Consider the following 144,179-nt stretch of genomic DNA (forward strand, 5'->3'; position numbering starts at 1 on the left):
AGACTCAAAGAAGCCAAATAATAAGTCAGAGGAGCATGCTTGAATATTTAACAGAAGAGGAAATAAACTGAAATTGGGGGTGGAGGAGTAGGGGCAACTCAGTGGGAGAGGGTATGGGAAGGGTAACAGAATAGGTAGATCAGACGAAGGGAAAGAAGGGGAGAGAGAATAAAAATTGGCAATGGGCAAGGGTGGAGGGCAGTGTCTATGAAGTGTCACTAGCAGATTTCCTATCAGTGAGAGGTGTGGATCTTGACATGGCCACATCCTATAGCCAGACACGACTCCCACTTTAGGGATAAGGACACTTACCCACCTAGAAAAAAGTTACATCCTGAAAGTGTCTTACCTACATTGTATACAGAAACAGTGGTGGAGCAGAGACTGATGTAATGGCCAACCATTGACTAACCCAAATCAGACGCACCCCATGGGCAAGAATCAATTCCTGACATTATGATACTCTCTTATGTTTGCAGAGAGGATCATAGCTTAACTGTCTTCTGACAGGATCCGCCTAGCAGCTGATGGAAATAGTTACAGCAACTCACTCCCAACCATTAGCTACTCACCGAGTCTTGTACAAAAGTTTGAGGAGAGATTGATATACCTCAGTGGATAGAAACTCCACAGGAAGTTCAGCAGCATCAACATACCTCTACCTATGGGGACTCAAAAACGTAAACTCCAACTAAAGATCATACATGGACAGAACCTGGGCCACTGCCATAAATGTAGTAGACATGTATTTTGGTCTTTATTTGGGTCCCAAGTGAAGTGGAAAGTCTCCCTGATTCTGTAGAGTGCCTGTAGATCCTATACCTTTAAATAGGCTTCCTTGTCTGGTATCAGTGGTAGAGAATGTGTGCAATCATCTGGTGATTTGACATGTCAGGGTGGGGAGATAATAAGGTGGCTCTTTCTTCTCAGAAGTCGAGTGGAGCGAATGGGTAGAAGAGAGTGGGTAATGAGTAAAAACGCAGTGTGAGATGGGGACGAGGAAGAAGGGATTGATGTTGAAATTTTAATTGAATGATGGAATGAATATATGAATGACTACAAAAAGAAATAAATAACTAATGTAAAAAAATAAATTTCCCCACAAGGCAGGTCATTTCCTTTCATTAATGATGTTGTTTACAGTACCTCATGATGGTAGATTTCTAGTTTTAATGTTTGCTCTTCATTAACTAAAGCATCCAAATTACTGAACATGTCTATAGTGGGAAATAGTGAAAAATGCATGCAATATCCCAGGTTAGTGTTTGCTTTTCTCTGGCCCCATGTCTAGCACCTTATAGAGAACACAACCCTAGGGCTCTCTTGTTTCAGACGCTGTTCATATTTCTAGCCAGGCTTGGCATATTCTCTTGCCCAGAGCTCTTGAAATATCTTCCCTGAACTTGCTAAGTTCCCTTGGTAGGTCACTATCACAGCAGCCCCAAACATCTAAATTCTGCATGGCTCTTACCACCCTCTTCAAAACAGTTGGATTCCATACCCACGTAGGAAAACACTATACAAAATTAGTTTAGAAAGAACAGGTAACTCAACCATTGGCTGCAATTACAAACATCCTAAAAATTAAATCCTATGGTGACTCATCTAAGGCCTCCAGTTAGTGACATCTTTAACCCTAACCTCTCTCTCCATCCCAAAAGCATCAAATCCCATTTGTCCCACTCTCTTCTTCCCCATTTGACCTGAAAGTCCCCTCTGCTTACCCAGTGATTGGTACTCTTAAATCATTATTCATTAAGGAAAGGTACTTACCACACCTGTCTAACACAAAATATTTTCACAGTGCACATTTGTTTCCATTACAACAGCTTGAATCTTCTCTCTACATACAGAGGCCAGGCTGGTCAGATCATTGGCCTGGAATTCCTAAGAGTAGCCAAGACTTGGAAGCGAGAGTGTTCCTGTAGCTAGAAAATATATTTGACATTCAACAGAAAAAGTTCAACAGGGTGGGAAGTAGCAAGCTAAGTTCAATAAATAACATTGTGACAGTGATCTTGAGATATAGCATCATGGGTAAGGTAACCCAATCACAAAGACAAGAAAAGAAAAAAACTCAGTGATATGTTATTAGCCCAATATCTCAGACTCCCCAGGCTAGAATCCACAGACCACATTAAGATCAAGGAGAAGGAAGACCAAAGTGGAGATGCTGTAGTCCTCTTTAAGAGAGGAAATAAAAATATTCATAGGAAGTTATGTGGACATAGCGTTTGAAGAAGAGACTGAAGCAATGGCCATTCAGAGTCTGCCACATCTGGTGATCTGCCATACATATATTTTTGCCAAGAAACTTGTTTTAAAAGAATCATGCAATGTGAACCAATGAAATTTTACACAAAGTCCCTCACAAACTTACATCGCAGTCTTACAGATCTCTCATTTCTCAAGTGAGTACAATTTTGCTTTCATTGTATCTATCCATGTGAATTGTTTATTTCACCACTATGAAAATATTATTGCCCTAGAATACCCTGGTCAAATTCAACCTCGTTCACAAGGCCTTATCAGATATATATCCCTAAACAATGATTTCCATTACAATCTCTTCTTTAATGTTAATGTGCCATTTACAGTGACAATTTCTCAGATTCTTGTCTTACTCATTTAACTTAAATCACTAAAGGAAATAATTGATTCGTAAATATATCTTCAGGCATTTTACAATATTATACTATATTATGTAATGTCCATAATTCATACATACTATGTGATTTCCCAAACTACGTCCAACAAAAATGTATGTAAATGAAATTCATAATTAACCATTTGCCAGAATAAAATTTGTATTCTTTTTTTTTTTTGGTTCTTTTTTTCGGAGTTGGGGATCGAACCCAGGGCCTTGCGCTTCCTAGGCAAGCGCTCTACCACTGAGCTAAATCCCCAACCCCAAAATTTGTATTCTTTATACCTCCAATATTCTTGAGTATCAACTTCTGTTTATTTCTGTATCCTCTTATCTGTAATTAAAGAGATATGAAATGGTAACTTCAATAAGTGTGAATGAAATTACCTGATTTAGGAAAGTCATTTTTAAAAAAAAAAAATCATTGTATAAAGATTGGTGCTATGGATATACCTATCTACTATCCAGTGATTTACACAAACACCTGCCACCGCAAAAACAGGACAAAAATTCATTTTTTTGTGTGAAAAAATAATGGAAACTGTTATTTACTACACACCTTCTATACATGGGTCAACTTGCTAAGTATGTTAAGCCAAGTGCTGTATTTCATTTAAAAAACAATTTTGAAAATAATTGTCTTCTCTTTTGAAGATGAAGAACTTCAATTCAAAGAGCTAAGGTAACATGGAGTTTTACATATCTATTCGGTGCTAGAATATGCATTCATATGCTTCAATGCTCATATACCTTCTTTATATTACTTCAGAATGTCATAAAATTTATTTAAATTTGCTGAGTTTTCTCAATTTATCCTGGTTAAAATTTTAATAAATATAGTTTAACCTCAAATTCATTTCATCAATGAGTTAAATGACTCCCCAAACTACATTCCTTATACAAAAACATATTGATAAAAATATCAAAGTACCAGAATTCTAGTAAAATATTCATTATTTGATATGAAAATTACTATCATCAATTCTTCCAAACAGAGCCAAATATTTTCTTCACACACACAAGAAAGAAAACTATTATGTAAACTGTAATGTTCAAGGAACTAATTCATGAAGAATTCTTGGTCCTCAGTCAGGCTGTTCTTTATGAACCTTGTGAAGAACACCCAATGTAACCAAAAATAAAATCATTTTCATGATCTTGACAGAATCTAGGCAAGAGCTATAATTGCAGCTGCCTAAGTGGCGATGCCCTTTGACGTTATTCCCAACAGTACTGACAGGCCCTGTAAGACTCTTACAACCAGAGCTCCTTGTTTACCTAACAGCATTGTTACCAGGAATTATTTCACTCAGCCAATGTTACCCAGGTTTGCCTATTGCAAGACCATTTTCCACTATTTACTGGAACCAAAATAGTTTTAGATTGAAACCTTGACCCTTTTTCCTATAGAAAAAAATTCAAAGATTAATTAGTCTCATCTTATGTGTCATTTCCTATTTTCCATTGGTCTAAAATTGTTTCGACCTCTTGTTTTCTTGTGTGAAAACATGCTAACAAATAATGTACACATTACTTAAAGATAAATCTATTGCTCTATACCATTCATATAAGCAAGAAATTTAAAATATACTGAAAAGTACCTGAGAGACTATAATTTAATAATTTATGTTTAATCTTGTCATCATCTGAATCCAAGGAACAGATTTCAGAAAAGACTCCAAAGATGAAGATGGAAAGTGTTCTTTTTTTTTTTTTTGTTGCTCAGCTTCTGACTTCTGGTCTACAATGAATTACCTTGGTTATATATTTCAGATGTACTAGAAGTCAATCTGTCAAACATCTGAAGCCTATGGAGTACAAGTTTTGCCAGCACATCGAGTATTGCATGGGTTGATTGGGGTTAGTGTCATTCAAAGGATTGCTGAAGAATTTCATCGTTTATCCTCATCTTCATGTTAGGAAGACCCATGTACTCACAGAGTTCCTGGAAGGACATCATACTAGATGATGTCAAGGTCTCTTCACTCAACTTTATACATGTGAGAATAATCCATGGAAGTGAATCTATTTGTGAAAGGTTAGCAAATGTCTTAGCAGTATTTCTTAAATTGTCGCTAAGCAATGGATTTTGTGATACTGTTCTATGAAATTACTTTCAAATGATTCTATGTATTCCTTTTCAGCATACCAGCTTTACAATAAAAAGTCAAAATATTTTTTCATAAGTCATTTGTTGGCCACAGCAGTCAACCATCACAAAGTTCTATGTTTGGCTCTGTGCAAACTCTATTTTCAGAAATTGTGTGCTCGTTCTTCAAAATCTAAACTTTACTGAATGACAAGTTTGTTTGGTGAGATGAGACTAGGTTTATTTCTGTTTTGTCATGAATAGTTACCTTTTGTCAACCTTCCACTTCTCCTTCCTCCTCCTCCTCCTCTCTCTTCTCCTTCTCCTTCTCCTTCCTCTTCCTCTTCCTCTTCCTCTTCCTCTTCCTCTTCCTCTTCTTCTTCTTCCTCCTCTTCCTCTTCCTCTTCCTCCTCTTCTTCCTCTTCTTCTTTGTTTTCATTAATTCCAGATTCTTAGTTTGGGTATGAATCTCACTCCCCTTCATCAAGGATTTCATTTTTAATAGCCTTGTTCTTCCCTCTGTTACCCTAGAATCCATCATTAAAACATCTCTTGACTGTAGCTGTCATCCAAGAGAAGCATATGTGAAAACTGATTGCTGTCTTCCACTAAATCAATTCCTTGAGGAATAGCAAGGTGGCCTTGAATCCATTCTGCCATACAGCCAACAATCACTTCAGTCATTGTACTGAACTTTTTTAAATCTCAGACTCCTGTAGAATTTTTCACAGTCATTCCAAGGGTGAGATGATTCCCCTTGGTGACACCTTCATTAATTTGAGACCACACTCCATGAAGAAGCCAATACGTACTTTAACACTGTCATCTCTTGGTCTGATTGGGAGCAAAATGAGCATCTCCATGCAGAGAACTCCATGTGTCACATTTAGGTGAGTATGATATGCCACAAATTATGATGCAATCAAGCAAAGTTGTGTATCATTTCTGTGACATCCTTTCTGAAAATTAAGGATCAATAACTTGAAAATTAATTCTCCAAATTGGGAGAATTTTGAGTTGATTATAGCAACCAAAGTTGAATAAATGTGAGTGATGACTGGAGAAACACTCTAAACCTGCCGATCAGATATGGACTGAAAGCCTCTCCTTCAGTCTATATTCTCTTGAAGGGGCTTTGGATAATCATATTTACACTTGGAGTGAATACCTTTGTGATGAGATCACTGATTGACTTTTTTCAGAGCCTTCAAATTCATCCTCTGGTACATTAAGCTGTTTTTATCTGTAATTTGTTCTTGGATCATGCTCAGCCCTGCAGGAGGAATATGTGCTCCTCCAGTGTGGGTAAGGAGAAGATCCAAATCTATATCATACTCCTCCAACTCCTCCTCCTCCTCCTCCTCCTCCTCTTCCTCCTCCTCTTCCTCCTTTTCCTCCTCCTCTTCTTCTTCCTCTTCTTCTTCCTCTTATTGCTCTTCTTCCTTGTCTCTCATCTTTCTCTTCCTCTTCATCAATGTAGATGCTTCCTTATTGGAACTCTCAGATAGTCTGCTACTTAGGCTTTTTGTATCTAGACACAGGGATTTCTTGCATGGTTTCTAATGATCTACATCTCTATCTCTTCTCTGCACTTTTGCTTGGTCCCTATTTCATGATTTCATGCTTTCATTGTAAGAGTATTCTCACCCAGAAAGATCGAATTCTGTACAACAGCTTTAAGCAGAGAAGACTCTGTATTGAGGGAGGGATAGGTTTTCTGTTCTTGTCTTTCATATCTCTCTTCTGAGGAGGAGCTCCTGTGGTTTGAATTGTGGCCCTCACTTCTGTCATGAACAGAGGAATGTTTCATAACTGCCACATTCTTTTGCATTTTCTGATGTCAGTTGAACCAATAAAGGAGATACTACAGGTTCTTTCAAGTGTCAGATACTCAATAGTCTGAATTTATTGACAGATTTCTTTTTCTGTCTTCACACGTCACCCACAGCTATACAGAGGAAGTTCCAATGGTGGTGTTCTATACCCAGAATCCTGCCATGTCCCCAAAATATTGACAGTGTAAAAACAGTTATCCTTGGCAGAATGTAAATAACTTAGTGAAATTAAAAAATCTAGATATAGTATTATATAATGATTATCAAACTGGGACATTAACTTAGCAGGTACCCTGAGGTCCGAGATGAAATCCCAAGTATACCAATATGAAAACCATTACACTGTTATAATGAAAATATATTTTTCACATATGTGTAGTGAATTTGTTTTGAGATTTTTTTCAACAAACAGGAAACACAATAACTATTGACTTTCAATAATGTTTGTTACTGGTAGTGAAAATTCACCTAACTGGTATTTCTTTGACATCATTAAAACATTACACATGATATACATGGAACCTAAAAAGTTAGACTCCAGAGAGCCTAGTAACCTTATTAAAAATGGGTATGGTAGTTAACATTAAACTAAATGGAGAGAAACTTGATGCAATCCCACTAAAATCAGGGACTAGACAAGGGTGCCCACTCTCGCCTACTTATTCAATATAGTTCCTGAAGTTCTAGCCAGAGCAATCAGACAACAAAAGGAGATCAAGGTGATACAGTTTGGAAGAGAAGAAGTCAAAATATCACTATTCGCAGATGATATGATAGTATATTTAAGCGATCCTGAGAGTTCTACGAGAGAACTACTAAACCTGATAAACAACTTCAGCAAAGTGGCTGGGTATAAAATTAACTCAAATGGATCAGTAGCCTTCCTCTACACAAAAGAGAAACAAGCTGAGAAAGAAATTAGGGTAACAACACCCTTCATAACTGCCCCAATTAATATAAAATAGCTCGGTGTGACTTTAATCAAGCAAGTAAAAGATCTGTATGATAAGAACTTCAAGCCCCTGAAGAAAGAAATTGAAGAAGACCTCAGAAGATGGAAAGATCTCCCATGCTCATGGATCGGAAGGATTACTATAGTAAAAATGGCCATTTTACCAAAAGCGATCTACAGATTCAATGCAATCCCCATCACAGTACCAATCCATTTCTTCAAAGAGTTAGACAGAACAATTTGCAAATTCATCTGGAATAACAAAAAACCCAGGATAGCTAAAACTGTCCTCAACCATAAAAGGACTTCAGGGGGAATCACTATCCTTGAACTCAAGCAGCATTAGAGAGCAATAGTAATAAAAACTGCATGGTATTGATACAGAGACAGACAGACAGACCAATGGAACAGAATTGAAGACCCAGAAATGAACTCACACACCTATGGTCACTTGATTTTTGACAAAGGAGCCAAAACCATCCAATGGAAAAAAGGTAGCATTTTCAGCAAATGGTGCTGGTTCAACTGGAGGTCAACATGTAGAAGAATGCAGATCGATCCATGCTTATCACTCTGTAAAAGCTTAAGTCCAAGTGGATCAAGGACCTCCTCATCAAACCAGATACACTCAAACTAATAGAAGAAAACATGGGGAAGCAACTTGAACACATGGGCACTAGAGAAAATTTCCTGAACAAAACACCAATGGCCTATGCTCTAAGATCAAGAATCGACAAATGGGATCTCAAAAAACTGCAAAGCTTCTGTAAGGCAAAGGACACTGTTGTTAGGACAAAATAGCAACCAACAGATTGGTAAAAGATCTTTACCAATCCTACAACAGATAGAGGGCTTATATCCAAAATATACAAAGAACTCAAGAAGTTAGACCACAGGGAGACAAGTAACCCTATTAAAAAATGGGGTTCAGAGCTAAACAAAGAATTCACAGCTGAGAAATGCCAAATGGCTGGGAAACACCTAAAGAAATGTTCAACATCTTCAGTCATAAGGGAAATGCAAATCAAAACAACGCTGAGATTTTACCTCACACCAGTGAGAATGGCTAAGATCAAAAACTCAGGTGACATCAGATACTGCCAAGGATGTGAAAAAACAGGAACACTCCTCCATTGTTGGTGGAATTGCAGACTGGTACAACCATTTTGGAAATGAGTCTGGAAGTTCCTCAGAAAATTGGACATTGGGTTTTTAGCGGGAGTAGCAAACCCGCGGATCCCTGCCCACAGCAGCTCGCTGCTCCCAAACCCCGTGGGAGAGAGACAGCACTGACTGGACAGGTGGGCACTCCTGAGACTGCAGAGTGGAAGAGACCACCAACACTGCCCACCCCTGCCCACATCCCGGGCCCAAGAGGAATCTGTATACGGCCTCTGTGTTCCCTTCGATAAGGGCACAGCAGCAGCAGGTCCCCTGCATCTGAGACACTGCCGGACGTGAAGGGACCGAAGAGATAAACAGTTCTCTGCAGCCAAATCCCGTGGGAGGGAGATCTAAACCTTCAGAGAGGCAGACACGCCTGGGAAACCAGAAGAGACAACACTCTGCCCACATTACTGATTCCAGAGGAAAACACCAATCGCCATCTGGAACCCTGGTTCATGTAAGCTTCCAGAAAGGGCGGCGCAGATCTTCCTAGAGGCTGCCTCCATGGAGAGCTCATAAGCAACACTCCACGAGCAAACTAGAGCCTCGGGAACACAGGTAAGACAAACCTTCCTACTCCAAGCGACCTGACTAGTGAACTCAGGACACAGGCCCACAGGAACAGCTGAAGACCTGTAGATAGGAAAAACTACACGCCCGAAAGCAGAACACTGTTCCCATAACTGGCTGAAAGAAAACAGGAAAACAGGTCTACAGCACCCCTGACACACAGGCTTATAGGACAGTCTAGCCACTGTCAGAAATAGAAAAACAAAGTAACACTAGAGATAATCTGATGCCGAGAGGCAAACACAGGAATCCAAGCAACAGAAACCAAGAGTACATGGCACCATCGGAGCCCAATTCTCCCACCCAAGCAAATTCGGAATATTCAAACACACCAGAAAAGCAAGATCTAGATTCAAAATCATATTTGATCATGATGCTGGAGGACTTCAAGAAAGACGTGAAGAACTCTCTTAGAGAAACACAGGAAAACAGAAATAAACAAGTGGAATCAACAGAGAGGAATCACAAAAATCACTGAAAGAATTCCAGGAAAACACAATCAAACAGTTGAAGGAATTAAAAATGGAAATAGAAGCAATCAGGAAAGAACACATGGAAACAACCCTGCATATAGAAAACCAAAGAGGAGGCAAAGAGCCATAGATACAAGCTTCACCAACAGAATACAAGAGATAGAAGAGAGAATCTCAGGAGCAGAAGATTCCATAGAAATCATCGACTCAACTGTCAAAGATAATGTAAAGCAGAAAAGGCTGCTGTTCCAAAACATACAGGAAATCCAGGACTCAATGAGAAGATCAAACCTGAGGATAATAGGTATAGAAGAGAGTGAAGACTCCCAGCTCAAAGGACCAGTAAATATATTCAACAAAATCATAGAAGAAAACTTCCCTAACCTAAAGAAAGAGATGCCCTTAAGCATACAAGAATCCTACAGAACTCCAAATAGATTGGACCAGAAAAGAAACACCTCCCGTCACATAATAGTCAAAACACCAAACGCACAAAATAAAGAAAGAATATTAAAGGCAGTAAGGGAAAAAGGTCAAGTAACATATAAAGGCAGACCTATCAGAATCACACCAGACTTTTCGCCAGAGACTATGAAAGCCAGAAGATTCTGGACAGATGTGATTCAGACCCTAAGAGAACACAAATGCCAGACCAGGTTACTGTATCCTGCAAAACACTCAATAACCATAGAAGGAGAAGCCAAGATATTCCATGACAAAACCAAATTTACACAATATCTTTCTACAAATCCAGCCTTACAAAGGATAATAAATGGTAAAGCCCAACATAAGGAGGCAAGCTACACCCTAGAAAAAGCAAGAAACTAATCATCTTGGCAACAAAACAAAGAGAAGAAAAGTACACAAACGTAACCTCATATCCAAATATGAATATAAGAGGAAGCAATAATCACTATTCCTTAATATCTCTCAACATCAATGGCCTCAACTCCCCAATAAAAAGACATAGATTAATAAACTGGATACGCAACGAGGACCCTGCATTCTGCTGCCTACAAGACAGCACCTCAGAGACAAAGACAGACACTAACTCAGAGTGAAAGGCTGGAAAACAACTTTCTAAGCAAATGGTCGGAAGAAGCAAGCGGGAGTAGCCACTCTAATATCGAATAAAATCAATTTTCTACTAAAATTCATCAAAAAAGATAAGGAAGGACACTTCATATTCATCAAAGGAAAAATCCACCAAGATGAACTCTCAATCCTAAATATCTATCCTTCAAATACAAGGGCAGCAACATATGTAAAAGAAAACTTACTAAAGCTCAAAACACACATTGCACCTCACACAATAATAGTAGGAGATTTCAACACCCCACTCTCATCAATGGACAGATCATGGAAACAGAAATTAAACAGAGACGTAGATAGACTAAGACAAGTCATGAACCAAATGGACTTAACAGATATTTATAGAAGATTCTATCCTAAAGCAAAAGGATATACCTTCTTCTCAGCTCCTCATGGTACTTTCTCCAAAATTGACCATATAATTGGTCAAAAAATGGTCCTCAACAGGTACAGAAAGATAGAAATAATCCCATGCGTGCTATCAGACCACCACGGCCTAAAGCTGGGCTCCAATAACAATAAGGGAAGAACGCCCACATATACATGGAAGTTGAACAATGCTCTACTCAATGATAACCTGGTCAAAGAAGAAAAGAAGAAAGAAATTGAAGACTTCTTAGAATTTAATGAAAATGAAGGTACAACATGCCCAAACTTGGGACACAATGAAAGCTGTGCTAAGAGGAAAACTCATAGCTCTGAGTGTCTGCAGAAAGAAACAGGAGAGAGCATATGTCAGCAGCTTTACAGATCACCTAAAAGCTCTAGAACAAAAAGAAGCAAATACACCCAGGAGGAGTAGAAGGCAGGAAATAATCAAACTCAGAGCTGAAATCAACCAAGTAGAAACAAAAAGGACCATAGAAAGAATCAACAGAACGAAAGGTTGGTTCTTTGAGAAAATCAACAAGATAGATTAAACCTTAGGCAGACTAACGAGAGGACACAGAGAGTGTGTCCACAAAAAGACCCAACAAAGAAAGAGAACTTTAGACTAATTTCCCTTATGAATATCGATGCAAATATACTCAATAAAATTCTGGCAAACCGAATCCAAGAGCACATCAAAATAATCATTCACCATGATCAAGTAGGCTTCATCCCAGGCATGCAGGGATGGTTTAATATACAGAAAACAATCAACGTGATCCATTATATAAACAAACTGAAAGAACAAAACCACATGATCATTTCATTAGATGCTGAGAAACCATTTGACAAAATTCAACACCCCTTCATGATAAAAGTCCTGGAAAGAATAGGAATTCAAGGCCCATACCTAAACATAGTAAAAGCCATATGCAGCAAACCAGTTGCTAACATTAAACTAAATGGAGAGAAACTTGAAGCAATCCCACTAAAACCAGGGACTAGACAAGGCTGCCCACTCTCTCTCTACTTATTCAATATAGTTCTTGAAGCTCTAGCCAGAGCTATCAGAAAACAAAAGGAGATCAAGGGGATACAGATTGGAAAAGAAGTCAAAATATCACTATTTGCAGATGATATGATAGTATATTTAAGTGATCCCAAAAGTTCCACCAGAGAACTACTAAAGCTGATAAACAACTTCAGCAAAGTGGCTGGGTATAAAATTAACTCAAATAATCCAGTAGCCTTCCTCTACACAAAAGAGGAACAAGCCGAGAAACAGATTATGGAAACAACACCCTTCATAATAGTCCCAAGTAATATAAAGTACCTCAGTGTGACTTTAACCAAGCAAGTAAAAGATCTGTACAATAATAACTTCAAGCCTCTGTGGAAAGAAATTGAAGAAGACCTCAGAAAATGGAAAGATCTCCCATGCTCATGGATTGGAAGGATTAATATAGACATTAATGGACATTAATAGCCATTTTACCAAAAGCGATCTACAGATTCAATGCAATCCCCATCAAAATACCAATCCAATTCTTCAAAGAGTTAGACAGAACAATTTGCAAATTCATCTGGAATAACAAAAAACCCAGTATAGCTAAAACTGTCCTCAATAATAAAAGGACTTCAGGGGGAATCACTATCCCTGAACTCAAGCAGTATTACAGAGCAATAGTGATAAAAACTGCATGGTATTGGTACAGAGACAGACAGATAGACCACTGGAATAAAATTGAAGACCCAGAAATGAACCCACACACCTATGGTCACTTGATTTTTGACAAAGGAGCCAAAACCATCCAACGGAAAAAAGATAGCATTTTCAGCAAATGGTGCTGGTTCAACGGGAGGTCAACATGTAGAAGAATGCAGATCGATCCATGCTTATCACCCTCTACAAAGCCTAAGTCCAAGTGGATCAAGGACCTCCACATCAAACCAGATACACTCAACTAATAGAGGAAAGCGTGGGGAAGCATCTCGAACACATGGGCACTGGAGAAAATTTCCTGAACAAAACATCAATGACTCATGCTCTAAGATCAAGAATCGACAAATGGGATCTCATAAAACTGCAAAGCTTCTGTAAGGCAAAGGACACTGTGGTTAGGACAAAATGGCAACCAACAGATTGGTAAAAGATCTTTACCAGTCCTACAACCGATAGAGGGCTTATATCCAAAATATAGAAAGAACTCAAGAAGTTAGACCTCAGGGAGACAAATAACCCTATTAAAAAATGGGGTTCAGAGCTAAAAAAGAATTCACAGCTGAGGAATGCCGAATGGCTGAGAAACACCTAAAGAAATGTTCAACATCTTTAGTCATAAGGGAAATGCAAATCAAAACAACCCTGAGATTTCACCTCACACCAGTGATAATGGCTAAGATCAAAAATTCTGGTGACAGCAGATGCTGGCTAGGATGCGGAGAAAGAGGAACCCTCCTCCATTGTTGGTGGGATTGCAGACTGGTACAACCATTCTGGAAATCACTCTGGAGGTTCCTCAGAAAATTGGACATTGAACTGCCTGAGGATCCAGCTATACCTCTCTTGGGCATATACCCAAAAGATGCCCCAACATATAACAAAGACACATGCTCCACTATGTTCATAGCAGCCTTATTTATAATAGCCAGAAGCTGGAAAGAACCCAGATGCCCTTCAATAGAGGAACGGATACAGAAAATATGGTACATCTACACAATGGACTATTACTCTGCTGTCAAAAACAATGATTTTATGAAATTCATAGGCAAATGGTTGGAACTGGAAAATACCATCCTGCGTGAGGAAACCTAATCACAGAAAAACACACATGGTATGCACTCATTGATAAGTGCATTAGCCCAAATGCTTGAATTCCCCTAGATGCACACAACACATGAAACTCAAGACGAATGATCAAAATGCCAATGCTTCACTCCTTCTTTAAAAGTGGGAACAAGATAACCCTTGGCTGGGAATAGGGAGGCAAAGATTAAAACAGAGGCAGAAGGAACACCCATTCAGAGCCTGCCCCACATGTGGCCCATACATATACAGCCACCCAATTAGACAAGATGGATGAAGCAAAGAAGTGAAGGCTGACAGGAACCGGATGTAGATCTCTCCTGAGAGAAACAGCCAGAATATAGCAAATACATGGGAGTATGCCAGCAACAAGCCACTGAACTGAGTTCGGGACCCCTGTTGAAGGAATCAGAAAAAGGACTGGAAGAGCTTGGAGGGGCTTTAGACACCATAAGAACAACAATGCCAAGCAACCAGAGCTTCCAGGGACTAAGCCATTACCCAAAGACTATACATGGACTGACCCTGGACTCTAACCTCATAGAGAGCAATGAATAGCCTAGTAAGAGCACCAGTGGAAGGGGAAGCCCTTGGTCCTGAGAAGACTGAACCCCCCAGTGAATGTGACTGTTGGGGAGAGGGTGGTGTTGGGGGGAGGATGGGGAGGGGAATACCCATATACAAGGGGAGGGGGAGTGGTCAGGGTAATGTTGGCCCAGAAACCGGGAAAGGGAATAACATTCGAAATGTAAATAATAAATACTCAAGTTAATAAAAAAAAAAAGAAATACTCAAGTTAATAAAAAAAAGAAAGAAAGAAAGAAAAGAAGAGCATTTTTCTATCCTTAGGAGCTTCTAGTTAGAATAATGCTTCAGATCATGAGATGGCTTTTAGGCAGCAGTGGGTCTGAAGAGGTCAATGGTGTTTTCCAGTGCTGATTGGATTTGAACACGAAGATGGAGTATCCACCACTTGCTTTTCTACTGTACTAACATGACTCTATTTGGCACTACATTAAGAATTTTCCTAATACTTTAGGCAGTCTAAGGACAGGAGCAGATTGTGCTCTCTTTTGGAGGTACATGGATCCTTATCAAAGTTGGGGACTTATAATTTTTTTGTACTTCACTGAGATGCTTGTATTTATTTTTTCGTGTTGTGGTATTAGCTATCATGATTGTATTGGGTTTTTTCCTAAGTCTTCATGGAAAACTATAGACATACAGTGTCAATGGTGGCTTGAAGTAGGGGATTCAGGAGAAGATAGCCAGAGTCTAAAACTGCTTAGGGTGTTTCTATCAACCTGATCTGTTGGATCCTAATGGAGAAGACTCAGCTAAAGAAGAAGCTATATAGGCTGATGCATTAGAGTTAAAAAATTACAGAGGATTGGGACCCTCTGAAAGGGCACATGAAATTAATCTGGCAGTCAGCTTCTACGGAGATTCTGTTTCTAATAACATTCACATTTAACCAATGGAAAAGACTCTGTTGAAGAAATATTTGGACACTCCTAAAGAGGATAATAAATAATTCAAAAGTATTCCATCTTGCTTCACCGGGATTTTGGAACTTTAAAACAAACTCTAATGGCCTGTAGTGAACATCATACGCATAGCATTATGTAGAGGTAGACAGCCAAATCAGGCTAATTTGTATAACAATTTGCCAATTGTACTTTGTTTTTTCATCCACAATTCTCTGCCTTCACTAATAACCTTAGTAAGTCACAAACCCATCCAGCCATCCACCTAACATGATTGTTTATCTGACTTTCCAGACACAAGTATTCTAGCAAATTACCTACATTTGTAAAACGTAATTATCGGCAATCATGTTGCTGTTCGACTTGAAGGTACAGTTAAATATTAGAGTTAAAAGAACAATGTGTCACAAACCTACATGTCCTCATAAGTGGGTGCTATTCTCAGAACTCTGAGTGAGTCATGGCATTTTTTACTTCTTGTAATACACAGAGGATTGATCCTTTCAGACTTTTCTTGGTTCTTACAGATAATAGTTTAAGATGCATTTTGTCTGCCCTGTTTTCTGTGAGTGTTGCTGGAGAGTTTTTCTTTACTAGAGGATATATTCTGGAATGGAAAACATGACCATGGATATGGAAAGGACACTTTAGTGGTGGGGCTACAGAGTCAGAGTATTGATTCTTCTTCCTAAGCAGAGTATGTTTTGATTTTACCCACAATAAGCATACTCTGCACTGCACTTCGACTTTCCTAGGGATGGATAGAAAACTTGTCAACCACTTCAGAAATATCTGGTGACCCGTCCAGCAGGTCCAGTTATTCAGGGTCCCGAAGAGGCCTTCTACCTGTGTATCAAATGGGGGTGAAGAGAAGAAGGAGACCAAGCAAATGTTCTATTGTCAAGGTCTCATTTATTGGGGCGAACGTTAGAGCTTTTAAGGCTTTCAGGTAGGGGGAGTGTCCTTAGTGAAACACAAAGGATGGAGGGAGAAGGGCATCCCAGCACCAAGAGCAGAAGATGAAGAGGTCATGCGATAGAGACGCCGGAGACATCTGGTGTTTGCTCAGACTGAAACATCCTGTGAATGTTATCTTCCTGTGCCGTAAATTCATGGGAGAGGCTTTTGTCCAACACTCTCAAGACTTATGACAGTCATTTCAAGGTTGAACATCTGTGGCCATGCAGCCAAGAATCATGTAGACACTTTGAGCCACAAAGCAGCCAGGCCCAAATCCAATACGGCTCCCTACAATCTGGTGTGCTTAGTCTAATTTTAATGTGAGTTCTGTAGGTAGATTCAGTCACATGTATACATTGGCTAATGGTGTGGATTTAGTTTCCCTACTTTACTCACTATCTGAAAACAGTGCTTTTACTCAGAAACGTGTAGGGAAGGTTCTGTCTTCCCTGGCTCTCAAAAATCCTCTGATTTTGTTTTTCCCTTTTTTGAACATCTGTGCATGTCCATGCATATCTCTTTATTAAAGACACCATATGCTAATGTATGCCATTAGGAAAGACTGGAGGAAAGTTCCAATACATAAAGAAACAGAAGTATCTTGACATCCATTAAAAGGACTGAACAGAAAAGACACAACATCATTTTGAACTACTCCAGATGATGAAGGAAACTAGGCTGGGAATGGACAGTCGAATCACATGGGTCTTTTTAGTTCTCTTCTTGTCTCTTACACATTTTCCTCAATAGCAAGAGCATAAGCCCTAGGGAGAGAAGGAATATGTCAAAATATTTTTCTCATCTAGTCAAAAGTACTTCATTTCAGGGAAAACATATATTTGCTATTCTATTTGTCTGACACATTAACATTTCCTTGTGTGAATTGTAATCAATTCCTGGTAGACGGCCTTTGAATGCATTGAGCTCTGCTTGCTTCTGAATTCTAATTATGGGATCTCAAGTTACACAGAGTCATTTGTACCTGAAATTGTATCTTTATTAATATACATTCCCTGAAAAAATTAGATTGTACTGCTATAGGTGAAATTTCTCTACTCATAATATATTATTTGAAAATTTTTATTTTTATTTTTATTTCTGCACAGAGTACATGAAATGGTTTTCTTTATGAGTCCATTGCAGATGACTCTGTTGAAGAGATGATATGAACTTTCATGGAAGTATTCTATAGCCTAATCATATAAAGAGCCATGATGCAATTTCCCAGCACTAGTCCTATGGAAAATCAGGTTTATGTTTGGTTCCAGATCCTTGCGCATGTATATTCTCAGACATTCAACTCCAAAAATTATGTTTCAGCATAATGGGCTCACTCTTTAACATTGCTTGAGTACAAATTGCAGTTTTCACGAACACAAAGACAAATCTTCCATCATTTACTTTTTCAGGTGGTTTGGTTGCAATGCTTTCTTGTGTCTTTCACTAAAATGTTGTGATACATCAGAAAGTCATCATGGATCACATGTATATCACTCCTATACTGTTGACTATGGTAGATTAATTGTACAAAATGATTGCCCTGGATCTTAAGAGAAAAACACTTATTTATTTTAGTAGAACAAAGAACATATAGTACTTAGAAAAATTTCTAACATTGTTTAAGGTTGAGAAATTTCTGGGTCAGATACTATTTGCGTATTTTACTTTGGGGGTAAAAAATGATTTCAATTAAATATTAATATTGAGTTTCCAGCAAGGATGAGGATGTGGCAGACTGCATCCTGAGAGGTGACTTTTCAAAGGTCTGCTCTGGGCATGTGTCTTAACTGCATTCATCACTCATATATGCAAAATAGCTCTATGATTTAGAATGGTCAATAAACCAGTGGGAGAGCCTCCAACAGATGAAGCTTCTGCATCACTAGTCACTTCATAATCTCCAAGCCCGGAAATCACAGAATTCCTTGGATGATTTTTGTTTCTCATGTTTCATTTTTAAAATGTAAACAGGCCATAATATCATACATCCAGTGAACAAACTAGACTGCTTTTAGGCTTGATTTCTTTCCTTGACAACAAAGTATAAGAGAATATTGGTGATTTCCTTGCCTCTAAGTGGTCAAAAGCACCAACAGGTTGTTGGCCTGTGCTGCTACATGTGAGGTGAGAGAATGGCTTTTAGCATAATTTTCTGTTTGCTTTTTGGTTTCTAATTTTCTATTCTTGTTTTTGACTTCATATGGTTATATGATGATATATGATCTTATTACAGCTAATTGAAATTTGGAAAGTCTACTCTTTAGTGTTCATATTGACTGTTCTTTAAAGCTTGTTTTATAAATGTATATTTTATAAAAGAGAATTCGATTAACAACTCTTTACTTTTGAGACAATTTTCTTTTCAATGTGATGTTTCACTGCTATACACGCAGAACTCATAAGCAGAGATTCATCTCTGTAAATCCTAAGCAACCTAGGTCATATATTGAAGGCAGCAAAAGATAGATAGTAAAATGATATGTGTTTTGGTTTATAGTGTGATTTGCTCCACAGACACATACTTTAGGACATGATCAGTAACATACTATATCATTCTACTATATATCATCTAACACCTAATATTAATCTGGACATACAAAATTTTTACTTGTCCTGTGGAAGTTATTGAGAAATATGTCATCGAGAAATTAATGCCTGCTTATGAGTCAGTTCATACAATGTTTAGGTTTGTGATTCTGGAGCAATTTGCTCATGATGAATTTTTTTCAAGTTCCATCCATTTGTTTAAACTTTCATGGTATCATATTTTTATCAGCTGTTAAATACTGTTTTGTGTAAATGCAACTTACTGTCTTTATACACTATTCTGTTCAGAAACACATAGATTGTCTTGAGTCCTATGCCAAAAATGTCAACTCCTGACACCATCTTGAGAGAGAGTAATGTATGTTAGATGACCCAAAAAAGGAGACTAGACTCAAAACTGTATGGCAAAAATAAGTGAATGAAATAATTTGTAATGTCACTTTCTTATATTTATAGATTGGAGCTTCATCAAATTATCATTATAGAGGCATCACCCAGCAACTGATGTACTTAGATTAAGAGAGAACTATACCCAAACATTAGGCAGAGTTTATTGAATTCTGCTGAAGAGAAGGCAAGATTTTAGGAGGCAGAGATTTCGAGGACATGGCTACCAAACCCACAGATTCAACAAGCCTCACAGTGGCCCACTGAGACTTTCCAAACAAGCAGGGCATAGGATTGCACATACAATTTCTAATTATGTGTTATAGTTGTGTAGTTTGTGTTTATGTGTGTCTCCTAACACAGGAATCAGGAAATGTTCCTGGTGATTTTGCTTCCATTTTGTATCTTTGACCTCCTACTAGAATTTGTGCCTAGGCTCAATGTGAAGGCATATGCCTAGCTTCATTGCAACTTGATTGATACCTTTGAAATACTTAACATTTTCTAAAAGTATAATAAAAGTATGAATGGAGATGTTGGTGGTTTGCATGGTTGGGAAGATATGGAAATGGAATATAATATGAGAGAATATGCTAAAAAGTTAACATCTAGGGATATATTAGTTAGCTCTGTGTGATGGTAGCTTTAGTGTAAAAATTTGACAAGAAAAGCACAGGGGAGAACATATCCTTTTTTAGCTCAGCTTATGGGGTTTGTACAGTTGACCTTTTTTAAAGAGCAATCTATTTAGATTTCTATGTCATTACTTGATGAAAAGAAATCAAATTATCTTTGGTCCTGACCTTGTTCTAGAAAGTTCTTGATGGGACTATTGTGCTGGTTTTTTTGTTAAGTGTGTATTGATACACCACAGGAAAAAGGAAAAAAAAAACACCTTCTACAAGTCGTACTCTGACTTCCTAATGGAATCTTGGCAAGTGTTTGTCCACATACATGTGGATGTGCGCACACAGGCAAAAATAATGTATTCTAGAAATAATATATGTTAAATCAAATTTTAAAAATTACCTAATTGTTCTGCTCTGAAAAGAGTGGATTGGTTCCTTGATTTTTATTGTTATATTTTTGTTTAAATCATCCTGCTATCCATTCCCAATAGTTATGATGAAAAACAGCGTCACAGAAGCCAATGAGGAGAGCCCCAGTGTGAACTCTGTCTTCCTACATGCTAAGCATTAACTCTGTCAACTGACCTATGCCAACTCTACTACAATTTCCTGTGCCACCATTTATTTTTTTCTTTCTTCTAACTGAATCTCACTAACTTTCAGAGGCATATATCCTATCATGCTTTGGTTTACTTGATGCAAAGAAGATAACATCATACTAAGAATAAGAATTTTCTCTTTTGTTGCTTACACTACTTTATTATGTCTGCCAACAGTTTTTCACTGCTCCCACCACCATCATGGTTGCATTGTATGTTTGCTATGGCATATTGTGGCAAATTTTAAAATCATGGTTTTTATGACTGTACCCCTAACAAAAATCCCACATTGGACCCAAACCTGCCTACTCTTCCTCGTTGTCCTTACAGGCACTTGTATGTGGTGAAGCAGGTTGTCTTTCCTCCTGTTCATTCATCCTGGTGAGCATTCTCAGGACTACGTAATTCCTTTTGGTGATAAGTAGGAACATTTTGAAGACAAGATGCAACATTCCTAAACAGACTTTGAGACAAAAGTTCCCCAAGGTGTAAGAGCTTAGCTATTTCCATTCAAGCCTAGAAAATTCACTGGATTTGGAATATGGAGCTTCTCAATGGCATATTTGTGTAAGTTATCTTGGAAAGGGAATTTTAAATTCTCATCAACACACCAAGTTGATTAAAAACAGTCAAAGACCATTCCTGATGTTGTCAGTTGTTTCTTTTCTGATAATCCTGTTGAATTTTGAGAGTCATTGTCATTCTGTGTGATGTCTCAAGTGTTATAACTACAGCAAGAGTTCTTCTAATTTTCAGACAATGCCTGTTGGATACATCCATGTATATATTGGGATGATTCCTGATTCTATTTTGCAGAAAGAATTTGGAGTTTTCAGAGAAGAGAGTGGGGCAGAAGAAAGCTTAAATTACAACTCAGTGTAAACCAACAAGAAAAAATGGACCAGGAAAGGATGAGTGATTGCTGAGTAGGAATATGGTGCTTCCCAAAGGAGAGTTCCTTGAGATGGGCATTCTAATCCTGAGGCATGACAATTTCAGATATTGGGTAGCAAAGGAACATTCCTCCTTGCCATAATCTGTGACAGTCAAGGATTGAAGAATATTAGTTTGCCTATTTTCAAAGCCAAGAGGTGACAATTCAAAGCTATTTTGTTGCCCATTTTGCCTCTTTCTTTAACCAGACCCTGGGGGTGTAATTGGGAATAAAGATTCCATAAGAATATAGAAAAATGTCTAGTGCAGACAAGAAACTATCACAGACAATGAACAAAAAAAAACACAGAAACCTTTTGGTCAATTCTATGTTGCTTTTGTAATTTAGTGATATAAATCGATTGGTGTGTAGACCATGCACTTCCTTTGCCTGACTTTTTAAACAATATTTATGGCCCTAGAATGAGAAATCATGAGATCACTCTCTTTATAACCCTAGCTTCAGAAATCATGCCTTGAAACTTCTGAAGAAAAGTTATTTATGGTGCAGTTAGAAATAAGCTTGATGAGATATTTCTGTGATTATCTGCAGGGGAGAAGAGGAAATTTGAAGCTTCTTATATAAACACTTCTTGGCAGGGACATATAAGAACATAAATTCACAAAGCAAGCAGATCAAGCCTGGGCCTATACCTTTGGGGGAGTGAGGCATGTTCTTTTTCTGTTGGAAATTAGGTTTATGTGTTGACCTTCTATGCCTCCATGAATTGTAAGTTCAGTTGTACTTTTCTACCTACAGAGGCTAATGAACAACCACTGTATTCCATAAATTTCCTCACCAGCAGCAGTAGAAGAAAGAAATGGAGTGACTGACAACATACTTACAGTGTGTTCCTGTGCTAAGCTCATGGACCTAAAGGCATCTCACAGTGAAGGAAGAATGAGAAGCTTGGGCAAGAGTAATACCAGAAATAAAACCTGATTTATCCAAATGAATACAAGAGCCTGGGTACTGAATGCAGAACTCAGTGCTTGAGGCAATGGAATTTGTTTTTCTATGATGCATTCTGAAATAACCTTTTCTTATGAGGTGTGTGAGATTCTAGTTGGTGTGACTGGTGGTGACTTTTTCCTTCCTTCTAGGTGCTTGGTAACAAAAGGCTTTGTTAGCAGTTCTAGAAAACTCTTCACACATCATTTCACTACTTGACATATAGTCCCCAGGTCATTACCATTCCTCTTGTTCCCTGTGCCTTATGCTCTGAGATAATATTGATTCATGCATGTTTTACCATATACAATTCTGTACTTTGTTCTCTCTCTTTCTCTGTCTTTTTCTGTTACTCTCTTTCCTTCTGTTTCATGTGAGTGTGATTGTTTGTATTTGCCATGTTTTTTACATTCTTTCTTTCCTTCATCCTGTATCTTTTTCTTCCCTCTGTATTTCTGCATACACATTTGTGTCTTTTTGTATCCTTCTAATATGCGGGAACTAAACTCCTCCTTTTCTTTCTAAGGATATGTATCTGTCATTCTTTCAAGTTGAGGCCAGTGCTGACATCTGGGGTCCACTTTAAGTACTATTTCTTTTGACGTATGTGGTCTGGATGCATACTGGAATCCAATGAACATTATAGGAAGCTATCATGATGTGTGTCCTTATTCCCAGAATTTGGTACAATGTCTGACTCTGAAGAAATGATTACACCAGACTTAGAATTTTTGTTTGATGTTTGGAGAAAACTCAGGTTTTTGGTACACTAAGATATGTGGCACAGGTTCCATAGAGTGTAACATGCTTAACTGTTCCTCCAGGCCTGATGAGTGAGCTCTTATAGTCAAGCTAACCTCAGGCTAGAATCCAAGACACTGCTGGCCTACTGCCAAGATAAAAAACTTTTAAAACTGCCAAGATGTCTCAGTACACAGAATCCAGAATTTGGCAATGCCTGAGCTATGGTTGTTCTGAACATGGGTTGAGTTCATGTGAACATATAATCACAAGTTTATAGGATTATTATTGTATGGTAGTGTTCTAAAACAAGACAAATCCTTCCTATGAGAAACAGAATGTAAATCAAAGTTAATTCATATTGGACCACGGAACATGAAAAATGATAACACGCAGGCCTCAGAAGATCATAAGTAGTTCCCCCCCAAAAAGCACTCAATGCGATAAAGAATGAAAGTGGCTTCTCCAAAGAAACTCCTCTCAAGTTTCCCACCTAGTCACGGAATAGGCATTTCTTCCTTTCTTATTACACTATAGAATTTGTGGGTTTGATAAGCTTCTAGGACTGTCTTATTATGTTAAGTGAGTGATGTGCCTTCATTGTGATTAACAGGTAAAACCTCAGATGTTGTGAGATTGCTTACAAAATTTTTATCGCATGTCAAAAAATTGTTATATTTCTTTCATTCCATCTCTTGGGTAGTGAGGCATACATACAGCTGTTGGATACCACACATATGAATTATTAAAAAATTCATTCAAAACACATACACAGCACAAAATACAAAACATGCAATCTCTATTCCCATCATAAAAAATTGAATATAGGAAAATTAATAACAAGTGCAAAACTATACTTTTATTAAGAAATGATCAAAACATTCTTGATCAGAGGATATTGTCATAAACCCATAGACATCATTTCCCCTGAGGTGCATACTCTCAGAGCTCCATATCATATATGCTGCTATTTTGAACATGTTTGGTTTTTCAAGATATGCCTTCAAGACCTTACAATGGTCACCCAATATTCATGGTCTCAGCAGGAGTTTCTTGGATGGGGAATAAGGAATCTGTTACCTGAATATAGGTACCTTAACAGCATGTATATTAAGACAGCTCATTGTCCATTACACTTCGCTGTTTCTACAGAGGGTTCAAAAATGTGCATAACCTGCCTATGAAACAGATCTATACCCACACATTCCAGAGCAGAATACTTGACACCAATTGCTCAGTTATGACAGACTTTCCACTGACATACTCATGCACGTTCATCACTGTTATTTATTTGTTCAGTGCAATATTTTTATTACTATTATTATTAATTATTATTACTGTTATTATTATTATTATTATTATTATTATTATACTTCGAATGGTAAAACAGTTTAACAAAGTAAACAAACTGGGAAAGCACCTTAAGTTATTTGGCTCTTAGAGAGTCTGCCAGTTGGGGAATAACGATTACTGCCCTTCATTCTCTCTGAACTAGGTATCTGTGCACCTCTGTTTCAATACCTTCTTTCTTTAGCCATCAAATTTACTTGAGTGACTTAGACTCAGTTTTGCTGTGTGTAAAAAGACTGACACCCTTCTCTGCATTGTCCCAACAGCCTTGGGAACTGTAGATTTTAAAGTGGTTCATAGTATGGGAGGAATCTCGGGCTGCCGATTGTTTGGGAATGGAGAGTTACATTGCCCTTTCTTTGGATATCCTGTGCTACGTTGAGGTTAATTGCCTGTTACTTTTTTTCTGTTTCCCACAATCTTCACACTCAAGGGCTGGTGAATATTCATATTTCTTTTGGAAAATCATGGACTCATATTGACTTTCTTCTGGTACTGTGGACTTAAGAATTTGCTTATGCCTTCCTAAACTAATTAGAAGAATAATTTTTTGGCATGACTATTATACTGTGTATACCTTAGATATTTGTTGTTTATATTTGCCATGGGTTTATGATTAATGAGAATGTAGGAAGAAGTAGCAAAGTTATAAAACATTGCAAAACTGGATAGATTATTATATCTACATTTAATGCAAAACACATTCTAGCCACAATGTCAATTTGTAGAAATCCTCATTTTTTTTATTAAAAAAAATGACGTTTTACTTTTTTACACTGGAAATTATATTTGTATGTTGATAAAATTTAAGATTTTCTTTGGCATGAATTTTGTATGGTGATAAAAAATCGATTGATTTGCTTACTATTAGATAGGCATTGTGCCTATGCCACTATTTTAAAAATAAGGATTGGCTTTTGTCTGGAGCTGACCTGGTGTCTCTTCTCTCTGTACAGATGAAGGGGTGAGAGAGAGTCTCAGAAGTGCAGACAATCCTGAGAGCACAGGACTAACCCATACTGTGTTCATATCTCTGGACCCAGAGAAACCTGTCTGGAACACTCTAGAAAGAGAAACCAATGAGGGAACAGTCTGGGACAGAATAATTTTGACTTCTGCCTGCATGCAGAAATGATCCTGGAAATCAGCACTGTGTACCCAGATCATGCAGGGAGGGAGAAAGTTAGTCTCCAGAAGTGCTGACACAAAGGTTTGCAGTAAGGGGAAAGCACTGCTGAGACAGCAAGAACAGCTGATACTGAAAAGAAATAAATGGCAAGAGGTAATGGTAAGCACCTAAGCAACAGAAACCATCATCAGAACTCAGATCTCCCACCACAGCAAGCCCTGGATATTCCAACACACCTGAAAAACATGCTAAATTCACACTCATGTTAAGGCTCGAAAACTTTAACAAGGACATAAATAATTCACTTAAAGAAATACAGGACAACACAGGAAAACAAGTAGAAGCCCTTACTAAGGAAACATAAAAATCCCTTAAAGAACATGAAAACAAAACCATATAGATGAAAGAGTTGAACAAAACCATCCAGTACCTAAAATGTAAATAGAAACAATAAAAAAATCTAGACAACCCTGGATATAGAAAACACAAGAATGATATTGGAAGTCATAGAAACAAGCATAACCAAAATAAAAAAGCAATAAAAGAGAGGGTCTCAGGTGCAGAAGATACATTGCTACATTGACAAAAGAGCAAAAGTCAAACAAAAGAAAAATCTGTATAAAAGAGAATTAAGACTTAGGAGGTTTAAAGGACCAGTAAATATCTTCAACAAAATTATAGAACACTCCACTAACCTAAAGAAAGAAATGCCCAGAAATATTTAAAAAAAAACCTACAGATTACCACTAAATTGGACTTGAAAGTACTTTTTCCCTTCACGTAATAATAAAAACACCAATGAACAAAACAAAGAAATTCTATTAAAAACAGTAAGGGAAAAAGGTCAAGTAGCATATAAAGGCAGACCTAACACATTTGCACAAGACTTCTCTTAAGCAACAATGAAACCCAGAAGAGCCTGGGCAGATGCCATACAGACCCTGAGTGAACAAAAATGTTAGTCCAGACAAATAGCTCTAGCAAAAATCTCAAATAACGTAGATGGAGAAACCAGGATATGCCATGTGAAACCAAATTTATACAATCTTTACAAAAATCCAGCTCTACAAAAGATAATGGAATGAAAATTCTAACACAAGGGGAGAAATAATTCTCTGCAAAATCAAGAATGTAATCTAATTTCACTTAACACATAAACATAATTTCATGTCTAACCACAACAGCAACAACACCAACAACCACAACAGCAACAACAACAAAAAGAAAAAAATCCAATTATTGGTTTCTAATATTTTTGAACATCTACTGACTCAATTCCCTAATAAAAAGAAGTAGTCTGACAGACTGAATACGAAAACAGTAACAAGTGTGTTGCTTCATACAGGAAACACCTCACTGAGAAATACAAATACTACTTCAGAGAAAAATGCTGAAAACATGTTTTCCAGCACACGATCCAGGAAACAATCTGGAGTACTATTCTAATATGGATTAAAATAGTCTTTAAAACAAAAATTAACAAAGGGTAATCAAGGTCAGTTTATAGTCATCAAAGGAAAAACTTCACCAAGGAAGAGGAGTAGAAGGCAGGAATTAAACAAACTCAAGACTGAAATCAACCACGTGGAAACAAATGGACTATACAAAGAATCAACAAAATCAGGGATTAGTTGATTCTTTGAGAAAATCAAAAAGATAGATAAACCCTTAGCTGCACAAACCAGAGGGCTCAGAGTGTGTATCCAAATTAACAATATCAGAATTGTAGATGGACGGATCAGAATCTGAAGATATTAAAAAAAATAACACCAGATCCTTCTACATAATCCTATGTTGAACAAAAATGGAAAATCTCAATGAAATGTGCTAAATTCTAGACAGATACCAGGTACCAAAATTAAATCCGGATCATATAAACCATGTGAATATTCTCACAACTGTTAAAAGAAGAGAAACAATTATTAAAAGTTTCACATTCACAAAAGCACAGGACAAAATTGATTTATTTGCAGTATACTATCAGACCTTCATAAAAGACCTCATAACATACTATTCAAATTATTACACAAAATAGGAAAAGAAGGAACTCTACCAAATTCGTTCAATGAAGCCACAATTATGCTTATGTCTAAACCACACAAAGACCTAACACAAAAACAGTACTTCAGACTAATTTCCCTACGAACAAGAATACAAAAGTAGTCAACAAAGTTCTCACATTCAAAGACCAAGAGCACATCAAAATGATCATCCTTCATGATCAAGTTGCTTCATCCCAGTGATGACAGGACGGTTCAATATATAGAAATCCACAACCATATCCCACTATATAAAAAACTCAAAGACAAAAAATACAATAAAATTAATCACGTGATCATATCATTAGACGCTTACAAATTATTTGACAAAATTCAACAAAAATTCCCCTTAAACATTTTGTAATGATCAGGAACCCAATGCACATACATAAAAATAGTAATATACAGCCAACCAGTAGCCAATATCAAACTAAATGTAGGGAAACTTGAAGCAATAACTGTAAAATAAGGAATGACAAAAGGTTTCTAACTCTCTCCTTACTTATCCTGTATAGTAGTTAAATTCCTATGCAGAACAATTAGTTAAGAAAAGGAAGTTAAATATATAATGATGGGAAAGGAAGAAACAAAATTGTCACGATTGGCAGATGGTATAATAGTATATTTAGTTGACCCTAAAAGTCCCACCAGAAATGTACAAGTCTGAAAAACAATTTAGGAAAAGTGACTGTGAATATCTTTAACTCAAACAAATCAGTAGCATTCTATTACACAAAGGATAAATACCCTGAGAAAGAAATTAAAGGACTTCCTTCACCTTCACAGTAGTCACAATGTACATAAAAATACATTGGCATGACTCAAACCAGAGACATGAAAAATCTGTATAACAAGAATTTGAAGTACCTTAAGAAAGAATTTGAAGATGATCTCAGAAGATGGGAAGAACTCCCATGGTTATGGATTGCCAGAATTAATTTAGTAAAAATGGCCATTTTGCCAGAAGCAGTCAACAGATTGAATGCAATCACCATCAAAATTCCACTCAATTCTTCATAGAGTTAGAAAGAGCACTTTGCAAATTTATTTTGAAGAAAAAAAAAGACAGGAAAAATTATCCTCAATGATAAAAGTACTTTTTGCAGAATCACCATCCCTGACCTCAGGCAGTCTTGCAGAACAATAATGATTAAAAACTGTATGATATTGGTAAAGAAACAGGCACATAGATCAAAGGACTATAATTGAAGTCCTAGAACTGAAAACTCAAACCGAGGGTTTTTCGATCTTTGAGAAAGTATATGAAATCATCCAGAAGGGAAAAAAATTGCCTATTCAACAAATGGTGTTTTTCAACTGGAAGGCAATAGAAGAAAGTAAATTGATCCATTTTTATTGCCCTGTACAAAGGTTAAGTCCAAGCTGGTCTAGAACCTCAAAAACAAAACCAAAAAAACAAAAAACAAAACAAAACAACAAAAAATCAAAAAACCAAAACATAAAACAATATCAACAACAACAACAACAACAACAGCAACAACAAAAACAGATACTCTCTAACTAGTAGAATAAAAACGGGGAAAGAGCCTCAAATACATGGGCACTAGGGGAAATTTTCTGAACAAAACAGCAATGGCTTTAGCTCTGAGATCAATAATTGACAAATGTGACCTCATAAAACTGAAAAGCCTCTGTAAGAAAAAGGACACTGTCCTTAGGAAAAACCCATAACCTAGTGATTTGGAAAGAATCTTTAACAATCATACATCAAATGGAGAGCTAATATCGAATAGTCTAAAAACTCCAGAATTAGATTACAGAGCATGATATAACTCTATTAAAAATGAGATACAGAGCTAAAAATATTTCTTTACTGAAGAATAGCAAATGGCTGAGAAGTACCTAAAGAAATTTTAAACATCCTTAGTCATCAGGGAAATGGAAATCAAAACAACCCTGAGTTTCCACCTCATACAAGTTAGAATGGCTAAGATTAAAATCTCAGGTGAAAACAGATTCTGGCAAGAATGTCGAGAAAGAGGAACACTCATCCATTGTTGATGGGACTGTAAACTCTTACAACCACTCTGGAAAACAGTCTGGAAGTTTCTCAGAAAATGTGACATTCCATTATCTGAGGACCCAGTTATACCACTCTTGGGCATAAACCCAAAAGATGCTCCAACCTAAAGCAAAGACACATCCTCCACTATGTTCATAGCAGCCTTATTTATAGAGCCAGAAGCTGGAAAGAACCCAGATGTGCTGCAACAGAGGCATGGATTCAAAAAATGTGGTATATCTACACAATGGAATACTACTCAGCTATCAAAAATGACTTCATGAAATTCATAAGCAAATGGAATGAACTAAAAAATATCATCTTGAGTGAGGTTACTGAATCACAGAAAAACACACTTGGTATGCACTCATTGACAAGTGAATATTAGCTCAAAAGCTCTGAATACACAAGATACAATCCACAGACTACATGAGACTTCAGAAGAATGATGACCAAAGTGCAGATGCTTCACTCCTTCTTAAAGTGGGGAACAAGACTATTCTTAGGAGGGGATATGGAGGCAAGAATTGGAGCAGAGACTGTAGGAATGACCAATCAGCCTTCCCCACATGTGGCCCATATATATACAGCCACAAAACTTGGTAAGATTGATGAAGACAAGAAGTGTATGCTGAGAGGAACCGGATGTAGACATAACTAGAGCATGTCAAATACAGAGGGGAATGATAGGGGCAAAGTATGGAACTGAAAGCAGGGTCCCCATTGGAGAAATTAGAGAAAGGATTGAAAGAGCTGAAGAGGCTGTAACCCCATAAGAACAAAAATGCCAACCAGCCAGAGCTCCCAGGGACTAAATACCTACCCTAAGACTATACATGGACTGACCCATGGCTCCAACTGCATATGTAGCAGAGGACAGCCTTGTTGGGGACCAATGGAAGGAGAAGCTATTTGTCCTGCCAAGGTTGGAGGTCCAGTGCCAGGGAATGTCAGGGTGGGAACAGTAAGGGGGATGGATGAGAAGGGTAACACCCTTAATGAAGAAGAGGAGGGTGAGGAGATAGGGGGCTTATGGACAAGAAATCATGAAAAGGAATACCATTTGAAATTTAAATAAAGGAATATCCAATTTTAAAAAAGATAAAGCAGAATTGCTCATTACATTAAAAAAGGGGGGTCTCAAGAGGTGTTGACTTTGTAAGATTGTAACTGTTTTGAGTTTGTGATGGGTATTTGTACTTCCCTGGCAGGCAATCAAGTCGTAGATTATCTTGGTAGCAGCTCATGAGGCTTGGTATACACCTTTCCCAACTAAATGCTTGACTGAGAGGCCGTGGGTCATACTTGTCTGTGTTCCTTATACTCTAAGTCAACATTGCTCAATTAATTTCTTCTGCATCCTATTTTGTTCTTTCTCTCCTCATACATGACTCTCCATTTCTCTATTTCTGCCTTTTACTCTTTTTTCTTTCCCCTGTGTTTTTGCATGAACATTTTCATATTTATATGTCCCTTCAGACTCTGGAAGCCTGGGCTCCCATATTTTTGTCTGTGTATCTCTCTGTTTCACTTTTCAAGGTACTGCCAGTGGTGAGGTCTAGGAAGCCCACCTTAAACTTAAATGGCACCGTTCTTGGCATTTTTTATCCCCTTGGATATACTTTATGAACTTTTGGGCAGTTTACATAACTGTCCTACTTTGGCACACATCCATAATTATGTGCAATATCTGATCCTGCAGTGACGCTTACATAGAAACTATATACCCTATTGATGAGAAGCAGAGAAGTGAAACCCCAGTTTTTGTTGGGCCATGACCTGTAGCACAGGCTCCTGAGAACTCAGTAGGATAGGCTTGGCTGCCAGGCCTTCTGAGTGAGCTCATGAATCCAGGGCAGAGATTTTGCTAATCTTTAATCAGGATAACAAGTTTCATTTTTATAATAATTTTTCAGTACATAGAATCCAGAATATGGGATTTCCTGCATTGAAGTAATCAAGCACACAGCCTGAATTCACAGGAGTTTTCAAGTCTGTGTTCAGGTAGTAAGACATTCCTTGAGCCATGGCCTATTGTAGCATAAATCCTTTTATATGGGAAGCAGAAAATGCATCATAAGTAAGTTATATTTGGCTTGGAGATTATAAAACGACAACCTTGAAGCCTCAGAAAATCTCAAGACACTCAAGGAGAATGACTTCTATCAGTAAGTTGCTATCCATGAGCACACTAGTACTGGAATGGACATTTCTGCCTTTCTTTGTTTCTGGACTATTCTATGATCTGTAGTCCTGATTATATACTTTCTGATATTAGCCATCAGTAAATCCTGGCTCCAGAGCATAGTCCATCATTTCTGGTACCACAAAGGAGTATACACTCTCACAGACATATACATAAAAATGAGAATCTAGGTACAAAATTACAGATCTTATTTGTGATGATGTGATAGGACAAGCAGTGTACAAACACCACTTGCTTTTTGTTATTTATATATTTTAGGTGTTAAAATTACGTTGTTGTACTTAGTGTGAGTTATCATCTTAAGTATAAATCTGCAAAGCACATCATTCTTTGGCAACTGGCTGCACTGTCTCCTTCAGAATAAAATTAATCATAACAATGACATAATAGAACATAAATGCTCCTCTGTCACATTGCAATACTTTTGTATATCTAGATATTTAGCTGTTTCTGAAAAGATAGAATTTTACTGATTAAGGTTATACAAGTAAATGATAATCATCACTGCATATATACATACATATGGCTTGTAAATCCTTTTAAGTTCCCTATACAATTTTTGGTCAATATCAGATAAAATTTGCTTAAGTACATTCTATTATAGGTTCTATTGACATAATGTTTTATCACCTTCTTTGTTGTTTGATTTACTTTTAAGGATGACTCATTGGAACATAGTCTCTGGTAGACCTGAAGGAGAAAGATTTTATAGCAGTCTGATTAATGCAAGGTCTATTTAGAAATGTACCAGGAAATGGCCAAATCGACCCTCATTCAAGGTTTAAGAGAGAAGCCCCTTATTTACTTTTAAGGTTTCTCATATGGGGAAGAGTTAAGACTGATAGAAAACAGCAATTCATATAACTGATTAATACTACCTGGAAAGATGTGTGGGGGCACTCAGGGTTAAAAGTTGTTCATAAAGCTCCTAAGTGGAAGAATATCTTATGTGGAATGGGAGTCATAAAGGTATCTGGGAAGACACTATTACATAATGCAAAAGGATAACATATATCATGAGTACAGGGGTAAAACAAGGCAAATGTGATGAGTATATATCATGAACAAACAAGTTTTCTACAGTTTGATAAACATGGTATTAGGATACATTAGACTTAGGAAACAAACTTTTAAGAAGGTATGGAGACTGAATAACAATGTATAATGCTGCGGTTCCTTTAAATAAATGAGTCTTGTTTTGAATTACATCTTGTCTCAAAATGGTTCTCATAACCTTTAAATATAGTCTTATATTAGAAATTCTTTGTGAGACTCCATGAAATAGTTTAACACTATTCTTCTACATGTATTAACTTTTACCTGAATACATGTATATGTAGTGTGTGCATATCTATTGGGTCCCATAGAATTTGGGTTACACAAGGTTTTCAGTCACTATGTTTATGCTAAATATAGAATTTTTGATATCTGCATGAATAACCCCATACTCCTACCCACTAACCTATCTCTCCAAAACAGAATTTAAATAGTTTTAACACTTCAAATTGTGTGAGTCCATTTATAGCCTTGGACAACACACTATTGATAATGTTTTTGACCTAAAAGAACTTAAAATAATTTCTACTAATTTTTACTTTAGTATTGATGCTGGGCTCATGGTTTACAATTCTGATGAAAACAACTGTACTCTCCAAAAATTTATGTTTAACTATATTTAATCAGATCTGTAAATATAATCTAAATATAATTAACTGCTACTTTGTCACACTTATATATAACTTCCGTTGACTGGCAGACAAACCCCTGGAAAACTTAACTGGTTGCAAGTCAATCTTTATGAAAAATGTTTTTCTTATATGGTAATTCACATTTATGTTTTTGTTTTTCTGATATTTGATCTCTGAGTGGAGAAATGGGGATTTGTGTTTTGTTTTGTTCTTTCATTGTTGTTATTTTGTTGATTTCATTGTTGTTTTAAATATTTTTTTTATTAACTTGAGTATTTCTTATATACACTTCGAGTGTTATTCCCTTTTCCGGTTTCCGGGCAAACATCACCATCCCCCCTCCCCTTCCTTACGGGTGTTCCCCTCCCAACCCTCCCCCCATTGCCGCCCTCCCCCCCACAGTCTAGTTCACTGGGGGTTCAGTCTTAGCAGGACCCAGGGCTTCCCCTTCCACTGGTGCTCTTACTAGGATATTCATTGCTACCTATGGGGTCAGAGTCCAGGGTCAAACAATGTATAGTATTTAGATAGTGGCTTAGTCCCTGGAAGCTATGGTTGCTTGACATTGTTGTACATATGGGGTCTCGAGCCCCTTCAAGCTCTTCCAGTTCTTTCTCTGATTCCTTCAACGGGGGTCCTATTCTCAGTTCAGTGGTTTGCTGCTGGCATTCGCCTCTGTATTTGCTGTATTCTGGCTGTGTCTCTCAGGAGCGATCTACATCCGGCTCCTGTCGGTCTGCACTTCTTTGCTTCATCCATCTTGTCTAATTGGGTGGCTGTATATGTATGGGCCACATGTGGGGCAGGCTCTGAATGGGTGTTCCTTCAGTCTCTGTTTTAATCTTTGCCTCTCCCTTCCCTGCCAAGGGTATTCTTTTTCCTCATTTAAAGAAGGAGTGAAGCATTCACATTTTGATCATCCGTCTTGAGTTTCGTTTGTTCTAGGGATCTAGGGTAATTCAAGCATTTGGGCTAATAGCCACTTATCAATGAGTGCATACCATGTATGTCTTTCTGTGATTGGGTTAGCTCACTCAGGATGATATTTTCCAGTTCCAACCATTTGCCTACGAATTTCATAAACTCGTTGTTTTTGATAGCTGAGTAATATTCCATTGTGTAGATGTACCACATTTTCTGTATCCATTCCTCAGTTGAAGGGCATCTGGGTTCTTTCCAGCTTCTGGCTATTATAAATAAGGCTGCGATGAACATAGTGGAGCACGTGTCTCTTTTATATGTTGAGGCATCTTTTGGGTATATGCCCAAGAGAGGTATAGCTGGAACCTCAGGCAGTTCAATGTCCAATTTTCTGAGGAACCTCCAGACTGATTTCCAGAATGGTTTTACCAGTCTGCAATCCCACCAACAATGGAGGAGTGTTCCTCTTTCTCCACATCCTCGCCAGCATCTGCTGTCACCTGAGTTTTTGATCTTAGCCATTCTCACTGGTGTGAGGTGAAATCTCAGGGTTGTTTTGATTTGCATTTCCCTTATGACTAAAGATGTTGAACATTTCTTTAGGTGTTTCTCAGCCATTCGGCATTCCTCAGCTGTGAATTCTTTGTTTAGCTCTGAACCCCATTTTTTAATAGGGTTATTTGTTTCCCTGCGGTCTAACTTCTTGAGTTCTTTGTATATTTTGGATATAAGGCCACTGTCTGTTGTAGGATTGGTAAAGATCTTTTCCCAATCTGTTGCTTGCTGTTTTGTCCTAACCACAGTGTCCTTTGCCTTACAGAACCTTTGCAGTTTTATGAGATCCCATTTGTTGATTCTTGATCTTAGAGCATAAGCCATTGGTGTTTTGTTCAGGAAATTTTTTCCAGTGCCCATGTGTTCCAGATGCTTCCCAAGTTTTTCTTCTATTAGTTTGAGTGTGTCTGGTTTGATGTGGAGGTCCTTGATCCACTTGGACTTAAGCTTTGTACAGGGTGATAAGCATGGATCGATCTGCATTCTTCTTCATGTTGCCCTCCAGTTGAACCTGCACCATTGCTGAAAATGCTATCTGTTTTCCATTGGATGGTTTTGGCTCCTTTGTCAAAAATCAAGTGACCATAGGTGTGTGGGTTCATTTCTGGGTCTTCAATTCTATTCCATTGGTCTATCTGTCTGTCTCTGTACCAATACCATGCAGTTTTTATCTCTATTGCTCTGTAATACTGCTTGAGTTCAGGGATAGTGAGTCCCCCTGAAGTCCTTTTATTGTTGAGGATAGCTTTAGCTATCCTGGGTTTTTTGTTATTCCAGATGAATTTGCAAATTGTTCTGTCTAACTCTTTGAAGAATTGGATTGGTATTTTGATGGGGATTGCATTGAATCTGTAGATTGCTTTTGGTAAAATGGCCATTTTTACTATATTAATCCTGCCAATCCATGAGCATGGGAGATCTTTCCATCTTCTGAGGTCTTCTTCAATTTCTTTCCTCAGTGTCTTGAAGTTCTTATTGTACAGATCTTTTACTTGCTTGGTTAAAGTCACACCGAGGTACTTTATATTATTTGGGTCTATTATGAAGGGTGTCGTTTCCCTAATTTCTTTCTCGGCTTGTTTCTCTTTTGTGTAGAGGAAGGCAACTGATTTATTTGAGTTAATTTTATACCCAGCCACTTTGCTGAAGTTGTTTATCAGCTTTAGTAGTTCTCTGGTGGAACTTTTGGGATCACTTAAATATACTATCAAATCATCTGCAAGTAGTGATATTTTGACCTCTTCTTTTCCAATCTATATCCCCTTGATCTCCTTTTGTTGTCTGATTGCTCTGGCTAGAACTTCAAGAACTATATTGAATAAGTAGGGAGAGAGTGGGCAGCCTTGTCTAGTCCCCGATTTTAGTGGGATTGCTTCAAGTTTCTCTCCATTTAGTTTAATGTTAGCAACTGGTTTGCTGTATATGGCTTTTTACTATCTTTAGGAATGGGCCTTGAATTCCTATTCTTTCCAGAACTTTTATCATGAAGGGGTGTTGAATTTTGTCAAATGCTTTCTCAGCATCTAATGAAATGATCATGTGGTTCTGTTCTTTCAGTTTGTTTATATAATGGATCACGTTGATGGTTTTCCGTATATTAAACCATCCCTGCATGCCTGGGATGAAGCCTACTTGATCATGGTGGATGATTGTTTTGATGTGCTCTTGACTTCGGTTTGCCAGAATTTTATTGAGTATTTTTGCGTCGATATTCATAAGGGAAATTGGTCTGAAGTTCTCTTTCTTTGTTGTGTCTTTGTGTGGTTTAGGTATAAGAGTAATTGCGGCTTCGTAGAAGGTATTCGGTAGTGATCCATCTGTTTCAATTTTGTGGAATAGTTTGGTTAATATTGGTATGAGGTCTTCTATGAAGGTTTGATAGAATTCTGCACTAAACCCGTCTGGACCTGGGCTCTTTTTGGTTGGGAGACCTTTAATGACTGCTTCTATTTCCTTAGGAGTTATGGGGTTGTTTAACTGGTTTATCTGTTCCTGATTTAACTTCGATACCTGGTATCTGTCTAGGAAATTGTCCATTTCCTGAAGATTTTCAAGTTTTGTTGAATATAGGTTTTTATAGTAAGATCTGATGATTTTTTGAATTTCCTCTGAATCTGTAGTTATGTCTCCCTTTTCATTTCTGATTTTGTTAATTTGGACGCACTCTCTGTGTCCTCTCGTTAGTCTGGCTAAGGGTTTATCTATCTTGTTGATTTTCTCAAAGAACCAACTTTTGGTTCTGTTGATTCTTTCTATGGTCCTTTTTGTTTCTACTTGGTTGATTTCAGCTCTGAGTTTGATTATTTCCTGCCTTCTACTCCTCCTGGGTGTATTTGCTTCTTTTTGTTCTAGAGCTTTTAGGTGTGCTGTCAAGCTGCTGACATATGCTCTTTCCTGTTTCTTTCTGCAGGCACTCAGCGCTATGAGTTTTCCTCTTAGCATAGCATTCATTGTGTCCCATAAGTTTGGGTATGTTGTACCTTCATTTTCATTAAATTCTAAAAAGTTTTTAATTTCTTTCTTTATTTCTTCCTTGACCAGGTTATCATTGAGTAGAGCATTGTTCAATTTCCACGTATATGTGGGCATTCTTCCCTAATTGTTATTCAAGACCAGTTTTAGGCCGTGGTGGTTCCGATAGCACGCATGCGATTATTTCTATCTTTCTGTACCTGTTGAGGCCCGTTTTTTGACCAATTATGTGGTCAATTTTGGAGAAAGTACCATGAGGAGCTGAGAAGAAGGTATATCCTTTTGCTTTAGGATAGAATGTTCTATAAATATCCGTTAAGTCCATTTGGCTCATGACTTCTCTTACTCTGTCGACATCACTGTTTAATTTCTGTTTCCATGATCTGTGCATTGATGAGAGTGGGGTGTTGAAATCTCCCACTATTATTGTGTGAGGTGCGATGTGTGTTTTGAGCTTTAGTAAGGTTTCTTTTACATATGTAGGTGCCCTTGTATTTGGGGCATAGATATTTAGGATTGAGAGTTCATCTTGGTGGATTTTTCCTTTGATGAATATGAAGTCTCCTTCCTTATCTTTTTTGATGACCTTTAGTCAAAAATTGATTTTATTTGATATTAGAATGGCTACTCCAGCTTGCTTCTTCTGACCATTTGCTTGGAAAGTTGTTTTCCAGCCTTTCACTCTGAGGTAGTGTCTGTCTTTGTCTCTGAGGTGTGTTTACTGTAGGCAGCAGAATGCAGGGTCCTCATTGCGTATCCAGTTTGTTAATCTATTTCTTTTTATTGGGGAGTTGAGACCATTGATGTTGAGAGATATTAAGGAATAGTGATTATTGCTTCTCGTTATATTCATATTTGGATGTGAGGTTATGTTTGTGTGCTTTCATTCTCTTTGTTTTGTTGCCAAGACGATTAGTTTCTTGCTTCTTCTAGGGTATAGCTTGCCTCCTTATGTTGGGCTTTACCATTTATTATCCTTTGTAGTGCTGGATTTGTAGAAAGATATTGTGTAAATTTGGTTTTGTCATGGAATATCTTGGTTTCTCCATCTATGTTAATTGAGAGTTTTGCAGGATACAGTAACCTGGGCTGGCATTTGTGTTCTCTTAGGGTCTGTATGACATCTGTTCAGGATCTTCTGGCCTTCATAGTCTCTGGCGAAAAGTCTGGTGTGATTCTGATAGGTCTGCCTTTATATGTTACTTGACCTTTTTCCCTTACTGCTTTTAATATTCTTTCTTTATTTTGTGCGTTTGGTGTTTTGACTATTATGTGACGGGAGGTGTTTCTTTTCTGGTCCAATCTATTTGGAGTTCTGTAGGCTTCTTGTATGCCTATGGGTATCTCTTTTTTTAGGTTAGGGAAGTTTTCTTCTATGATTTTGTTGAAGATATTTACTGGTCCTTTGAGCTGGGAGTCTTCACTCTCTTCTATACCTATTATCCTTAGGTTTGATCTTCTCATTGAGTCCTGGATTTCCTGTATGTTTTGGACCAGTACCTTTTTCCTCTTTACATTATCTTTGACAGTTGAGTCAATGATTTCTATGGAATCTTCTGCTCCTGAGATTCTCTCTTCCATCTCTTGTATTCTGTTGGTGAAGCTTGTATCTACAGGTCCTTGTCTCTTCTTTTGGTTTTTTATATCCAGGGTTGTTTCCATGTGTTCTTTCTTGATTGCTTCTATTTCCATTTTTAATTCCTTCAACTGTTTGATTGTGTTTTCCTGGAATTCTTTCAGGGATTTTTGCGATTTTTTCAGGGATTTTTGCGATTCCTCTCTGTAGGCTTCTACTTGTTTATCAATATTTTCCTGTGTTTCCCTAAGGGAGTTCTTCATGTCTTTCTTGAAGTCCTTCAGCATCATGATCAAATATGATTTTGAAACTAGATCTTGCTTTTCTGGTGTGTTTGGATATTCCATGTTTGTTTTGGTGGGAGAATTGGGCTCTGATGATGCCATGTAGTCTTGGTTTCTGTTGCTTGGGTTCCTACGCTTGCCTCTCGCCATCAGATTATCTCTAGTGTTACTTTGTTCTGCTATTTCTGACAGTGGCTAGTCTGTCCTATAAGCCTGTGTGTCAGGACTGCTGTAGACCTGTTTTCCTCTCTTTCAGTCAGTTATGGGGACAGAGTGTTCTGCTTTCGGGTGTGTAGTTTTTCCTCTCTACAGGTCTTCAGCTGTTCCTGTGGGCCTGTGTCTTGAGTTCACCAGGCCGCTTTCTTGCAGGAGAAAAGTTGGTCTTACCTGTGGTCCTGAGGCTCAAGTTCGCTCGTGGGGTGCTGCCCACGGGCTCTCTGCAGCAGCAGCAACCAGGAAGATATGCGCCTCCCCCTCCAGGAGCCTCAGTGCACCAGGGCTCCAGATGGCCCCCGGTGTTTTCCTCTGGCATTCGAGATGTATGTGCAGAGAGCAGTCTCTTCTGGTTTTCCAGGCTTGTCTGCCTCTCTGAAGGTTTAGCTCTCCCTCCCACGGGATTTGGGTGCAGAGAACTGTTTATCCGGTCTGTTTCCTTCAGGTTCTGGCGTTGTCTCAGGCAGGGGTCCTGCCGCTCCTGGGCCCTCCCCCACGGGAGCCCAGAGGCCTTATACAGTTTCCTCTGGGCCAGGGATGTGGGCAGGGGTGGGCAGTGTTGGTGGTCTCTTCCGCTCTGCAGCCTCAGTAGTGCCCACCTGACCAGGCAGTGAGGTCTATTTCCCACGGGGTCTGGGAGCAGAGAGCTGCTGCCTGTTTTAAATATTTTTAAAAGATTATTATATTTGTTTGTGATATTTGCCAGCATCTGTATCTGCACCTTTGCATGAAATTCCCAAGGTCAAAAACTAGAGACTAAACACGGATTTACTTCTTGCACTGGTGGTATAGATTGTTGTGAGCTGCAATTATGAAACAGGAACAAATTCTAACCTACTGAGCCATGTCATTCCATTGTTTTGGGATGACTTTTCACTATTTACCACAGTCTAGCTTAAAACACAACATTCCCACTCAGCTTTCTGAGTTTTGTCACAGTTGGCTTTAATATTATTAGGGTTTACTCTGAAAATGTTTGCGACTGTTGTATTATTTAATATGTAACCATGTTTTGACATTTTACTTGATAAATGGAGGAAAAAGAGGAAGGAACATGAATGCTACTATTTTTATTGAAGAAGAAAGTGCACTGAATATATGTGAGAGAGCATATCCAGATGTAGGGTCATCTGGTAGAGTTTAAAGTGGATATGATCATCAGTCTGGGCATGTGGAGAAAGGGAGAGTGTCCACGAATGGGGAGGAAGCTGAACCAGGTGCAACAGCCAGGAGACCAAATAGAGAATAAATAGGGCTGAGTAACACACTCTTTGGACTATATAGAGAAGTGCCTGTGGAGGCAGGGCAGCACAGACCCCTAGTTGGAGAAATTAGGAGGGGCAGGGTATATTAGCCAGCAAAGCCTTGTGAAAGTTAGGACTGAGGTATTTCATAAAGAATGATGGAGATGTCTGTTTTCATTCATTAAGTAGGCTCCTGGACCATTTGTCCCAGGTTTGAAATCTTAGTATAATGGAATAAATAATCCCTGTTCCTTGAACTCATGAAACCAACAATTAATTTTTTCTACTTTTCTCAATCATGATTAATATGAATTAAGGAAAATGAAATGATAGAGTATTATCCTTTGTTATATTGTGAAGCCATATGAACCATTGGTGGTGGTCCAACAATTTGTTATGTTGCTCCTCTGAGTTTCTTGCATGGAAGCTCCCAGCAGTAGAGTCACCATGACAATTTCTGCAAAATGATATTTGAATCACTGAACATTAGATTTCAATACCTTCCATACTTTGAAGAAAAAGAAAGTTCAGTATCAGATGTCAGGAGAGATAGGACAGAAAAAGCCAGAATGAGAGGATGATGAATGGAAATCTAATTGTCGGAGGGGAGTTGTCATCTCTAGGCTGTGCCAGAGCCTTGGCATGTGGGAGACTCCTCAGAGTCAATATGGTTAAGCTTAATTGAGATTCCTATCCATAGGAATATGGAACCTGAAGAGGCCGTCTTCTGTAACCAGGGAGAAACCACTGGGGAGTGATAAGGACACAAAGCCACCCAGAAAACTTTTGATCCAACCTTTCTTCTGTCCAAGAGAAATGCATAGACAAAGATCGAGCTGAGTCTAAGAAAATGGCCAACCAATAGGCAGTCAAACTTGGGACAAATTCCATGGACAAATTCTCTGACCCTATTAAAGATTCTCTGCTATGCTTGCAAACAGGCACCTTGTATAACTCATCTCTGAGAGGCTCCACCCAGCAGCTGACTGAACAGAGAGATCTATATCAAAAACTTTAGATAGATCTCAGAGCGTCTTAAACACTTCAAGGAAAGATTGAGGGTCCCAGAATATAGGTACTTCCTAGGAAGACCAAAAGAAGCAACTAACTTAGACCCTTGGCATCTCTCAGAGAATGAACCATCAAGCAAAATGCCCCCAGAGAGCTAAACTGTTACCCCCAAAGCCCTGTATACCTATAACTATACCCAGAAGAGTCTTCCTATAGGACCCACAATATTGGAACTTGGGCTGTCCCAAAAGCTGTTGCTTGAGTGTGGATCCTGATCCCCTATATGGATTGCCCTGTCTAGCCTAAGCACGAGAGGAAGAGACTTGCCCTGTAAAGACTTGATGTACCAGGCAGATTCTATTCTCTAAAATGGAACAGGAAGAAAGGATGTGGGAGTGTCTGTGTTAGCGATTGGCTTGGCTAAGCAAAGGCACTGATCATCATATAAAGTGAATAAATAAATATATTTATAGAAATAAATTTAAGTCAATAATAAATGTGCTATTCTTGTAAACAACATTAATTTTGAATAAATAAACTTACATTATATTCCATTTATTTACTTAACACAAAAACGTTGTTTTCATCTTCTCCTTACTTTGGTATTCTTAACAAAAACACAATTCTCACATGTGACTCAAAATGGCTGTGGCATTTTGACCTGTTGTGCTTCCATTAGTACTTTTGAATTTTTTTGTTTGTTTTTAATTGGTAATCAAATATCATTAACATATTAACTTTGGTTAGAGCAAAATAATTGCATTTAAAAGGAATTGGTATAGTTGTGACAGTTGCCATTTTCTTTCTTATGATTCCTGTAGATTTGTCCTATTAAATTTAAATAGATAAATATTTCTGGTATTTAATAAAAGTTAAAACTTTTTTATATATAGAAAGTCAGGAGTCTAATCTTCATTACTCAACCTGTTATGGATCTAAAATAATTATTTTGATTCCATTTCACTAACTTTAAAAAAATAAATAAATAAATGGAATTGATTTTCAAATATCCTGTCACTTGTGCCATTACATTTAGGAGAATTTTTGAGGTAATTTGACTGATACATAAAAAAAGCACACACATACGAACACTTAAAAGCATGCATACATACATGCATACATACATACATACATTCATACATATATATACATACATACATACATACATACATACATACATACACACACACACATACACACTAGCATTGAGGAAATAATTCTTATTGACAATGTACAACTTTGTATGTCTACAGACAGGAGCTCCATTTAGCTTAATTCATTTAAACACTTTCACATTTTGTAACCTGAACATGTCTATCATCAAGCAACACAATGACAGTTTCAAAATTGCATTTTCCATCATATTTATTAAAAGCATCCTTTATGCTCACCTTCACAAAACCTAGAAAATGGGAATTCACTGTTGTGTCTGTCTCTGTCTTTCTGACTTTCTCTTTCCTCTCTCTCTCTCTCTCTCTCTCTCTCTCTCTCTCTCTCTCTCTGTGTAGGGGGGGCATGGTGTGTGTGTGTGTGTGTGTGTGTGTGTGTGTGTTTGCTTACGAGTGCATGTTTGATGTGCATTCCTAAATATAACCTGCTCAGTCTGTATAATGCTAGCTGAATGTGTATTTTCAAACTAATTATTTGGTATAAGAATATCAAGTGATGTCCTCTACATGACTTTAGACTATTTCATCCTCCTTCAATATTCTTATCACTAATAATACTTGTTGATCTGGTGTCTTACATTCTTTAATTATAATGAAAATGTAAAAATACATGTCCAGTATGATATATGGTAATATCTAAGAATTTGCTGCGTTTACATTTCCTGATGTTTGTACTGTATTTATCCATTAATAAACGTGTTTTCTGGGACATACAATGCAGTGAAAAAAATACAACTGCATAGTGTTAGGGGTTGAAAAAATTATCAGAAATATCCCTGATATCACTCAGTGTAATAGATATATACATATATATAACATGTATATGTGACATATATGTATATGTAATATATATGTATATGTAATATATATTACTTTTATTTACAAGACATTTGCAATTATATAAACATTATTAATCAAACAGAAACCAGTATCGCTAAACATTTCATGAGGAGATAATGGAAGTGATCACCTAAGGGAAACATCATGACTTTCCTAGAAAAGAACATTCAATTTTGAAGATATATATTATTTAAATTTATGTCTATGATTTTTATTACATAAAGGAAATATGGGTGAATAGTGTCTTGTTCTTCATGTAACCTAAAAAATTATAAATGAAACTTAAATTATATGTGACATGTTGGTAAGCATGTGATGATTGGGAGAAAATAAAAATATTCATATGATTAGCCATTCAAATATTGAATTCTTTGGCATAAAATTATCATGCAATTATACCTTAGGGTGATGATTTTTTTAATTTATATATGTTCTGATGTTTACTATGATTATTATACTTTCTAAGTTTGAGTTGAGTTTCTTTGTACAAACCAATTTTAAACGTATATATGAATGATACTATCCTGACAATGAAGAAAATCCTGAAATTTGTGAAATGTTTATCAATTCAAAGTATCTCATATATAGCAAATCCAGAAAGTTAATGAATTATGATAGATATTCTTCACCAATTAAATTTTCCTTGGCATATAAAATTATTGCCTTTTTTACACTAGATGAATTTATTTTTTATGTGTTACAAATCTTGACCTAAGTGGTAGTGTTTTTGCATTTGTAGTAGTTTATAATTGAATGTCCTTATGAGTTCACATATTTGAATACTATTCCGCACATGGTGGAGATATTTGGCAAAGATTATTAGGAGTGGCTTCTCTTCTAAATGGAGAAGCAGGTTAGTGTGGGTAGGCGCTAACATTTCAAAAGACCACATAATTAAGTGTTATTTTTCTACTTGCTGTGTGCAGATCTGTATATAAAGTCACAACTACTTCTCCAGCACCATGACTGTAGGTCTACTGTCATTTTCCATGTTATATTCCATGTCACTGAAACCAGGAGACACAAATTTACATATTTTATAACTTGTCATAGTCATGGTCTTCCTCCATAGTAGAAATGTACTTAAGACACCAAAGATTCAATTGCCTGAGACTATTGTTTTGTGTTAATGGATTGATTTTTCGACTTTAGAGTTATAATTATATATACTCACCCAATCAGTATCTTCATTCAGGATGGACCTTAGTCTATGACATAGATCAAAGAAGCAATTATCCTTAAGGAGTATTGATTCTATCTTTTCTAAAGTATAGATGAGAATAAAGAATCACAGTGTTTATTGCCTTTATTTGAAGCTGATTTCTACAAGTTAGTGGAGCAGTACAATTACCTGTTTGCGCCATATCTTTGATATTTTCAGATGGAATATGGTAGAGATCGGTTACTTTAAAAAACTCTTCCTTTGAGTCATTATCCACAGTGGACGATGTTGCTGCATTTCATGAAAAAATAATTGGAAGATATGTGTATTAGGTTCTTTCCTAATATGTGGTAATCAAACTTTGTTGTGTGGTTGTACATTTCTACAATACATTCTACCAAATTTAATTTCAGGAATCTGACTGTTCAGTTCAGACCAAGTTTAATTTCAACTTAGGTTCAAATATTGAATGGGGTCCAAAAACTTACCCTTCTTTTATTTTTTCCAGTTTTTACAACCTTTAAATCAAATATGACAATTATTTCTGATATTTTTACACATTGAAAATATATGATTATGTAAAAAACAAATTCTGGGTTCAAATTTTATCTTGATTTCACCCATATTACCATACCATACCATATTTGCCTATCATTTTAGATGTAGAATTAGAAGTCATAGTGTTCTTTACCTCAAGGTTAATAGGAGAAAATATCTGAATTGCTTCTTACTTAGTCCATCTCTGCTGCTATGAACAAAAACTAAAAGCTTATATATGTCCTGTTAAAAATGTCAGAAGGTACACACAGGAAGCCTCAACAAAATAGCTGCATATAAACGACCTGAAAAAGAATTATTTCAATAGACATCCTAAAATTAAAGGAAGAAGTTATAAAAGAGGATAACTGCAGAGAAATGTGGGGAAGAAGGAATTCCGATTTGAGGGGAAAAAAATCCCCAGGGAAGAACAAATCGATTAGTGATTTACTATCTAATGGTCACCCATGGAAATATATACACACAAATAAAACTATTCATATTAATTAGGTTGCATGTGAATAATTAATAATTAAATTGAATTAAAGAAATTGAGGGAAGAATTTCAAAAAGACCAGGAGAGTTACATTTCTAGGACAGCATGGGAAAAGGAAAGGAAAGGGGAAAATAATATAACTCTATTATAATTTTACACTGAAGTTATGTGCACAAGACTAAATCCATCAACATATTAGCATAGATAACTTAGATGTCAAATACGCAAAAAATGGTGTTTAAAATTGTACTTCTCCACTAGTGGACCAAATATTAATCCTCTTCAATAATGTGGATTCAATGTAAATGAATAAAATTATATTTATACGCTTCTGGAAATAACTATGAGTCAAATAAAATAACAGGCTTTAGAACCATGTGAATGAGCATTAAATCTTAGCAGCAGCTCAATTTTTGTGAAACAAATTTAAACTTTGACATGGAGTGAATAACGCTAGTAACATAAAAGGGTTTTGCTGACAAGGATGATATCACAAATATTCAAACCATTAAGAAATTTCAACTGACATTTAATGTTTTTGTGTATCATGTGTTAAAAGCCCAGGGACCAATGAGTGCCCCTACCTACACTCTTCATGTATGGATATCTTCTGCAAAATGTCTGGTCATGACAGCCAGAACAAGTTGAGATTAAAACACTAGGAAGAACAGAAACATCCTGCTAGAAGAAATTCCAAGGTAGCCATCAGAACTCTAGTCCACATCTCTGATGAGGACTCCCTGCTGAAGAAGAGGTGATGCTTTCCTCAATAAACACCACACACATGCACAAAATATCTGAAGACAAAAGACAAAACAGAAACCAAGTATTAAAACACCAATCCAATGGAAACAATTTAAGAAATCAGCTCCTAAACTGATATTCATTCCAACCCCAGATGCCTAAACACCAGTTTAAGAACAGAACAAAAGTGAGAGGGCAATATGTTGCCGCCAGAGCTGAACAAGCCTACTAGATTCAGACCTATGTATTTCAAATAGCAGAAACACTAGGAAATGAACTTAAAACCAACGTTGACACAAAAATAGAGGCCACTCGCACACTCAGCCATCTGGCTTTCATCGCTCACCCCAAGCTTGTGAAGAAGATTCCAAGCTATATGGCCAAAGGTCATAGGCTCTGCCAACCAAAGCCCAAGGTTCAAACCAAGGCAGAGGCCAAAGCTCCAGCTAAGGCCCAGGCAAAAACTCCAGCCCAGACTCCCAAGGGTGCCCAGGCCCCTGTGAAGGCCCCATAGAAAAGGCTCCTGACAGTGTGAAGACAGATGGACTGCTGTGATACACCTATCTATACACTATTTGCAGATGGCCAGTGTCCTATGCTGTTTTTACAAATAAACTTGAGACAAGATAGAAAACAATAATAGAGGTCAATGATGGAATCCAGGAAAATTTAAACAAAGAAAAAGTAATTGACAAGTTAATAAATCCCTTATGGAAACCCAAGAAAAACAAAGAAAACAAAGAAAAAGCAAACAGGTGAAGAAAAATTGATAAAACGCTTCTATTCTTGAAAGGGACAAGTATTCGCTTGTATTGAATACAAGGGATGGAAGGAAGAATCTTAGGAAAACAGTATAGAAGAAATTGTTACATTTGTCAAACATCTGCTAAAAAATGTGAAATCTAAAAAAATTTCTATCACATTTATCCAGAAAATTTGGGACACTCTGAAAAAAACAGGCCTATGCATGACAATAGATGAAAGAGTAGAACCTCAGTTCAAATGCTCAAAAGAAAATTTACCTAGCTTTAAATATACAAGAAGATTACATACCATGATATTGCTTGGACCAGGAGAGAATTTTATTTTCACAAAATTATCAAATCATTATACACAGAGAACAAAGAAAATCATATAAATATGCAAGGAAAAAATTGCTGTATGCAGGCAGAACTATTATAATAAAACCTGACTTCTCAGCTGAAGTTTTAAGCTAATAGACCTGAACAGATTCTGTGCATACATTTAGAAAACACAGAAACATGACCAGACTACTATATCCAGCAAAATTTCCAATCACAGCAAATAGAGAAAACAACATATTCTATTATAAATAAAAAGTCAAATTTCAGCAATCACTTTCTTCAAATCTGGCACCACAGGAGGTACTAGACGAAAATGTTCAACTCAAGGATGTCAACTGCGACAATAAACAAAAGAAATACATAATATTACACCAATAACACCAAAAGAATTGGCGCATACAGTTCCAAACACACACACACACACACACACACACACACACACACACACACACACACACACTACCACCACCACCACCACAAGCAACAAAATAGCACAAATTATAATCTCTGGTTATTATTGTCTCAATATGAATGAAATCATTTACCATCTTCATGCCAATGAAAGAAACATGCTAATAGAAAAGATGTAAAACCAGTATTTATGCTCCTGCTGCATACAAGAATCATACCTCAAGACCCAAAATAGATACTTCCTCAGAATAAACTGTTGTGAAAACTTTTCCAAGTAATTTCCTAAGAAACAATCTGGTATTACATATCTAATATGTGGCAAAATAAACTGCCAAAAATAAATCCAAGATACGATACATGACACTTTATATTCATCAAGAGAGAAATCTTTGAAGTTGATGTCTCAATTCTTAGTATCTATGTGCCCCAAACCAAGGGGATGCATTCATAAAAGAACATTGATAAAGCTTAAATCACACATTAAACCTCACACATTATTAGTGGAATTCTCCAATAAAGCACTCTCAACAACTAACAGGTCATCCACATAAAAAAACTGAACCGAAACTTATTAGGACCCAAATGGATATGAGTGCCACATAAAGTACATTTTACCTTTAAAGTAAAAGATATGCCTTCTCACCACCTCACAGAACTTTCCCCCAAAATCAAGCATCAAAAGATACAAGAAAAAAAAATGAAATAACTCCTGTATCCTCTTAGACCCAAATGGATTAATCCTAAACTTCAACAAATCAGAAGCAACAGAAACCCTACAGTCTCATGGAACCAGATTAACTCTCTACTTGATGTCTACTGGGTAAAGGAAGAAATACACTTTTTATATAAAAGAGAAAACATTCCTAGACACAGTTAAATTTTAAATGGGTGACAACCCCTGGCTGCTTAGGACATATACTAAATTTACATGGAGTTGAATTAATAACAAAATATTTATCTTTGCACTCAAAAATTAGTGGAAGTTTCAGTTAATGTAAGAAAAACAATTTTCAATAAAATGTGATTAATCCAGAGATGCAGATTTAATTAGCATGTAACAAATAACTGACTGTAATTTTCATTTTCAAAAGGGATATTTATAATATACATACTCCTATAAAGCATCAATAATCTTTATATAATTAGTCTTCCAACCTTGTGAGCACTAGAGGTTTTTAAATGTTACTTTGAAAGTGATTCTGTGAATATGATAGGGCCTCTATATTTAAGAAGTAATTGTAGTATTGTCTACACCTATGAGATATTGCCCAACAAAATTCTATTAAAAACACCAGAGGAGCATTTGATATCTGCTCAAAACTGGGAAGGAGCAGGGAAGTGATGGATGAAGTAAGAGACAAAATCACATTTTTTGTTTAGTAATATACACATTTTGCACGTTCTGGTTCCAAACCTTGCACACATTTACAGTACTAAATGAAGTAAGAAATTCATGAAAAGATGTGTGCTAAGAGAAAGAATGGACTAGTAGGCCATAAAGAGATTTATAAAGAGATTTGCTTTTAAAAAATGTATAAATGTGGGAAAATATCAAATAATCTAAAATTTTCAAGTTTTTCATTCTCCCATAAATTTTACCAAATATTATGTTAGCAACTACCACAAAACTTGAAACAGTGCCTATAGATATTGAATGGAACACTCAAATGAAAACAGCAGCGAAAACACCTAAGTATGCCCTATTAATATATTTAGTAACCACTCAATTGTATACATTATCGTAATCCCTTTTCAGTGACTTAGAAACAGAAGCAGCAACTGACTCATTGCACTTTAATAAAAATATTCCCGATTCAACTGTCAGTTTCTTCAATGTGTCAATTAATCTAACAACTTCACAAGCACTAAAAGACTTAGAGGACACGTATCTGTAATTAAAAATCAATTAAAATATGGTGGACATTTTAAAATATTACTTATTCCAACCTCTTCCTCAGAGTTCAATGTTTGATATTTGAAAAATATGTGAGACATTAGTTCTCACTTTATGATTCTGATTGTGTTTTTAGTCCTTGGTTTTATGTCATATACAACATATGTAAAAAGGAGAGTAAAAATAGTCTAACTGATGCTTCTACTCTCATAAACTCGATGGGTAAGAAATTATGTCAATTTATACTAATTCTTAATAAAACACTTGAATTATTTTGAGAATTCGGGAGCTTAGAAAACTTTATGTATTCATGTAACAACAAGTTATTGAAAAGCATTCCAGGGGTTGGGGACTTAGCTCAGTGGTAGAGCACTTGTCTAGGAAGCGCAAGGCCCTGGGTTCGGTCCCCAGCTCCGAAAAAAAGAACCAAAAAAAAAAAAAAAAAAAAAAAGAGAAAAGCATTCCATAATGTTGAAACAAAACTAGGAGCAATATGTGTTTTGCTAATGTATTTGATAGAGTAAAGCTAAGGAGAATGGTATATAATTATGGACTCAAAAATAAGGCAAGTATTGCTTTATATCCTAAAGAAATAGGATAATTTTTAATTTTGAATATGTAAAATCTTTTATGTTCTCATATGTTTGTAATGTTATAATAAGCCTTTGACCTATTTAAAAAAGAATGACTTGCACAATAGACATATACCTCTAAGTGTCAGTTTTGGAGATTTTACACACCTCTCTTTCCAAGGTCCAGGGAATATATCCAGAAGGTACAGAACTTTGTAGTTAAGGCCCAGAAACCACTGGGGCGATTACAGTCTCCATTTCCTTTTCTCCAGTGCTCCACTGATGTTCCCTGAGAGGGTGAGATAAATGAATTTCTATTCTATACATTACTTCCTCCAAAAATTAATAAGAACTTCAAGAAGATTTTGCAAAGAAGCTGCATTCATTACAGAATTTGTTGTCCTCATTCTTCCTGAAAGATTTCATCTCCACCTATCTTACTTGTAAACCATCAAATCTCAAACGCATTCTGTTAAAACAATGAGATTTCCACAATCACATTACTCCCTCAATGTAAAGTAAGCATCATTTCTCCCCCCCCCCTCGGAGCTGGGGACCGAACCCAGGACCTTGCACTTCCTAGGCAAGCGCTCTAACCACTGAGCTAAATCCCCAACCCCCCCTTTTTTTTTTTTTTTTTTTTTTACTTAACTTGAGTATTTCTTATTTACATTTCGAGTGTTATTCCCTTTCCCGGTTTCCGGGCCAACATCCTCCTAATCCCTCCCCCTCCCCTTCTTTATGGGTGTTCCCCTCCCCATCCTCCCCCCATTGCCACCCTCCCCCCAACAATCACGTTCACTGGGGGTTCAGTCTTAGCAGGACCCAGGGCTTCCCCTTCCACTGGTGATCTTACTAGGATATTCATTGCTACCTATGAGGTCAGAGTCCAGGGTCAGTCCATGTATAGTCTTTAGGTAGTGGCTTATTCCCCGGAAGCTCTGGTTGTTTGGCATTGTTGTTCAAATGGGGTCTCGAGCCCCTACAAGCTCTTCCAGTTCTTTCTCTGATTCCTTCAACGAGGGTCCTGTTCTCAGTTCAGAGGTTTGCTGCTGGCATTCGCCTCTGTATTTGCTCTGTATTCGCCACATTCTGGCTGTGTCTCTCAGGAGAGATCTACATCCGGCTCCTGTAGGCCTGCACTTCTTTGCTTCATCCATCTTGTCTAATTGGGTGGCTGTATATGTATGGGCCACATGTGGGGCAGGCTCTGAATGGGTGTTCCTTCAGTCTCTGTTTTAATCTTTGCCTCTCCCTTCCCTGCCAAGGGTATTCTTTTACCTCATTTAAAGAAGGAGTGAAGCATTCACATTTTGATCATCCGTCTTGAGTTTCGTTTGTTCTAGGGATCTAGGGTAATTCAAGCATTTGGGCTAATAGCCACTTATCAATGAGTGCATACCATGTATGTCTTTCTGTGATTGGGTTAGCTCACTCCAGATGATATTTTCCAGTTCCAACCATTTGCCTACGAATTTCATAAACTCGTTGTTTTTGATAGCTGAGTAATATTCCATTGTGTAGATGTACCACATTTTCTGTATCCATTCCTCTGTTGAAGGGCATTGGGGTTCTTTCCAGCTTCTGGCTATTATAAATAAGGCTGCTATGAACATAGTGGAGCATATGTCTTTGTTATATGTTGGGGCATCTTTTGGGTATATGCCCAAGAGAGGTATAGCTGGGTCCTCAGGTAGTTCAATGTTCAATTTTCTGAGGAACCTCCAGACTGATTTCCAGAATGGTTGTACCAGTCTGCAATCCCACCAACACTGGAGGAGTGTTCCTCTTTCTCCACATCCTCGCCAGCATTTGCTGTCACCTGAGTTTTTGATCTTAGCCATTCTCACTGGTGTGAGGTGAAATCTCAGGGTTGTTTTGATTTGCATTTCCCTTATGACTAAAGATGTTGAACATTTCTTTAGGTGTTTCTCAGCCATTCGGCATTCCTCAGCTGTGAATTCTTTGTTTAGCTCTGAACCCCATTTTTAATAGGGTTATTTGTCTCCCTGCAGTCTAACTTTTTGAGTTCTTTGTATATTTTGGATATAAGCCCTCTATCTGTTGTAGGATTGGTAAAGATCTTTTCCCAATCTGTTGGTTGCCGTTTTGTCCTAACCACAGTGTCCTTTGCCTTACAGAAGCTTTGCAGTTTTATGAGATCCCAGTTATCGATTCTTGATCTTAGAGCATAAGCCATTGGTGTTTTGTTCAGGAAATTTTTTCCAGTGCCCATGTGTTCGAGATGGTAAGCATCATTTCTTATTCACCAGTCATTATTTCAAAGACACGTTTTTAGGTTTTGGCAAATACCAGAATTCCATTTGCACTTTTTAGGCTTAGATGGTTCAAATCCACTTTTAATAAGGGTTCTTAAATGTGTTTATATCCCTTCTAGCCTACCATTCCCCAAAAGAAGAGAAAATGAAGTACAAAAGAGAATGTGGACCTGTTTAGAAATATTTTGGAGCAAATAGAATCTGCCTGAGAGAATATCAGCAGTTCAATTCACACCAATCATCAGCAGTAGCTAGATGCACCTGCAACCACCATTCACAAATCTACAAAGCAGTATAATTCAGAAGAAATCTCAATGCTATGGCATTTGTTCCAAGTCCTTAGAAGCCACTGGAACACCAACAGATGTTGTTTAGTGCATTTCTCTCTACAACATCATGGCAAACATTGCCCAGCAGAGAATGAAAAGGCATTCTAAAATACCATTCACCACTGTCTATTGTCTGTTGCAATATGTATATCCTTTCCAAACTTCACATGTTCTCCCAAGCATCTTCTCTGGTAAAACCATATTCCCATTTTCCAGGCTGTCTCCACAAAACCAGCATGTCTGTTCTTAGCAAAACATCCTCCCATGTGTCCTTTAGCAAAAACCTCCTCTCCACTCGTCAGTTTCACGAAGGAAAACACATGACAATACAGTTTCCAAATGAACCAGAAAATTTCCTCTCAATTTTATATTCATCATGACCAGTAACTTTTCCAATGTGGAGTTTTACATGATTTAATAGTAAATTTAAAATTACCTGTTTTTGACATGGTTCATTATAATACAAAATGAAAGTATCTCTATAGTATGAAATTCTGGCTGAGCTGGGAAGTGGTGTTGCATGCCCTTAAAAAAGTACTCAAGAGTCAGAGGCATGGAGACCTGCAAATCAAGTTCTATGACAGCACTACCATACAAAGAAACTGGTATATGAAAAATAAAGCAAAGAAAAAATTAAAATAAAACCTGAGGCTTTCAACTTGAAGTGATGTTTGTCAAGAGGCCCAGCCTTATAAACAAAACTGGACAAATTTTCTTCATATATTGGTGACGATCTACATTGAGGTCTAGTAGGGTCTTAACATACAAAATGGGGAAAAAGAAAACACCACCAACAACAGTAAAACAAACAAAAATCAGAACTTTGTATCTCAGATACAATGTATTTTCCTACAATTTATTTTTTCTTGATTTTTTTCAATTCACTTATACATAGTTTACTTCAGGAAATCATGATATACAGTGGTGTCCTAAAGTTTCAAATTGCTTCAAGGCCCACTTCTCCTCATATCAACATTTAATTGAGGATGGCAGTTAAATCTGCAATTGATTTTGCATACAGGATGACATAATTGACAATTAGATTGTCATATTTTCCATCTGAATACTACAGTCATGTTGTGATTTACACATCACATTCCCTTCCTTAATATAATATTTTGTGGACATTCTTTCTATTATCTTCATATCTGAGTTGTATTATGAGTATTTTAAGAGAATGATATGTTCAATATGAACAATTTTGACCAGTAGTCCTTAATCTGAAAAGCAAATATAATTTAATGCATTAATCCTTACCAAATTATATATAGTCAAATCTTTCATTGACAAAACAATGTCTGTCGGGCTGGAGAGATGGCTCAGTGGTTAAGAGCACCGACTGCTCTTCCTGAGGTCCTGAGTTCAAATCCCAGCAACCACATGGTGGCTCACAACCATCTGTAATGAGATCTGATGCCCTGGTCTGGTGTGTCTAAAGGCAGCTACAGTGTACTCATATATAATAAATAAATAAATAAAATATTTAAAAAAACAATGTCTGTCTTTTTCTATTTCCAGATTCACCTCTAAAACACATGTTAGCATTCCTCCTTTTCAGTGGATACATATGTTCATTTTTCAATGGTGCATAATACTCTGCATAGTCCACAAAATCTTTCCTGCTCATTCCCTGTGTTCTGTCAAGTTCTCCAATGATTTCAATGTGACCACACTAAGAATATAGAGACAAAGTCTTAATGTTATCTAAGGCTTCCATAAAAGTATTATACTTTCTGTCCTGTCTTTTGGATTTCTTTATTTTCCACTGAAGACGAGGGTTCACAAAACTCAGGATAATCCTTGATTTATTCTAAAGCTATGGTGACCCACAAAATCCTAAACAAACTTACTCAAATCTTCAGTTACTGGGCTGGGCTCAGTCTGACATAAGCACAGTCAGCTTTTATCGGACTCTCACATTAAAATTAGCTCTTGTTTCTAGAATGTAAATCTACATTTATAAATTTAAATGTCCATGTTCTATCAACAAGACCCTGTATAATGTCATATGCCATAAATGTTTATCTTTGCTTGTGTTTTTGCTTCTTTATATACATTTGAGTTTGTTCCCACTCACTTAGTGAACATTAAAGATAATGCACATGTTTTCTGAAACATCTATATTTTTCCCTCTATATCCAGCACAATACCATCAGAATTTTTTCCATTTTTATTGTTTCTAACATAAAACATTCTGATGAAAGGGAAGATGGTGGAGAACAGAATTTTGGTTTTCTATAAGTCGTGCTGACTCATAGGCAAGTGAGAAACCATGGTGAAATGCTGGTCAAAAGGATGCTGTAAACGTTTCTCATAAGCACATGCATCACAGTCAATCTTTTTTTAATTTTATGCTAGAATTATTTTATTAATAATAGACATGAATAAAATGAATCTTACAGATAGTCAGTTTTAATCAGAAGTACATTAAATAAATTTGAACTCAAACCAGTTAAAGGGAAAAGTACTTACTTAAAAGTAATCAATACTTAAAGATGGATGCTACTTGATAAAATTCTATTAAATTTTAAATTATTGTATCCATTTCTCATAATGAGTTTCAAGATGAGCATCCAGTTATTTTTAATTTGGTAAAAAAATATAATTAAGTTTACTTTCCTATATGAATTGTCATAAAACATTTTTTAAATTAGTGTGACAAAGAAAAAAGTGGGTGCCAGATAAAATTAAAATATTTTAAAATATTACCTGATTTTTTTAAGTTTTACAAGTTATTTCTAGAGCTTAATATTTTGATTTCACTTTCTTTGCAAAAATAAGACAGAAATTATATAATAAAAGCTACAAGATTGCAAAAAACCTAGAGTTTGCTAAAAAATTTTAAGTGATTTTTATTTAGGGTAAATTTCAAAGTTTTATAGGGAAAAGAAATCGAGGAATTCTAATTACTTAATTTAAAATTCAATATTATTTAAGGAAAATATCTTTCTTTATCTTCACACATACCCATAGACACAAAATTTCTTACTCTTTATGTTTATATTGTGAAGTTAGAATTTTTAGAGGATTTTTATTTCTTTGTAAATTTAGATTTCAATAAAATTAATGTTTTTCTAATTTTTTGAGTCTTTAAAACTTAATTTCAAATACAAAATGAAAGAAGACATTTAAAATATTAACCAATGTTTATAAAATATTATATACAGAGAATTATTATGTGAGATTCTAATTTTAAGTAATTTCAGAATTTGATAGTTATCCCTGAACAACTGAATATATTTACAGTAGTATAGAAATAACAAAGATTTCTCCACTGTGCTGCCTAAGAGTACATATTAAATTGTTACATGAGAACTTTTGGGTAAATTTTAAATTAAAAAAAATGAGTAGTAAATATTTTTCTATTTTTCTTCACTTACTGAATCTCTAGAGCTACTTCCTAGACCAGTTATATTTTGCTGTTTTAATGGTATCCTACTCTTCAGTATATGAAGGTTATAACTAAACACATCTAGCCCATGACCTCATTGTAGTGCGGATGGTATCTCAGTGCTCTGCTCTTCCCACCAACAGAATTTACAGCATTCCTACATAAACACACCCACAGACCGACTTGGTAATGCCAATTACCCAATTGTTAATTCTTTTGCTTTTTTCCCTGTTGATTCTAGCCTATATTAAGTAGCAAATGAATGTTAAATATAACAGGTATATTCAAAAATTTTCAAATATTTGCATTTTGATTGCCACTATTTCTGTATTGAAAGATATCTTTCAGTTTTCATTGCAGTGTTTTTTTTTTTAACCATATCAGATTTATGATAACTTTTGTTTATATTCATGGGTTGATATTTTCTTTGAGACAATTTTTTTTTTAGCTCTGGCAGTATTGTAATTCAGTACTGAAATCAGATCTGCTTTGAAATCATGTAGAAATTCATTTGTAGATTTAGGTGCTGAAAGTTCAAACAGATGTCACCATGTATTGCTTCATTTGTGTTTCTAAAGACTCTTTTCAGTAAATCATAGATGTTGCAAATCTAAGATAAATTCAACAACATGACATGTCTTACAATACCATGGATAGAGAGGAGGATATAGATATAGATGAAACACACATTCTGCCTCATCTGGAGTTGTCTTGGGAAATCAATGATTGTTTGGTATATGTCTAATTCTAATTCCAGAAAAGAATTCAAAATAGGAACAACAAAGAACTGTATATACAAAAGTAATGTCACTGTAGTATTGATTCCATTCTTACTATATTACTATTTAATTTACATCCAGATACTAAAAAATTTACTTTGAGATTCTAAAATTATTCACGTAGATGTTGATATCCTCACATGACCTTAAAAACATGACTAACTATATTAATATTATTAAATTTTCATAGTAGAACACATATCCTGCAACATGGTTAATGTATTTTTCTGGTAATAATTCCATATTTTTTATCTTAATGTTAAAAAAAAGTACATTGGATAAAATGTGACAGATAATTGCCTGGGATGATTGCCATTATCAGAATACCTAATATTACAAATATACATTCTCAGAAGTGCATTTTCTTATTCCTTACTTCATCACTCAGTAAACTGAGTGAAAATACCCTAAAGTCTAAAAGGGGAAAGCTAAGTTAGGAAGGTTTTTGCACATTTTCTTTGCAGGTGAGGGAGAGTATGTGTATGTTTGTTTTTCATAAAGCCCTGTTCTGGTGTAGACGTTTGTTTGTGTAGAATAGTATTTATGAGGATGTGTGTGTGTGTGTGTGTGTGTGTGTGTGTATGTGTGTGTGTGTGTGTGTGTGTGTGTATGTGTGTGTGTGTGTGTGTGCGTGTGTGTGTGTGTAAGTTTAAAATCAAAGTTGGGTCTCTTACTTAATCACTGTCTAAAAAAAGTTGTTTTGAGAGAGGGTTTCTATGTGGAATAGAGCCCTATTTATCCTGTACTTACTTTGTAGACTAGGCTGTCCTTGAACTCACACATATCTACATGCTTCTGCCTTACTATTTTATGAATTAAGGCATGTTCCACCAGGCTAGGTATCTACTTTAATGTTTAGCAAAGATTATCTATCTGTTTTGGAACTCACAATTTCATTATATTATGTGCAGAGTGAACCCAAAGCACATTCTTGTCTCTTCCATCTCTGCACTGGGGACTACAGACGAATGTTAGGGTGGTAAGCATTTTACAAAAATTCTGAGGTTCCGATTTTAGGGTCTTTTCCTTATACTAAGAGTTGTTTCTCTGAATTTATTTTGGTTTTTTTTTCCTCAATACCTGTAATACTCATCACATTGGTTTTTCACATAGAAAATAGATAATATATTGTCAATTTATATTTAACTACAGTGCACGATGTTTAAGATAATGTAACAATTGAAATCTTAGAAAACAATGATATTTTTATCCAATGGAAAACTAAATCAATGAGAGTCAATATATTTTGGAAACACTGAGGTATAATTCACAGTTCCATACACTAAAAACCCTGTGATTTGAGAAAGACAGAGAACTGTTTATTTAAGTCGCACAAAACATGTAAACACATTTTATTAAGCAAGAAACATGTATACATGTATGAGAAAGAACAAGGTTTGTGAAAATACAAATATGGACACACAACAAACACCTCTCACAAGCACTTTTTCATTCCCTGGTTATCTTACACACGTTACCTCTGAGTGGCCTTTGTCATTCTGAAGTTTCATTTCAGATGAATGTTGACTGGCAGTGCAAACCAAGTATGCCAGAACTAAGGGCAGAAGGATCACCATTTTCTTGCTGTTTCCCTTTTCTACAGAAACTCTGATTATTTCAATGGTTTAAAGAATCAGAAATAAGGAATGACTATACTATTCTTCTGTTATCAAAGCATGGAATGAAACAAGAATTGTTCCTCCTCTGTATTTGTATTTCTTCCATGTTCCTGATCGGCAATCTCTTTAACATTACTTTACTTACAGAACATGGTAAGTTTTATGGAAAGTTTAATATGACATTTATTGTTGACATATATACATGAGAGAGAGGAATCTAGGAATTGTTTTCAGGATATCAAAGATTAACATTTTATGTAACAGATACAGAGTGGAAAACACATCCCTACAGGATATGTATTTCTTGTCACTTCTTGTATTAATATTTTCTTCTTCAAAGAATGTTTACTCTAAATAGCTCTACAGTATCTTCCAGGTATTGATGATGATACATGTTACATGAAGAACAAAAGAAACAAGAATATCTTTCTTTTCCCTTATTATATTCCACTATAGATTCCAGTAATGAAGTTTTTTTCCTTTAAGATAAGAGGCATGTACATAAGCTTTATACAGGGTGATAAGTATGGATCGATCTACATTCTTCTACATGCTGACCTCCAGTTGAACCACCACCATTTGCTGAAAATGCTATCTTTTTTCCATTGGATGGTTTTGGCACCTTTGTCAAAAATCAAGTGACCATAGGTGTGTGGGTTCATTTCTGCGTCTTTCAGTTCTACTCCACTGGTCTATCTGTCTGTCTCTGTACCAATACCATGCAGTTTTTATCACTATTGCTCTGTAATACTGCTTGAGTTCAGGGATGGTGATTCCCCCTGAAGTCCTTTTATTGTTGAGGATAGCTTTAGCTATCCTGGGTTTTTTGTTATTCCAGATGAATTTGCAAATTGTTCTGTCTAACTCTCTGAAGAATTTGATTGGTATTTTGATGGGGATTGCATTGAATCTGTAGATCACTTTTGGTAAAATGGACATTTTTACTATGTTAATCCTTCTGATCCGTGACCATAAAAGATATTTCCATCTTCTGAGGTCTTCTTCAATTTCTTTCTTCAGGGACTTGAAGTTCTTACCATACAGATCTTTTACTTGCTTGGTTAAAGTCACTCCGAGGTATTTTATATTATTTGAGACAATTATGAAGGGTGTTGTTTCCCTAATTTCTTTCTCAGCTTGTTTCTCTTTTGTGTAGAGGAAGACTACTGATTTATTTGAGTTAATTTTATACCCAGCCACTTTGCTGAAGTTGTTTATCAGCTTTAGTAGTTCTTTGGTGGAACTTTTGGGATCACTTAAATATACTATCATGTCGTCTGCAAATAGTGCTATTTTGATTTCTCCTTTTCCAATCTGTATCCCCTTGATCTCCTTTTGTTGTCTGATTGCTCTGGCTAGGACTTCAAGAACTATATTGGTTAAGTGGGGAGAGAGTGGGCAGCCTTGTCTAGTCCCTGATTTTACTGGGATTGCTTCAAGTTTCTCTCCATTTAGTTTAATGTTAGCTACTGTACCCATTTTTAATAGGGTTACAAGGCTCTCTGGAGTCTAACTTCTTAGGTTCTATGTATATCATGGGTAATGTTTTAATAATGTCAAAGAAATACCAGTTATGTGAATTTTCACTACCAGTAACAAACATTATTGAAAGTCAATAGATACTGTTTTTCCTGTTTGCTGAAAAAAAACTCAAAACAAATCCACTACACATATGTGAAAAACATATTTTCATTATAGCAGTGTTATGGTTTTCATATTGGTATACTTGGGATTTCTTCTGGGACCTCAGGGTACATGCTAAGTTAATGTTCCAGTTTGATAATCATTGTATAATACTATATCTAGATTTTTTTTAAGTTCACTGAGTTATTTACTTTCTGCCAAGGATAACTGTTTTTACACTGTCAATATTTTAGGGGCATTGTGGTATTCTGGATATAAAACACCACCATTGGAACTTCCTCTGTAGAGCTGTGGGTGACATGTGAAGACAGAAAAAGAAATCTGTCAATAAATTCAGACTATTGAGTATCTGACACTTGAAAGAACCTGGAGTATCTTATTTATTGGTTCAACTGACAGCAGAAAATGCAAAGGAATATGGCAGATATGAAACATTCCTCTGTTCATGACAGAAGTGAGGGCCACAATTCAAATTTCTGAAGCTCCTCCTCAGAAGAGAGATATGAGAGACAAGAACAGAAAACCCTATCCTTCCCTCAATACAGAGTCTTCTCTGCTTAAAGCTGTTGTACAGAGTTTGATCCTTCTGGGTGAGAATACTCTTACAATGAAAGCATGAAATCATGAAATAGGGACCAAGCAAAAATGCAGAGATGAGATAGAGATGTAGATCATTAGAAACCATGCAAGAAATCCCTGTGTCTAGATACATCCGGCTCCTGTAGGCCTGCACTTCTTTGCTTCATCCATCTTGTCTAATTGGGTGGCTGTATATGTATGGGCCACATGTGGGGCAGGCTCTGAATGGGTGTTCCTTCTGTGTCTGTTTTAATCTTTGCCTCTCTATTCCCTGCCAAGGGTATTCTTGTTCCCTTTTTAAAGAAGGAATGAAGCATTCACATTTTGATCATCCGTCTTGAGTTTCATGTGTTCTATGCCTCTAGGGTAATTCAAGCATTTGGGCTAATAGCCACTTATCAATGAGTGCATACCATGTGTGTTTTTCTGTGATTGGGTTACCTCACTCAGGATGATATTTTCCAGTTCCAACCATTTGCCTATGAATTTCATAAAGTCATTGTTTTTGATAGCTGAGTAATATTCCATTGTGTAGATGTACCACATTTTCTGTATCCATTCCTCTGTTGAAGGGCATCTGGGTTCTTTCCAGCTTCTGGCTATTATAAATAAGGCTGCTATGAACATAGTGGAGCATGTGTCTTTGTTATATGTTGGGACATCTTTTGGGTATATGCCCAAGAGAGGTATAGCTGGGTCCTCAGGTAGTTCAATGTTCAATTTTCTGAGGAACCTCCAGAATGATTTCCAGAATGGTTGTACCAGCCTGCAATCCCACCAACACTGGAGGAGTGTTCCTCTTTCTCCACATCCTCGCCAGCATTTGCTGTCACCTGAGTTTTTATCTTAGCCTAGAATGTATTTATAAACATTTCTCCAATGTATTTTTCTACTCATAATGAATCGTAAATAAAAATAATTGGACCCATCAATTGTTTAGACAACTACTATATATTCCACTCAAAAACATTTAGAGGACGTTGAGATAATTGTGTTACTGTAAATATTTAATAATGTTTTTTTAAGGAATAATGCATCTTTTTAAACCTTTTTTTGTGGTATAAATATTTCTATTAGGTTTCCAAGTCCCATTCTATTCAGAGGAAGAAATGATCACATTATCAGTCTGAGGATTTTTTACATTACTTCACCCACATTTGAGAGTCATTGCAGAAGACTGTCGGAGGTACTAATAAAGCTGGAAGAGAACCATGATGTCCTTTTTCTATGATTTTTTCTACAATATTTGATTAATTGCTCTGAGAAAAACTGTTTACTATAAAAATATCTTCTTGAGATATTTGTTTCATTGGAGTTAGCAATAATATAGGGCTCTATTTTAATTATTTGAGATACTGTGAGACATACTTTGTAGCCTCTAGTTTGTTGAATGTTTTGAAGTAATGTCACAATCCTGTATAAATAATTTGTATGGCTTAATGTATTGGCAGAGTACTATGTAAATATGTAAGGAAATTTGATCTGTGTAGTCATTGGATTTTTTTATTTTATTTTTTTTAGTTTTCTCAATCTTGTAATCTTTGCTTTCTGCTGGGAAAGCATTAAATGGAAGGAAGCTTATGATTTCCTCTTTCGTGGATTTTATATAGTTTCATTATATATATATATATATATATATATATATATATATATATATATTTAATTTTACTATTTCATAGAGCTGGCTAAGTTGTGATGGATTCTGTAATATGCTTTTCCAAGAGGAGAATTTATTTTATTCTTCCTTTTCTTGTACCAAGACTATTGTGAAATAAATTTGGACAGAGGTTGAGATACCTTAGAATTTTGATATATCACTTTGGAACTACTTGCTTTAAAAATCTTTCATAAAACTAGTGTTATTCTGATGAGCTTTATAAGTAATCTGATCTTAAGCAGTTTTAAATTGCTTTATATTTTCTTTATCTCTACACTGTTAATTGCAGTCTACTATAATTTTTTACTGCAGTTCTTTACTCAGAGTTCAATGAGTCTTCTATAACTAGATGGGCAGATATTTCTCCAGCTTTTGAAACTCCCGAATATTATTTTATTGATTTCATGCCCTACTCCTTGAATAAAGCATTCATTTTAGAATTCTATATTCACATTTTCCTGCAGGCTTAAACACCTGTTCATATATATTTTATATTTATGAAATTTTATTATTGAACTTTGCCAAGTCATCAAATTTAACTAACATTTTTCCAGGTCTGTTTTTCATCTGATTAATTTTATTGCTAGTTAGGGTGGTCATATTGCACTTACTGAGCTTTATCGTTCAGAATCTTCTTGGTTTGGCTTTTGTTCAATAGTTCAGTCTCTGTCTTATCACTCTGCTAATGACTTGTATTAATTTCCTCATTGTCTTCTATTATTTCATTTTATTTCTTTCTAGTTTATTCGTCGGTTTGAGTTTTTTGAATATTGCTACAATTCTACATTTGAATTGATTTTCTGTAATTTCTTTGGATTTTTCTTACTAGTGTCTATAATTATAGAATAAAATGATTTTGTAAGTGTCATGTTAGAATTTCAGGGTTTTTTGTTTTTGTTTTTGTTTTTTGCTATAACTTGAATTAAAAGAATAATGGTTCTAACTGAGATGTGCAGAACACAGGGACTCAGGGACCCCAAGCAGCCAGTGATTCAAGTTTCTTCCATTTTGAACCTTAGCCTTTGCCCTGTCTTATAGAACCCAACCCACTTAGCCTACACTCATATGAAACTTGACTGCCAGAAGTTCTGAGACATCATGGAGTACAGGATCATATGACCATAGAATCACAGTCACACTGGAGGTACAGGCTCCAGTCAGAGATAGACAGGGGAGTTAACAACAGAGTAAACCAAGTGATGAGAGAAGAACAAAAGCAACAGAAATCAAGACTACATGGCATGATCATAAGCCAGTTCTGCCTCTACAGCAAGACATGAATACCCCAACATACCTGAAAAAACATGATTCTGATAAAAAATCACATTTCATGAAAATGATACAGGACTTTAAGTAGGACATAAGTAACTCCCTTAAAGAAATGCAAGAGAAACCAGCAACAAGTAAAAGAAGAAACAAATATATCTTTTAAAGAAATATAGGTAAATACATTCAAAGAAGGGAAGAAATTAAATAAAACAATCCAGGATCTAAAAAAGGAAAATATAAGCATTTAAAAAAAGAGAGAGAAAGGGGGACAAACCTGGAGTTGGAAAAGCTAGGAAAAAGAGCAGGAATCACAGATGCACACTTCATCAACAGAATATGAGTGGAAGAAAAGATAATTGCAGGTGTAGAAAATGCACTAAAAACATATTGACACAACAAAGAAAATTCAAAAAGCAAAAATTCCTAACACAAACACTCAAAAAATTCATGCCAGAATGGAAAGACCAAAACAAACAATAATAGGTATAGAAGAGACTGAAGGTTCCAAACTCAGAGGATGTGTGAACAACTGCAAAAAATTATTGAACAAAATATCCCTAGCCAAAAATTGAGATGCCCACAAATGTACAAAATCTTACAAACAGATGGAACCAGAAACGAAGTTCCTCCCATCACATTACCAAAAAATCAAATGCACAGAATGAAGAAAAAATTGAAACCAGTAAGAGATACAGGTTATGTAACATGTAAAGTCAGACCTATCAAAATTAAACCAGGTATCTCTACTGAGACACAAAAAATCAGAAGATCTTGGAAAGACATTAAACAGACCCTAAGAGAAGAAAACTGCCAGGTCAAGCTCCTCTATGAAGCAAAACTCTCAATTGCCATAGTTAAAGAATCTGTATATTCCACGATAAAACCGAATTTATACAATAAATTTACACTAAACTAGTCCTACTGAAGAAAATATTAGGAAAACTTCAACAAAATTAGGAAAATCACACCCCAAAAAGCAAAAAACTAATCTCACAAGAAACCAAATGCACAGAAATATATTCCTACCTCTAACAACAAAAATAACAGGAAGCAACAATTGTTGGTACTTAATATCCCTCCGTATCTGTGGATTTAGTTCCCCAATAAAAAGGCATAGGCTAACAGATTGGATACATAAACAGGAGCCATTATTTGCTGCATGAAGGAAACATACCTCAGTTTCATAGACTGACACTACCCTTACAGTAAAAGGCTGTAAAAACATTCAGGCAAAGGGCCTTCAGAAACAAGCTTGAATGACCGTTTTAATATTCTATAAAACATTCTTTCAAGAAGTAATTATCAAAAAAAGACAGGGAAGGACACTCTACAAATTTACCAAGCTGAACTCTCAATTCTGATCATCTATGCCCCAAATGCAAGGCCAACTACATTTGTTTAAAAAAAATACTGAAGCTCAAAGCCTGTATGGAATGTTGCAAAATAATACTAGGAGATGTTAACACCAGACTCTCTCACCAGATCATGGAAACAGAAATTAAACGGAGACACAGTATAACTGGCAGAAGTTCTAAAAAACATTGATTTATCAGATAACTTACAAAACATTTTGCCCTAAAACAAAAGAGTACACCATGTTCTCATCACCTCCTACTACTATACATAAACTGACCTTGTAATCAGACATAAAACAAACCTCAACAGATATAAAACATTGAATTAATCCCATGGATTCTATTGGACCAGCATAGGCTAAGGCTGTTTTTCGGAATAACAAAAATATCAAAAAGCCCACATGTACAAGGAAGCTGAACAACTATCTATTTAATGTTTGCTTGGTCAGGGAAGAAAGAAAGAAAGAAAGAAAGAAAGAAAGAAAGACAGAAAGAAAGAAAGAAAGGAAGGGGGAGAGAGAGAGAGAGAAAGAAAGAATTGGAAAGACTTCTAGAGTTTAATGAAAATGGAAGCACAACATATGAGATAGAATGAAAAATTCAGGTGAAAGTAGATGCTGGAGAGGATGTGGAGAAAGGAACATTTCTCCATTGTAGGCAAAAATTTTCAATCTGGTACAACCACGATCAAAATCAGTCTGCTGGTTCCTCAGAATACTGGACATAGGACTTTCTGAAGACCCAGCTATACCACTTCTGGGCATATACCAAAAGATGCTCCAACATAAAACCAGGACAAATATTTCACTATGTTCATAACATTACTTAGCCAGAAATTGGAAACAACTCATTAGTTCTGCACTGAAGGAATGGATACAAAAAAGGTGGTACACAATGGAAAACTACCTAGATATTAAAAGCAATGACTGTATAAATGTTGCAGACAGTTAAATGGATTGAGAAAATATTATACCTGAATGAGGTGACCAGTTCACAAAAGAACACAGATGGTATGTACTCATGGATAAGTTGCGTTAGGCAAAAAGCTCAGAATGCCCAAAATACAACTCACAGACAATATGAAAAAGAAGATTGAAGACCGAAATGTGGACATCATCAATTTACAGTCTTATATTTGATATTTATAGGATCTAGTAAGAATTTTGTGTCAAATTAAACATCCAGAAGAGTAATTAGATATCCAGGACAGTTTTTAATCTTACTAACAATAGAACAATTCTGTAAAACCGTTTTTAGTAAAGCATTTCTGAATGAATGCAAATATTCAAATACATAAGTTTTGAAGTTCATACTTCAGTTTGAACTTCATAGTTTTTAAATTAAAATTTCTTCATTTTTAAAAGTATCGTTTTTGGTTTTTGTTTTTTGCTTTTTGTTTTCTTTTTTTTTAGTTTTTTTAACGGAATTTTTGAAATTTACATTTCAAATATCATTCTTTTTCCTGGTTTCCCAGAAATAAGCCCCCTATGCCATTCCCCTCCTCTTCTTCTGTAAGGGTGTTCCCTTCCCTGTACACTTCCCCTTCCTGCCCCACCCAACATTGCCCAATATTGGTTGTCCCAACCTTGGCAGGAACAAGAGCTTCTTCCATTGGTGCCCCAACAAGGATATTCTCTGCTACATATGCAGTTGGAGCCCACGGTCAGCCCATCTGTAGTATTTTGGTAGTGGTTTACTCCTTGGCAGCTGTTTGGTTGGTATTTCTGTTTTTTTTTTTAATTTAGAGAATACTTTATTAGTTTTTGTAATCAAACCCACGTAGATAAGACCTTACATATTTAATACAGTGTGTTACCCCTGTACAAATGGAAAAAACTTAAGTTCAACATTTCCAGACCAATATGGCTGTTAATTTCTGTACAGTGCCAACTCAACACAGTAAACGGGGATACTTTTTTCCAAAGTTGACAGCACAGCTAAAGTTTCAAAAAATTCAAATTATATATCTGTATATATATTTATATTTATATAAAAAGACCAATAATAGCAGTGTGTTATGCATCAACAGCAGCAACAGCTTTTCCAGGTTCTGCAGTCATCTGAACAAAACTGTAGAGACATCCAGCACACTCCATTAAAAAAAAAAAAGTAAAAAAACAAAACCCGAGAAAACAGCACAGTTCTGTTACTCTTGTGGTACCTGGCACCATTTTTTTTTTAAATTAGCTTCTCAATCATCATCTGGAAAGAAAACATTCTGAGCAACATCATTAAAAACAGCTCTGATGCTCTCTGCACCCAAATCCCGTGGGAGGGAGAGCTAAACCTTCAGAGAGGCAGATAAGCCTGGGAAACCAGAAGGGACTGCTCCCTGCACACACATCTCGGACGCCAGAGGAAAAAGCCAAAGACCATCTGGAACCCTGGTGCACTGAAGCTCCCGGAAGGGGCGGCACAGGTCTTCCTGGTTGCTGCCGCTGCAGAGAGCCCCTGGGCAGCACCCCACGAGCGAACCTGAGCCTCGGGACCACAAATAAGACCAAATTTTCTGCTGCAAGAAAGCTGCCTGGTGAGCTTGGGACACACGGAAGCAGAATTTCTCTAGGACCGGGCACGTTCTGTGTTTACCAGAAGTCCCACACCCGCGGATCCCGGCCCGCAGCAGCTCTCTGCTCCCAGACCCGGTGAGAGAGAGACCCAACCGCCTGGTCAGGTGGGCACTCCTGAGGCTGCAGAGCGGAAGAGACCACCAACACTGCCCACCCCTGCCCACATCCCTGGCCCAAGAGGAAACTGTATAAGGCCTATGGGCTCCCGTGGGGGAGGGCCCAGGAGCGGCAGGACCCCTGCCTGAGACACCGCCGGAACCTGAAAGAAACAGACCGGATAAACAGTTCTCTGCACCCAAATCCCGTGGGAGGGGGAGCTAAACTTTCAGAGAGGCAGACAAGCCTGGGAAACCAGAAGAGACTGCTCCCTGCACACACATCTCGGACACCAGAGGAAAAAGCCAAAGACCATCTGGAACCCTGGTGCACTGAAGCTCCCGGAAGGGGCGGCACAGGTCTTCCTGGTTGCTGCCGCTGCAGAGAGCCCGTGGGCAGCACCCCACGAGCGAACTTGAGCCTCAGGACCACAGGTAAGACCAAATTTTCTGCTGCAAGAAAGCTGCCTGGTGAACTCAAGACACAGGCCCACAGGAACAGCTGAAGACCTGTAGAGAGGAAAAACTACACGCCCGAAAGCAGAACACTCTGTCCCCATAATGACTGAAAGAGAGGAAAACAGGTCTACAGCACTCCTGACACACAGGCTTATAGGACAGTCAAGCCACTGTCAGAAATAGCAGAACAAAGTAACACTAGAGATAATCTGATGGCGAGAGGCAAGCGCAGGAACCCAAGCAACAGAAACCAAGACTACATGGCACCATCGGAGCCCAATTCTCCCATCAAAACAAACATGGAATATCCAAACACACCAGAAAAGCAAGATCTAGTTTCAAAATCATATTTGATCATGATGCTGGAGGACTTCAAGAAAGACAAGAAGAACTCCCTTAGAGAACAAGTAGAAGCCTACAGAGAGGAATCGCAAAAATGCCTGAAAGAATCGCAAAAGTCCCTGAAAGAATTCCAGGAAAACATAAAAAAACAAGTAGAAGCCCATAGAGAGGAGACACAAAAATCCCTGAAAGAATTCCAGGAAAACATAAATAAACAAGTAGAAGCCCATAGAGAGGAGACACAAAAATCCCTGAAAGAATTCCAGGAAAACACAATCAAACAGTTGAAGGAATTAAAAATGGAAATAGAAGCAATCAAGAAAGAACACATGGAAACAACCCTGGATATAGAAAACCAAAAGAAGAGACAAGGAGCGGTAGATACAAGCTTCACCAACAGAATACAAGAGATGGAAGAGAGAATCTCAGGAGCAGAAGATTCCATAGAAATCATTGACTCAACTATCAAAGATAATGTAAAGCAGAAAAAGCTACTGGTCCAAAACATACAGGAAATCCAGGACTCAATGAGAAGATCAAACCTAACGATAATAGGTATAGAAGAGAGTGAAGATTCCCAGCTCAAAGGACCAGTAAATATCTTCAACAAAATCATAGAAGAAAACTTCCCTAACCTAAAAAAAGAGATACTCATAGACATACAAGAAGCCTACAGAACTCCAAATAGATTGGACCAGAAAAGAAACACCTCCCGTCACATAATTGTCAAAACACCAAACGCACAAAATAAAGAAAGAATATTAAAAGCAGTAAGGGAAAAAGGTCAAGTAACATATAAAGGGAGACCTATCAGAATCACACCAGACTTCTCGCCAGAAACTATGAAGGCCAGAAGATCCTAGACAGATGTCATACAGACCCTAGGAGAACACAAATGCCAGCCCAGGTTACTGTATCCTGCAAAACTCTCAATTAATATAGATGGAGAAACCAAGATATTCCATGACAAAACCAAATTTACACAATATCTTTCTACAAATCCAGCACTACAAAGGATAATAAAGGTTAATGCCCAACATAAGGAGGCAAGCTACACCCTAGAAAAAGCAAGAAACTAATCGTTTTGACAAAAAAACAAAGAGAATGAAAGCACACAAACATAACCTCACATCCAAATATGAATATAAAGGTAAGCAATAATCACTATACCTTAATATCTCTCAATATCAATGGCCTCAACTCCCCAATAAAAAGACATAGATTAACAAACTGGATATGCAACGAGGACCCTGCATTCTGCTGCCTACAGGAAACACACCTCAGAGACAAAGACAGACACTACCTCAGGGTGAAAGGCTGGAAAACAACTTTCCAAGCAAATGGTCAGAAGAAGCAAGCTGGAGTAGCCATTCTAATATCAAATAAAATCAATTTCCAACTAAAAGTCATCAAAAAAGATAAGGAAGGACACTTCATATTCATCAAAGGAAAAATCCACCAAGATGAACTCTCAATCCTAAATAACTATGCCCCAAATACAAGAGCACCTACATACGTAAAAGAAACCTTACTAAAGCTCAAAACACACATTGCACCTCACACAATAATAGTGGGAGATTTCAACACCACACTCTCATCAATGGACAGATCATGGAAACAGAAATTAAACAGTATGTCGACAGACTAAGAGAAGTCATGAGCCAAATGGACTTAACGGATATTTATAGAACATTCTATCCTAAAGCAAAAGGATATACCTTCTTCTCAGCTCCTCATGGTACTTTCTCCAAAATTGACCATATAATTGGTCAAAAAACGGGCCTCAACAGGTACAGAAAGATAGAAATAATCCCATGCGTGCTATCGGACCACCACGGCCTAAAACTGGTCTTCAATAACAATAAGGGAAGAATGCCCACATATACGTGGAAATTGAACAATGCTCTACTCAATGATAACCTGGTCAAGGAAGAAATAAAGAAAGAAATTAAAAACTTTTTAGAATTTAATTAAAATGAAGATACAACATACCCAAACTTATGGGACACAATGAAAGCTGTGCTAAGAGGAAAACTCATAGCGCTGAGTGCCTGCAGAAAGAAACAGGAAAGAGCATATGTCAGCAGCTTGACAGCACACCTAAAAGCTCTAGAACAAAAAGAAGCAAATACACCGAGGAGGAGTAGAAGGCAGGAAATAATCAAACTCAGAGCAGAAATCAACCAAGTAGAAACAAAAGGGATCATAGAAAGAATCAACAGAACCAAAAGTTGGTTCTTTGAGAAAATCAACAAGATAGATAAACCCTTAGCCAGACTAACGAGAGGACACAGAGAGTGCGTCCAAATTAACAAAATCAGAAATGAAAAGGGAGACATAACTACAGATTCAGAGGAAATTCAAAAAATCATCTGATCTTACTATAAAAACCTATATTCAACAAAATTTGAAAATCTTCAGGAAATGGACAATTTCCTAGACAGATACCAGGTATCGAAGTTAAATCAGGAACAGATAAACCAGTTAAACAACCCGATAACTCCTAAGGAAATAGAAGCAGTCATTAACGGTCTCCCAACCAAAAAGAGCCCAGGTCCAGACGGGTTTAGTGCAGAATTCTATCAAACCTTCATAGAAGACCTCATACCAATATTATCCAAACTATTCCACAAAATTGAAACAGATGGATCACTACCGAATACCTTCTACAAAACCACAATTACTCTTATACCTAAACCACACAAAGACACAACAAAGAAAGAGAACTTCAGACCAATTTCCCTGATGAATATCGACGCAAAAATACTCAATAAAATTCTGGCAAACCGAATTCAAGAGCACATCAAAACAATCATCCACCATGATCAAGTAGGCTTCATCCCAGGCGTGCAGGGATGGTTTAATATACGGAAAACCATCAACGTGATCCATTATATAAACAAACTGAAAGAACAGAACCACATGATCATTTCATTAGATGCTGAGAAAGCATTTGACAAAATTCAACACCCCTTCATGATAAAAGTCCTGGAAAGAATAGGAATTCAAGGCCCATACCTAAACATAGTAAAAGCCATATACAGCAAACCAGTTGCTAACATTAAACTAAATGGAGAGAAACTTGAAGCAATCCCACTAAAATCGGGGACTAGATAAGGCTGCCCACTCTCTCCCTACTTATTCAATATAGTTCTTGAAGTTCTAGCCAGAGCAATCAGACAACAAAAGGAGATCAAAGGGATACAGATCGGCAAAGAAGAGGTCAAAATATCACTATTTGCAGATGACATGATAGTATATTTAAGTGATCCCAAAAGTTCCACCAGTGAACTACTAAAGCTGATAAACAACTTCAGCAAAGTGGCTGGGTATAAAATTAACTGAAATAAATCAGTAGCCTTCCTCTACACAAAAGAGAAACAAGCCGAGAAAGAAATTAGGGAAACGACACCCTTCATAATAGGTCCAAATAATATAAAGTACCTCGGTGTGACTTTAACCAAGCAAGTAAAAGATCTGTACAATAAGAACTTCAAGACACTGAGGAAAGAAATTGAAGAAGACCTCAGAGGATGGAAAGATCTCCCATGCTCATGGATTGGCAGGATTAATATAGTAAAAATGGCCATTTTACCAAAAGCAATCTACAGATTCAATGCAATCCCCATCAAAATACCAATCCAATTCTTCAAAGAGTTAGACAGAACAATTTGCAAATTCATCTGGAATAACAAAAAACCCAGGATAGCTAAAGCTATCCTCAACAATAAAAGGACTTCAGGGGGAATCACTATCCCTGAACTCAAGCAGTATTGCAGAGCAATAGTGATAAAAACTGCATGGTATTGGTACAGAGACAGACAGATAGACCAATGGAATAGAATTGAAGACCCAGAAATGAACCCACACACCTATGGTCACTTGATTTTTGACAAAGGAGCCAAAACCATCCAATGGAAAAAAGATAGCATTTTCAGCAAATGGTGCTGGTTCAACTGGAGGGCAACATGTAGAAGAATGCAGATCGATCCATCCTTATCACCCTGTACAAAGCTTAAGTCCAAGTGGATCAAGGACCTCCACATCAAACCAGACACACTCAAACTAATAGAAGAAAAACTAGGGAAGCATCTGGAACACATGGGCACTGGAAAAAATTTCCTGAAGAAAACACCAATGGCTTATGCTCTAAGATCAAGAATCGACAAATGGGATCTCATAAAACTGCAAAGCTTCAGTAAGGCAAAGGACACTGTGGTTAGGACAAAACGGCAACCAACAGATTGGGAAAAGATCTTTACCAATCCTACAACAGATAGAGGGCTTATATCCAAAATATACAAAGAACTCAAGAAGTTAGGCCGCAGGGAAACAAATAACCCTATTAAAAAATGGGGTTCAGAGCTAAACAAAGAATTCACAGCTGAGGAATGACGAATGGCTGAGAAACACCTAAAGAAATGTTCAACATCTTTAGTCATAAGGGAAATGCAAATCAAAACAACCCTGAGATTTCACCTCACACCAGTGAGAATGGCTAAGATCAAAAACTCAGGTGACAGCAGATGCTGGCGAGGATGTGGAGAAAGAGGAACACTCCTCCATTGTTGGTGGGATTGCAGACTGGTAAAACCATTCTGGAAATCACTCTGGAGGTTCCTCAGAGAATTGGACATTGAACTGCCTGAGGTTCCAGCTATACCTCTCTTGGGCATATACCCAAAAGATGCCTCAACATATAAAAGAGATACGTGCTCCACTATGTTCATCGCAGCCTTATTTATAATAGCCAGAAGCTGGAAAGAAACCAGATGCCCTTCAACAGAGGAATGGATACAGAAAATGTGGTACATCTACACAATGGAATATTACTCAGCTATCAAAAACAACGAGTTTATGAAATTCGTAGGCAAATGGTTGGAACTGGAAAATATCATCCTGAGTGAGCTAACCCAATCACAGAAAGACATACATGGTATGCACTCATTGATAAGTGGCTATTAGCCCAAATGCTTGAATTACCCTAGAGCCCTAGAACAAACGAAACTCAAGACGGATGATCAAAATGTGAATGCTTCACTCCTTCTTTAAATGAGGAAAAAGAATACCCTTGGCAGGGAAGGGAGAGGCAAAGATTAAAACAGAGACTGAAGGAACACCCATTCAGAGCCTGCCCCACATGTGGCCCATACATATACAGCCACCCAATTAGACAAGATGGATGAAGCAAAGAAGTGCAGACTGACAGGAGCCGGATATAGATCGCTCCTGAGAGACACAGCCAGAATACAGCAAATACAGAGGCGAATGCCAGCAGCAAACCACTGAACTGAGAATAGGTCCCCTGTTGAAGGAATCAGAGAAAGAACTGGAAGAGCTTGAAGGGGCTCGAGACCCCAAAAGTACAACAATGCCAAGCAACCAGAGCTTCCAGGTCTTAAGCCATTACCTAAAGACTATACATGGACTGACCCTGGACTCTGACCCCATAGGTAGCAATGAATATCCTAGTAAGAGCACCAGTGGAAGGGGAAGCCCTGGGTCCTGCTAAGACTGAACCCCCAGTGAACTAGTCTATGGGGGGAGGGCGGCAATGGGGGGAGGGTTGGGAGGGGAACACCCATAAGTAAGTGGAGGGGGGAGGGGGATGTTTGCCCGGAAACTGGAAAAGGGAATAACACTCGAAATGTATATAAAAATACTCAAGTTAATAGAAAAAAAAAACAGCTCTGATAAAGCACGGTCACTACTACGTATCATAAAGCAGGTACAAGCTATTTTACATCCACAGAGGTATGATACAGTACTGTCCTACATCTATAATACTAGAGGATACAATTTAAAAGGCATTATTTGAGACTTGATTCTACTTTTCCAGCAGAGGGCCCAAAGGATGGTGTGACACAGCTTTGTAAAGAAACATACTCTAGACAGGATTTCCTTTCACTAGTGGCACAGTTCTAAGGATTCATTCTCTCCATGAATGTCAGCTAAAACCGTTATTAATAAAATGAAATATCCCTAGAACAAAACCGTATAACCACCGGATTCACATGAAGATGACCTAGTGGAGACAAGCTGGACCTCACCTTACCAACAAGCTATCAAATCTGTTATGTTTAAACAGTGAGACCTCCAAGGAAGGAGATGCCAAGTAGTGCTTCAAAGCTTCGGACCACAATCAAACACAGCATCCTTTTCAACAGAAGCAGAAGCTCATCTGAATATGCTCAAGGATGCTGACATCAACATTTAATCATCTCCTCACTCATCCAGGAAGAAGGGGAGATCAGTTACTACTGTACTTTATTGTGGTCAACCAAATCACCATGTTACAAAAATAGCAAGCTACCATAATGAAAAATAAGGCTCCTCTATCCTGCACCAGATAGCATCATTTTACTTTCAAGCCTAGAAATTGCACACTTGTATATAAACCAACTGAAGATGAGGATTGAGAGTTCATCTTGGTGGATTTTTCCTTTGATGAATATGAAGTGTCCTTCCTTATCTTTTTTGATGACTTTTAATTGAAAATTGATTTTATTTGATATTAGAATGGCTGCTCCAGCTTGCTTCTTCTGACCATTTGCTTGGAAAGTTGTTTTCCAGCCTTTCACTCTGAGGTAGTGTCTGTCTTTGTCTCTGAGGTGTGTTTCCTGTAGGCAGCAGAATGCAGGGTCCTCATTGCATATCCAGTTTGTTAATCTATTTCTTTTTATTGGGGAGTTGAGGCCATTGATGTTGAGAGATATTAAGGAATAGTGATTATTGCTTCCTGTTATATTCATATTTGGATGTGAGGTTATGTTTGTGTGCTTTTCTTCTCTTTGTTTTGTTGCCAAGATGATTAGTTTCTTGCTTTTTCTAGGGTATAGCTTGCCTCCTTATGTTGGGCTTTACCCTTTATTATCCTTTGTAGTGCTGGATTTGTAGAAAGATATTGTGTAAATTTGGTTTTGTCATGGAATATCTTGGTTTCTCCATCTATGTTAATTGAGAGTTTTGCAGGATACAGTAACCTGGGCTGGCATTTGTGTTCTCTTAGGGTCTGTATGACATCTGTCCAGGATCTTCTGGCCTTCATAGTTTCTGGCGAAAATTCTGGTGTGATTCTGATAGGTCTGCCTTTATATGTTACTTGACCTTTTTCCCTTACTGCTTTTAATATTCTTTCTTTATTTTGTGCGTTTGGTGTTTTGACTATTATGTGACGGGAGGTGTTTCTTTTCTGGTCCAATCTATTTGGAGTTCTGTAGGCTTCTTGTATGCCTATGGGTATCTCTTTTTTTAGGTTAGGGAAGTTTTCTTCTATGATTTTGTTGAAGATATTTACTGGTCCTTTGAGCTGGGAGTCTTCACTCTCTTCTATACCTATTATCCTTAGGTTTGATCTTCTCATTGAGTCCTGGATTTCCTGTATGTTTTGGAGCAGTAGCTTTTTCTGCTTACATTATCTTTGACAGTTGAGTCAATGATTTCTATGGAATCTTCTGCTCCCGAGATTCTCTCTTCCATCTCTTGTATTCTGTTGGTGAAGCTTGTATCTACAGGTCCTTGTCTTTTCTTTTAATTTTCTATGTCCAGGGTTGTTTCCATGTGTTCTTTCTTGATTGCTTCTATTTCCATTTTTAATTCCTTCAACTGTTTGATTGTGTTTTCCTGGAATTCTTTCAGGCATTTTTGTGTCTCCTCTCTATGGGTTTCTACTTGTTTATTTATGTTTTCCTGGAATTCTTTTAGGCATTTTTGCGATTCCTCTCTGTAGGCTTCTACTTGTTCTCTAAGGGAGTTCTCCACGTCTTTCTTGAAGTCCTCCAGCATCATGATCAAATACGATTTTGAAACTAGATCTTGCTTTTCTGGTGTGTTTGGATATTCCATGTTTATTTTGGTGGGAGAATTGGGCTCCGATGATGCCATGTAGTCTTCGTTTCTGTTGCTTGGGTTCCTACGCTTGCCTCTCGCCATCAGATTATCTCTAGTGTTACTTTGTTCTGCTATTTCTGACCGTGGCTAGACTGTCCTATAAGCCTGTGTGTCAGGAGTGCTGTAGACCTGTTTTCCTGTTTTCTTTCAGCCAGTTATGGGGACAGAGTGTTCTGCGCTCGGGCGTGTAGTTTTTCCTCTCTACAGGTCTTCAGGTGTTCCTGTGGGTCTGTGTCTTGAGTTCACCAGGCAGGTTTCTTGCAGGGGAAAAGTTGGTCCTACCTGTGGTTCCAAGGCTCAAGTCTGCTCGCGGGGCACTGCCCAAGTCCTCTCCGCAGCAGCAGCAACCGGGAAGATCTGCGCCGCTCTTTCCGGGAGCCTCCGTGCACCAGGGTTCCAGATGACGTTTGGTGTTTTCCTCTGGCGTCTGGATGTGCACAGCGTGCAGTCTCTTCTGGTTTCCCAGGCGTGTCTGCCTCTCTGAAGGTTTAGCTCTCCCTCCCACGGGATTTGGGTGCAGAGAACTGTTTATCCGGTCTGTTTCCTTCAGGTTCCGGCGGTGTCTCACGCGCAGGGGTCCTGCCGCTCCTGGGCCCTCCCCTACGGGAACCCAGAGGCCTTATACAGTTGCCTCTTGGGCCAGGGATGTGGGCAGGGGTGGGCAGTGTTGGTGGTCTCCTCCGCTCTGCAGCCTCAGGAGTGCCCACCTGATCAGGCGGTGAGGTCTCTCTCCCACGGGGTTTGGGAGCAGAGAGCTGCTGCGGGCCGGGATCCGCGGGTGTGGGACTTCCGGTAAACACAGGAAGTGCCCGGTCCTAGAGGAATTTTGCCTCTGTGTGTCCTGAGTTCACCAGGCAGGTTTCTTGCGGGGGAAAAGTTGGTCCTACCTGCGGTTCCAAGGCTCAAGTTTGCTCGTGGGGTACTGCCTAAGTCCTCTCCGCTGTGGCAGCAACCGGGAAGAGATGCGCCGCTCTTTCCGGGATCCTCCGTGCACCAGGGTTCCAGATGGCGTCTGGTGTTTTCCTCTGGCGTCTGGATGTCGGTATTTCTGTTCTTATGAAGCTGCAAGACCCTTCAGCTCTCTCAGTCCTTTCTCTAATTCCTCCACCAAGAACCCCATTCTCAATTCAGTGGTTTGCTGCTAGCATTCTCTTCTGTTTCTGATATGCTCTGGCTGTGTCTCTCAGGAGAAATCTATATCTGGTTCCTGTCAGCATGCACTTCCTAGCTTTATCCATCTTACCTAGGTTTGCTGGCTGTGTATATATGGGCCCCAGGAGGGGCGGTCTCTGAGTGGCCATCCCTTCAGTCTCTGCTCTAAACTTTGCCGCCCTATCACCTCCTATGGGTATTCTTGCTCCCCTTTTAAAGAAGTGGTGGAAGTATGTGAGTATTGGTCATCCTTTTTTTGAGCTTCATGTGGTCTGTGGATTGTATCTTGGGTATTTCGAGCTTTTGAGCTAATACCCACCTATCATTTAGTGCATACCATGTGTGCTTTCCTCTGATTGGGTTACTACACTCAGGATGATATTTTCTAGCTCCATCCATTTCCCTGTGAATTTAATGAAGTCATTGTTTTTGATAGCTGAGTAGTACTCCATTGTGTATATCCACCATATTTTCTGTATACATTCTTCTCTTGAAGGGCATCTGTGTTCTTTCCAGCTTTGGGCTATTATAAATAAGGCTGCTATGAACACAGTGGAGCATATGTCCTTGTTATATGTTGGAGCATCTTTTGGGTATATGCACAGTAATGGTTTAGCTGGGTCCTCAGGTAGTACTAAGTCTAATTTTCCAAGGAACTGCCAGAATGACTTCCAAAGAGGTTGTACCAGCTTGCAATCCCACCAACAATGGAGGAGAGTTTCTCTTTCTTGACATCCTTCTCAGCATCTGCTGTCACCTGAGATTTTGATCTTAGCCATTCTGAGTGGTGGAATCTCACAGTTCTTTGGAATTGCATTTGACTATGGATGTTGATCAATTTTCATTTGACTCTCAGTCTTTGTTTAGCTCTGTACACCATTTTGTAATAGGGTTATATGATTCTATGGAATGTACCTTCTTGACAAATTTATGTATACTGGATATTACCCTCTATTAAATGTAGGCATGGTAAAGATCTTTTCCTAATCTGCTGGTTCCTGTTTGGTTCTATTACAGTGTCCTTTGCCTTACAGTACTTGGCAGTTTTATGAGGTCCCACTTTTGATTCTTAATCTAAGGGCATGAGCCATTTGTGTTTGTTTAGAAAAATTTCCCCTTTACATATGTGTTCAAGACTCTTGCCACTTTCTCTTCTGTTAGTATCAGTTTATCTGGTTTTAGGTGGAGGTCTTTGATCCACTTATGTCGGGCTTTGTATAAAGAGATAAGAATGTGTCAAATTGTATTCTTCTACAGGCTGACCTACTTAACAGTCAGCACCACTTTTTGAAAACTATGTCTTTTTTCCACTGGATGGTTTTAGCTTATTTGTCAAAGTTTAAGTGACCATAGGTTTGTGGGTTCATTTCTGGGTCTTCAAATATATTCCATTGATCTACCATCTCCTTTCTATACCAACGCCATGCAATTTTTACCAGGATTGCTCTACAATGCTAGGTCAGGGATGGTGATTCCTGCAGAATTCTTTTATTATCGAGAATATTTTTCAGTATCCTGGGTTTTGGTTATTCCAAATGAATTTGCAAATTGCTCTTTCTAGCTCTATAAAGAATTGAGTTGGAAATTTGATGGGAATTCCACTGAATCTGTGCATTGCTTTTGGAAAGATGGCCATTTTACTGTATTAATCCTGCAAATACATGAGCATGGGAGATCTTTCCAGCTCTGAGATCTTCAATTTATTTCTTCAAAGACTTGAAATTCTTGTCATACAGACTTTCACTTACTTGGTTAGTGTCCCACTAAAGTATTTTACATTATTTGTGACTATTGTGAAGGATGTTGTTTCCCTAATTGCTTCCTCAGTCTTGTTATTCATTGAGTATAGGAAGGCTGCAGGTTTGTTTGAATTAATTTTATATCCAACAACTTTGCTGAACTTATTTCTCAGATATAGTTGTTCTTTAGTGAAATATTTTTGGTCACTTTGGTATACTATTATATCTTCTGCAAATAGTGATATTTTGACTTCTTCCTTTCCAATTTGTGTCCGTTTGAACTCCTTTACCTATTTGATTGCTCTGGCTAGGACTTCGAGGACTATATTGAATGAGTAGGGAAAGAGTGGGCAGCCTTGTCTAGTCCCTGAGTTTAGTGGGATTGCTTCAAGTTTCTCTCCATTTAGTTTGATGTTGGCTACTGGTTTGCTGGGCATTGTTTTTACTATGTTTAGATATGGACCTTGAATTCCTGAGCTCTCCAGGATACTTATGATAAAGATGTGTTGAATTTTGTCAAATGCTTTCTTAGCATCTAATGAAATGACCATGTGGTTTTTTCTTTGAGTTTGTTTCAATAAGGGATTATGTTGATGGGTTTCCATATACTGAACCATCCCTGCATCCCTGAGATGAAGCCTACTTGATTATTGTGGATGATTGCTTTAATGTGTTCTTGAATTCAGTCTGGAAAAATTATATAGAGTACTTTTACATCAATATTCATAAGGGAAACTGTTCTGAAGTTCTCTAACTTAGTTGTATGTTTCTGTGGTTTGAGTACAAGTGTAATTGTGGCTTCATAGAATGATTCGGTAGTGTTCCTTTTGCTTCTATTTTGTGTAATACTTTAGAATATTGTCCTTAAGTATTTTTGAAGGTCTACTATTTATTTTTAAATATAAATTTGTCATGGGATCTAAATTTTTTCTTATATATCTTACATTCTGAGGATTGTTATTATGTGATTCTAGTTTCTTTTTATTTATGCAATAGATGTTTCACCATTCCTATAATGAAGGATGGTTTCCCTAATCAATATGTTAAGGAATCCTGTTATTGTTGGGATGCACCCTGTGTTGCTGTTTCACTGAAGTTAATGTTCACTTTAAGTAAGAGGAATTACAAAACCTAGCAGTAGAGTCTTCAAACTTAGGCTGATTTTCTTTCTTTATCTACAGAATATTATACCTGGACCAATCCCCAGAGGGTTAGTGGCCTTTAGATTCAACAGAGTTAGTTTTAGGATAGTCAGTAGTGTTTAGAAAAAGTATCTCAAAATCCCCCTAACTGAAGAATTCCTTGAAAGGCAATGAAAACAAAAACAAAAAAATCAAACAAAAACAAAGTATTATGTGAAGTCTGGGGGTAACACTATCCACCAGAGATAGAAATAATGCAAAGTATTAATGACTTTTATCTTCAGTATGTGGTTGAGGCCTAGAAATTTACAAGGTACCACAAAGTTTGTTTGATTAGTTGATTGAAATTCTAAATTAAAGTGTATAACATACAACAAGGTAAGTTATTTTTTTCTCAGCACTTTGGATCATATGCGGTTATGGGACAAGGTCTAGAACCACAATACACCAATAACATGGTCATACTTTATCAAAAACATTTTGTATGTTGATTGCTAGTTGATATTCGCAGTTAGGGTTGCTATAGGTATACACACATAATTTTGATGGTGATTCGAAGAACTTTTGCATATAAACATGTTTGGTATAAATGTAAATTCCTATGTTCAATATAAAATCTAGAGAAATTTATCAAAAACTAGGAGCAATTATTCTTCTAAGAAATTTAAAGAAATTCATAACAGGTATTGTTATATTGCACAGAAAAACTAAACCTTTTTTTAGAGTATTGTAGCAAAGAAAGGTGAGAAAAATGTCTCCTTTCCTGTTTCTAGGTTCCTTCTAGCAGACAACAGCAGCCAAAATGCAGAATATGCCTGCCAGAAAGCAAGGTAGACTGCATGCTTGTGTACTTTCCTCACTCTCTAAGTAATACAATATTTAGCTTGCCTTCCCACCTTGCTGATAAATTCTCCATACATCTCAAGCAAAACCTATGACACAAGCTTGACTATGTCTACCAGAAGACATGGGGTCTTCTTTGCTTAAGGTACTCTATTATCTCTCTAGTTCCTCGGCCCTAAAGACATTCTTCCCTCCCTCTTCTTCACTCATGTCCAAGTTTCCAACTCAGATTACAGATAAACCCTGCTGTAACTGAAATACATGCTACCAAACAGAACTCCAAGTCTGCTACTGCCAAAAGACTTCCTCCACTCTCAGTTTTTTTCACACTCTCTCTTCAACAACTCCTCCTCTTTTGATGCTTTGTCCTAGTTTGTAGTTCAGGGAGAAAGTCCCCATAGTCAAAAGGCCACACTAGTCACCAAAACTCCAGTAAAAGCTTCCTGCCCAGCATCCTTCCATTTTCTTTGTGCACAACCACAGTAGGCCTGGTTGGTTGATATTGGAGTTCTTCCAGTGTAGTTGAAAACCCCTTTAGCTCCTTCAGTCCTTTCCTGAATAGCTCCGCTGGGTACCCAGGCTCAGTCTAATGTTTGGTGAGGAGCACCCACATCTGTATTTGTTAGCCTCTGACAGAGCCTTTCAGGAGACAGTTATACTAGGCTCCTATCTGCAAGCATTTCTTGGCATCAGCAATAGTGTTTGCATTTGGTTTCTTTAAATGGAAGAAGGACCCAAGGGGGGCGGGCAGACGTTGGATGATGTGTTCTTCAGTATGTGCTCCACTCTTTGTAGCCATACTTCTTTTCAATAGGAGCCATTCTAGGTAAAAAATTTGGAGATGAGAGGTGTCCCAATCCCCCAACTGGGGGCCTTGCCTAACCTCTTTTTATGGTTTCTACAAGTTTTTCCTTATATTTGTTGAGCATTTTAATGAATTTGATCTGCTTCGGGTCCTCAGAGCCAATTGCTTTCGTGAAATCTGGGATTGTTGGTGGCCACTGCCCATTACTCTTCACCCATTGCTACACACATTTGTTTAAATTCCTAACCCTCTGTATATTATTCTCATCTATTCACATACCTGATTCTGGCCCCATTTTTCCCCAATCCCTCATTTCTTTCTCCCAAATCCTTTCTACCCTCTATCTTCTGTTCTTTCAAAGAAGAACAGAAACATCAACACTGTGGTCTTCCTTCCTCTTGAGCTTCATGTGGTCTGTGGATTATATAATGGGTATTACAGAGCTTTTAGGCCAATAACCACTTATCTGTAGTACATACCATGTATGTTCTTTGGTGACTGGTTTCCTTGCTTATAATATTTTCTAGTTCCATCCATTTGCACAAGAATTTCAAGAAGTCTGTTTATAATAGTTGAAAAGAACTGTGTGGTATGAAAGGACAACACTTTCTGTATACATTTCTCTGTTGAAGGGCATCTGGGCTCTTTTTAGATTCTGGCTATTACAAATAAGGCTGCTATGAACATAATGTACTGTATGCTCATGTTATATGGTGGAACATTTTGTTCTGTTTTTTCTTTATTAACTTGAGTATTTCTTATTTACATTTCGAATGTTATTCCCTTTCCCAGTTTCCAGGCCAACATCACCCTAACCCCTCCCCCTCCCAATCCTCCCCCCATTACCACCCCCCCACAACAATCACGTTCACTGGGGGTTCAGTCTTGGCAGGACCAAGGGCTTCCCCTTCCACTGGTGCTCTTACTAGGCTATTCATTACTACCTATGTGGTTGGAGCCCACGGTCAGTCCATGTATAGTCTTTGGGTAGTGGCTTAGTCCCTGGAAGCTCTGGTTGGTTGGCATTGTTGTTTGTATGGGGTCTCGAGCCCCTTCAAGGTCTTTCAGTCCTTTCTCTGATTCCGTCAATGGGGGTCCCGTTCTCAGTTCAGTGGTTTGCTGCTGGCATTCGCCTATATATTTGCTGTATTCTTGCTGTGTCCTCATGAGAGATCTACATCTGATTCCTGTTGGCCTGCACTTCTTTGCTTAATCCATCTTGCCTAATTGGGTGGCTGTATATGTATGCGCCACATGTGGGATAGGTCCTGAATGGGTGCTCCTTCTGCCTCTGTTTTAATCTTTGCCTCCCTATTCCCTGCCAAGGGTATTCTTTTTCCCCTTCTAAAGAAGGAGTGAAGCATTCACATTTTGATCATCCTTCTTGAGTTTCATGTGTTCTGTGCATCTAGGGTAATTCAAGCATTTGGCCTAATAGTCACTTATCAATGAGTGCATACCATGTATGTTTTTCTGTGATTGGGTTACCTCACTCAGGATGATATTTTCCAGTTCCCTCCATTTGCCTATGAATTTCATATAGGCATTGTTTTTGACCGCTGAGTAATATTCCATTGTGTAGATGTACCACATTTTCTGTATTCATTCCTCTGTTGAAGGGGATCTGGGTTCTTTCCAGCTTCAGGCTATTATAAATAAGGCTGCTATGAAGATAGTGGAGCACTTCACTAGTGTCTTTTCTATATGTTGGGGCATCTTTTGGGTATATGCCCAAGAGAGGTATAGCTGGCTCCCCTGGTATTTCAATGTCCAATTTCCTGAGGAACCTCCAGACTGATTTCCAGAATGGTTGTACCAGTCTGCAATCCCACCAACAATGGAGGAGTGTTGCTTTTTCTCCACATCCTCACCAGCTTTTGCTGTCACCTGAGTTTTTGATCTTAGCCATTCTCACTGGTATGAGGTGAAATCTCAGTGTTGTTTTGATTTGCATTTCCCTTATGACTAAAGATGTTGAACATTTCTGTAGGTGTTTCTCAGCCATTTGGCATTCCTCAGGTTTGAATTCTTTGTTTAGCTCTGACCCCATTTTTTAATAGGGTTATTTGTCTCCCTGAGGTCTAACTTCTTGAGTTCTTTGTATATTTTGGATATAAGCCCTCTATCAGTTGTAGGATTGGTAAAGATCTTTTCCCAATGTGTTGGTTGCCATTTTGTCCTAACCACAGTGTCCTTTGCCTTACAGAAGCTTTGCAGTTTTATGAGATCTCATCTGTTGATTCTTGATCTTAGAGCATAAGCCATTGGTGTTTTGTTCAGGAAATTTTCTCTATTAGTTTGAGTGTATCTGGTTTGATGTGGAGGTTCTTGATCCAAATGGATTTAAGCTTAGGGTGATAAGCATGGATCGATCTGCATTCTTCTTCATGTTGACCTCCAGTTGAAGCAACACCATTTGCTGAAAATGCTATCTTTTTTCCATTGGATGTTTTTGCCTCCTTTGGCAAAAATCAAGTGACCATAGTTGTGTGGGTTCATTTCTGGGTCTTCAATTCTGTTTCATTGGTCTATCTTTCTGTCTCTGTACCAATACCATGCAGTTTTTTATCACTATTACTCTGTAATACTGCTTGAGTTCAGGGATAGTGATTCCCCCTGAAGTCCTTTTATTTTTGATGATAATTTTAGCTATCCTGGGTTTTTTGTTATTCCAGATGAATTTGCAAATTGTTTTGTCTAAGTCTTTGAAGAATTGGATTGGTATTTTGATGGGGATTGCATTGAATCTGTAGATCGCTTTTGGTAAAATGGCAATTTTTTCTATAGTAATCCTGCCAATCTATGAGCATGGGAGATCTGTCCATTTTCTGAGGTCTTCTTCAATTTCTTCAGAGGCTTGAAGTTCTTATTGTACATATCTTTTACTTGCTGGGTTAAAGTCACACCGAGGTACTTTATATTATTTGGGACTATTATGAAGGGTGTCGTTTCCCTATTTTCTTTCTCGGCTTGTTTCTCTTTTGTGTAGGGGAAGGCTACTGATTTATTTGAGTTAATTTTACACCCAGCCACTTTGCTGAAGTTGTTTATCAGTTTTAGTAGTTGTCTGGTAGAACTTTTGGGTTCACTTAAATATACTATCATATAATCTGCAAATAGTGATATTTTGACTTCTTCTCTTCCAATCTGTATCTCATTGATCTTCTTTTGTTGTCTGATAGCTTTGGCTAGAACTTCAAGAACTATATTGAATAAGTAGGGAGTGAGTGGGCAGCCTTGTCTAGTCCCTGATTTTAGTGGGATTGCTTCAAGTTTCTCTCCATTTAGTTTAATGTTAGCAACTGGTTTGCTGTATATGGCTTTTACTATGTTTATGTATGGGCCTTGAATTCCTATTCTTTCTAGGACTTTTATCATGAAGGGGTGTTGAATTTTGTCAAATGCTTTCTCAGCATCTAATGAAATGATCATGTGGTTTTCTTCTTTCACTTTATCATTATAATGGATCACGTTGATAGTTATCCATATATTAAACCATCCCTGCATGCCTGGGATGAAGCCTACCTTATCATAGCGGATGATTGTTTTGATGTGCTCTTGGATTCAGTTTGCCAGAATTTTATTGAGTATATTTGCATCGATATTCATAAGGGAAATTGGTTTGAAGTTCTCTTTCTTTGTTGTATCTTTTTGTGGTTTAGGTATAAGAGTAATTGTGGCTTCATAGAAGGAATTCGGTAGTGCTCCATCTGTTTCAATTTTGTGGAATAGTTTGGATAATATTGGTATGAGGTCTTCTATGAAGGTCTGATAGAATTCTGCACTAAACCCGTCTGGACCTGGGCTCTTTTTGGTTGGGAGACCTTTAATGACTGCTTGTATTTCCTTAGGAGTTATGCGGTTGTTTAACTGGTTTATCTGTTCCTGATTTAACTTCGGTACCTGGTATCTGTCTAGGAAATTGTCCATTTCCTGCAGATTTTCAAGTTTTGTTGAATATAGGCTTTTGTATTATGATCTCATGATTTTTTGAATTTCCTCTGATTCTGTAGTTATGTTCCCTTTTCATTTCTGATTTTGTTAGTTTCGACGCACTCTCTGTGTCCTCTCGTTAGTCTGGCTAAGGGTTTATCTACCGTGTTGATTTTCTCAAAGAACTAACTTTTGGTTTTGTTGATTCTTTCTATGGTCCTTTTTGTTTCTACTTGGTTGATTTCAGCTCTGAGTTTGATTATTTCCTGCCTTCTACTCCTCCTGGGTGTATTTGCTTCTTTTTGCTCTAGAGCTTTTAGGTGTCTGTCAAGCTGGTGACATATGCTGTTTCCTGTTTCTTTCTGCAGGCACTCAGAGCTATGAGTTTTCCTCTTAGCATAGCATTCATTATGTCCCATAAGTTTGGGTATGTTGTACCTTCATTTTCATTAAATTCTAAGAAGTCTTTAATTTCTTTCTTTATTTCTTCCTTGACCAGGTTGTCGTTGAGTAGAGCATTGTTCAACTTCCATGTATATGTGGGCATTCTTCCCTTATTGTTATTGAATACCAGCTTTAGGCCGTGGTGCTCTGATAGGACGCATGGGATTATTTCTGTCTTTCTGTATCTTTTGAGGCCTGTTTTATGACCAATTATATGGTCAATTTTGGAGAAATACCATGAGGTGTTGAAAAGAAGGTATATCCTTTTGCTTTAGGATAGGATGTTCTATAAATATCTGTTAAGTCCATTTAGTTCATGACTTCTCTTAGTCTGTCTACGTCTCTTTAATTTCTGTTTCCATGACCTGTCCATTGATGAGAGTGGGATGTTGAAATCTCCTACTATATTTGTGTGAGGTGCAATGTGTGTTTTGAGCTTTAGTAAGGTTTCTTTTATGTATATAGGTGCCCTTGTATTTGGAGCATAGATATTTAGGATTGAGAGTTCATCTTGGTGAACTTTTCCTTTGATGAATATGAAGTTTCCTTCCTTATCTGTTTTGATGAATTTAAGTTGAAAATTGATTTTATTCGATATTAGAATGGCTACTCCAGCTTGCTTCTTCTGACCATTTGCTTGGAAAGTTGTTTTCCAGCCTTTCACTCTGAGGTAGTGTCTGTCTTTGTCTCTGAGGTGTGTTTCCTGAAGGCAGCAGATTGCAGGGTCCTCATTGCGTATCCAGTTTGTTAATCTATGTCTTTTTATTGGGGAGATGAGACCACTGATGTTGAGAGATATTAAGGAATAGTGGTTATTGCTTCCTGTTATATTCATATTTGGATGTGAGGTTATGTTTGTGTGCTTTTCTTCTCTTTGTTTTGTTGCAACTCGATTAGTTTCTTGCTTTTTCTAGGGTGTAGCTTGCCTCCTTATGTTGGGCATTAACCTTTATTATCCTTTGTAGTGCTGGATTTGTAGAAAGATATTTTGTAAATTAGGTCTTGTCATGGAATATCTTGGTTTCTCCATGTATGGTAGTTGAGAGTTTTGCAGGATACAGTAACCTGGGCTGGCATTTGTGTTCTCTTAGGGTCTGAATCACATCTGTCCAGGATCCTCTGGCTTTCATAGTCTCTGGCGAGAAGTCTGGTGTGATTTTGATAGGTCTGCCTTTGTATGTTACTTGACCTTTTTCCCTCACTACTTTTAATATTCTTTCTTTATTTTGTGAATTTGGTGTTTTGACTATTATGTGACAGGGGGAGTTTCTTTTCTGGTCCAATCTATTTGGAGTTCTGTAGGCTTCTTGTACGCTTATGGACATCTCTTTCTTTAGGTTAGGGAAGTTTTCTTCTATGATTTTTTGAAGATATTTACTGGTCCTCTGAGGTGGGAGTCTTCACTCTCTTCTATACCTATTATCCTTAGGTTTGATCTTCTCATTGAGTTCTGGATTTCCTGTATATTTTGTACCAGTAGCTTTTTCCGTTTTACATTATGTTTGACAGTTGTGTTGATGATTTCTATGGAATCTTCTGCTCCTGAGATTCTCTCTTCTATCTCTTGTATTCTGTTGGTGATGCTTGTATCCACAGCTCCTTGTCTCTTCCTTTGGTTTTCTATATCCAGGATTGTTTCCATGTGTTCTTTCTTGATTGCTTCTGTTTCCATTTTTAATTCCTTCAACTGTTTAATTGTGTCTTCCTGGAATTCTTTCAGGGATTTTGTGATTCCTCTCTTTAGGCTTCTAATTGTTTATTTATGTTTTTCTGTGTTTCTCTAAGGGAGTTCTTCATGTCTTTTTTGAATTCCTCCAGCATCATGATCAAATATGATTAAATCTAGATCTTGCTTTTTCTTGTGTGTTTATTATTCAGTGTTCGCTTTGGTGTGAGAATTGGGTTCAGATGATGCCATGTAGTCTTGATTTCTGATGCTTGGCTTCCTGTGCTTGCCTCTCGCCATCAGATTATCTCTGGTGTTACTTTGTTCTGCTATTTCTGACAGTGGCTAGACTGTCCTATAGGCCTTTGTGTCAGGAGTGCTGTAGACCTGTTTTCCTGTTTTCTTTCAGCCAGTTATGGGAACAGAGTGTTCTGCCTTCAGGCATGTAGTTTTTCCTGTATACTAGTCTTCAGCTGTTCCTGTCTGCCTGTGTCCTGTGTTCACCAGGCAGGTTGCTTGGAGCAGAAAATTTGGTCTTACCTGTGATCCCGAGGCTCAGGTTTGCTCCTTGTGTGTTGCTTTTGAGCTCTCTGTGATGGCGGCAACCAGGAGGGCCTGTGCTGCCTTTTCCGGGAGCTCCCGTGCACCAGGGTCCCAGATGGCATTAGCTGTTTTCCTCTGGAATCAGAAATATGGGCAGATTGTAGTCTCTTCTGGCTTCCCAGGCATGTCTGCCTCTCTGAAGGTTTAGCTCTCCCTCCCACGGGATTTGGGTGCAGAGAACTGTTGATCCGGTCCCTTCAGGTTCTGGCGGTGTCTGGGGTGCAGGGAACCTGCAGCTCCATTGCTCCTATCTTCAGGTTCCCTGAGACGGTATACAGTTTCCTCTTGGGCCAGGGATGTGGGCAGGGGCGGGCAGTATTGGTGGTCTCTTTTGCTCTGCTGTCTCAGGAGTGCCCACCTGTCTGGCTTTTGATCTCTCTCTCCGGTGGAACATTTTTGAGTGTATGCCCACGTCTACTATTGCTGGTTCCTCAGGTAGTACTATGTCCAATTTTCTAAAGAATGGCCAGAGTGATTGTCAGAATAATTATTCCAGCTAATGATGATAGGACCAAAAATGATGGAGTGATCCCCTTTCCACACATTCTGTCCAGTATCTGCTGTCACATGTGTTTTAATCTTTGCCATTCAAGAGTGGTATGAGGTGGTATCTCAGACATGTTTTGATTGACATTTCTCTGATGAGTAAGGATGTCGAATATTTCTTATTGAATATTTTATGTATTTACCTTCCAAGTATAATCCTGTTTTCAGGCTCCCCCAAACCTCCTCACCCCTTTGGCCTGCTTTTATCAAGATGTTCCCACTATCCACCACCCACTCCTGACTCAATGCTCTAGCATTCCAATACATTGGGAAATAAAGCCTTCGCAGAACCAAGGGTTTCTCCTTCTATTCATAGAATACAAGGCCATGCTCTACTACATATGCAGAAGGAGTCTTGGGTTTATCATTTTGTACTCATTTGTTGGTAATTTTCACCCTGGGATGTCTGAAGGGGGTCTGTTGGTTGATAGTTTTATTATTCATAAGGAGTTGCAAACCCTTTCAGCTAATCAGTTCTTTCTCTAACTCCTCCATTGTAGTCGCCATGTCCAGTACGAAGTTTAGCTCTGAGCATCCTCGTCTGTTGATAGCGATGCCCTTGAAGCCCTCCATTGTTGATGTTAGAATTAAGTATGACTAGGTTCATGGAAAATCCCCAGCCAGCTGCAGAAGACTAATACAAATCTGGTGGTCAAGAAAAATAATCATATGATAAAGTTGTCCTCCTGACTAATAATATGACAAACCTGTGACCTTTCTGACATCCTGTCAACATCAGCCAATTCCCTGACCACACGAATACTGTGTCCTTGGCCTGCATAAATGTTTCTTACTTCCACCTTCCCTCTGTTACCCATGTTATGGTATAAATTCAGCCTTGGGGAAAAATAAAGTTGTTGCCTTGATCAGACTCTTGTCTTGGTGTCCTTCTTCGAGTCTTTTGTCCCCCATTCTCTTCCAGGTACACCCAATACCCATTGTTTACACTCATCTGTATCAGTAAGGCTCTGGCAGAGCCTCTCAGGAGATATCCATATCAGGCTCCTTTCAGCAAACACTTCTAGGCATCAGCAATAGTGACTGAATATAGTGAGTGCATATGGGATGGATCCCCAAGTGGGGCAATCTCCGAAGGAACTTTATTTCAGTCCCTGCTACAGTCTGTGTCAATGTAAATTTTCCCATGAGTAATTTGGTCACCCTTCTAAGAAGAACTGAAGCATCCACATTGTGGTATTTTTTCTTTAGCTTCATGTGGTCTGTGGATTGTATCTTGGATAATTTGAGCTTTTGGGTTAATATCCCCTTATAAGTGAATGCATCCCCATGTGTGCTCTTTTGTGACTTTGTTACCTCACTTAGCATGATATTTTCTAGTTTCATTGATTGACCTAAAATTTTTATGTAGTCATTGCTTTTATTAGCTGAGTAGTACTCATTTGTGTAAATATACAACATTTTCTATATCCATTCCTTTGCTTAGGACATCTTAGTTCTTTCCAGCTTCTGACTATTATAAATAAGGCTGCTATGAACATAGTGGAGCATGTATCCTTGTTATACAGAAGAACATCCTTTGGGTATATGCCCAGAACTAGTACAGTTGGGTCCTCAGGTAGAACTAGGTACAATTTTCTGAGGAAAATCCAGACTGATTTTTAAATGAGCTGTAGCAGCTTGTAATTCCACAAATGCACATCCTGTAGAGCAGCTACTCTTACCTGAGTTTTTGGTCTTAGCCATTCAGACAGGTGTGAGGTGGAATCACAAGGTTGTTTTGATTTTCATTTCCCTGATGACTAAAGATGTTGAACATTTCTTTAGGCCCTTCTCAAATATACATCATTTGAGCATTCTCTGAAGAGCTCTGAAATCCAATTTTAATTGGGTTATTTGTTTCTCCAGAGAAAAATTCTTGAGTTCTTTGTATATATTAGAAATTAGCATTATATTGGATGTAGGATTGGTGAACATCATTTCCCAATTTGTTGGTTGCTGTTTTGACCTCTTGAATGTGTCTTTAGTTTTACAGAAGTTTTCATTTTTATGAGGTTCCCTTTGTACATTCTTGATCTTAGAGTATAAGCCATTGCTGTTCTGTTTGGGAAAATTTCCCCAGTGCCCATGTGTTCTAGGCTGTTCTCCACTTTCTCTTCTAGTTGTCTGGCTGTATCTGCTTTTATGTGGAGGTCCTTGATTCAGTTTATTTGTGCTTTGTACAAGGTGATATATAGATCAATTTGCATTCTTCTAGATGATGACCACCAGTTGAAACAGCACTATTTGTTAAAAATTCTTTCATTTTTCCACTGGACGGTTTTAGCTTCTTTATCAAAATCAAGTGACCATAGGTGTGTGGGTTCATTTCTGTGCCTTCAATTCTATTCCATGTAATTTAACTGCTTTTTTCTGTACCAGTGCCATTTGGTTTCCCTCACTATAGTTCTGTAGTAGAGCTTGAAGTCAGAGATAGCAATTCCCACAGATTATTATTTTTTTTTTTATTGTTGAGAATGGTTTTAGCTGTGCTGGGTTTTTTGTTATTACCTATTAATTTTGAGAATTGGTTTTCTATCTCTGTGAAGAATTGAGTTGGCATTTTGATGGGGATTGTATTTAATCTGTTATTTTGTTAAGTTGTCCACTTTTAATATGTTAATTATGCCAATTCATGGACACGGGTGATCGATCTTTCTTCTCAGAACTTCTTTGATTTCTCTTTTAGAGACTTGAAGTTCTTGTCATACAGACCTTTCACTTTCTTGGCTAGAGTCACACCAAAACAGTTTATATTATTTATGACTATTTTGGTGTGTGTGTTATTTCCCTAACTTCTTTCTCTGCACATTTTTCTTTTGAGGAGAAGAAGGCTGCTGACTTGTTCGAGTTAATTTTATATCCAGACAGTTTGCTGAAGCTGTTTATCAGCAGTTGGAGTTTTCAGGTGGAATTTTTATAGTCACATATTATTATATCAACCACAAATAGTGATATTGTGTCTTTGAGCATTCCAACTTGTATTGCTGTGACTGCCTTTTGTTATATACTTGGTAAGGCTTGACTTTTGAGTACAATATTGAATAGATAGGAAAATAATGAGCATCCTTTCTTGTTTCTGATTGCAGTGGGATTGTTACAAATTTTATCCATTTAATTTAATGTTGACTCTTTGTTGGCTGCATATTGGTTTTACTTAGGTATAAACTTTTAATTTCTTATCTTTTGAAGAATTTTAACATGAAAAGGCATTTTTCTCAAAGGCTTTTTCAGAATCTAATGAGTTGTTCATATATTTTTCTTTGTATTTCTTTATAAAGCAAATTAAGTTGCCATATTTCCACATATTGAAACAACTATTGATCCCTGGGATGAAGCTTACAGGGTGAATGATTATTTTGATGTGTTTTTAGATTTGTATTGAAAAAATTAATTATTTTCACATCAATACTCATAAGGGAAATTAGTGTGAAGTTGTCTTTCTTCGATCTTGGTGTTGTTTAGGCATTAGCTTCTGGGCAGTGTTCCTTCCTTTCTATTTTGTGGAATGATTTCAGAAGTATTGATATAAGATGTTCTTTGAAAGTCTTTGAGAATTCTGCAGTAAAACCTTCTAGCCCTAGGATTTTTTTTGGGGGGGGGGGTTGAGAGACTTTTATGACAGCTTCTTTTTCTCTAGGAGTTATGGGAAAGTTTAGATGGCTTATCTGATCCTGATTTAACTTTGATACCTTTTATTTATCTAGAAATTGTACATTCATCCTAAATTTTTCAGTTTTGTTGAGTTTAGTCTTCTGTTGTAAGGTCTTATTTGAATTTCCTCTTTTCTTTTCTAAATATGTTATTTGGATAGTGTCTTTGTGCTCTCTATTTAGCTTAGCAAAGGGTTTCTTTATTTTCTTTATTTTCTCAAAGAACCAGCTACTAGTTTTGTTGATTATAAAAAAATCTCTTTGTTTCTACTTGTTTGATTCCATTCCTGAGTTTGAGTATTTCCTGCAATCTACTCCTCTTGAGTATATTTGTTTCTTTTGTTTCTAGAACTTTCAGATATGCTTTTAAGCTGCTAGTGTCTGATCTCTCAAATTTCTTTATGGAAGCAGACAGAGATGGGTTTTCCTCTTGGTACTGCTTACATTTTGTTTTAATTGTGTTTTAAATTCTAAAAAAAATAATTTATTTCTTCGTTGAGTTGAGGCTTACCTTCTGTGCATATGTGAAATTTAATTCTGTTGTTGTGGATGTTGTTATTGTTGTTGTTGTTCTTGTTCTTTTGGTTATTATATAAGACCAGCCTTAGTCAGTGAAGATCCGATACAATGCATTGGATAGTTTCAATATATTTTTATGTATTGAGGCTTATTTTGCATCTGATTATATGGTCCATTTTTGATAAAATACTTTGAAATGCTGAGAATGGGGTGCCCTTGCATTTGGGTCATAGATACTCAGAATTGAGAGTTCACGGTAAAATTTTTCTTTGAGTAGTATGAAGTGAATTTCTTCATCATTTTTGAAAACTTTTGTTTGAAATTCAATTTTATTTGATATTAGAATGGTTACTCCAGTTTTTTTTTTGGACCATTTCCTTGAAAGTATTTTTCAGACATTTGCTGTGAAGTAATATGAGTTTTTGTCACTGAGGTGTGTTTCTTATATGCGGGAATCTGTTGGGTTCTGTTGGGTTCTGTTTACATATTCACTCTGGTAGTCTATGTCCTTTCATTGAGGAATTGTGTTCACTGATTTTGAGAGATATTAAAGACCAATGATTTTTTTTCATTTTTGTGCTTAGAGGTGGAATAATGTTTGTGTGGTTCTCTTCTTTTGGGTTTGTTGTGAGAATATTAATTTCTCGGTTTTTCTTGTGTGACATTTTCTGCCTTGGGTTAGAGTTTTTCTTCTATTATCATCTGCAGGGTTGGCTTAATGGATATAAATTGTTTATAATTGGTTTTGAAATGTGATATATTGCTTTCTCCATCTATAGCAATTGAGAGATTTGCTAAGCATCATAGCCTGGCACTTGTGTTTGTTTAAGGACTTCCTGATACCTATGAAAGTTCTGGCTTTTTGAGAATCCTGGTATCATTTTATAGGTCTGACTTTATAAGTTATTTGGCCTTTTTCCCTTAAGTCATTTAATATTCTTTCTTTGTTCTGCGCATTTAGTGTTTTGATTATTATAAGATAGGAGTAATTTCTTTTCTGGTCCAATGTATCTGGTATTTTTTATGCTTCTTTTAAGTTTATGGCCATTGCTTTCTCAGGTTAGGAAAGTTTTCTTCTATGATTTTATTTCAGATGTTTTCTGTCTCTTTGAATTTGGAATCCTCACTCTCTTCTATTACTACTATTGTTAGATACTTTTTTGTTCATTGTGTCCTGCATATCCTCGATATTTGAATTAGGAGCTTTTTGTACTTTCTATTTTCTTGGACTATTGTGTCAATATTTTCTATGGTATCTTCTATTCCTTAGATTCTTTCTTGTATCTCTTGTATTCTGTCAATATTGCTTGCATCTGTAACTGCTAATTTCTTTTCTATGCTTTTCATCTTGTGGGTTGTCACCCTTTTTGATTTCTTCACGGTTTCTATTTTCATTTTTAGATCCTGGATATTTTGTTCAGTTTCTTACCCTGTTTGATCATATTTCCCTACATTTTAAAAGTGATTGATGCATTTCCTGTATAAGGAATTCTACATGTATACCTATTTTTTTCCTATATATTTTAATGGAATTATTTATGACCTCCTTAAGGTCCTCTATCATCTTTAGGAAATGGTATTTCAGGTCAGAATCTTACTTTTCAGATTCTTTTGCTCATCCAGGGATACAGGATAGGGGAACTGGTGAAATTGGTATCTGATGCTTATGTTCTTTTGCTTGCCCCTTGCCATCAGGTTCCAACTGGATATAACTAGCATGTTGGCTCTGACTGGACCCTGTCCATTCAGTGATCCTCCTTATAATGGACCTCCCAGAGGAAGTCTGCCTCTGGTTATGACCTCCAGAGTGTCATCCTCTTGCTGGGTATGATTGGGGAGAATAGTGGTTATAGTACCCAATTTGACTCCAGGCACAGTTGTAGACTGGAAGGATGATCTGTTTCTGTGAGGGCAATAAGTCTTGCATTTATTGGGCACTGTGAGGGTACCAATAAGGTTAGATATTGTGTTGGGCAGGGTGATTTCACCTGTTAACCTCATCATGATGGTCCTCCTGGGAGTCATCCTGTCTCTCAGGGATGACTCCTGGGAGGCCTGTTGTTATCAGGAAGAGCCAAATGAGATAAAGAAGCCAAATCCACTGCCTGCTCAGCCCCTAGCAAGGCCAACAATCTTGGACAGTGGGAGCTGAAGCATGAAATCTAAGCCCAGCAGAGATGCAGGATGAAAGGCAGGTTTGGTCTTCTTATAGTGTTCAATTTCCTGGATGAGTTGTTGTAGAAACATTTCAGATTCAGCATTTTTTTTGTCAAAATTTTCAATTTCTTCTATTATGTCTCATATGCCCAAGATTCTCTCTTTTTCTCCCTTGCACTATGTTTGTATTGCTTGTGTATGTATTTGCTGTTCTTTATTATAGGTTTTCCATTTTATATCCAGAATTGGCTCAGTTTTTGTTTTCTCTATTACTTCTCACTACATTTTCAGGTCTTGAATAACTTTGTTCATTTATTTTACATCTTTGATTGTTTTTATTATACTTTCTAATATCTATTCATTTCGCTTTAAAAGTCTACCCATGTTTGGTTAGAGTTTCCTGAATTTAATTAAGAAATTATTTCTCTCCACGTAGAAACCTTTATTAGTTTCATAAGATTAGATTTAATTTTTTTATTGTTGTAGTTGTTGTTATTCAAGTGTGTTAGACTACTGAGGGCTGTAATAGAAAAATAGCTGTGCTCTGGCTTGGCATCAGTGCCTGATGAAAGCATGCTCGTTCTGTCCTAGAAAGCAGCAGGAAATTCAGTGCATAGGAATGGGTTGGGAAGTGGGGGAGGATGCTTTTGGCTTTGTATATTTAGGGTTGTGTTGACCAGTGTTTCCTGGAAGAGTCCAGAGTGGCCACAGCAGACCTAATGATGGTTGGCCTTGCTAGGGGTGGAGCAGGCAGAAGATTTTGACTTTTTGATTCCATCTCCTTGTCCCTAGCAAGAACTGGCCTCCCCAGAGTCAAGCAGTCACCCCAGAAGTGGAGTGTCCTTTATATAACTAGATTTACACTTATATTTCAATCCATGCTTATAAACATCATGTATTTGACTTGGAGATATTTAATCACCATTGCCTTGTAGTTGTTTTTTATGTGTCAGTCAAATATATTTTTAAAGTTCTTTTGTCTTTCCTGGGACTTTCCTTTCTGAAAGAAAAATGTACAATTAGCTTCACTATGTTCACGGCATATTTATTTATAAGAGCCAGAAGCTGGAAAAAAAATCCAGATATCCTTCTATAGAGGGATGGATAAAAACAATATGATGAATTTACACAATGGAGTACTACTCACCTGCTAAAAGCAATGACTACATGAAATTCTTAAGCAAATAGATGGAACTAGAAAATATCATCCTGTGTGAGATAATGAATCACAAAGGGACACATGGTATGCATTCACTATTGGAATACCCAAGGTAAAATTAACTGACCCCATAAAGTTCAAGAAGAATTAGGATCAAAATGTGAATGTTTCAGTCCTTCTTATGAGGGGGGGACAAAATACTAATGAGAGGAAATACAGAGGCAAAGAGTGGACCAGAGAATAAAGGAAAGGTGATCCAGAGACAGCCCCACTTGGGGATCCATCCCATGTCAGCCACCAAGCTCAGTCAGTATTTCTGATGCCAAAAAGTGTTTACTGACAGGATCCTGATATGTGTGTCACCTGAGAGGCTCTGCCAGAGCCTTACTAGTATATATAATGATGCTTGACGCTATCCAGGGCACCAATGAACAAATTAATGGCCTAAAGGAGCTGAAGCAGATTGCAATTTCATTAGGAAGAATAACAGTATAAAACAGCCAGACCTACCAGAGGTACAAGGAACTAAACCACCAACCATTGATGGACATATGGCTTCAGCTTCATATGTAGCAGAGAATAGCCTGGACAGACATAGGAGGAGAAGCCCATGGTCCTGTGAAGGCTCATTTCCCCAGCATAGGGGAATGCCAGGGTGTTGCAGTAGTAGTGGGTACCTTGGAGGAGGGAGCATCCTCATAGAATAGAAGCAAGGGGAGAAGGGGAGGAGGGATGAGAGAGGAGGGAACCAGGAAAGCTTATAACATTTGGAATATAAATCTGTAAAATATCCAATCAAAAACCAATCCATCAATCCATTATATGATTTGCATGCACTCACTGATAAGTGTGTGTGTGTGTGTGTGTGTGTGTGTGTGTGTGTGCATGGAGAGAGAGAGAGAGAGAGAGAGAGAGAGAGAGAGAGAGAGAGAGAGAGAATCTCAAAGACAGATTCTGAATTATCTAAAGATCCATTATTTGGTCTGCCTGTTGTCTTTTTCTCTAATTAAACTCTGATTACCTCAGTGCTTCAGTATCTGGTGATAGTTTGACTTTGGAAACCTTTATAACATTTTGCTTTTAAACAAACTGTGCTTCAAATATTGAACCTCATAAAATTGAATTTCTATTTATACTGCATCTTGTTTTGAAATGTCAGACTGTGGTACCACATGTTTCAAGCCACAGTAAGTTTTATGTATCATGAATCTTAAAGCAATCTGCAGAGCATAGCATCCAAAAATATATTTCCATATGTAAACCGTGTTATATTTTGAGTCCCACAATTGAGAAATATAGTGAAAATATGTGTCCTTGAACTTAATAATATTTCAATAAATGCATGGTTTAGTACAATTTTCTGGGAAGAGAAAGAAAACATCAGTTGCCTTCCTACTCAATGATGAAATATACATGTTGCAGACGTCAAAAGGAACTTTTGCCCTCTGAAGTCTTAGTAACATGATAGTTCCCAAGTATCACTCACTCCTTTCATTTTGTCATGTATGGGGCTTGTTGAACAGTAAGTATCTTTTAGAGAAAAGTCCAGGTCAAGGGAGAATATAGAAACCTCTTTATATCTAAATCATTCACTTATATTGTCAAATTACCTTGATAATATTCAAATTTATTGTTCTCAGTTTTACCTGCTGATACACATTATGTGAGAAGCCTCCCTTCTCATTTAGGTTGTGCCAAATTTTATAATTTGTCAGACTAGAAGAAGTTAGGAATTTTGCTCAGCCATCTAGGAGACAACTTTATCAACATGTCCCTATTTACTGTTTCATGATCATATCAAAAGAGAGGCGAGAGAATTTAAAAACCTGGAAATGGGTAACTCAGCGGTAATTTGCTGTGCTACTGATGTGGCATAACTAATGCATACACTTATTCAAAGTTTCTTAAAGGTTATGTAAAATGTCAGGGAAATATAAATGTGAAACATGGATGTATAGCATGCCCTAAGGGCCTCCCACCATTGAATGAGAAGTTATTAACCCTTAACAGCTGCTGGGATATACTGAGCCTTCTTTGATGAAAAGATGTGGAGTCTGACTCCTCTGATAATATCCTTGTCCCAGTTAAGTATGCCATCCAAAAACAAGAACTGGATGCAGGAGCACACACATATATATGTATATATGTATATATATATATATATTGTATGCATATAGGAGCATATATAATATATATAATATATCAAAATACATTGTTCATATGAATGTATGTAATTGACACTTTTAACTTAGATGTTATTAAGATACTTCCTTATACATTCATTAAACATGATACTCTTTGGCTTTATAAAATTAGTATGAAATGGATAATGCTTGGCCATATGCACCACAAAGAGGCATGTATTTGTGTTTAAAAAAAATGGAGGTTTATATTTTATTCTAATATAGATTGAGTTACTTTATACCAATTGGGCTGATTCATAGACTCTAAAAAAAATAAAAAGAAAAAGAAAACTCTTCAATCTATACAAGGAACATTTATTTGAGTCCCTAGGCAGAACATGTTGGAGTAACTTCCAAATTAGATAGGTTATTGGTATTGCCCTTTTCTGCTTTTCAGGTATTAAAACTTAAGTCCTTATTGCGGAAACTACTTAAGTCATCAGAAGCTTTAAACCAGATCTTACTTAAAAACCTCCTATTTAAAGAGTAGATTATCTAACATTATATAATGTTACTAAAACCTCCTAGAATGGGCAATAACAGAGTCTTATGGGATGCCTCTAGCAATGTCTAACAATGTCTACCTTGGGAAAAGAGCCTTAAGCTGCAATTCTTCAGGAACTGTTTAGCATTTGCATGTGTGAAATTTTGAACATCCAAAACTGATTGTATTTTAACTAGCATACATAAACTGGGTGTGGAATATATGGTCATTATTTTCCTTTCTTCATTTACTTGAGACAATGTTTCAAAATTTCTCCAAGGATGTTTTGTAAATCCTCATGAATATCAGGCCTGCTTCTGCATCTTCAGTACTGTTGTAAAACTATGTGTGGTTTATAAGCATTCTATTTACTTTTATAGTTTTGGTACTTATTTAGAGGGAGAGATTGCATCAAATCTTTGCCTATATACTTGACAAAAATCTTAGTGCAATTGCAGAGTAGGGACAAAGTAAACAAATATATTATATAAAAATAAAATTAATATTAAAAATAATTAAATTCAATAGACTATTATTTTTTATACTGTGACAAGTATTTGGCCCACATAACAACATAAAATAATACGGTTGCATAATATTTTAAATGCACAAAAGATATGAAATTTTATATTTTAAAATAGAAAATTAAGGGACATTTCCTAATTGTTTTCTTTTCTCCATCTTTATTAAATTGAATATATCTTATTTACATTTCAATTGTGTTCCCTTTCCCTGGTTTCCAGGCCAACATCCCCCTAAACCCTCCCCCTACCATTCTGTATCGTCTTCCGGTCCTCATCCTTCCCCCATTTACGCCCTACCCCCAAAAATCCCATTCACTGGGGGTTCAGTATTGGCAGGATGAAGGGCTTCCCCTTCCACTGGTGATCTTACTAGGATAGTCATTGCTACATATATAGTTTGAGCCCAGAGTGAATCCATGTATAATCTTTGGGTAGTGGCTTAGTCCTGGAAGCTCTGGGCGGTTGGCATTGTTGTTCATATGGGGTCTCAAGCACATTCAAGCTCCTTCAGGTCTTTCTCTGAATCCTTCAACAGGGGTCCTGTTCTCAGTTCCGTGGTTTGCTGCTGGCATTCACTTATGTATTTGCTGTATTCTTTCTATGTCTCTCAGGAGAGAACTACATCCAGTTCCTGTCAGCCTGCTCTTCTTTCCCTCATCCATCTTATCTAGTTTGGTGGCTGTATATGTATGGACTACATGTAGGGCAGGCTCTGAATGGGTGTTCCTTCCGTCTCTGTTCTAAACTTTGCCTCCCTATTTCCTCCCAAGGGTTTTCTTGTTCCCCTTTTAAAGAAGGAGTGAAGCACGCACATTTTGGTCATCCTACTTGAGTTTCATGTGTTCTGTGCATTTAGGATAATTCAAGCATTTGGGCTAATATCCCCTTATCATTGATTGCATACCATGTGTGTTTTTCTGTGATTGGGAAAGTATCAGGATGATATTTTCCAGTTCCTTTCATTTGCCCATGAATTTCATAAAGTCATTGTTTTTGTTAGCTGAGTAATATTCCATTGTGTAGATGTACCACATTTTCTGTATCCATTCCTCTGTTGAAGGGCATCTGGGTTCTTTCCAGCTTCTGGCTATTATAAATAAGGCTGCCCTGAACATAGTAGAGCATGTGTCTTTGTTATATGTTGGGGCATCTTTTGGGTTTATGCCCAAGAGTGGTATAGCTGGGTCCTCAGGTAGCTCAATGTCCAATTTTCTGAAGAACCTCCAGACTGATTTCCAGAATAGTTGTACCAGTCCACAATCCCACGAACAATGGAGGAGTGTTCCTATTTCTCCACATCCTCATCAGCATCTGCTGTCGCCGAAGGTTTTGATCTTAGCCATTCTGAATCATGTGAGGTGAAATCTCAGGGTTGTTTTGATTTGCATTTCCCTTATGACTAAAGATGTTGAACATGTCTTCAGGTGCTTCTCAGCCATTCAGATTCCTCAGCTGTGAATTCTTTGTTTAACTCTGAACACCATTTTTAGATAGGGCTATTTGTCTCCCTGCAGTCTAATTTCATGAATTCTTTGTATATTTTGGATATGATCCCTCTATCAATTGTAGGATTGGTAAAGATCTTTTCCCAATCTGTTGGTTGCCTTTGTGCCCTAACAACAGCTTTCTCTGCCTTACAGAAGCTTTGTAGTTTTATGAGATCCCATATAGAAGTTATGAAACAAATGAATTTAACACATCTACAGAGATTTTCACCCCAAAAGAATATACTTCCTTCTTAGCATTTAACGGGACGTTATCCAAAATTGACCATATTGTTAGACACATAACAATCATCACCAGATACACAAAGAGTGAAATAAGACCCTGCATTCTAATACAAAACAAAACAAAAACAAACAAAAAAAAGCAAAAATAAAACAAAAACTAACAAACAAACAAAACAACAACAAAAAGGCAATATAGATGAGGACACTGAACTGCTCAATGATAACTTAGTCAGGGAGGAAATAAAGAAAGGAATTAATGACTTTATTGAATTTGAAGAAAGCAGAGACACATCATTATGAGACACAATGAAAGCAGTGTTAAGAGGAAAATTTATAGCACTAGGTGCCTTAATAAAATAATTGAAAGGATTTCATATTAGCAACTTAAAAGTACATCTGAAATCTCTACAACAGCAAAATGCAAATATACCAAACACATGTATAACGAAGGAAATAGAAAAACACAGGGCTGAAATCAACGAGTTAGCAAAAAGTATGATAAAAACAATGCATTGAACCAAGAGCTGATTCTTTGAAAAAAATCAACAAATAGATAAACACTTTAGCCATCCTTACTAAAGAGCACGAGACAGTGTCAGATTAACACAATCAGAAAAGGTAAGTTAGACTTAATAATAGGAATTGAGAAAATTAAAAAAAATTTGTCAGGTCATAATAAAAAAGCCTATATTCAACTAAACTGGGAAATCTAGATGAAATGGATAATTTTCTAAATATTCATAACCTGCTAAAATTAAATGAAGACTAATGTGTGCTAAAATTCTTAACTAAATGCAAGCAGTCATTAAAAAAGTTTCAGAACAACAACAACAAAAAAGGCAAATAGTAGTACCAGACTTTTTAAAGAGCCAATGCCCAGACTCCTAAAATTGTTGCAGAACCAGAGGGAACACTAATTAATTAAATCAATAAATCCACAGTTTTCCTGTGACATAAAGCATACAGAAATGAACAGAGAAAGAGAACTTCAGACACATTGCATTTAGAAATAACGATGGAAATATACTCAACATGAAAACAGCAAAGCAAATCCAAGAACACATCAAAACAATAATTCATCACAATTAAGTGGGCTTAATTACAGTGATGCACGGATGGCTCATTATATGTAAATCCATTCCATTATAATATGTAATCCTCTATACAAACAATTTCAAAGAAGAAAATTACATGATCATCTCATTACATCCATAAAGTGCCTTTAACAAAATACAACACCCCCTAATGTTAAAATTATTGGAGAGATCAGAAATTTACAGAACATATCTAAACATAATAAAATCAGTATACAACAAACCAACAGGCGATATCAAATTAAATGGAGAGAAACCTGAAGCAATCCGAGTAAAATAAAAGACAACAAAAGGTGGACATTCTGTTCCTGTATACTCACTATGATATTCAGAGTTCTTCTGTGAAAAGTTAGACAACAAAAGGAGAACCAATGGATACATATTGGAAAAAAGAAATGAAGGTATCATAATTTGTGCACGATATAATAGTACATGTAAGCAATCCCAAAAATTTTACCACAGAATTCCTACATTGATAAACAAATTCAATAAAACGGCTGGATTTAAAAAAGAAGTAAGTCAAATCCATAGCAATCCTATATACAAATGATGGATGAGCTAAGAAACAATTGAGGGAAATCACATCATTCACAAGAGCCACAAAAGAATAAATTTTCTTGGTGAAATGCTATCCAAGCAAGGGAAAAGTCTGAATAAGAAGAATGTAAAGTTTCTGAAAAACAAAATTGAAGAAGTCCACAGTAGTTGAAACCGTCTTCCACATTCATAGGTTAGTAGGAATAATATGAAAATAAGAAATATCTTAGCAAAATATTGACAGATTCAGTACAATTACAATAAAAACTACAACAAAATTATTCACAGACATGTAACAAGCAATTCTCAACTTCATATGGAAAAGAAAGAATAAAGGATGGTCAAAAAAAATTGTCAACAATAAAAGAACTTCTAGGGAAATGACCATTCCTGAAAACCACCTACACTACAGAACCATAATGAGAAAAACCTCATGAAATAAGTACAAAGGCAGACGGTATGACCAATGAAATAGAAGTAAACACTCAGAATTAAACCAACATACATATGGGACAATTGAACTTTGACAAAGAAAGAAAAATCATATAATGGAAAAAGGGAGCCAACATCAAAAATGGTACTGGGGTAATGCGGACTGCATGAGTAAGAATGCAGATTGATGTGTTCTTGGATTCAGTTTGTGGGAGTTTTATTGAGTATTTTTACATTGATATTCATACAGGAAATTCGTCTGAAGTTTGCTTTCATTTTTGTTTATTTATGCGATTTTAATATATGAATGATTGTGGTTTCATAGAAGGAATTTAGTAATGTTCTTCTTGTTTCTATTTTGTGGAAGAGTTTGTACACAATTGGCATTAGATCTTTTATGAAGGTCTGACAGAATTCTGCATTCAGTCAATCAATCTGGTCCAAGCATGTCTGTTTTATTTTGTTTGTTTGTTTGTTTTGTTTTGTTTTTGTTTGTTTGTTTGTTTGTTTTTAATTGGGAGATTTTAACGCTGCTTCTATTTCTTTCACGGTGGTGGGACAATTTAGATGATCTATCTGATCCTGACTTAAGTTTGGTACCTGATATATGTTTAGAAAATTGTCCATTTCATCCAGATTTTCCAGTTATTTTTGAGTTTATATTTTTGTAGTAGTATCTGATGATTTACGTGAATGGTTCAATATACAGAAATCCATTGATATAATCCACTATGTAAATAAACTTAAAGGGAAAAAACACAGAATCATCTCCTCAGATGCTGAGAAAGCATTTGAAAAAAGTCAACGCTGCTTCATGATGAAAGTCTTGGAAAGTTCAAGTAATTCAAGGCCCATATCTAAACATAGTAAAAGCCAGATACAGCAAAGGATTAGCCAGTATCAAACTTAATGGAGAGAAATTGAAGCAGTCTCACAAATCAGAAAAAGGACAAGGCTGCCAACTCTCTCCCTACTTATTCAATATAGTACTTGAATTCCTAGCCAGAGCAATGACACAACAGAAGGAGGTCAAAGGGATAGGAATTGGAATGGAAGAAATCAAGATATCAATATTTTCTGAAGACAGCATGGAATACTTATGTGACCCCAAAAAAATCCACCAGAGAACTAAACCTTTTAAATAGTTTCAGCAAATATGCCGGATATAAGATTAACTCAAACAAATCAGTAGCCTTCCACTACTCAAAGGATCAACAGTCTAGGAGAGAAATTAGGAAAACAACACCCTTCACAACAGTCACAAATTGTATATAGTAACTCAGTTTGACTCTAATTCAACAAGTGAAAGATCTTTGTGACGAGAATTTCAAGTCTCTGAAGAAAGAAATTGAAGAGGATCTCAGAAGATGGGAAGATCTTCCATGCTCATGGATTCACAAGTTTAATATAGTAAAAATGACCATTTTGCCAAATGCAATCTACAGATTCAATGCAATTCCCATCAAAATTCCTACTCTATTCTTCAAAGAGTTAGAAAAAGCAATTTGCAAACTCAACTGGAGTTACAAAAAACTATCCTCAACAATAAAAGAACTTTTGGAGGATTCACCATCCCTGACCTTAAGCTGTTTTACACAGCAATAGTGATAAAAAATGCATGGTACAGATACTGAGACTACAGGTAAATCAGAGGAATGAAATTGAAGACTCGGAACCTACCTATTATGGTCACTTTCTCTTTCACAAAGGAACTAAGATCATCTAGTGGAAAAAAAGGTAGCATTTTCAACAAATGGTGCCGGTTTAACTGGTGGACGGCATGTAGAAGAATGAAAATGGATCCATTCTTATTACCTTTTACAAAGTTAATGTGTAAGTAGATAAAGGACCTCCAGGGAAAACCACATACTGAAATAAGAAGAGAAATTGAGGAAGACCAAGCAACACATAGACATAGGGTAAATTTTCCGGAACAGAATAAGAATGGCTCATGCTCTAAGATCCAGAATCGACTAATGGGATCTAATAAAAGTGCAAAGTTTCTGCAAGGCAAAGGACACTGTCAATAGGACAGCAACGAACAGACTGTGAAAAGATCTTTACCAAGCTTACAACTGATAGAGGGCACTCACGAAGTTAGATTCCAGTGAGCTAAATAACCCTAGTAAAAATGGGGTACAGTGCTAACAAATATTCTCAACAGAGGAGTATCAAATGGCCATGAAGCACCTAAAGAAATGTTCATTATCTTTAGTCATCAGGGAAATTCATACCAAAACAACCCTCAGATTCCTTCACACACCAGCTAGAATGTCCAAGACCAAAACTTAGGAAACAACAGATGCTGGCAAAGGTGTGAAGAAAGACAAAGACCCCTCAAATGTTGATGGGAGTGCAAGGTGGTAGAACCAACCACTCTGAAAATACAGAAGCTTCTCGCAGTTCCTCAGAAAATTGGATATAGAACCCAGTTATGCCATTTCTGGACATATACCCAAAAGACACTTAAACATAGGACACATGCTCTACCATGTTCGTAGCAGTCTGATTTATTAAAACCCAAAACTGGAAAGATTTGTGATGTTCTTCAATGAAGAAACAGACGGTGATGTAAATGTACACAATGGAGTACTACTCAGCTATTAAAACCATGAAATTCTTGGCAATGGGTGGAACTAAAAAATAGCATCTTAGGTGGGGTAACCCAAGCACAAAAGAACACAGGTGCTATGTACTCACTGGTAAGTGGGTAGTATCTCAAATGCACACAATACCCAAGATACAATTTACAGACCACATGAAACAACAACAAGAAGAAACACAAAAGTGTGGATGCTTCAGGACTTCTTAGAAGGGGGAACAAAAATAGTCAAAGAAAAAAATATGGAGACAGGGTTGGGGATTTAGCTCAGTGGTAGAGCGCTTGCCTAGGAAGCACAAGGCCCTGGTCCCCAGCTCCGAAAAAAAAAAAACAGAGCCAAAAAAAAAAAAAAAAAGAAATATGGAGACAAATTATGGAGCAGACTGAAGCAAAGGCCATACATTCCACATGCAGTCACCTAATCCAATCCTTATTGGAGTTGCCATGATGTTCATGCTGACAGGAGCCTGATATAGCTGTCTCTTGAGAAACTCTACCAGAGCTTGACAAATACAGACACAGATCCTTGTAGTTAATCAGCGGAAAAAGAACACAGTCTGGAAATTGATGAGTTAGAGAAAGTTCTGAGGTAGCTGAGGGGATTTGCAGACCCTTAAGAAGCATAACAATATTAACCAACCAGACACCCCAAAGCCCCCATGGCCTAAACCACTAACTGTAGAATACACATGGAACAACCCATGGCCCCAGCCACATATGGACCAGAGGATAGACCTTGTTGGGTAGCAATTGGATAAGAGCCCCTTGGTACTTTTAAAGATTTATGTCCCAGTGTAGGGGAATGCATGGCAGAGAGTGATAGAGTATGGTTAGGTGGAAGCAGCACCCTCATGGAGGCAGTGTTGGGAGTATAGGATGAGATGTTTCCTGAGGGGAAACAGGGAAGAGGGATAATATTTGAAATGTAGATAAGTAAAATATCCAATAATAAATGGAAAATAAAGAAGCTAATATTCAAAATATATAAAGAAATCATGAAGGTAACCTCCAAAAACCAAATAACCCAATTACAAAATGGTTCACAGACCGAACAGAGCATTCTCAATGGAGAAATATTGGACAACTGAGAAGCTTAGAAAAATGTTCAACATTATTAGTCATTAGAATAATGCAAACCAGAATAACTTTGAGAGTCTAACTTTCACCAATCAGAATAGCTAAGGTTACATACTCAAGTAACGCACATTCTACAAAGGGTGTGGAGAAAAAGGAACATTCTTCCATTACTGGTTGGTTTGCCAACTTCTACAATCACTTTGGAAATCAACCTGACTCTTTCTTAGAAAACTATAAGTAGTTCTCCCTCTAGACCAATGTCTATCATTTCTGTACGTATACCTAAAAGATATTCCATCATACCTCAAGAATATGTGCTCTACTATGCTCATAGCAGCCTTATTTGTAATAGCCAGAAGCTGGAAATGACTCAGATGTCCCTCAGGCTAAGAATAGATAAAAAAATGTGGGTTATTTACTCAATGAAATACTATCTCTCTATTAAAAATAAGATCATGAGTTTTGCAGGTAAATGAAAAAAATTGCAAAATAACATTCTGAACAAGGTAAGCAAAACGCAAAAGAATAGGCCTTGAATATACTCACTGATAAGTGGATATTATCCAAAAAGTACATGATACCCAGGGTACAACCCACAGACCATAAAAAACTTTAAGAAGAAAGACCCAAGTGAGGATGCTTCAATACAACCTAGAAGGTGGAACAAATCACTCACAGGAGGGAGGAGTAAGAGGAGTCTGGGTGACAGAGCTGTGTGGGACAAGACAGAGGAGCAGGATTAGGAATGGGGGTGAAGAAGACAGAAGTCCATAGGGTCAGGAGATTGAATGGAAACAGGCAGCTGCAGGGGTTGGTGGCCTGAGGTACCTCAAGATTGTTCGAGAGACCTGGGAAATGAAAGTCTCCCATGCCTCAGTAGGCCTACGTGAACTAAGCCAAAATGTCCAACAATGGGGAGATGAAAACTGAAGTGGTCATCTCCAGTAGATAGACAAGTCCCCAAATGAGTAGATTGGAACAACAATCTTCAAAATTCGAACCTGAATTCTGCCTGTCAAAAAGCAATGCAGGAAAAAAATGGAGCGCAGTTGAAGGCCAGTGACCTGCCCAATTTGTGATCCATCCCATAGGCAGGCAGCAAACCCTCACACCATTACTGATGCCATATTGTGCTTGTATATGTTGCTTTGAAAACAGCGGATTGAGACAGATGCAGATGGAACGAGGTCATGAACCCCCCGGGAATAATTAGGGGAAGAATAGAGTGCACTGACGGGATTTCAACCCCAAAAGAAAACCATATGGCCCATATGTAACAGAGCAATTTCTCATCTCGACTCATTGGGAGATGTGTTCAATTATGTAAGGAATTGATATCCCAGGGAAGCACATGTGGAATGAGGATTAAGTGCAGGTGAGTGTGTGTGGGAAGGGTGTGGGGTGGTGAGAGGGTAAGCATCCTCTTAGAGTCCATGGGATAGGTGCTTGCTGTGAAACCTCTATGATGGCAGACTGGGAAAGAGGAAAATATTTGGAATGTGAATAAATAAAAATCTGAAAGGCAAAATATAACTGTAGAGTATTGGAGGAGAAGAAAGCATATAATAAAAATACACTAACCTAAAATATTGAATAAAAATAAAATAAAAATAAATGTAAGTGTCAATAGTAAAGCAGTATAAAATAGTAATACCCTAAGATTTGTGAACAGGAAATCAAAACAAAACTGGACTCTTATGTACAGAAGTTTTAAAATTGCACAATACCAGATATTTAACAATAGATGTTGAGATTAACGGAGTTATGGTACTTGTTTAATAAAAATATCCAGCTTGAAACACTGGAAGAAAGGAAGAAATCTTTTGAGCTAAGACATGTACCAAGGGGGCTATGCTGATAGCTCAGAAGCTAAGAACACATTTGCTCTTCTAGTTGACACAACTTTGGTTCAGAGAACACTATTATGGAAGGGAAAAATGCTTATAACGCCAATGTCTAGTGATCTCACACTCTCAAATGGTTCATACACACATAGACAGGTCAACACAAAAATTTCCCAAAGATCTCCGAAAGACTTAATAAAGAAAGACAAGCTGTTTCATGTCTTAATCTTTTGAAAACTTATTCAGACTATTCTTGCCTATGCCTGTAAATGGAATCCTTCTCAGGTTTTCTCACAGCAGTTTTATAGTACCACAGCTCAGTTTTCTGTCATAATTTGTTATCCATTTTTATGGAAGAAGCAGCCATTGCCTCCAGCTAAGGTATCACCATTCGATTAAGAATTTTAAACAGGGGCTGGGGATTTAGCTCAGTGGTAGAGCGCTTACCTAGGAAGCGCAAGGCCCTGGGTTCGGTCCTCAACTCCAAAAAAAAAGAACCAAAAAAAAAAAAAAAAAGAATTTTAAACAGAAGTGCAGTTTCGAGATAGAGCCATGAAAATCATTAGGGTTAAAAACTGAATTGATCATGGAAAAAAATATTTAGGCACAGCAAAAGATACAACCATACAAACTAGTCTGACAGGATATGGTTTGGAAAAACAAACATATTGCTGTCAGCAGTTGTTTTATAAAAAGGCTGAGATAGACATCGTAAAAAAGCACATTAAATATTGACTGAACAATGTTCAAAGCTTCACATAAAGTCGTTCAAAAACTTATCAGATTATACACAAAGGAAGTAATAAAAATAACCAATAAATATGTGAAAAGACATTAAAAGATTCATTGTATTTGACCACTGAAATAAAAGAATTTTAGACAAAATTGACTATAATAATATTTATATGTATCATAAACTCACAGAAATTTCATGAATTGCTACAATTGTATGCAAATAATTATTTTTACTTCCAAAACCAAAATAGCCTCACAACTCTTTGAAAATACAGTATCAGTTAATTTCTCCTTTACAAACCATGAAGTCATAAAGTTGAAAGAGATAAAGGAAGGGTCTATTAAATGGGACTGGGGGAAAGGGGGGATGCAGAAATGTAATTATATTATAATCTCTAAATGAAATAAATACTGAAAAACTCATTCAGGATAGTGAACAATTTATAACAGACAAAAGAACGGTAATGTCAGTAATGAGAGTAATCTTTCTCTTCACTATGACCAAACATTTTACAGGAACCTCTCGCAGAACCAAAATTAGATGGTTTGGTGTTTTTCTAGGTATTTCATTGCATTGTTTTTGAAAAGCAAGGAGACACATCTATCTCTGTTACATGTATGTATAAATGATGTAAATTATCAAACTGAGATAATTAGAAGCATGCAGTGGGATTCATAGCAAGCCTCCTGTTTAATTCAGACAAACTGATACCAGGGATCCACACTCATGGCCAATATTCATTATTGTAAAAGTCCTAAATCCTCTTCAAATATTGTTATATATCTATGATCTGTAAGTGCAGTCTTCATACACGTGGTCATGTCAGAGAGGTGAAACACAAAAAATTGTAACATGAACATCACATAGTTCTCATGGTTGAATGTAAAGGAAAATTAATGGATTGGCAAAAATAGTTCATAAAAATAAATGATTAATAGAAGACAGATAAAGGGAGCTACAAATACTTTATAGAGATAATATACGCACAGTAATAGAATGTAATGATGAATAATATGTGAGCAGGTAGAGAGTTGGTAATAGGTAAGCACAAATCAAATCAAAGAGAGATAAGTAGTTGTACAATCAGATGCTTTATGTTTTTAGATTTTTTCACTTCTGTTATCAAATCACCAAATACTTAGCATACCTTTTCCTCAATTTACATTTTAATCACTGTTGTGTGTATGTGTGTATGTATGTATGTACATATGTATGTGTGTATGTATGTACGTATGTGTGTATGGATATATATACATATGTTTGTGTATGTGTGTATGTATGCACAAATATATATGTATATATGTGTGTATGTATTTATATATGTGTGTATGTATATATGTACATATGTATGTACACGTGTATGTATTAATATATATGTGTGTATACGTGTATGCATGTATATATGTGTGTATATGTATGTACATGTATATGTATATATATATGTGTGTGTGTATGTATACGTGTATGTGTATGTGTTTGTGTTTATGTTTATGTAGGCATATTTTGCTATGTTGATTCTATTTAAACCATTATGGAATGATTCATTCTGAGCTAAAAGTAAATGTGCCATTTTGAAAACTTGTAATTTATTAAGTAAGTAAAGAAGTAAAATCACTGAGCCAATCAATATCCCTTTGCCGTTGATTTTGAGAAAATTTCATAATTACCTTGGAATACTTAATGTAACATTTATAGTAGTTGTACAAAAATAGAATTATAACATTGGTCTACATGTAAGGAACTAGGAGTTAGATTCCTAATATGTAGAATGATAAATAAATTGGCCTCAGAACCACAAATACACATGACATATTTTTCCCTCTTTTCTTTTTTAAAGAAAAAAGCTATTATTTTTCCTACCTGTCAGAATCCCTCCTTAGTGATTATTTCAGAATTTCAGACACACTCAAAGACAGAGGTAGATAATTTTACCAAAGTAATGGAGTTTTATCCACAGACACAAAATGAAAGCAAACATACAAAAAAAAAATACAACAGAAAATAAACCCAACCAGCCAACCAACCTACCATCAAAACAACCAAATAAAAAACCTCAAAACCCCTAAAATACCAGTTTTCCAGAGACAGGACTTTGGATTCCAGTCTTTGCAGGTGCATTTTCTCTCTGTTTTTCTTTGTATTTTCTTCTTTTTACAGTAAAAAATTAAATAGATAAAGATAAAAATGCTTTTTCAATTTTTTTTTATGTGCTGGGTCTGAGCCTTCACTATCATTGATTGCCATTCTCCATTTTCTTCACTTATTTGTAAGAGAAAATAATCCTGAATCAGATCCACTAATCAATTAATCTCCCCCTGCCCAAATTTTGTCCTACTTAATTATTATGATTAGCCCCTAGCTATGTATCATACTGTCACTTTTTTTTTCCTGACTATGGGTTAACTGTGAAAGGTCAATTTTATCCCCGAGAAGTTGACTCCCACAGAGAAAGAAAAACCTGTCTGGCTAATTAGAATTTCTGGTTTTTATCATTCAAGATTTCTTTCTAGGATCACATAATTATCGAGTTTAATATTAGCTAAGTCAGATCCTGAAAGAAGAGAACATTGGAACTTCTGGACCATAACTCCATTCTACTATACTAACACAGTCTGAAGCCTAGGTGTCAATGCTACTGCCAGGGGATGTAGCCAGACACACACACTCACTCACACTCTCACTCACACACTTGTACTTTCACATGGAGACTCTCACACTCACACTCACACTCACACATACATCTCAGACACTGACTCACACTCAGACACTCACACTCACCTTCACACTGAGAAACACACTCTTTCACTCACACTCACACTCATACTCCCACACACACAGATTGTAGGATCCAGATGTTATCTGTGAATATTATTCTCAGGGAGACTTAATTCTTCCCTTTATTTTGTTAATTATTTTTCACCGATTAGCCTCAGTGTTTTGGAAGAAAGTTTTTTTTTTTCATGTGTGTGTGTGTGTGTGTGTGTGTGTGTACTTGTCACAACTCTTTCAATCACAGTGGAAGGAGCATTTGCCAAAGTTGCTGAAAATGTAAAATAATTCACTCCTTATGTGTGACAGTGTAGGCTTTAGAGGCCAGCAGCCATCTGTCCTCTGTATCCGTGGCAATTGGCCTAATCTCTTTGTCTTTAGCAAAGACAAAGGGACGGTGGGAAGCTCAGAGGAGAATGAAGTTACCAACCAACCGGGATGTTGACAGTGGAAGCTCAAAAAGTACTCCTTCCATTTTGCTTTATCAGCCAAATCAGCTTACCTGTTTCCTCAGGCAATTTCTGATTGGTGTCATTTTCTGATGCCCAGAACAATGAATTATGGCCACATGAAGAGGGCACTATAATGACTCGAATAAAGAATGAATTACTTTCATATTTTTGATGTTTGTCTTTTTCCTTCATCAGTCATATTGAAAGACCCCCCGGAGAGGACCTTTCCCTCAGGAGCAGTCTCAAGCGCCCAATGACCGAGCCGAGTCCACTCGGATGCAATCAGCAAGAGGGTTTATTGGAAAACACAGGTACCTGCGGGCACACAGTCTCTTCGGAGGACTTGCGCGCCCAGCAGCTCCAGCATGGGGCTTTTATAGGGTTTGGGGAAGCAGAAGCGGGCGTACAGAAGCAGATGCATAGTTACAGGGATTGGTGGATTCAAACGAGGCACATAGACATGTTCACATATGATTGGCTATTTCACATGATGAGGTAATAAGGTATAGCTACACACATTGGCAGGTTTGGGGCATCCTGGATGTCGGGGGCTGGGGGCTTATCTCTTCCTGCCAGGTGGCCTGTGAGTCAGAACGGTACTCCTGGTCTGTTCTGCATTCCTTTCCTTTTATGGTCTGTTAGTTCTAGCGGCAGGGCGGGGCTGCCTGGACTTGCTTTTCACAGTGTTTAGTCCTGAGTCTGTGAACCCTGAAACACACTCTTCCAACTCCATATTTTTAAACCCCAAATCTGTATAATTTTCCCTTCATTATGTTCCATCTGCTGTCACTGTAAATGTTAGCGATGGCTTCCCTTGCCTATTTTAAAGCCTGCATAAAAGCCTTTAGTACTGCTTTCTGGACCGAAGTTTCTGGTGACAAAGCAGTTGTACATGTGTCAAAGTTCAAGTCTATTGCCACTGCCCCTTCCTACCTTTTTCTATTGTGGATGAAGCTACTCCCATTCATCAAGTACATGCTTTCAGCAACTGCCTGGTGTCACTTGATCATTGACAAAGAAATTAAAACTATCCAGTGGAAAAAAGATAGCATTTACAACCAGTGGTTTGGGTTGCCTGGTGATCAGCGTCTAAAGGACTGCAAATTCAGCCATTCTAACAGCCATGTACAAAGCTCAAACAGGTTCCTCTTGACCAGAAATGTGAGCAAATGTGGTGGTATACCCTGAAGTCCCAGGATTGTCCGCACACTCACCTAGATTTTCTAATTTTGTTGAGTAAATGGCTTTGTAGTAAAGTCTAATTACTTTTTGAATTTCCCGGGTCCCTGTTGTTATGTTTCCCTTTTCCCTTTGGATTTTTAAAATTAGGTCATCCTCTTTAGTTATTTTATCTATATTGTTGTTTTTTTAAAAGAACCATGTTTGGATTTGATGGTTCTTTGTATCATTCTCTTGTTTTTAATTGTTTACTTTCAACTGTGAGTTTGATTATTTCCTGCCATTTACTCTTCTTGGACGGGTTTGCTATTTATTTTCTTCCAGGGCTTGCATGTGTGCTGTTAAGTTGCCTGTATCGGATCTCTCCAGTTGCTTAATTCGGCACATATTGCTATGGCATGGCTTTCTTTGTGTTTTCTGTTTGTGTATACTGTATTATCTTTTTCTCTGAATTTTAGAAAGTTTTTAATTTCCTTTTTTCTTTCCTTACAATGTTATCAGAGATAAGTATTCACTTTTCATGGGCATGTGGGCTTTCTAGATTTTTTTTTTGTTTTTTTTTTTTTAGTTTTGTTTTGTATTATTTGGACTTTGACGTCTACCTTCGTCAAGGCTCATCTGATAGGATATAACCTGTTTATTCCAATATTCCTGTATTTTAGAAAGATTTATAGAAAGTTAGTGATAATACCATAGAACAAGGAATCACAGGATTTATCAAGAACAGGAATGGGCTCAGGTTCTAACTAGGGGCAGAGAAGTTTTTAGCCACAATCCATAGTAGTCTGCTGGCACATAGGTGTAAGAATTTCTGCCTTATACCAATCCTAGAAAATGTGCACATTCCCAGAACCTACACATGATACAATTAACATCATTATGTAAGATGCTAACGAAATTGTAGCATTGTGTAATGAAACACAAAAGGCCTTCTGCCTTATCTTAATAATCATGATGAACTACTTGCATAAATTATATGTCCTTCAGTTTTAATATACACTTGAATACAGAAACATGTTTTAAACCCATTAATGGATCAAAGACTACAAGTCCTTTAAAGGAATGAATTTAATAAGGATCACCAAGAACCAATATTACAGTAAGAACAGAACAACTTGGTAATCATGATCAAAAACCGCATAGTATTAATTAAAATTAGGTCATCAATAGAGTAGAATAAAAGTCTCAGATATAAACTCTCACCGCTATGGTCAATAGATTTTAGACACAGAAATCAAAGCCAAAAAGTGGAGAAAAGAAAGCGTCTTCAACAAACTCTCTTGGTCTAACTGAAGATCCGTATGTAGAAGAATGCAAATAGAAGTATAATGCTCTTTGTGAACAAAGCTCGGGTTCAAGTGCAAAAAGGTAGACTAAATCTAATAGAAATAAAAATTTGTATTTCAATTAATAAAATTGGATACACACACACACACACACATATATATATATATATGTATAGATATACATATATATCTATACATATATGATCTCCAACAAATGAAGAATATAGTTGATGTCCACTGTGTAAGGTAGTATCAAACTCTATCTTTGGCATAGTACAATGGCCGATTTTGTGTTACTCACCATATAATGATCATTGTATGATGTCTGATCTGTGATGGAGCTTGTATGATGGTCATTGTATCTGGTCATTTGGTATGTTGAAAATATAATGACCTCAGTATGATGGTCCTAGTGTGATGGTAAGTGTGTGGCAGCACATTCATTGACCACAGTGCTACAGAAACAATCTGATAGCCATTATTTGATAGACATATATATCAACTCATATATATTGACATTTATTTGACCAATGTTTGATGGTATCATGGTGGAATGCCTAATGATGAAGTACCCTATGTTGTGGATACTGTTTGATGGTCTTCTTTCATGGGCAATGTATGATGGCACATCAGTGATAAAGACTCTGCGATAACCACCAATTGATGTCTACTCTGTGATGGACACTTTGTGATAGTCACTAAGTGGTGGTATCTATGTGGTGGTCACTGCATGTTGTCAAATGTGGGCTGACAACTGTGTGATTACTCTCATATGTTTGTCACTATGTGACGGTCAATGTAATATGGTCAGAATGTGATCATTGATTGTCACCATATAGAATTCATAAAGTGATAGCAATTATCATGGCAGCAATTATTGCCATATTAAATGGCCAATGTGAGATTATCACTGAGTCATAGTCGCAATGTGGTGGACATCGCATAACAGTTATTTATTTGTTGATTACTTTGTGGTGGCTGGATGGTAACAGGCACTGTGTTCAGATAGTGATTCCCATGTTGGGATGTATATGTGTATACAGGTCACACAGGGATGGTCACAATGTAATTACTGTTAAATCTTGGCCACTTTGGTGATGGCCAGCAATATGCTGGTACCTGTGTAATGATCTGAGGGAGGACGATTGAGTAATGCCAATTAAGACATAGTTAATGTTGATGGCACCAGTTAGATGACCATTGTGTGGTCGGCACTGTGTAATGATCACATTATGATGGCAAAATTTTCATCTGACTTCACTCTGTACCATAAGAAACCACTACAGCATTACATTTTTTGTTACAACTGCATATTCGTCATGCAATAAATAAAATAAAAGGTAACTACTAATATTATGTGTTAAAGTAACCATAGGGTATGGGATATTTAAAGACTAAAATATGGGACAAAGTGTTTAGATTTCTATTTCATGTTTAGAAGCAGACCTGGCCAAAAGGTTCTCCCCACAATTCCCAAATCCTTCCCTTTTAATGACCCTCCTTGCTAGAATTACCTGACCCACAATCTAAATTATACACCCAGAGAACTTAGCTGCTCTTACTTCTGCTGCCATTTCCCATTCTCTTCTCAGTTACAATAACAAAACTCTTATATATGAAAGACTACAATATGCACAGATGTTAACATAGTAAGAACCTGTAATATTCTAGGCAGGATTATGAAAACAAAGGAGTCTGATTTAGATTGGTAAATGTATAAAATGAAACCCCATCTCACAGACAACATGCCTGAGAAGGGATGAGCAGGGGACAGGAGATTATACAAATATAAACATATACACATGTACTAGCAAGTGACCTATACACACTAATAATTTGAAAAAGGCCATACAATCCTAAAGAACATAAAGAACAGCAAAACACAATAACAAGCCAACATTCCATACACAAAGAGATTGAAAATCAGAAAAAAATAAATCAATGTGAAGTATCTCATAAGAACTCTATTTTACCATAAAAATAGAATACAAAATATTTAAGAACTTCATGGTTTTGTTAGACACTCGAGGAGAGTTATATATTAGCATAACTGTTAGAAGTTAATTTAATATAGATGATGCAGTCAAATTTGCTGAGAGGGAATAAAGTTATTTGAAGTTAAAATGCTTTTATCAGAAATAATAACAGTGAGCCTATCAAAAACAGTAAGATAAATAAATAAATGAATAGAAATTATTCTGATTGATGTTTTCTTATTATTACAGGTCAAAAAAAATCAATCATGTCATTTCCTAGGATATTTACAATGTTTAAATGACAAAGGAATTTAATTCCTGGGTTAGAGAGATTTCTAAGTGATTAATGCCACTTTTGTTTGTAGGGTTCAAAATCTGATACACAGTACTACGTAGTACATAAATATTATCTGTAGCCCCAATTTCTGTTGATATAAAGAGGATGAACATAATGCACATACATACATGCATTTACACTCTCATAAAGATAGAATAAATTTCTTAAAAACATATCTTCTCAAAGGGTCTTTCATGAAACTTGTGATGTTGGACTATATTCAATGTTGTTAAGCACCTAGTTTTCAGATATAAAGCATAATCCTGAGGCAAATAGTCTCAGGATCATACTTCATTATTAAATCTCTATATCATACAAGAAGAATTTAGCTTCATGAGCCTAATAATATGAAAATTCTGTGTTTTCATATCTTGCTCAACTTTTAGCTCTATGTAGTATGCACATCCCTCTTTCCTTGTTACATTACTAAACCTGTGATATATAATTTCCCAAAGCCTTATAAAATAGTGTCTTCCCAATTGTCTTTTGACTGCCCTGGTACTTGATGTGTATTTGCACTTGCCTTCACCACAGGGAATCTTGAGACCTGAGACTTAGACTGGATCTCTTCTGTTCAGGTACTAATAGTCAATTATCCCAAAAGTTACTTTTTATAAACTCTACATCAACACTCAAATGTCAGGGATTGCTGTCTGAAACCTGGAGTTAGGTGAGGCTGTTACCAGGCCATTGCCTTGCACACATTTAAATATAGCTTTCTTGAATAAGACAGTTTTCTCCTCAGGTCTAACACAGACTGAACTACAGTGAGCACATCATAAAAATAAACCAAATAACAAAAAAGAAGAAAATAAAATGTGATTTCCATTATTTCAGAAAATATAATTTTCTAAAGAAAACTCTATGTGATATTGTTTAAATATGTTTAGAGAACTAAAGTTATTCAGTAGGAGTAATTTCCACGTCTTATAAAAATGACTTTAATGATTAGCTTTTTCACTATGAATGCTGGAGAAAAAAATTTAATCTATATTGGTGGATCCAAAGATTATCAGTGATAATTATCATTGGTTCTATAAACATAGTTATGTTCTATATTGTTAGAAACCGCTAAATAGTCTGATTTGCCAAAAAAAACAGTAATATGGCAGATTTACACTATTAGTTCATCTCAAAGATAGGATTTGGTTTTCCTAAATGAGACAACACAGTCACTGTTATGAAATATTTTATAAATTTAGAAAATAGCTTTTGTCTGAAATTTGTGCCTTAGATGGTGGAATCTTTAGATACCATTGGGGAAATTGCAAAGAAATACTAGGCTTATCTAAGAATTTATACATTCTGCAGATAGTAGAGTTTCATGGACAAGGGAATCCTTTGAAGCACAAAAACTTACATTACAGTCCTCTAAATTAAATATAAAACTGCAGAATTTGTCTCTAAGCCCAATACACTTTGATGCAGACTAGATCAAGACCTTGTAGGTTAACCTGAAAAATTGACTCTGTTAAAAATAATATCATTAAGATTTATCACAGTCGGCCTACCTCGCTGATCCCCGCCCATAGCTCACTGCTCCCAAACCCCATGGGAAAGAGAGATCACCTCCTGGACAGGTGGGCACTCCTGAGAGTGCAGAGCAGAAGAGACCACCAATACTGCCCACCCCCGCACACATCCCTGGCCCAAGAGGAAACTGTATATGGCCTCTGGGAAATGGAAGATAGGGGCAATGGAACTGCAGGTCCCCTACACCCCAGACACCGCCGGAACCTGAAGGGACCAGATCAGACATTTCTTTAGGTGTTTCTCAGCCTTTCGGCATTCCTCAGCTGTGAATTATTTTTTTAGCTTTCAACCCCATTTTTTAATACGGTTATTTGTTTCCCTGCGGTCTAACTTCTTGAGTTCGTTGTATATTTTGGATATAAGCACTCTATGTGTTGTAGGATTGGTAAAGATCTTTTCCCAATCTGTTGGTTGCCATTTTGTCCTAACAACAGTGTCCTTTGCCTTACAGAAGCTTTGCAGTTTTATGAGATCCCATTTGTCCATTCTTGATCTTAGAGCATTAGCCATTGGTGTTTTGTTCAGGAAATTTTCTCCAGTGCCCATGTGTCCAAGATAAGTTAGTTATTTTTCCACAGTTCTTTTTGTTTGTGTGTGTGAGCTGTCCCTTGTCAACAACAGCTTTTTGTTTTCCTCAATGAGGACTGTGGCTCATTTGTGAGCCTTCATTAACTCAATGTGAAATGGTTAAAAATACTTATCCTGTTAGAATAGGCTGCATCTTTTTAACAACTCATTAAAAAACAAGAGCAACGAAAGCAAAACTCTGCCTTTTAAGATGACTTATACTTATTCACATTGTTTACCAAGCTGTGGTAGTTTAAGAACACTACTTAAAGGCAAAGTAAACTTGGTTTACATTTTATAAAAGGTTCCAGAGCTGCAGAGGAACAGCCTTGAAAGATGCTACTGACATGGAGCCTCAGCCCATGAAGAAGATAACAGAGCACAGAAATCTTCCTGTTCCTGCTAGCGCTGTGGCAGCACACACCTGCCCTCCTGATGCTTGGGGAACTGAGACAGGAGAGCCTGGAGTTTAAGGCTACAAAGGGAGGCACTGTGCTTTCTCATTACCAAGCCTACTATAGCACAGATCAGCACAACTCAGAAATGGGTCTCTCCCGCTCTTGCAGTTGCAAAGGGAAATGGGATGTAGCTTTGCACAGTTCTCAAGCTCCATCTGAGTCTCCCCTCTCCAGCTCTGAGCCCAGTCTCGCCAGTTTGTTGGATGTGAATTCTATGATCCGAAATTAATGTGCAAAACCTTTTTCCTATAATCCAGCTTTTCATCAAAGCCACTAAGAACCAGAAGCTAAACAAAAAGCCACGGCTTCTTAAGAACTTTTTTTTTTTTTTTTGGTTCTTTTTTTCGGAGCTGGGGACCGAACCCAGGGCCTTGCGCTTCCTAGGTAAGCGCTCTACCACTGAGCTAAATCCCCAGCCCCAAGAACTTTTTACTGCTTTCATTTTCAACAGCTCAGGCCACCATCAAGGTGACTAAAGCTGGGGTGAGCATGTGAAAGTCTCAGAGGTATTGGGCCTGTACTGGGAAGATCTTTTCAGATACCCCTGGAGTGCTCTGAACTCACAGGCAGGGGATTTAGAGGTGGGACTCATTATCCTAGTAGCTAGATGTGGAAATGGCACTTCCAAGTCCTATTTGGGGATGGCTTGCCCAGGGAGATTGGCTCAGTGGTTGAGAGCATTGGCTGTTCTTACAGAGGACCCAAGTTCAATTCTAGCAAGTACCTGTCAACTCACAACCGAGATGATCTGACACCTTCTTTGGCTTTCTAAGCATCAGGCATTCATGTGGACACCACATACATGCAGACAAAATACCCACACACATTACATAAATAAAAACTGACAATCAAATAAATAAATATCATGTGCACATCCTGAAAAAAAAATCATGGCTGTTTAAAATAAAGAGAAATCCAATGATATAGTATCTCCCTACCATTGAGAAATTACTGCTATGGACACTTTAGCTCAGCTCCACCTCAGTACTGGAGGGTGAGGTGTCACTGAAGTATGACAATGTTCTGTTACCTGCTTGCTTCACTCAAGCTTCTCTAACTTTCCATACAGCACAGTTCCACCTGTTAGAATTGATGTGTTTTATAAAAAGTGTAGAGAACCTTTCCTTGCTACTTGCTTGTAGACACTTGGCAGGAATCTGATATTATCAGAACAAAAGAAAAAGCCTGGGGCAGAAATCTTGCTCTGGGCTTGGACTTAGAAAATAGGCCCTGATTAAGAACATTTACATTTGAGTTAATGCAAAGCTCAGAGCATGCTCAGCTGAAGCTTGTGTGGCAGTCCTTTTGTCTTAGTCATCCTGATTAGTCCCCAAAAGGTATTTACAGGATTTTGTTTATCACCTTGACTCAGAATTGATCTGACCATTCTGCATGTAATTAAAGTGACATAAAAGCAGACTGAGAAAAATAAAGCTGCTTCAGCCTCAGAACTGGCTGGAGTAATGTTAAATGTTGCCTAATTGTCCTTTTCTTTTTAATCCTCACTCCTGCTCTGGAGAACCTGTTGAATGACTGAGCTGGCTTGGTCAAAAAAGCCAAGGGTATGATTTATAGAGTGTACAGGGAGGGCATACCTCAGCCGGCCTACGCTGAGGCATCCTCCCCTGCACACCCAGATACCAGTCATATGATGGGGACTAGTATAGAATAAAGTTTATTTAGGGGCATGGGAAGGGGAGTTGAGATGGGAGTACAGGCAGAGAAAAGGAGGAGACAGAGAGAGAGGAAGAAGTGAGAAAGACTGAAAGACTGAGGGGGGAGGGAAAGAGAGATAGAGAAAGAGAGAGAGAGAGAGAGAGAGAGAGATGGGGGGTGAGGGGGGGAGAGAGAGAGAGGAGAGGAGAGGAGAAGAAGCTGGCTGGGAACATGTGAATAGAGATGGGGGAGGGGAAGGAGAGAAAAGTGAAAGGGGTCGGGGAGAGTATGGGGGTTAGAGAATCAGAGAATGGAAGTGAAGAGTTAAATTTCAAAAAGACCCGCCCCCTCCCCTTCCTTCACTCCCTGAGGATGGGTCATCCCCCTGCTGAGTGAGATGAGTCACTCTACCTAGTCACGTTGCTGAGACTAGGTTGCACGTATGCTTTGCTGATGTAACTCCGAGCCAAAAGTAACTGTGCACCATTTGAATCAGCCAATCATGTGTAAACGCGCAAAATCCCCTGGCTTTCCCTATATAAACCCCTGCCTGAAGAGGCTCGTGGTCGGCTCCTCTATCTCCTGCATGAGATGTTTGTTGGCCCAAGACCTCGGTGTCGGCCCAAGATCTCGTTAATAAAGCTGCCTCTTGTTATTACATCAAGATCGGCTTCTCGAGTTTCCTGGGGCACTCCGCCATCCCGAAACTGGAGCAAGAATCTCCCCAAATTTTGGGGTTCTTTCAGAAGAGAGTCCAAATAGTCCCTTTTATACCAAGACAGGCCTACCTGGCTGTTGCTAGGTAACTGTTGGGTGGAATGTAGAATGAATGCCAATATTAACAGTAATTCTGGTCCAAGTGCAAATGTCTGCATCAAGTTCTCAAAAAATCCTTTGATGGTCCATTTGTTCAGACACACCCAGGTTCCAAACCTTGTTTTGCCTCAGGACACACCTTCTTAGAAACATGCTAGCTTGCTGAAGACTTGCCCTGCTGCTCCTGATGAATGGCCTGCTTCTGCTTTCTGTTCTGCAACACTGACTGGAAGCTAAGATTCATTCTTAAGCATTGTGACGTTTGAGCCTTTACAAAATATATTATTTATTCATCTCTCTCTCTCTCTCTCTCTCTCTCTCTCTCTCTCTCTCTCTCTCTCTCTCTCTGTGTGTGTGTGTGTGTGTGTGTGTGTGTGTGCACTTGTGCACATGAATGCCACTCTGAACTGTGTGGCATCAGTGGATAACTTTAGGGAGGAGTTCTCTTCTTTGGACATGATTCCAGGGATCACACTCAAGTCAACAGGTTTGGTGGCAAGCTCCTTTACCTGATGAGCTTGTTGGTCCAGTCTGAGCTTTCAGTGAACCCTTAGCCCCTCTTTCACCACCAGTCACAAGAAAACAATCTCTGCAGTGTTACTTTTGGTCCTATGTGACTTTCTAGGTCCCAACAACTAAACATTTTAACTAAAATTCAACATAGTACCTAAATTGTTAAATTTAATAGGAATTACAGAATGTGAGCTTCTCTGATTCTGTCTTGCTTTCCATATTCTTTATTATTATTATTATTATTAATTATTATTATTAACTTGTGTATTTCTTATTTACATTTCGAATGTTATTCCCTTTCCCGGTTTCCGGGCAAACATCCCCCTAATCGCTCCCCCTCCCCTTCTTTATGGGTGTTCCCCTCCCCACCCTCCCCCCCTTGCCACCCTCCCCCCAACAATCATGTTCACTGGGGGTTTAGCCTTAACAGGACCAAGGGCTTCCCCTTCCACTGGTGATCTTACTAGGATATTAATTGCTATCAATGAGGTCAGAGCCCAGGGTCAGTCCATGTATAGTCTTTAGGTAGTGGCTTAGTCCCTGGAAGGCTTTCCATATTCTTAATTAACAGTGTTCTATACAGTAGAACAGTCATCATTTGAATCTATTTGGTTTCCTTAAGATACATTTTTAGGAAGATTTTAGGAAGTTTGGATGTTTAATTTGCTCCTCAAATACCAATTTTCAAACTAGGAAGTGAGTGTTCTATGAACTTCAAATGAGAACTCACTCAATAGATTTTTTAAAAATGCTTTTGAGTCATTCAAAAGCTGTTTCTACCTCCTTCTTTGCAGGTCTCAGAATTCTTGGGAGGCCTTTTGTTTTCCTAATGAGAAGCAGACTGTGGTGGAGCAGTGGATTCACTGACACTTTCTCTCCCTCCTCTTGCTGTGCCTTCCATGCAGATGCCTGAAGCCTTGGAAGAGCTGAATGGTAGAGTTTCCTGTGTCTTCCAGAGGAGAAGAAAATACCATCCAGAATTCTTGTTCAATCGCAGGCGAGTGCTTGTCACAAGTGTCATGTTGTTTGTCATCTGAAAGGCAGCAGAGAAGCATCATCATGGTGTCCCTACTCTAAAGACAAAATGCAAGTCTCTGGGCATGCTGGTGGCATCCCACACTCCCCCTGCTGGTTTATCCTGCTGCATAGGACATCATCTGTAATTGGAACTCCTCAGTCTTCATCAACGGTTCTTCAAGTCTCATGTCATGTACTTTTCAGATCATCGAACTCCTCTGCAGGATACTGGTGCTACTAAGGCTGGAGACTGTAAGGCATGTGCACATCCAGTGTGTCCTCAAAGGCTTCAGTCCTTAATGTGTTTTAGGTTACCTTCTTGGTTCTGATCTTTCTTGCTATCCTCTATGACTGGAGATCTACTCTGATTGCCATTCTAGCAGGTCCTCAATGAGGTTCAGGCTCAAAACGAGAACCAAGGAAAGTGACTGATGGTGCTGGAGGATAGGAAACATCCAATAGCCAGCAAAATAGAAACTTCACAGGACTGTGTGGATGACAGTCCACATCCTTTAAATCTAATGTCCAGGTTTCAGCAACTTCTGTTTGCTAAAGTGAATGGTGTGAGCTTTGTCTAGTTTACTACCAGGCACAGATGGACTTCTTAGAAAACTCTCTTAGAAAACATTTAGACATGTGTAGAAATCAAGACGTAAAGATTGAGTGTTTTGAAAGACAGGAATCCTGCGAATGGAATGATGCAAGTCCAGTGTTCGCTTCCTCCACGTAGTTCTCCTTTCCTTCACGTTTATCTTTGCCTTCCTTTGAAGAGTGACCTACAGCAAGTAACTTGCCTTCCAAAGACTCTGACTTACAGATCCATAAAGGAAAACTATGAATTTTAGATTTCAAGTAATAAGTATTAGAGTTCTTCAAAGAAATTTAACCAGTTGTATATGTCTCTGTCTCTGTGCTCTGTATACACAGTCATATGATGCACAATGTATTTGTCTATAGTGTATTTCACACTCAAGCTACAAAACTGCCTAGGAACAGCTTTCTCTGTTTGTATTCCAGCCCTTGATTTACATGTGGCTCTCTATGTGTGTCTACATGTAAAGCCAGTGTTATATTTGAAAGAAATCTCAAAACTGAATAGCTCACAGTTGAGATTCTAGTCGGCCTATCAGCCTGAGAATCAAAAATGTCACTGACAGATCAATTCCCCAAATCAAGCTGGGAATAAACCTTCATCTTTATTCCTCATTCTATTCAGCCAGCAACTGACTAGCTGTGACACACACACACACACACACACACACACACACACACACACACACACAGGATCAGTTATGTGCTTCAGTCAGTCCACCAGTGTGGATGCTAAGCTCTTTAGGACACTCTTCCAGATACAGTCAGATATACTGTTTGGTCAGCTCCTGGGCATCCCATGTCTGACCAAGTTGACATGCAGTTACTAATCACATGATATTCCCCAAACACAATGGCCTCAAGAACAGGAACTGAAAATTAGCAAAGCTTTATGTCTCAGTTCTAAAATTGAGGGTATCAATGTTTTCTGTTAAATTCTAGACTATGTATAAACTAAACTTGTACTGAGATGCTGATGCTACAATTAAAAGTGGGAAGAAGTCATTTTTGAACCACAAAATGAGGATTTCAATTTACTAAGCCAACCTGATGGTCTAACTGCAGAAGTAGAGACAGAGAATCAACCATCCAGTCATATGTCTGAAACACAGAACACTGTAGAACTGCTACCTCTCTCTCTCCAATACTAGAAACAAACAAACAAACAAACAAAAATTGTAACTTGAATATGTGGCAACTGAAAGCATGCAACCCAGAAGTGTAATTGGTAAGATATGAAGTTCTAAGAATTGTAAGACTCAACTCTGGTCTCTTTCTTGTGACAAGTCCACCTTTAAGTAGGGATTACTAATGAATACCCAAAGCCACCTGTCCTGTAGACAAACTTCCCTGCACCTGAGATCAGGGGATGCCCTGCTTAAATGTTTGCCCTAAGCAATGGTTAGGGACTTCATACTGGCTGTCTCATATTACTAGGATGCATAGGGTTTGAGGGGTTGTCATTGAGGAAGTGCTTGTTCATCAGAAGACAGAGCTTGTTCATCAGAAACTAGACTATCCACACACCTCTGTGAGAATCCTCTCACAGTGCACTACTTAGTTGGGGTGGAGACTAGTAAGATAAAGGCAGAAGGGGTCTGGGGTGTGGAGCTCGAATTTTCTCTGGTATCTATTAAATCAGCAGAGTCTGGCCACCATGTACTCATGTAGTAAAGAGCTAGAGACAATTACATAGAAATAGTGTCACAGAAGCTTTTGTTATAAGGGGAACATGAAAACAAAAAGGGTATAAAAGGATTTGGAAAGTAAACACAGTGGAAACAGCATCAGAGCCTGCATGTCCTTCTCATTCCCCCAACCACATGGGATGAGATGGTATAAGATGGAGATGCCACTTTGGGAGGCAGCGTTGAGGATGCTACTTGCCTGCAGTTTACAGCTTGAAAGAAAACTAGAGGAGTTTCATATCCAATCTTTTGATGCTCTACCGAGTTTAGCAGTGGAGTGGATAGCTACTGCTGTGGGAAATGAGCCTGCAGGCTTCATAAGTAAATTCTGCTTGCTTTATTTTGCTAGAAAACCCTCTGCACTCCAGTCCCCAGGCAAAGAAACATAAACAGAAAATCCAAACTTTTTAATAAAGTTGGTTCTTCTTCTCTCTCTCTCTCCCTCTCCCTCTCCCCCTCTCTCCTCCCTCCCTCCCCCCTCTCTCTCTTTTGCTGGAGGCTGGATTTTTCAGTGATGCAAGAACTTTTCTTGAGTAGCCTATAGATCAGCCTGGTTTCAAAGTCAAGCAATCTGCCTACCTACCTCTGTCTCCAGAGTCCTGGGATTAAAGATTTGTTACCATTTCTTGTTCTCTGACATTTTTTATTGTTGTCAAAAGATAAAATAGAATTCATATTTATTTTTTGAGTGAAATTTTGTTTCCTACCAAAATTTGTTTGACTTTCTAAGTAGTTTCTCTGTAAGTCCAGAATGAAATAAAAATGAGTTGCTGAAAATGAGAAAGCTACAGATGCCTTTCCTTTCCTAGGTTTTGCTTTGATGTTCTACTGGAAATGGAATTGTGGTGATGACAGAACTTACCGGGGCTTCCTTTATCCAGACAGGAAAACCCTAGAAGATCTGAGGGAAGTTTGTTTCTTTCAGCATTCAGGAATGAGAGCTGTCTTATTATCTTTAGTGTGATGTTTTCTACCATTTTGTACAAGGAGTTTTCCTACGTGTTATATTCTGGTTCTCAAGTTGGAGGGTATTTTTACTTAGCATTTGCCTTGGCAAATGGCGTTTTGTAATTCCTTTTATATCTCAGTCTCAACCTTAAGTCATAGGATTGAAAGCCTTGTGCCTGACACTTAAAAATGAACATGAAACACTACTTGTTTTTTAACATTTGTTCCAAAATTTAAAAATATTTGGTAAATTACTGTGTATGGACTATGCTCCTGGACTCTTTGCTAAGTGGTTTCCCATTTAACATCCCAAAGCACTATTTAAACTTGGCAAATGAGAAAGGAACAGGTTTACAGAGATAACACTACTTGGTTGTCTCACATGGTATAAAAGGAACCAGAATTTCTACTTCCCTTTGATTCATGACCCAGGTCCTAACTCTTGTGAACTTCATTTGAAACAGACAAATTTTGCATTTTTGCCATTTATTTGTAAGTGCGTGTTCCTCAAATTACTGGCAGTATTTCATTATTTCTACTTAAGAAGATGTTGTCTGATTCCTGGCAGCTGCAGTGACTGGTGTTTGCAGGATGCTGGGATCTGGACTCCAGGCCTTATGATGGCACAGCAAATTCTTTTAACCTGGGAACCACCTGTCTAGTCATCAGAGCTGTAGTTTATAAAGAGGCGAACATAGATTTAAACATAGACACTAAGGGAGGAGAAATACAGATGCAAGCATGACTGGCATGAGAGAAGGAGAGGCAGATGTGGGGAAGTGAGCTGTGTAAACCAAAGACAGAAGTGAGTGGGGGCCAAGAACAGATGATTTGAAAAACCTTTAATTAAATAATTAATTAATTAATCTGTTAATTAATGCATTATCATATTCTGTGTGCATATGTCTATATGTGTTAGTGTGCGTGTATGAGGTGAGAGGACAATGAGCGAGGAGGTCGTCCTCCTACCACATGGGTGTTAGTGATAGAACTTGGATCCTCATGGTTGATGACAAGTTCCTTATGCCCCCTTTAAAAATTAAATTTATTATTTGTGTGTGTAGAGGGGCAGGAGTTGTGTGTACAGATGTTGTAGAAATTATTTAATCCCAACCCAGGGTTTCTCCCCTGTCTCTGACCACTTAGTTCCCAGATAAAAGACATCCACAAGCTTTATGTTTACATTAAGCCTTAATCATCACCGGAGCTGGGCAGATATTGATCCTGCGGCTGTTATGTCTGTTTCCCAGCTAATGTTCCCACTATATAATTTGCTGTGTTTCATCTGGGCTGCTCTTAACTCCAATTAGCCAACCGACGTGACCCATGGCGGCTTCCTCCTCCCTTCACCTTCTTTACCACTCGTGGTTCTTCTCTGATGCCAGAAGTCCTGGGATGCTAAACCCTGCCTGTGTGTCTTCTGCCCAGCTGTTGACTGTTGGCATCTTTATTCACCTATCAGAAATAATTTGGGGACACAAGTTTACATAGTATCACCTGGGTCTGCATGTGAGGTCTCTGGTCTCTGGGACAATCAGGCCGTAGAGGTCTGCAGTTAGCATTACAATACAGAGAAGCAGACCAAACCTCAAAGCATGGAGGTCAGGGGCATCTGGTAGGAGTCAGGGTTCTGTGTAGGTCCCAGGTATTGAACTGATTACATCAGGCTTGGCCACACAAGAACCTTTACCCATTGAGATATCTTCCTGGCTCATGAAAAACCTTTTACAGGCTAATTTGGTCCTATGGCTCTGCATATGTGAGTTTGCATGTGTGCAGGCCAGAGGACAACCTTGGGGTTTACTCTTCAGGTGCCATCCACCATTTTTATAAAACGGGAGTTTTCATTGACTTGGAATAGGACAGGTCAGCTCGGCTGGCTGGCTAGTGAGGACATGGAGTCTCTTTCTGCCCAGCAAAGGTGTGTGCCCCAAACCAGGTTTCTTTATTGTTGTTGTTATTTTAATTGGCTTCTTGTGTCTGGGCTGAAGTTTATCATCTGAGTTTCTGGCTCCATTGCTTTCCATGTAAGCAGGAGAGGACAGAAGAAAATGTCTGTGATTGATGTGTGTATTGTGTATGATTGTATGTGAGTCTAGTATAAAAGTGAATGAACATGTTGCTTTCCGGCTCAGTCTTGCTTGATCACACTCAAGGTTTAAGAGGATCTTCTTGAAGGTTTATTTATACAACAAGGGTTGTATAACTCTCTAAAGTTCCTGATTCTTACATCCAAGATTACTAAGAATGTACTTCCTTTCATTTTTCCCGTTTAAGACACAGTCTGAATTATGTAGCCGAAATGTGGAACAAATTACTAATACTAAAATTACTAAGTGTTCTTAACTTAATTGGGGCACAGACCAAGCTATTGGAAAAGACTGGATCTGGTGTAAATATTGAGACTTTTCCCTTGCCTGTGAAAGCCCAAAAGTAGGCAGCCAATCCACAGAGGGCAGCATTTCTCTGGCTATTCAGGGACACGGGTCCCTCTGTCTGCTTAGCCATTCTCTAGGGATTAGGGTTGACATATTTTTCTTTAATTTAGAGAAATGTCATGAGGCGACTGCTCCTAGCTTGCCAGCTGCAGTGCACCCTAAGATGATAAGATCACTCTCACCACATTGAGATACTGAGGAGACACACTTCCTTAAACAGAGGATCCTGGTGCTCTGTCTGCCAAGTCAGCTGTAAACCTGAGGACGTGGCCTTCATGGTCATTTTCTCATTAGTAAGTAACTTTGTTTATAGCTTAATTAGACAGCAGCAACTCTAACACGTCTAAGAGTTGGACTGCTGACAGATTTCTCAGTCTGCAAGGAGGTTTGCGTCACTTTGATCCAAGATGTGCTATTGCTAGAGAAACAGCTTCTGGTGACAACTAGAAACAGTAGGAAACTTTTATCCTGCTTTTCCTTTAAAAGAAGTTGAAACTGAATAAACTGTGCATTGGCTGACTGGGCTGTGTAACCACTGTGTCCAGGTTAATGCGACCCTCACTTGGCACCTCAAAGTACCAGACTGTAGTGAATTAATTAAAGAGCTTTGGCTCTGTAGTGCAGTCATGGCACCTGCCCAAGAGTTCTCTGTTTCTAGGATGAAAGACAGACAGACAGACACAGACACAGACAGACAGACAGACAGACAGACAGACACACACACACACACACACACACACACACACACACACACACACACACACACACACACACTTAATGTCTGGACATTTCTGATCTTCCTGACAGCTACCATACATCTCCCTTCTACCCAGCATCCCAGGTTTAACACCTTTTAAATGTATGTTTTATCTTTGCTGCCCTGTTACCTTCTGGGAAACACCCCACTCACCAATAGGGTTCTATTCTCTTTCACCTACATTGTAGGCTGCTTTCTCTCCTGTAGCTCTTAACTCTGATCCTTTTAACTCTGGATCATGGTGATTCTCTTCATCCTCCCCTCTCTCCCAATCCCTTGCCCTGTCTTTCTGTCTTTCTGCCCAGCTATTAGTTATGGCAACTCTTTATTATCAGTTGTAGCTCTCAGGGACCCTCAGGTCTGGAAGTGTGGCTTTTTGGGAGCCAAAATAAGACAATTCCCAACACCAGATATTGGTACTTTACACATACATTCTTGACATTGAATAAAGAAACTATGTTTAAGAATATAGGAATTTGATCCTCAGTACTAGGGAGGGTAAACATAAAGAAGAAAATGGCAGACATTTTGACTGTGGCCTCTGTTCATATGTTACTGGCTAGAACTTAGTCACATGCATACTCTTGATTTGATAGTCACCTAGGAAATGTAATTCATAGTTCCCAACTCTGTACCCTATTAAAGATATAGGAAGTGTGAAAGGAAGATAGGAAATAACAGTACAGACTCTCTCAAAATTCTCCTAGACCTCTGGGTTTGTTTTCCATTTATTTAACCATTCCTGAGTGCTCTGTATTCTCTTAGTGGCCAGTCTCTGATCCACACTTTTTTTTTAAATTATTTAATACGGAATAATAATTCTTTGGTTTCCCGGTAAACATCCCCCTCCCCCCTCCCCTTCCTTATGGGTGTTCCCCTCCCAACCATACCCCCATTGCCGCCCTCCCCCCAACAGTCTAGTTCACTGGGGGTTCAGTCTTAGCAGGACCCAGGGCTTCCCCTTCCAATGGTGCTCTTACTAGGATATTCATTGCTACCTTTGAGGTCAGAGTCCAGGATCAGTCCATGCATAGTCTTTAGGTAGTGGCTTAGTCCCTGGAAGCTCTGGTTGCTTGGCATTGTTGTACATATGGGGTCTCGAGCCCCTTCAAGATCTTCCAGTTCTTTCTCTGATTCCTTCAACGGGGGTCCTATTCTCAGTTCACTGGTTTGCTGCTGGCATTCGCCTCTGTATTTGCTGTATTCTGGCTGTGTCTCTCTGGAGCGATCTACATCAGGCTCCTGTCAGTCTGCACTTCTTTGCTTCATCCATCTTGTCTAATTGGGTGGCTGTATATGTATGGGCCACATGTGGGGCAGGCTCTGAATGGGAGTTCCTTCAGTCTCTGTTTTAATCTTTGCCTCTCTCTTCCCTGCCAAGGGTATTCTTGTTCCCCTTTTAGAGAAGGAGTGAAGCATTCACATTTTGATCATCCGCCTTGAGTTTCATTTGTTCTAGGCATCTAGGGTAATTCAAGCATTTGGGCTAATAGCCACTTATCAGTGAGTGCATACTATGTATGTCTTTCTGTGTTTCGGTTAGCTCACTCAGGATGATATTTTCCAGTTCCAACCATTTGCCTACGAATTTCATAAAGCTGTTGTTTTTGATAGCTGAGTAATATTCCATTGTGTAGATGTACCACATTTTCTGTATCCATTCCTCTGTTGAAGGGCATCTGGGTTCTTTCCAGCTTCTGGCTATTATAAATAAGGCTGCGATGAACATAGTGGAGCACGTGCCCTTTGTATATGTTGGGGCATCTTTTGGGTATATGCCCAAGAGAGGTATAGCTGGATCCTCAGGCAGTTCAATGTCCAATTTTCTGAGGAACCTCCAGACTGATTTCCAGAATGGTTGTACCAGTCTGCAATCCCACCAACAATGGAGGAGTGTTCCTCTTTCTCCACATCCTCGCCAGCATCTGCTGTCACCTGAGTTTTTGATCTTAGCCATTCTCACTGGTGTGAGGTGAAATCTCAGGGTTGTTTTGATTTGCATTTCCCTTATGACTAAAGATGTTGAACATTTCTTTAGGTGTTTCTCAGCCATTCGGCATTCCTCAGCTGTGAATTCTTTGTTTAACTCTGAACCCCATTTTTTAATAGGGTTATTTGTCTCCCTGCGGTCTAACTTCTTGAGTTCTTTGTATATTTTGGATATAAGGCCTCTATCTGTTGTAGGATTGGTAAAGATCTTTTCCCAATCTGTTGGTTGCCGATTTGTCCTAACCACGGTGTCCTTTGCCTTACAGAAGCTTTGCAGTTTTATGAGATCCCATTTGTCGATTCTTGATCTTAGAGCATAAGCCATTGGTGTTTTGTTCAGGAAATTTTTTCCAGTGCCCATGTGTTCCAGATGCTTCCCTAGTTTTTCTTCTATAAGTTTGAGTGTATCAGGTTTGATGTGGAGGTCCTTGATCCACTTGGACTTAAGCTTTGTACAGGGTGATAAGCATGGATCGATCTGCGTTCTTCTACATGTTGACCTCCAGTTGAACCAGCACCATTTGCTGAAAATACTATCTTTTTTCCATTGGAGGGTTTTGGCTCCTTTGTCAAAAATCAAGTGACCATAGGTGTGTGGGTTCATTTCTGGGTCTTCAATTCTATTCCATTGGTCTATCTGTCTGTCTCTGTACCAATACCGTGCAGTTTTTATCACTATTGCTCTGTAATACTGCTTGAGTTCAGGGATAGTGAGTCCCCCTGAAGTCCTTTTATTGTTGAGGATAGTTTTAGCTATCCTGGGTTTTTTGTTATTCCAGATGAATTTGCAAATTGTTCTGTCTAACTCTTTGAAGAATTGGATTGGTATTTTGATGGGGATTGCATTGAATCTGTAGATTGCTTTTGGTAAAATGGCCATTTTTACTATATTAATCCTGCCAATCCATGAGCATGGGAGATCTTTCCATCTTCTGAGGTCTTCTTCAATTTCTTTCTTCAGTGTCTTGAAGTTCTTATTGTACAGATCTTTTACTTGCTTCGTTAAAGTCACACCGAGGTACTTTATATTATTTGGGGCTATTATGAAGGGTGTCGTTTCCCTAATTTCTTTCTCGGTTTGTTTCTCTTTTGTGTAGAGGAAGGCTACTGATTTATTTGAGTTAATTTTATACCCAGCCACTTTGCTGAAGTTGTTTATCAGCTTTAGTAGTTCTCTGGTGGAACTTTTGGGATCACTTAAATAAACTATCATATCATCTGCAAATAGTGATATTTTGACTTCTTCTTTTCCGATCTGTATCCCCTTGACCTCCTTTTGTTGTCTGATTGCTCTGGCTAGAACTTCAAGAACTATATTGAATAAGTAGGGAGAGAGTGGGCAGCCTTGTCTAGTCCCTGATTTTAGTGGGATTGCTTCAAGTTTCTCTCCATTTAGTTTAATGTTAGCAACTGGTTTGCTGTATATGGCTTTTACTATGTTTAGGTATGGGCCTTGAATTCCTATTCTTTCCAGGACTTTTATCATGAAGGGGTGTTGAATTTTGTCAAATGCTTTCTCAGCATCTAATGAAATGATCATGTGGTTTTGTTCTTTCAGTTTATATAATGGATCACGTTGATGGTTTTCCGTATATTAAACCATCCCTGCAGGCCTGGGATGAAGCCTACTTGATCATGGTGGATGATTGTTTTGATGTGCTCTTGGATTCAGTTTGCCAGAATTTTATTGAGTATTTTTGCGTCGATATTCATAAGGGAAATTGGTCTGAAGTTCTCTTTCTTTGTTGGGTCTTTGTGTGGTTTAGGTATAAGAGTAATTGTGGCTTCATAGAAGGAATTCGGGAGTGATCCATCTGTTTCAATTTTGTGGAATAGTTTGGATAATATTGGTATGAGGTCTTCTATGAAGGTTTGATAGAATTCTGCACTAAACCCATCTGGACCTGGGCTCTTTTTGGTTGGGAGACCTTTAATGACTGCTTCTATTTCCTTAGGAGTTATGCGGTTGTTTAACTGGTTTATCTGTTCCTGATTTAACTTCGGTACCTGATATTTGTCTAGGAAATTGTCCATTTCCTGTAGATTTTCAAGTTTTGTTTAATATAGGCTTTTATAGTAAGATCTGATGATTTTTTGAATTTCCTCTGAATCTGTAGTTATGTCTCCCTTTTCATTTCTGATTTTGTTAATTTGGACACACTCTCTGGGTCCTCTCGTTAGTCTGGCTAAGGGTTTATCTATCTTGTTGATTTTCTCAAAGAACCAACTTTTGGTTCTGTTGATTCTTTCTATGGTCCTTTTTGTTTCTACTTGGTTGATTTCAGCTCTGAGTTTTATTATTTCCTGCCTTCTACTCCTCCTGGGTGTATTTGCTTCTTTTTGTTCTAGAGCTTTTAGGTGTGCTGTCAAGCTGCTGACATATGCTCTTTCCTGTTTCTTTCTGCAGGCACTCAGCGCTATGAGTTTTCCTCTTAGCACAGCTTTCATTGTGTCCCATAAGTTTGGGTATGTTGTACCTTCATTTTCATTAAATTCTAAAAAGTTTTTAATTTCTTTTTTATTTCTTCCTTGACTAGGTTATCATTGAGTAGAGCATTGTTCAATTTCCACGTATATGTGGGCATTCTTCCCTTATTGTTATTGAAGACCTGTTTTAGGCCGTGGTGGTCCGATAGCACGCATGGGATTATTTCTATCTTTCTGTACCTGTTGAGGCCCGTTTTTTGACCAACTATATGGTCAATTTTGGAGAAAGTACCATGAGGAGCTGAGAAGAAGGTATATCCTTTTGCTTTAGGATAGAATGTTCTATAAATATCCGTTAAGTCCATTTGGCTCATGACTTCTCTTAGTCTGTCAACATCACTGTTTAATTTCTGTTTCCATGATCTGTCCATTGATGAGAGTGGGGTGTTGAAATCTCCCACTATTATTGTGTGAGGTGCAATGTGGGTTTTGAGCTTTAATAAGGTTTCTTTTACGTATGTAGGTGCCCTTGTATTTGGGGCATAGATATTTAGGATTGAGAGTTCATCTTGGTTGATTTTTCCTTTGATGAATATGAAGTGTCCTTCCTTATCTTTTTTGATGACTTTTAGTTGGAAATTGATTTTATTTGATATTAGAATGGCTACTCCAGCTTGCTTCTTCTGACCATTTGCTTGGAAAGTTGTTTTCCAGCCTTTCACCCTGAGGTAGTGTCTGTCTTTGTCTCTGAGGTGTGTTTCCTGTAGGCAGCAGAATGCAGGGTCCTCATTGCGTATCCAGTTTGTTAATCTATGTCTTTTTATTGGGGAGTTGAGGCCATTGATGTTGAGAGATATTAAGGAATAGTGATTATTGCTTCCTGTTATATTCATATTTGGATGTGAGGTTATGTTTGTGTGCTTTCCTTCTCTTTGTTTTGTTGCCAAGACGATTAATTTCTTGCTTCTTCTAGGGTATAGCTTGCCTCCTTATGTTGGGCTTTACCCTTTATTATCCTTTGTAGTGCTGGATTTGTAGAAAGATATTGTGTAAATTTGGTTTTGTCATGGAATATCTTGGTTTTTCCATCTATGTTAATTGAGAGTTTTGCAGGATACAGTAACCTGGGCTGGCACTTGTGTTCTCTTAGGGTCTGTATGACATCTGTCCAGGATCTTCTGGCCTTCATAGTTTCTGGCGAAAAGTCTGGTGTGATTCTGATAGGTCTGCCTTTATATGTTACTTGACCTTTTTCCCTTACTGCTTTTAATATTCTTTCTTTATTTTGTGCGTTTGGTGTTTTGACTATTATGTGACGGGAGGTGTTTCTTTTCTGGTCCAATCTATTTGGAGTTCTGTAGGCTTCTTGTATGCCTATGGGTATCTCTTTTTTTAGGTTAGGGAAGTTTTCTTCTATGATTTTGTTGAAGATATTTACTGGTCCTTTGAGCTGGGAGTCTTCACTCTCTTCTATACCTATTATCCTTAGGTTTGATCTTCTCATTGAGTCCTGGATTTCCTGTATGTTTTGGACCAGTAGCTTTTTCTGCTTTACATTATCTTTGACAGTTGAGTCAATGATTTCTAGGGAATCTTCTGCTCCCGAGATTCTCTCTTCCATCTCTTGTATTCTGTTGGTGAGGCTTCTATCTACAGCTCCTTGTCTCTTCTTTTGATTTTCTATATCCAGGTTTGTTTCCATGTGTTCTTTCTTGAATGCTTCTATTTCCATTTTTAATTCCTTCAACTGTTTGATTGTGTTTTCCTGGAATTCTTTCAGGCATTTTTGCGATTCTTCTCTGTAGGCTTCTACTTGTTCTCTAAGGGAGTTCTTCATGTCTTTCTTGAAGGCCTCTAGCATCATGATCAAATATGATTTTGAAACTAGATCTTGCTTTTCTGGTGTGTTTGGATATTCCATGTTTATTTTGGTGAGAGAATTGGGCTCCGATGATGCCATGTAGTCTTGGTTTCTGTTGCTTGGGTTCCTGCGCTTGCCTCCTGCCATCAGATTATCTCTAGTGTTACTTTGTTCTGCTATTTCTGACAGTAGCTAGACTGTCCTATAAGCCTGTGTGTCAGGAGTGCTAGACCTGTTTTCCTGTTTTCTTTCAGCCAGTTATGGGGACATAGTGTTCTGCTTTCGGGCTTGTAGTTTTTCCTCTCTACAGGTCTTTAGCTGTTCCTGTGGGCCTGTGTCTTGAGTTCACCAGGCAGGTCACTTGCAGGGGAAAAGTTGGTCCTACCTGAGGTTCCGAGGCTCAAGTGTGCTCGTGGGGTACTGCCTAAGTCCTCTCCGCGGCGGCAGCAACTGAGGAGATCTGCGCCGCTCTTTCCGGGAGCCTCCGTGCACCAGGGTTCCAGATGGCGTTTGGTGTTTTCCTCTGGCGTCTGGATGTGCGCAGAGTGCAGTCTCTTCTGGTTTCCCAGGCGTGTCTGCCTCTCTGTAGGTTTAGCTCCCCTTCCCACGGGATTTGGGTGCAGAGAACTGTTTATCCGGTCTGTTTCCTTCAGGTTCCGGCGGTGTCTCAGGCGCAGGGGTCCTGCCGCTCCTGGGCCCTCCCCTACGGGAACCCAGAGGCCTTATACAGTTTCCTCTTGGCCAGGGATGTGGGCAGGGGTGGGCAGTGTTGGTGGTCTCCTCTGCTCTGCAGCCTCAGGAGTGCCCACCTGACCAGGCGGTGAGGTCTCTCTCCCACGGGGTTTGGGAGCAGAGAGCTGCTGAGGGCCGGGATCCACGGGTGTGGGACTTCCGGTAAACACCCACACTTTTATTTTTAAGCCATTAAATACAGCATTTAAAACTGTGGTGAAGTGCTAAAATGCTTAAAGGATAAAAATGTAACATTTTGATGATCCTTTTTTAGTTATCGTTTTAGGTCTAAGGGTATTTTTGCTTGCATGCATGTCTCTACACCACATTCTTGCCTGGTGACCACAGAGGCTAGAAGACAGCATTGGGTACTCCTGGTACTAGAGTTAAAGACAGCTGTGAATCACTATGTGGGTGCTGGCGATGGAGCCCACCACAGTCCTCTGAGAGAGAAGCCAGTGCGCTTGGCTGCTCAGCCATCTCTTTGGTCCCAACCATTTTTACATGGGTTGTTCAGTAACATTGCAGCAAAACCATGAACATTTTTCAATACATAAAAACTGAGCAATAAATAACGTCAGCTAGCTTTATTTTGACTTTGCCTCATTTATTTATTTATTTTTATTTAATGTCTACGAGTACACTGTCACTTTCTTTAGACAGAACAGAAAAAGTCATCAGACAAAATGCAGATGGTTGTGAGACACCATGTCATTGTGGCAAATTGAAATGATGATCTCTGGAAAACAGAAAAACACCATCCAAAAGAATTTTCAAAGAACCGTAAAGTTTCCACTTCATAGTTTTGTTTTATTTCAGAAAGCAGAAAATCTACCACCCAATGTAAGCTTGAAGAATGAGTAATTGAGCAACTGAATGTAATCAGTTGTCAATCAAAAAAGTGAATGTAGAAATGAATGAATGGAAGGATGTATATACTCATGTATACATACACACACACACACACACACACACATATGTGTGTGTGTGTGTGTGCGTATAATACATATATGTTTTTCATGTGGTTTCTTTGGTTGGAACAAAATTCCTGACAAGAAGAAAGTAAAAAGAAGAGAACTTCCTTTGGCTCATCCTGGTGAAAACATGGTGGCACGAGCTTAAATGAGTACAGCATGTAGAATTCACAGTCAAGGAGGAGAAAGAAATGAATATGGCCACTCCTCTGGCTTTATCTTCCTCTCTTTTTCAGTTCAGCCTATGTGCCTACTCCATGCCAACCATCATGGTGAGTTTTCCTTTTTCAGCTAGACTTCTGGGGAAATCCTCAAAGATAGTTCCAAGTTGATCATGATCAAGTTGATCATGTATATAATAGTCACACTTTATAAGGAAGAAACAACCAAGGGTGACTACCTTTTGAATTATGTTTAATACAGACTATTTCCTATACTATCTAAGTAACAAAATATTACTATGTATACTTTTTGTTTCTTTGTTTTTAGTTTTAATTTTTTTAAGATTTATTTATTACTCATGAGTTACAGGCCATCAGATTTCATTACAGATGGTTGTGAGCCACTATGTGGTTGCTGTGATTTGAACTCAGGACCTCTGGGAGAGCAGTCAGTGTTCTTAACCACTGAGCCATCTCTCCAGCACTGATTTTTTAATTTTTTAAGACAGAGTTTCTGTGTGCATCATTTTTTGTTTTGGAACTTACTCTATAAACCAGGCTGGCCTCAAACTCCCAGCGATCCACCGGGTTCTGCCTTATAAGTACTGTGATTAAACGCATGTATAACTACTCCCTAGTGAAGTGGATTCTTTTCAAAAACTATTTTATTTTTAGTTCTAATTGTATGCATGTGTATCTCAGTGTATACATACATATGCTTTAAAGTGCCTGTGGAAGACAGAGACGTATGATCTCCTGTAATTTGGGTTAGAGGTGGCTGTGAAACACCCATTCAGTGCTGGAAATTGAATGTCAACATTCCACAAAAGCAGTGATTCTTAACCACTGAGCCATCTCTCCAGTCCTGAGTATTCTTAATTAAAGAACAGTTAAATACACAAGGGGAAACAACTGCAGATGATAGAAGTTAACAGAAGGTTAGAAGCTGAAACTCAGGAGGCTGTCTGTAACATGACTGACTTGTACTGTCAGATTCTCTTAAGAATCTGAGACTGGACTGGAGCTGCAAGTACCCTGTGCTCCAGACACTGCCAGGACCTGAAGGGACTGGATCAACAGTTCTCTGCACCCCAATCCCGTGGGAGGGAGAACTAAACCTTCAGAGAGGCAGACACGCCTGGGAAGCCAGAAGAGACTACAATCTGCCCACATTTCTGATTCCAGAGGAAAACACCTAATGCCATCTGGGACCACGGTGCACGGGAGCTCCCAGAAAAGGCAGCACAGGTCCTCCTGGTTGCCGACATCACGGAGAGCTCAAAAGCAACACCCCAGGAGCAAACCTGAGCCTCAGGACCACAGGTAAGACCAACTTTTCTGCTCCAAGCGACCTGCCTGGTGAACACAGGACACAGGCCCACAGGAACAGCTGAAGACCAGTATACAGGAAAAACTACATGCCCGAAGACAGAACACTCTGTTCCCATAACTGGCTGAAAGAAAACAGGAAAACAGGTCTACAGCACTCCTGACACACAGGTCTATAGAAAAATCTAGCCACTGTCAGAAATAGCAGAACAAAGTAACACCAGAGATAATCTGATGGCGAGAGGCAAGTGCAGGAACCCAAGCAACAGAAACCAAGACTAAATGGCATCATCGGAGCCCAATTCTCCCACCAAAGCAAACACTGAATAACCAAACAAAAACCAAACACAGCAGAGAAGCAAGATCTATATTTAAAGTCATATTTGTTCATGATGCTGGAGGACTTCAAGAAAGACATGAAGAACTCCCTTAGAGAAATGCAGGAAAACATTAATAAACAATTAGAAGCCTAAAGAGAGGAATCACAAAACTCCCTGAAAGAATTCCAGGAAAACACAATCAAACAGTTGAAGGAATTAAAAATGGAAATAGAAGCAATCAAGAAAGAACACAGGGAAACAACCCTGGATATAGAAAACCAAAGGAAGAGACAAGGAGCTGTGGATACAAGCATCACCAACAGAATACAAGAGATAGAAGAAAGAATCTCAGGAGCAGAAGATTCCATAGAAATCATCGACACAACTGTCAAAGATAATGTAAAACGGAAAAAACTACTGGTCCAAAATGTACAGGATATCCAGAACTCAATGAGAAGATCAAACCTAAGGATAATAGGTATAGAAGAGAGTGAAGACTCCCAGCTCAAAGGACCAGTCAATATCTTCAACAAAATCATAGAAGAAAACTTCCCTAACCTAAAGAAAGAGATGCCCGTAAACATACAAGAAGCCTACAGAACTCCAAATAGATTGGACCAGAAAAGAAACTCCTCCTGTCACATAATAGTCAAAACAGCAAGTGCAGAAAATAAAGAATATTAAAAGCAGTAAGGGAAAAAGGTCAAATGACATATAAAGGCAGACCTGTAAGAATCACACCAGACTTCTCACCAGAGACTATGAAAGCCAGAAGATCCTGGACAGATGTCATACAGACCCTAAGAGAACACAAATGTCAGCCCAGGTTACTGTATCCTACAAAACTCTAAATTAACGTACATGGGGAAACCAACATATTCCATGACAAAACCAAATTTAAACAATATCTCTCTACAAATCCAGTGATACAAAGGATAATAAATGGTAAAGAACAACATAAGGAGGCAAGCTACACCCTAGAAAAAGCAAGAAACTAATCGTCTTGGCAACAAAACAAAGAGAAGGAAAGCACACAAACATAACCTCACATCCAAATATGAATATAACAGGAAACAATAATCACTATTCCTTAAAATCTCTCAAAATCATTTGTCCCGCGCTACGTCTCGCCAGCAGGAACGACGCGGCACACACAGGATCCTACTACAGAAAAGCTTTAATGCGTCTTGAGAGGGAGAGCATAAGCTTACAATGCGGAGACGGAGAGTGAGGAATAACCGTCCCTTATATAGGAAACTATCCTCGCCTAGGACGTGTCACTCTCTGACTGGTCGCTGCCAATTATGCCAGATGACGTACCAAAACGTACGTGTCCCTTTGAGTAGGGACGTTACCAGGCGCCTGCGTATTGCCCTTTTTACTAGGTGCGTTCTGCCGGATGCCGGTGCCATCTTGTAATGGAGTTTGTGAGGACAGCTCCTCACATATGTGAGGACAGCTCCTCGGACAGCTCCTCACATCTCTGTGAGGACAGCTCCTCGGACAGCTCCTCACATCTCCCCCCTTTCTGTTTTTTTTTTTTGTTTTTGTTTTTTTTTTTTTTTTAAGCAAACAGGACACCCAGATATAGGAGGGTGAAGACAGAGGTCATATCCTCGTACGAAGTTGGCGAACCTGTACAAGAGAGATACCCTTAGGCTGTTGTTGGGACCCAGGGCACTCCCGACCCGTCGCACTGCCATTTTTCGAGGGAGGGAAAACTGGGGCAGAAACCCGCATGTAATATGACATGCCTTCCAGGGAGCATATTTGGTAGAACTTCCCTGTGCGATGCTAAGCTCGTCACCCCTCATGGGCTGCTCAAGCCGGACACTCTAATCCTGTGCAATGAACCGAGGTTCTAGGAGTGCAAGAGCTGTCCAGCCGGCGACCTGTTGCTTGAGCATGGTCAACCAGATATCGGCTGACGCTCCTTGTTCAAGGGCTACAAGCGCCTGGGCGATCACTACTTTGTCCTTTCTTGTTTGAGATCTCAATTTGCAAAGCAACCAGAGGAGTAACACTAATCCACAGCAGAGGATCACTCCAAAAAGTCCCACTCCCACCCATTCCTTGAAATAAGAGACTGCTGAGGTGATCCAGGACGACAATCCCTCCGTCAAAGACAGGTCCAGTCAGGTAGAATTTATTTGAATGATGGTCGCTCTCAGCTCCCGAAGTGTCTGTTCAAACTCCGAGGTCCAATTCTGTAACAGATGCTGTGAAAGACTCTTAGACAGATTAGCAGCTCGGGTAAATTTGTCATATTATATGGAGGTGACACAAAGGCCTGGGAGTTTTTGCTCACAGCCAAGCTGGGCCAGTTGCCATAGAATGTCTAATTGCTCTCGGACCAGATCTATACGTTGGTTGACAAGCATAAGGCCTCCCTATATCTGAGTGTTGGCTGAGGCCTGTCTGTCCCGAGCCACAGAGATGGTGGCCGATAAATCGTTGATAGTTTGGGTTGTCTGTACTGAATTTGACAAGGCCAATGCCGAGGCAGTAACCGAGGGAGCGACTGCTGTCGTAGCAATAATGCCAGCAATAATTGCAGAAGTACCAAAATCTCTTTTTCCTCTAAATAAGGTCATGGTCCCCGGGGCATCAACAGGGATCGGGATAAAGCGAGGCATGCGGGTAACTACTGCGATATTTTATATGAGTAGCTGTCCAGACAGAGGCAGCAGG

At 37.9% G+C, this 144,179-nt stretch overlaps 1 protein-coding gene and 1 pseudogene across 1 annotated transcript; both read right to left on the reverse strand.

The window, feature by feature from the left end:
* Window positions 1-4,514: 4,514 nt before the first annotated feature.
* On the reverse strand, window positions 4,515-6,735 carry LOC134481313 (pre-mRNA-splicing factor CWC22 homolog; annotated as a pseudogene).
* Window positions 6,736-16,386: 9,651 nt separating this feature from the next.
* On the reverse strand, window positions 16,387-114,284 carry LOC148001920 (uncharacterized). The gene is made up of 4 exons (XM_087579755.1): window positions 113,986-114,284; window positions 51,025-51,145; window positions 45,307-45,408; window positions 16,387-17,211 (listed from the first exon to the last, which is right to left on the reverse strand). Exons 1-4 carry the CDS (start codon window positions 114,016-114,018, stop codon window positions 17,159-17,161), a joined length of 309 nt encoding a protein of 102 aa, XP_087435881.1. The 5' UTR covers window positions 114,019-114,284; the 3' UTR covers window positions 16,387-17,158.
* Window positions 114,285-144,179: the final 29,895 nt, after the last annotated feature.

This window comes from Rattus norvegicus, chromosome 12 (assembly GCF_021556685.1).
Source record: "Rattus norvegicus strain SHRSP/BbbUtx chromosome 12, alternate assembly SHRSP_T2T, whole genome shotgun sequence".
NCBI classification, from domain to species: Eukaryota; Metazoa; Chordata; class Mammalia; order Rodentia; family Muridae; genus Rattus; species Rattus norvegicus.

Coding starts and splice junctions, on each gene's coding strand:
- LOC148001920 (XM_087579755.1), bottom strand. CDS start 114,018: ATGACACCAATCAGAAATTGCCTGAGGAAACAG. Junction 45,409..51,024: donor CCTGGACCTTGGAAAGAGAG/GTGTGTAAAATC, acceptor CATGAAATGCAG/CAACATCGTCCACTGTGGAT. Junction 17,212..45,306: donor CAAAGATATGGCGCAAACAG/GTAATTGTACTG, acceptor TTCTCTCCCTAG/GGCTTATGCTCTTGCTATTG.